We start from the raw sequence: 144,179 nt of genomic DNA, 5'->3' as shown, positions 1-144,179 counted from the left end.
TTTTTCTTTTAAATATAAATGTTAAGAAACACAATAATTACTTTTCATATCATCGAATTTTTGCTATTCGAAATTTTATTGATAAATTGTTTTTCTTTGTATTGTTAAACTTCAGGTGCAAAAACATATTTTCTCAGACGATCGTTGAATCTACAGGCGTTGAACAATAGATGTTCTAAGTCAAGATTGGATTGTCCTGGAATTTCAATATATGTACGTCTGGTGTCGGTAACATCTTTTACGATGAAACCCGAGTAACCCAAACCTGAAAAAATACAAGATATAAACATTAAAAAAAGAATCGTCATACAAAACGAAAAAATACGCTTTGACCAGACAGTATATACGAAATGCAGCAGAACTCGGGTAATATCAAGAGGTCCATTTGCAAGTTTCAATTGACACTAGGCTCTATAGTTAAGCACTGGATACTATCGGATTGTAATATCGTAAATATATAGAAAACAAAGCGGGACTTCTCAATGTTCTTGCAAGAATGACAATCAATTTGAAATAGATATTAAATACATGTACTTTGTATCTTTTTTTTTTATTGGTTAATACGATCACGTGATTCAAAGGGTAAAATATATAACGTATTGACCTCGTCAAAAGTCAACATTTTTTTTAACTATTGTTTTTATTCTAAAACAACGTCATGTTTTTTCACAGTCTGTCTATCACCTCTTTACAGTAAATCCATGGAATGTTAAGGTTCCACTAAAGTCAAAATATAGGACACTTCATAAACATCTAAACTTTGCCTGTATTTTTCAACCTATAATGAGTAAAGTCCTAAACTATGAGAACATATGTTCATTTAAACATACTTAACATATACACACTGTGTAAATTGTAAATAAACTTGAAATTGTTATGTTGTGGCCAAACCGGTTCTTGGGGTGAACACTAAATTTTCAAAAAAATCTGGAGGCCTGCGAGACGACTTAATTTGCTTAAAATTGGTATATATGAATACTGTTATATCTAATGCAGGGCAAGCTCATGTTGATTTTTCAGAAAATGTATTGATTTTCGAGTTTCAGTTAATTTCATGTATCTAGGTGAACAAATATCGAAGGTACTATACAGAAATTGGACAAATATGCCATTAAAACATATGTATGTGACAAATCAACATGAGCTTGCCCTGCAATACATGTAACAGTATTCGTCCATACCAATTTTAAGCAAATTAAGTCGTCTCGCAGGCCTCCAGATTTTTTTGAAAATTTAGTGTTCACCCCAAGAACCGGTTTGGCCACAACATAACAATTTCAAGTTTATTTACAATTTACACAGTGTGTATATGTTAAGTATGTTTAAATGAACATATGCTCTCATAGTTTAGGACTTTACTCATTATAGGTTGAAAAATACAGGCAAAGTTTAGATGTTTATGAAGTGTCCTATATTTTGACTTTAGTGGAACCTTAAGTGATTGATTTTGTTACATGACTTTCTGTATAAGTTGCACTGGCTTTGAACTAGCTTTCAGTAGCTTCGAGTACTCTTAAATTAATATTTTGTGTCTTTAAGAATTTTTGTTTTAGTCGTTTTTGTACAATTTGTATTGCCATTGTGAGAAAATCCCTTTTTATTTGATTTTTACAGTTTGTTCTTCTCTTGTGCTATCATATCACTATCTCAGGTTTTGGGAAGATTGGGTGCCAGCAAACTTCACTTCCTGTATTTACTTGTTCAAAAGCAGGAGCCTGTAATTCAGTGGATGTAGTTTGTTGCTGTATATCAAATTTGATTTTCGATTTTTATGTTGTACATAAACAGGATCAACAGCCATTATCACTTATTACGGAGGTCTTTACACCTAAGGGAGTTAACTGAACGTTTTAATCATGTAATTGTAGTAGAGAGAAAATATGCTTCTCAGTGATCAAAATTAGTGTTTGTCAAACTGTTATATCATTAAATGAAATTATTCCTGTAAATTGTGTGGTTAAATTTCCTGAAATTTTTATATTTTTGTCAACAGGTCAAAAAGTCACTATTTTATGAACATTAAACAGGCCAAATCTATTTTCAGTCAAAAAAAAAACATGCGCAATGGGAGATAAATCAACCTTTAACATTTATGACAATCGGAATGTATATAAGAGGGACAAAAGATACCAGAGGGCCAGTCAAACTCAAAATGCAAAATGCAGTCAAACCTGCTATAAAACTCATCTTTATTAAAAGAAAACCTTTCTCTACATAATCTCAAATACATACCTCCAATAATTCGAGTTCCTGGTGGAGCCGGAAGGGCAGTTTTGATGTTTTGGAAGTTTGGATCATCAATGTTAATCCGACATTTAGGATTTGGTCTCCCAGAAAAAATAAGCAAGGTTATTATTAGAAATTTCATTTCTCTGTAAAAGATTTCTATACGTTTATTAAAATCATTTTAAGATTTCTATTCCTTGGGTCTTTTGTGTTTTTATCAGCCATACCAACGTTTTTATTATGTTTGCATTTTCAAATATGCCGGCCTCGATCATCACTGAAGAGACATTGATTGTCGAAATGCGCTTCTAGTGCATACTAATTGGAACAGTTAATCTTATCAAGGATGTTCGCTCCTCTGTTTCAAAGTAACAAGATTTTTAAAAGCCTTTTACAAGCATATTAATAACGGAATTTAAAAAGCAGAAAAAATGAAATTCCGTGTCCTTGTTTTGAGATAGAAACAATTGAAAATTTGGCGAGAAATCTCTCTTTTTTTTCTTTCAAAAACTATGAAAAAGTCATATGAATCTTAAAATATTTTCAAAATGGCTATTTCAACTATATGTACTAAAATAATGTAAAGAAACATAGGGGTAATTGTTAAAAATTTTGATGGCACTACATGGATAAAACTAGACGGTTCCGAATATCTGACTTAAAGTCAAAAACAAGAGTAGCGATAATCCTCAAGAACAGTTTCAATCAATCTTCGTTTTAGTACTAAATAACGGATACTTAACGGAGAGACAGAGAAGAACAGTTTCTGACTTCTTTCTCTGAGAAAACCTACAATCTCCTGCTTCTAAATTACTATGTGATTGTTGAGGTTAATTGTATAGAATACATCAAATAATTTGTCTCCCAAGTTGTTGCAAAGGATATTGAATGTGCAGAGAGCATAAAACTTTGCCAACACGAGGCATAAAAATTATACTACCCCTTCATTCATTTACTCTGTACTAATACGTCTCAAACAAGCAAACGGGCGCCATTAGAAAAAGTCTCTTAAAAAAAATATACAAAGCAGAGAAAATAAATACAGTAATATTGAAACCTGTAGACATCGAAGTCTGCCTTAAGAGTATCCTAAAAGTGTTGAAAGGTTTATTAAAAATTAATTTCAAATACAAAATAGGGGATTTAGCAAGCCCTTTTCTTTATTGACAAGATTTCTCGATAAGGAATGGCTTGATGTACAGTATAAACACTTTTTGCAGACTGTTCTTTGACCTCAAGATGTCATTTATGTTTTTGTGTGCCGTTTGATTGCTGTGTCATTAAGGATGTTTGCTCCTCTTGTTTTTGATTTTTTGCAGATTATTGGCATCCTCTGGTTTTATCCATGTATTACCATGAACAAATTTTGCCCACTAACCCCTAATTTTCTTTTCATAATTTTATTACATATAGTTTAAAAAGCCATATTTGAAAATCTTATAAAATCCTTGTTATTTTTTCATAGTTTTTGAAACAAAAAAGCGGCCAATGTTGAAAATATGAAAAATCTAGAGAGAATCATTTCCCGCCAAATTTTCAATGGCTTATATCTCGAAAACAAGCACACGGACCTTTCATTTTTTTTCTGTTTTTTCAGTTCCTTCATTTATATACTATCAATTTATAACAGTGTTTTAATAAGCTTGTTATTTTGAAACAGAGGAGCGAACATCCTTAAGGTAAAAAACACTTTTCATATTATTCATATTGCAATTAATCCTTACATTTGTGTTATATTGTAACCTTCATTCATTCATGAATAATCATATAGATCATAATTCACGCACGTGTTGTGTTGATAGACATCGCAGATAAGGGGGCGTCGTATGGCAATATGTACTAGTGTTGATTACTTAGCTCTAGCATTGTATCAAAGTATGTTAACCAGTACACATGTCTTGTCTCTCTATTATTATATATAGGCTACCAATGTCACATTGACGACGAGAATAAAAGCGTTGGAAGTGAAAAAAAAAAGTATTTTGTGGATTTATTTAGTAGTGACATTGACAATTAAACCGCGGCTGCATTTTTATCAACTTTTCCAAGTTATCTTGGATATGAGAAGAATGCAGAAATAAGGTGGCGTAAATAGCTAAGTAGATTAGAAAATTTATTCATCGGTTTAAACCTAAAGCATTACGCTGGCAAAGAGGCAAACGAAGTCTTTGATACCCTTGAAGATACAGGAGAAGACTTTGTAGCCGTTAAAACAAACTAACAGCTTACCTTGCTTCGAAAAAGAACACAGAGTATGACATTTATATATTGAGGCAAGTCAAACAGGCATCTGATGAAATCATCGACAGTTTTCATACATGACTACACTAGATAGCTGTAAACTATAAATTTACTGACACTACCAGTGAAATAGAAACTAATCCAAGGTTGTCATTCATCGAGACTAAGAAGAAAGGCTCTACGGGAAGACACGATCCTTGAATGATTTATTTCATCACTTAGAGCGTTAGAGCTTTCCGAAAAACGGAAATTGAACAATCTTACCAACAATCCGAAAATGCTGTGAGGAAAGTATACGTAAGAACGTCACAAAGTAAAGAAAATGAACATGATGAATACTTGCAGAAACTGTGAAGGTGATTTTCCGTATGCAAACAAGCGTCCAGCATTTGAAAAAGTTGTAAAAAGATGAATCTTTTCGCAGATGTATGCAGATCCAAACGTGATGGAATTAACACGTACAAAAAAAGAGTCAATAAAGTTGATTATTATGAATACGACGATGCTCAAGACAGCAGTTCTGATCATGATGATGGATATGGATACGGATTACGAGAAAATACTGTGAACAAAGTATAGAAAGGAAAGCAGAAAATTACCGCGATAATCAATAATTCTAATGTGGATATTTTAATCGACACAAGATCCATTATCAATAATATTGATGAAAGCACATTCGATGAAATCAAGTGTAAACTAAAACTTTCTCACGCCGCCACCAGAGTATTCGCATATGGATAGGTAAGAATCTGAAGTTGATGTGAAAATTGCATGCTTCGATAGAAACTGACCGTAAAATAACAACAGTTAACAATTTATTGTGCTATGATACATTTGTTGCTTAGAATATAGTACCAGTCGTCATTTCTTCAGTATCAAATAAGTATGAAATATTATGCAACAAATATTGCGATGTGTTCAACGGAATCAAAAAATTAAAACATGAAGAAAAAAAGAAAATTCATGTTGATGAAAATGCGAAGCCGGTTATTCAACCGAATAGACGTATTCCGTGTCACACGTACATAAACAAGTGGGTGCAGAATTCGAGAAACTTGAAAAGCAGGATATAATAGAAAAAGTGGATTGACCGGCACCTTGGGTGTCCCAAATAGAAGTGGCTGCAAAAGCGAAAACGCAGAACGAAATTAAATAATACGTGGATATGAGGGAACCGAACAAGGCTATTTTGCGTTCACGTTTTACTACACCAACACTTGATGACATGATTTTGGATTTAAACGGATCAAAAGTGTTTTCAAAAATGGACCTTTATAGTTGTTATCATCAAGTGGAGTTAAACATTACAACGTTCACGACACAAGTAGGATTATGAAGATACAAACGTTTCAGTTTACGTGTTTCGTCAACAGCAGAATTATTGCAAAATAAGCTGAGTAACGTGAACAAAGGATTAGATGGAGTACGAAATAAATCCGATGATATAATCGTATTTGGTAGGATCAAGGACGAACACGATAGACAATTGGAAAAGCTTATCGCACGTTTGAAAGAGACAAACCTAACATTGAATAAATCAAAGTGTGAGTTCAACAAGAATAAACTGGACTTTGATGGTCATATTTTCAGTGCAGACTGAGTATCAGCTAATCCAAGAAAGATAAGCGCTATATTAATTAATATAGGGTCATTATAAAAAACATGCAAATATATGTTATTTGGTCTTTTAAGTCACAGACATGAAAATATATCAAGATAACACTTGTACATGTTAGATATGAATGTTTTGTGATACACTATATACAGTTTTAAGTATGAAATTTTATAAAGACATCCTTACGTAATGTTTTCTAAAACCCTTGGATATAGCCAGAATTAACTGTTAATTTTTTCTATAGTACTTTTCAGACCTGAAATATGACTTTAATTCATATCCTTTTTTTAACGGGTTATCACTATTTGTTGCATTTCAATTTTATATATACAATAGTTTTTTAATGATCTGAATAGTGTATGTTTGTTTTATGATAAAAAAATCAACAAAAAAAAGAGTCTCATTTTTTAAGTCACTGGTGTTACCAAAAGGAAAATTGGTTTGGTAAGAGTTATCTTTCTTAAGTTTTCAGCATTTACAATAGTGTCTCCCCTAGCAATGTTACCTGTAAGCATGTAATGCAGTCGACAAAAAAAAATCTATGTTGAAAATTAGTGAAAAAATCTTAAAAGTAAGTGAAAGCTATATAATAAAATTAGTGTCCATGGTGTACCCTTATAAAAATCATTTTCCAAAAGATTTCCTTAACTTTGATTTATGAAAAGATAATTGTTGTAGAAACATGCACAAGAAGAACATATAAAATAGAGGAAGGGAGCATTTATTTTGCAACTAAATGTAAAATGCACCTGTACGTCATTGGTGTTACTGTCAATGGCGAGACCACCTTTACAAAGGTAACACCATTGACCAGTTTAGTAACACCACTGAATTTATTATGACAATCAGCAATTGTTTGTGTTTTTTGTTTCATGTTTAACAACCAAGGCATCATATTTTTATGAAATATAGTACTTATTTAACAATGTTTTAACAATATAATGTATTACCTATGCCAAGTTTTCACAACCTGGTATATGCTGGTAACACCATGGGCACCATTTAGTAACACTATTGACACTTTTAGTTATTGATTTTATGTTATATGATTTGGGATTTTTTTTTTTAGCCTAAGTATTAACTTTTTTTCTTTTTCTTTTGTTAAGTGTTCTTTGTATTGTGTTCAGTGCTTAATAAAAGTAAAATTTGAGCTTTGTTGTCAATTGTGATACTTTTGTGTTATTGTAGTTACTGAAGGGTCAGTAGTGTTACTATATAAAATGCAATAGTTTTTATTTTTTATTATTAAATGAAAGTTTTTTTTTATGTCGTATACGAAGGATTATGCATTATCTAATCATTCAGACTTACACATTTTACATATATTCAGTTTTAGTGTATTTTTTATTATTAACAACAGTCATAATTAGGACAGCTATGTTTTTACAGCAATTTATTCTGAAATTTATGTTCAAATAGAATGCATACCTATAAAAATAATGTTAATAAGTAGTAATTTAAGCATTAACAAATTGGAACAGTTGTTTGGTATTTAAAAATATTTTTAATAATTTTATGCATGTTTTCATATTGGTAACACCATTGACATGATTCTATCAAAGGATGACCTACAATTTGTAAAGTAGAAGGAACTCCTAAATTTAACCATTGCATATTTCTAAATATAGCTGCTACCATATTTCAGAATAGCAGGACATATTTTAATTTTTAAAACAATGACATCAGTTTTCCGAAAATTACCTTATCAAAATATGCATGTTTTTTAATAATGACCCTAATATAAGGAACACAACAATACTAAAAGACGTAGGTGAAAATTGTAGTTTCCTAGCTATGTCCATTTATGTAAGACGTTTTATTTCGAACCTTTCAAGATGATAACACAATGTTGACTGCTGTACCTCAATTTTTGACATGTTTACCTATTGTGTCTGTTTGTTTTGTTCATGCATCGTTGTCAATATAATGGAATTTGATGCGACTGTCATACAAGTGAGAGGTTTAGCTAGCTATAAGACCAGGTTCAATCCAACATTTTCTACATAAGAAAATCCCCGTACCAAGTCAGAAATATGACAGTTGTTATCCATTCGTTTGATGTGTTTGAGCTTTTGATTTTTCCATTTGATTAGGGACTTTCCTTTTTGAATTTTCCTCGGAGTTCAGTATTTTTGTGATTTTACTTTTTCCAACCATTACTGAATCGCTCCGCAAGTTAACAAAGCAGGGTTCCAATGGACATCTAAACAACAGCAATCATTTGACAAGCTAAAGAACAAACTTGTTGCTGACCGTGTGATGTCGTATTTTGACCTCAACAAAGAAACAATGTTGATAGTAGATGCAAGTCCCGTTGGATAGGTAGATTATCAACACAAAATGGGAAAATAATCGCAAATGCTAGCCGTTCTATAACAGATGTTGAAACAATCTATTCGCAAATAGAAAAGGAAGCATTGGCAGTTAGATGGGCCATTGAATACTTTTATTTGTACGGAAAGTCTTTTACGTTGGTGTCCGATCATCAACCGCTTGAAACTATTTTCAATATTCCGAAGGCAAAATCACCAGCTCGCATTGAAAGATGGAGACAATGATTACAACAGTAAAATTTCAAAGTCCAGTACAAACCTGGAAAGGTGAACGCGGTCGATTGTTTATCGAGACATCGGACGCCGACTACATCTATTGCATATAAACATTCTCAATTAGCAGAAGAATATGTCAGATACTTAACTGACAACGCAATGGCCACAGGCAATGGCCCTTTATGAGATAGCTGTAAGAGCGCAAAAGGATAGTGACCTTTTAACCGTTATAATCGCATTAAAATCAAACAGGTGGGACAAGGATGAGAGTGCTGCGATTGATACGTTCTCAAGACTACGGTACGAATTAACAGACCTTCCCATTATTGATAGTGAGATGATACTTGATGGTAACAGAATCATTATTCCAAAGGATTTACAGATGCGTGTATTCAACTGTAGACAAAAGGCACCAGTGGATAGTACGCACAAAACAGTTGTTACGTGAAAAGGTATACTTCCCTGAAATAGACAACCTTGTGTGTAAATCATGTATATCATCAACTCCGAAAAATGTATTCAAACAGTTGCAAATGTCCGAGATATCGAATAATAATTGGAAAAATCTGAGAATGGACTTTTGTGGACCGTTTCCGAATGACTATTACATAATGGTAATGATTGATTTAAGCACAAAAAAATCACACCGTTATGGTCCCGCGCACACACAGAAAATGAACGATTCATGAGAACAATAGAGAAGGCGATTCGTGCAGCTCAAACGGAACATCGTAGCTGGAAGCAAGAAATACATACATTTTTTTTGCGACTATAGAGCGACACCACACGCAACAACTAGCTTGTCACCGACAGAACTTTTATTTCGAAGGAAAATCAATACCATAATGCCGATCATCCAAATAAAAGATCAAGCTGACAGTGAAGTGCGAAAAGCCGACCACAGAAACAAAAGTAAAATGAAGTCATACTTCGAAAAAAATCATTCAGTAAAAGTATCTAATTTCAGTAGGATATACCGTGCTAGTTAAAAAAAAAAAAGAATGATAAACCGTCTACACCGTATAATCCGAAAACATTAACAATTAGAATTAAAAAAGGTAGTATGATTACGCCAACGACCGAACAACATAAAGAAATAACTCGAAATTCGTTAACTTCAAACAGGTTAGAAAATCTAAATTAATGAAAGATGAGGAAATAGAAAAATATTCATGATGACATTATACCAAACACACCATATAGAAGATCACTCCGAGAGAAAAAAAAAACACCGAAATATCTCGATGATTGTGTGCGATAAAGAGCATAGAGGCATAATATTCCTGTGCTCTTTCTGATGTATCAATGAGGTTTGATATTGATCTATATGTTTGTGAATTTTGGTACAAATTATTTTGTGGAATTCACTATTCACACACATTAAGGATGTTTGCTCCTTTTGTTTTTGAATTTTTGCCTGATTTTAGGAAACCTCTGGTTTTATCCATGTATTGCTATTAAAAAATTTTCCTCGCTAACCCTTACTTTTCTTTCCAAAAGTGGATGTCATATTGTTTAAAATGTCATCTTTGAAAATCTTGTAAAATCCTTGTTATTTTTTCATCGTTTTGAAAGAAAAAAGCTGCAATCAGCCCTCTATTGTACAAATAATAGGTACACAAATACATTTTTGCTCTATTTGTGCATGTACAAATAAAATCTCCTGTTACCCGCTTCCTTGTTGAGCAAGCGGTAATATGAATATTTCTTTCTGGTTAACAGTTAATTTCGGGGTCCTTTTCGCGGTCTGCGTTTAAACTATGTCGATTTCTTTGAAATATCAGAGACAATGATTGTGAGTTAAACAAATAAACCTCAAATGCCGGGTGTTGGTTGCAGGATAAAAACAATATATGTACATTGTCGGAAATATAAAATGCTTTTGTACTCGCTACGAAACAGGAGAAAAGCTCGGCGAGCCTCGCTTTTCGTCCTGTGTCTAAAGCTCGTACAAATAAATTAAAAAATTTCCGACAATGTACATTTATTGTATATTTATACTGCAACTAGTTGTGTTTATTTCCTAAATATAGTAACAAAGCTATTTTTTTTGGCAATGTCAATGTCATCATTGATAACTTTTTCCACAATCAGGGGTTCATTAAGGGAAGAAAATAAGTTTGAAATTTGTATAACAATTCAAATAGCTAAAAATATATCAGTTTAAGTTGCAGTATAAAAACAATATTAGGTCAATGTCAGAAAAATATAAACTTTTTTTGTATTCGGCATAAAACTAGGGAAGGGCTCGATAAAACCTCGCGTTTCCCCAGTTTCTAAGCCTCAAACAAAAAAGTTTATATTTTTCTGACATTGACCTAATATTGTATATTTATCACAGACTGTAAATTTCTAATTTTCTATTGATATATCATTTTACGCATCTTATCACTTTTATTTGTTTACACAGACAGTTAAAGGTTTTATGACTACACAAACAATAATAAATAATTGAAAATAGAATTTATTTTCATTTGAGAAAGGAAGAGATGTAATATTGTAACTTTCATTCGTTCATTCATAAATAACTTTATAGTTCACAGTTAAGGCACGTGTTGTGTTGATAGACAAAGCAGATAAGGGCGCGTCGTATTGCAAAATGTATTATTGTTGATTAGTGAGCTCTAGCATTGTATTAAAGTATGGCTTGTCTCTCTATTATTATATATAGGCTACTAATGTTACACTGTGTTTCGTTGTATTAAATATTTGTCTACATGTTATCACTTCTTATCAAGAACAATCAAGTATAAAAACGTCTATACATAACGTTCTTATCAATTGAAATTGTTTGTTTTCTATACCAGATACAAACTTATAAACTGATTGTGTTTCTTACCTTTAAGTATTTCTCAGTAATGGACAGTGATGCCGAATATACAATAAACAAATTCCCTTTTTAAATGAGCAGGCAACTGTACAGTGACTACCGGCAAAATGATCTTAAATAGTGTAGACAGCACGTTCCTGTATGCATTTGAACTTTCTCCCAATTAAATATACAGGAGGGTCTGGATGGGGTACTTCATTTCTGTATTCTTTAAATTCTAAGGCCATTTTTCTCTATGTTTTTTTTTTATTTGGCCCATCATATTTTCTATATCTTTTATATTTGTCATTGAAGGTATACTGCACCACTCTCATTATTTATATGCAACAAGTACTTACCCTCGTTTCGTTGTATTAAATAGCAGTCTGAATGTTATCATTTCTCATCAAGAACAATCACGTACAAGAACGTATAATTATAACATTTTTTTTTTCAATTGAAACTGTTTGTTTTCTATACCAGATACAAACTTATAAAACTGAATGTGTTTTTCTTACCTTTATGTATCTCAGTAATGGACAGTGATGCCGAATATACAATTAAGAAATCCCATTAAACGAGCAGACAACCGTACAGTGACTCTTGGCAAAGTTATCTTAAAACTTTTTTTTTTTTTAATTTTTTGTCAGGTATTCGAAATCCTCTAGTTTTATCCATGTAGTGCCAATGAAAAATTTGCCAGCTAACACTTCTTTTCTTTTCATAATTTTATTGCATATAATTTAAAAAGCCATTTTTGAAAATCTTATAAAATTCTTGTTATTTGTGATAGTTTTTGAAAGGAAGAAGGTGCTAACGTTAAATGTTCGAAAAAGTTAGAGAGAATCTTTTCCCGTCGAATTTTCAGTTGACTATATATTTTTATCTCAAAAACAAAGACACGAACCTATCATTTTTTTCTGCTTTTTAATTTCCTTTGCTATATACTATCAATTTATAATAGTCTTTTAAAAAGCTTGATATTTTGAAACAGAGGAGCGGACATCCTTAAATAGTTTAGACAGCACGTACATGTATGTATTTGAACTATAATGAGTTGATCGAACGTTCTCCACACTAAATATACAAGAGGGTCATGATGGGATCCTTCATTTCTGTACAATGAACACATCTTGTTTTTAAACAAGTGGATGATAAAATAACCTTATGGTGACAAACGACAAAGTGCTCTAAAATAGTTTATATAGTATGTACATGTATATATTTGAAAAACAATAATTTGATCATACTTTCTCAATAATAGATATAAGAGTCTGCATGGGGTTAACGGAATAGAGAAATGGAATGGGCAAAAAATACCGAAAAATGGGCCAAAAAAAATATAAAAAATGTCAGTGGGGAATAATAGGCAAAATTTATAAAGAATATGGAAAAATGGCTTAAAATTTAAAAAGAACATAGAGAAATAGCTGAAAAATTTAAAGAATGCAAAAATGAAAGACTCCCCATCTAGATCCTTATAGAAACAGTGACAATTTAAGCGGTTAATTACTGTCCTTGAATATCAAACAAGCGATTTTTACTTATAAGCCATCAGTTGTCCCCTATACTAAACGTTATAATTTATTAATCACATTTTTCCTACTTTAACTGCAGACACTTAAAATATCTAGTATATTCCTTAATGAGGTATGTAGGTAATTTTGTTCAAGTGCCTAAGGTGTTTACCAGGCGCGGATCCAGCCAATTTTAAGGGGAATTCCAATACATGCAACTCGTTTAAAAAGTGGGGGTTCCAACCACTTGTCCCCAAACAAAAGCATTAGTTGTCAACCAAAAAGGAACACCCCTGGAATAGTCACTGTTTACCCTTATTCATTGGATGTTGATGATATGTTTGTTCTTTCAATGCACAACTGACCTTGTGTTATTGGTGGTTGTCTGTATACCATCGTAAATTATTTAATATTTTTATAAGCAACAGGCAACCGAAAGTAACGTACGCAGAGTTCAACACTCCTTTTACATATCTACGATTGCAACGTTTCACGTCCGACCTGACGTCGATGTTAATCTAAAATGCACTCATAACCAACCAGAAACCTTTTGATGTCAGCCGGAATTGAACTGCAGGACGAGAAGAATTAAGATTACTAAACTTTGAACCTCCTTTGACGGAGAATGTAAGGGAGTATAACGCTGCATTTGTAATGGCAGAACATCGATGTCCCACTGTTTGGCAGCATTTTTGCTCCGATCATGTTACCGCCGTTTCATTTAAGTTTTAGTGTTCTTGGTCTTTCATGCGGTCAACTGCACTTGGAAAAACCATACCAGATCTTCTTATTGTTCTATAACAATAATAATAGATAATTATGTAAATAAAGGCAACAGTAGTATACCGCTGTTCGAAATTCATAAATCGATTGAGAAAAAAATAAATCCGGGTTACAAACTATAACTGAGCGAAACACATTAAATATAAGAGAACTACGACACAACAGAAACACAACATTAAAATGTAACACACCAAGAAACGAACTATAATATAACAATGCCCATTTTCCTGACTTGGTACAGGACATTTTAGGAAAACAAATTGTGTGTTGAACCTGGTTTTGTGGCTAGCCAAACCTCCCGGTTTTATGGCAATGTTAAATATTACATTAAAATGACAACATTACATGACAGGACTACAATACAAATAAATGAGAGAACATATAGGACAGAGAAACATACGAATGATTGCTAACAAAAGGTAACAGGTTCAAAATTTGATACGCAAGACGCGCGTTTCGTCTACACAAGACTAACCAGTGACGCTCAGATCAAAAAAGTACGAAAGCCAAAACAAGTACAAAGTTGAAGAGCATTGAGGACCAAAAGTTTCAAAAAGTTGTGCCAAATACGGCTAAGGTTTTATGTCTGGGATAGGAAAATTCTTAGTATTTAGAATAATTCATACTTTTGCAAACAGTAAATTTATAAAAAAAAATATAAGCTCTGCATTGTTGATGGACCGCTGTTGCATGCGGGCAATTTCGGCTATCACTTAAAACAGTTGAATACGGCAGAAATTAAGCTTGACATTCTTTGGACACCTCAAAAGTTTTTTTCATCAATAAGTGAAGATCGGCACGTTACCCTTATGAGGCATTGGAATATAATTCCCTATTCTAAATTGACATGGCTACATATTTAAACATCCCTGACCGACGCCAAACAAATTTTCTTATTTAGCATTGGTTTTATTGCAGTCCAGGTGTCATTTTATATACCAAGGTCAACGTTTAAGGTGTCCTAGAATTCATGCTAAATTCATGCAAATAGCAATCAATATACCAATAAAGCTTTAAGTGACCTATAAGTCTTTAGGGTTCCCTCGAGAGGATAAAACATATTTCTAAAAGTTATCAAATCGCGTCCGAATCAATGCCTCGAAAAAGGTAGCATATTTCACTCACTGTTTCATATTCTGCTGCCCTTATAGTTTTCAATAATGGTATGATAATAACAAAATTATGATTTCATTAAATATCTTAAATAGGGCAAAATTAGTTAATAATTTGTAAAATAACTTATTCAATAGATAAAATCTTGACATGAACAAATTAAAATTCTCTTTATGCTAAATTTGCTGTCATTTGAGAAAAGATTTCATGTCACGACCAGATATTGAATTGACAAACCATGAAATAATTTGTAGAATTATTTTTTAAATGTCAGATTGGTTATTTGAAATTTGAAATTACTAAGTATACTGTTAATACTTAGGTAAATTGCATGACATGACATGGATGCTAATGTCCATAGATATTGGTCAAGATGGACTTATGACAGTCCTTTTTGATTATTTCAGGTCATTTTAATCTTTAGTGTTGGTCCATTTTTCAGTAAACTCAATCCAGATCCTGATAGAGGTCTTGTCGGGGGGTCCACGATTGATCTTTAATTGTATGTTTACGCTACTTAATCATGATACAACAAAATAGCTATTTCTATGGATTACCAGGGTTTTGAATGATGCTTTATTTTTATGCGACTGTCATACAAGTGTTTAGCTAGCCATAAAACCAGGTTTAATCCATCATTCTGAACATAAGGAAACGCCTGTACCAAGTTAGGAATAAGACAGTTGTTTTCCATTCGTTTAATGTGTTTGAGCTTTTGATTTTGTCATTTGATAAGGGACTTTCCGTTTTGAAATTTTTTTGGAGTTCGTTTTTTTTTTTGTTATTCAACTTTTTAGTACCATACCGATTGAGAACATCTACATTTTGATTGATCAATCGATTGTTACTTAACTGATGTCCACTGGCAAATATTGCATGCATATTCAGATGTAAAACAAAAGAACAATTTATACCGATTTATACAGTAGATGTGTTTAGCTAGATAGGTCGACTTAATTGAAGTTAAGGATATCTAGACTGCGAAATAAAAAAGTATGTTGGATAGTGGCAGAAACTTTGTCTTGCCACCTACACGGACCACTCATGAACGTTTTCAAATGGTAATTTATAGCACCGGACGTGGTTTTACGTTTATTTGTCTTGTGTAGCAATGGTATTACTGTCGGAACAGGAGAAGTCTAGGGAAGACCATAGTTCTATAATCTAGTCAACCCTTGCTATCAATACGTAGAGAACAACAACCCTTCAAGTATTTAAAACATACATAGGATACATGTTTGAAAAGTATGGGACTGTACAAATGTTGAACGTACATAGCAGTTATTTTTGGACAAACTATATCAGGAAATATTCCAAACATATAAAGACATATAAACAGCCCATTAACAGTGGGCAATATAAGTTGTGCTAAAAACCACAGCATTTCATTACACAATGATAAAATCAAGCGGAAAGTCTTTAATGACGGATTATTAGTTGGACATACCGGATAGGTCTTCAAATATTTTTAAACAGAAAATTTAATTCGAAAATATTGTTAGATTGCTGTTTATAAAGGGAAAATCCGAGATTTTTAACTTATCATCTAAATATGTTCCTTATAAGATAAAAAAACACATTCACAAAGTTTTAAATTTATATTGCCTCTAATAACGGAGAAAATCAAGTATTTGTAACTTTTTTGGTTGACATACGTCATTGGGTTGTGACGTTTTAACCCGATTAAGTGAATGCTGGGAAATAATAAAATCAGTTAAAGTCTTAATGACGTATCGAATTTTTCTGTAATTAAAAACGCGCAGATGACCGTTTCTCGTAGCTAATAATCACAAAAGAAGAATGAAAGAAAATGAAAACACGTGTAACGTTTTGCATTGATTAAATAAAAAATATTATGGTTCATATTTCCGATTTGATTTCATCTACTAATAAACTGTTGTGATTTATTCCGGAAATATTTATTGAAGACAAATATTTTACTGATATTGAACTGAAAATATTTTTCATTTTTATTTACCTTATAATAATAATTTCATTTCAACACAAAGTCTGTATGGATAGAATCCGTCTGCTTTTTCGTAAAGGCATTGTTTATTTCTCGAATAGATGAGCATTTTGTAAAACAATTCGTTTATTTTACTTGAGGGCAATTAAGCCTCAAACGTACGCTTTTACAGGTGTGTATATGTTGTCATTTTGAACAAACAGATTAACAGAAATAGTCGGAATGGCGAGATTAATACACCGAGATTAAATATACGATGACAATGAGAAAAAAAAATATAATTGAAAGATTTCCTCGAAAATAAACTTAAATGTTTTTATTCTAGCAGAGAATAAAACTAAAAAAGGAAAAAAAAATCAGTTACGTTATCTGCAATTAAAATATAGATTCAGATATGAAGAATAAAGGAATAAGATTAATGCTATATTTGCCAAATTGAATAGAGGGATACCATTGCACATGTGTTTAATTTAGTTTACCAGAATTCTTTAACTTGTATTTCGATGTATACGTAATAAAATTCAAATAGCAATCACCTGGAGATAATTTCTCGGGTGAATTATTTATTTAAAGGGAATGCCGATTATCATTTCTTTCAAAAACGGATTAGTATTCAGCAGAAATTAAGACTAATTAATTAGCTGTTGAACAAGTTAACTTGAGATCAAAGGAAACTAATTTTCCTCATCAAATTAACTTTTAGTCACACAATATTTTTATGAATAGAGCGTGTTTGTTTTTTTATGAGGTGTTGTAAGTGGTCCCTCAATATATTTAAATGTCTGCATGGTATACTTAGCCATACGTTGTAAATTCAACATGGCTATTCAAATATTGATATACTTTTGCATGCAGACCGAATACTTATATCAATGTCGCGCGGTCGTATATCTGTCAACGATAGGTTAATGCCTACATACTGTACTAAGCCATACGTTACTATTCGTCTTAGGTGTGTAAGTTGTTAAACGAAATTTGAATAAAATGATATTTATATGCAAACTGATGGATCTGAAATGTATATGATTTATGTAAAAAAAATACCGAGTACGGGGCGGGTGGTATGACACAAAGTCAGCCAAAAATTACTCCAATTATAAATCATAGCCTCCTAACTTAATTTAATCCGAAATTAAGCTTGTCAGATAAAAAAAAAGCAGCGCTTTTGTTTAGGACTAGAGGTGAAAAATAGCCTTCGCTAAAAATCCAATATAGTAAAACGTATATTCCCGAGCGTATAATCTGAGACTACTATACTGTGTTATAGTAGTGTCAGGTATAATGCACAAAAATAGGGTTGTTGTGTACTTTTAGACTTAGTTAGGTTGTATTTTTCTTGCAACTACATGTTAAAACAGATGTGATCCGTGCTCTACAGCGGAATTACGGCTTTAGTTGTTATAGTACGCAAAACATTAATTGGGCTGATTTGGTGTCCGTCATTGGCAATAATATCCCACATATTTTTTTTTCAATATAAATCGTAAATCTTGAATATTTTGTAATCAATTTATGAAGCTTGATCGAAACGTAGATCCACTTAGATACCAACTGTTCTCTTTTCTTCTATTTCACAATTAAACCGCCGAAGCAGATACATATACATGTAGTAACACTTAGTTGGAATTTCACGTGCTTTTTCACTAGGTTCACATTATCATACACTATAACTAACAATTGTGATGACAGATTTCTTAATCTGTTCTAGAACAATCGAATTGAAATATAAATCTGTGATTATACTATGCTTATGTTCATAACTTCGAGGAAGTAAAGCAAGTTAGAGATTGATCTGAATTTAGATCAGATTTGTTCTGGAGGTTTTTTTTTTTCAATAAACATATTTTAAAGTGTGACTATCTACAGTTGCGTAACTTTCTATCTGTATTAAGCAATGATCGACATTTGTGTGCATTTTTGTGAAATACTAGAAATATTTGTATGTTTCAAAATGTCCATAATTGTTGACAACGAGTACATACTTACATTTTCCATATTTTACTTACCATCGGAAAAGATCTAAATAGAGTACGTTTACTTCATCTAATCTGTAGTTGGAATTATTTAGATTTTCATAAATATCATTCATTTCACCAGAATTTGTTATTCATAAACAAGTGATGGTAAAATTGCCTACACGTATGAGTTTAGAAATGTCTCGTGGATCACTGTTGGACTCAAGACAAACAAAATGTACACATGATGTATATTACACCTGATAGTTCCAAATTACCGGCCGTGTACACTGATCTATACACAGCGGTATTTTAGGGCAGCAGTGAAGCGATGCATGAACCTGCATTACGTAATTGTGTAATAAGTGTTTTAAGCCCGACAGGAAATCGCCTGAATACCTGGTCATGTCACCTCACAATACCTCTGGCAATAATTCCGTTAGCCATGCTGATGATCAAATCACTTATGGAAGGACAGAATTAAATAAATGTATTACATAAAAGCGTTATGAACAAAATCAGATTTTGAAAACTTATTTTACACGGAATTCCGCTAGTTTGACTTTGAATTATGACAGAATTTATAAAAGTAATATTATCTATAATTCCCCTACATTTATTTGTTTCATAAACTTAGTAAAAAGAAAACAGTTTAAAAACGACTGACTATAGTTATTTAAAAAAAAAAAACTTGTTCCGGATCTCGTATGGAGTTAATTATAAAAATAGCTTGCCGATATGTAGAAAGTATGTCTGGTATAATTCTTTCTTTTTAGGATCTATGAAACTGCGCATGCGTTTGTCATTATCTTGTCGGGTAAAACAACCGTACGATTGACAAGAGATTTTGACACTTAATTACGACTACGTTTTCCCTGCTTGTTTGGGTACTTTGTGGTTTATAGTTATCACGTGGTTTTATCAACCGGGATGCCGGCAAGATGGCTACATGTAGAGAATTGAAATCCTCAATTTAAAATCGATGGTGATATCTTACATGTCTTATGTAGGAGAATAAAACTTTAATTTTTATGAATTTGTGCTTTTCTATACATTATGAACATAATATCAATTTTTCATTTCAGTTTCCCTTTAATGAACATAATTTTTCAGTGATAGATAATTCAGAAATTCAAAAAAAATCTTGATTTGAAAACATATGGTTTGGCCATGTCACAATACCTACAACAAAGAAATGGCACATTTTTCAAACGATTTTTTAAATGTAAACCAACTTATTTTCGCGATGTCGTTGAGTAGAAAAAAGGGATTATTACAAAATAAGATCTTCTCTAATAAGAAATTATCAACAAAAGAAGGGAGATCGTGAAAAAACAATCGTTGCAAAGTTGACAAGAAATGTCTAAACGCAAATAAAGGTTTCGCGAAAAAAACTTTGTTTACAGTACTGTTATGCTTAAAACTTTCACAAGTTCACATAAACAATCACTTCACATTTCATGATCGTTACCATTGTCATTAAAGCTTTTCCATTGTTTCCCAACACATTTGATAGGTTCAAATAAAATTTGCTCCATGCATGCGACATATAACTGACTGATGTCTAATTGTAACTTTCTACAGCTGGTAAATCTACTTTTAATTTTAGCAACAACAATAGACGATTATATTCTTACATTAAAAGCTCATTTTACACCCTCACCAACGACCACAACAGCAGTGACAATGAAGCAACCCTGACATCAACGGTACCGATAGCTTCAACAGATTCAAACATATATCCACCAATTAGATGTGTTGCTTCATGCACTGTTGGAATAACATTCAGGCCAGATAATTCTCCATTTTGTAAATGTAAAAAATAATCGAATCACAACAGTATACTTAAATGATTTTATGCTCTTATCATCATATTGATTTTGGCTTCCAACCATGTCGATTTGAACCTCATTAAAGAGTCGCCGAAATGCGCTTTTGGCGTATCAAATTATAAGCCTATATTTTTATCAAAATAATAATGACTATTTTCAATAAACCTAAAGCTGAAGAAATTGTTAAATTCTAAAGGTTATCCTGGTGATGCAAAAACAGTCTGTTAATTGTTACATTCTTCAGGGTTTGAATTTGGATGTTTGTTGTTGTATTTTTATACCTTCAAACCTTATATATGGTTGCGTGCACCGCTAATGGTAACTATATATATTCAAAATTATAATTTTTTTTATACACGGAATGGTACTTTAAAAGCTGAAGTTTTCATAGAACTAAATTCTAACAAATTTCTTAATAAAAACAAAATCATCAGCAACATACCAATATACAATGACTGTGAAGAATTTGATAATTGTACATTTTGGCATATAGCATAGTCGCTTCGATTTGTTGGTATAGTCTAACGTTTAATTTGTTTTCTTCAGAATTTTATGGACTTCACCCTGTTTCTATTTAACCTTGGATTCCTAAATGTTCCTGCAGTTAATTAAGACTACATGCATCTATACTTTTAAATGAGAAGACCTCATTTTGTGTGTCGCTTCTCTTCCTTCCACAATGAATTAATCATCATGCCTCTGTGTCCCATAGGTACCATGCATAGTCGCATTTGTCATCCTCGCTTATGATTATTTCGTCTGGGTTATTTTGGTAGGAAAATATAAAGGCGTCCGGATATTATTTCCGTCATCGGACGAACTTTTAAGTCATAGACCAGACTTCTGTTTAGGACTATTTAAAATTACACAGAATTTTGGTAAATTTACAAACAACCTTTAATTCCAAACTTGATTACATACAAATTTTTGGGTACCTGAGCTACAGGAACCGGTATCAAACATTCCTTCGGTCCCTAGAAGCAATAAAAACTGATTTCTTGGAACCCCTGGAACCGGTATATAATCATGATTTATTTAAGAAATAATTCATGCAAGGCATAGATTTTGAAAATTTTCACATGGCCTGGGCTGTTATTTTGGAACTTTAATGTTTTGGGTACCTGAACTACAGGAACCTGTATCAAACATTCCCTTAGTCCCTGGAAGCGATAAAAATCCTATTTCTTGGGACCCCTGGAACCGGCATACAATCATGTTTTATTCAAGAAATGATTCCTGCATGCCATAGATTTATTGAAAATTTTCACATGGCCAGGGTTGTTATATTGGAATTTTATCCCGAACGTAAGCAAGGGATAAAAGTAATGAATATAACGACCCAGACCATGTGAAAATGAAAACAAATCTATGGAATGCATGAATTATTTTGATTATAATATGGTAAAGTTTCCCACTGAAAACTATCGATTATTCTGTCTTCTGCACAACGAAACAAAAAGCATGGTGACAAAGCAACTCGCCTCCTAAATATTGTGCGTTCATGTTACTACAAATAGTTGACCTTTGCGTTGACATTCATTAGATTTACATCCAATATTTTGAACTGGTGAAAAATTCAAAATATTATATTGACATCAGTTCATGTTTAGATACTTTTAAAACCTTTCCTGAAATTCTCCAGTCATAAAATCTTTTACAAAAATTCATCCTACAACAGTTTACATACTTTCAACCACGCTCTAAATGCTCGCGATTTCGCGGGTGTGTTCTAGTGTAAATTTCGCAGTTTCGTATGAATTTGCAAGTCTAGACAAACAATTTAACCTTTAAACAAAATATTGATAGCTAATTGTTTTACTTAATCTTTAAGACTTAATATTGCTGATAATATTTGACGTAAAGATAACAGTTAAAACTCAGCATATGTTACAAAAATGTACATGTCTTGATATGGTGCGTGATATTTAAAGGTATGTGTGTTCAACATAGGATTTAACAATAGCACTAAATCTCTAAAATTTTAACACCACACTTATAAAACATCCCATTATAAAATCTATTCAGATAGCAAAAAAATATAGCACCATGGTAATATAAGGCCCTGGAGAGAACAACATAAAGTTCTTCATACATATTTGAATTCCGCAGATGAACTGTGTAGATGACTTCGGCCCAGTGTACACATATTGTAATACCTTTATCATTTGTGGTAGCTATAAGGGGCATTTCAATAAGCTTTTCTCACTCATGCATCATACCTTTAAACCTTTTGGAGCTTCAAAGATGGAGGGTATGCATGACGGCTTTTTTTCTTTCTTTTTTCCTTAAATGTTTTGTACGGAGGTTGAAAGCCTCTTGGGGTTGAAAGGTGGGCAGGGCACTTCACATGTATTGAGTCCCTGGAATAAATAGCTATTTAAAGCATCATACTATGTGATAGTTTTAAGACAGTTAGAATAATTATATCAAATAAGTATATGAAATATTTAGATTTTTTTAAAGATAGAATTTAAACCACATTCTTAAATGTATAAGATATTTGACAAATTAATATTTACTCTCCGTCAAATAGTTTTACAAAGCTATAGGTCAATTTTTTAATATTCAAAATATATGAATGTTCAGCTTTTCATCCCTAACATAAAAAAAAATATAGAAGTGCACCCCCTGTTTATGAACCTATGTATAAAAACAATATTGGAATAAATATATACGTCTTTGACATCTACATTTATTTATACCTTGTATCGTTTTTGCTTAAAACCGTAGTATATTAATATTAATTTGTCTTTTTATGAGATTACTAGGCAGAATACATATACGTAACATTCATTTTTTTCAGAGTGGCAATCATTAAAATTATCAAAGTACAAAATCTAAAATCCGATCTTTTATACTACATTTATATATAAGATAATGCATATTTAGGTCTTTTCTGTGGAAAGACATATTGTATTTGTTCTGATTATTATTCTTTTTTAATTTTTTTTCTTCCGCCAAGTTTTGTTCTGGCGATAAATTTTTGTTTCGCAATATGTCGCTTAGATATTTCTTATATTGTATCGTACAGTGTATGCGCTTTTAAATTTCACCCTGCTAAGTCGAACAATTTTCTTTGTAAGAGTTATCTCCCATTTCACTGTTTATCTTGTGTTTTCATCTCCTTTGAAACAAAAAAGGCATCGACAAAATTCTTTTTCTGAATTTTCGTTACATTCTCGGGAATTTTTGGCTGATTTAAATCGAAGTGATCCGGTGAAATCTTAAAGGAGTTATCTACCTTTACCAAATTAATTTGTCGTTATGTTTTTTTAACTCATAAACCGTAAGCTGTATAAGCCTATTCATTTTATTTGAAGGTCCATGGCTTCTAACTTAGAAATTTAGGTCAAGGTCAAAGGTCAAGGTCATTTTCAATATTTTGAATTTTGCTTGTTTTTGCATTTTCTCTGACACTTTTAAAGTTATATATAAAAGAACTAGTACAAAATGTTTGCTTTATTGTGATGAAGATATGATACTTTTGGTCTGAAACAATCCAATGACGTCTTATATGAGTTATGGTCCCTGAAATGATTTAATTTAAGGTTAATTTATTATTACTCCAACTTGGTACATAATAAAACCATAGGGTCTTTTGCACACTCTTGGTTGACAAATGACCTTGAAAAATTTCAAACCGGAAGTAGCCAGTTTTGCACTTTTTTCACGAAAAAACACCTAGAAACTATATATGTTTTTAAATACGCTTACAGAAACCTATCATTTGAGACCGGAAGTGACCTTAAACAAACCGAAAGTACATAATATCTCCCTTATTACAGGCAAAAGTATATAAAAACCATATATTTTTGGAATCAGTGTGAATAAAGCTATCATGTGAGACCAAAAGTGACATTTTAAAACCGGAAATTGACACTTATCTCCCTTATTACAGGCATGAATATATAGAAACTAAATGTTTATTTAATCAGAATGCCAATAGTTACTTTTTGTAAACCGGAAGTAGCTTCTCATCAATAATTTGGAAAATTGATGTGGAAAGACATTCAATTGTTCTCTGAACTATTGGTTTTTAATTTTATTGAGTTTTTTTTTTCTTTTGTTTAATTCATATTTCAAAATTTAAATCAAACTTAATTTTTACTTAAATTCTTTAAATTTCAGTTTGGTCTTAGGAGTCTAGTCATGACAAAATCAAATATGCTATATATTTTTGGAAAATCACATCAGTCATGGTAATTTTCAATTGTTTTTCCTGAGGGTTGTCTTTCATTGCTAATGTTTTGTGACTTCCTGAAGTAACTGTTTTACTATTTTGATGTAAGATTTTAATGTAAGACAGTGTCCACATTCGCCTACCAGATAACAATTTTTGGCATATGCTCCTGCTGGCCCCAACCAGAATCCACCCACACACACATACAACCACACACACACAGTCATTATCAAAATAGGCCCATCATACAACACAAGTATGTGTCCACACTTTTGTCTTAAAAAAGAATGAACAGCAAAGTCAGTAATTTGTTCTAAAAATCAGAGCCTGAACTGTTTCTCTCATAACACTGAATCATACAATTGTTTTTTAAGCATATGGAAAACCTAGACGGCATTGTAAAAAACTTAACACACTGCTATTTATCATCAAAGCACAAAACTCTTATATGTATCAAATACAAAAATGTATGGCATGTCTTCAAGTCACAAATAAACTGTGCATTATATACAAAAATTGAAACAATCTAGAAATGAGGAACAGCGCAACGAGGATATGGAGAACAACATTTGAAAACTCCTAAAATTAGAACTGAAACGGATCAGAAAAATTATAAGTATGATTAACAATGTCTATATTATGAGAGTACAATATATCCTGTATAATAATCGCATTTACAGATAAAGAATGGAATACGAAATACCATACATTGACATAAATCGTAAATTGAATTATATAAAAAAAGCATAGAAGATATAATTAAAATCTAAAAACGAAACAATTTTTAGAAAAAGGAATTGTAGGAAAATTGTAGGAGAAAAGGAATGTTCTTTTTTGGTGCTGTCAAAACTTAAGGGACCTCTGATTTTATCAATTTGATATACGAGACATAGGATCCTATATTATTCAAAATACTAATAATTGAAGACCTTGACATTTGAAATGTACTATAAAACAGGTCATTGACTTTTTTCTAAATTTGGTTAAAGTTTATAGTTGTGTTTTACGATTGCTTATGTCATTGCCGTCTCGTGAGGCAATATCTAAAGGCCATAACTATGAAAAAAATATAATAAACAAGAAACAATAAAACTGACAATTTTCGATTTAAACTTTTAACATGTGAATGCCAAGTGTACTATTCACGAGCATGTTTTTTATTATTCACCACACAAGGCGCCCAGGGACCACAGTTTTGAGTCGGGAGACAGCAGACCATTAAAGCCTGTCCAAACAAAGTTTGGAATCAACAAAGAACGATTGATTTATTGATTGATTTTTCGTTTTTAAGGCCACATTTAGCACTATAAGCTATTTCCTGGATGTAATTTTGTATAGATAGAGGAGACCGGAGTTCCCGGAAAAAAAACCCACCGACCTTAGGTAAGAAAACTGGCAATCATACGACTAGTTAATTAAGATTGGAGTCGAATGCACCTGCCACGTGTTTGGTTTGAACTCACAACCATAGTGTTGACAAGCTAGTGATACAGTAAATGAACTACTAAGACAACTTGACCATCGAGACTCACAGCAGAGACCAAGATTGAAAACTAACATAGTACATGTACTTCCTCTAAGATACGAAATAGGGTGGGATTTTTGATTTTCTGTGAAATTCTGTATGCATTTTAGAACTAGTTGAAAAAATGACATATAAAACATTATACTTACTGAGAAATTGCAAATTCTTAATGTTTCCTTTTTTCATGATATGGGGTCAACGAATTTTTTTTTCGGCAGAAATGAATTAGTTTCCTATTTCGAGATTAAAAATAAGAACTTAAAAACGATAATAAAAAAAAGTAAATTACCATTGGCTTCAGCATAAAATGGATAAATAAAACTGTCGCTCTAAATGTTGTAACCTGTCACAAACATATGCACAGCACCTTGTAAGATTTAAGGATGTTCGATACTCTATTGGAAAATAAAAAGCTTTTTAAAAGACTTTTCTACATTATTAGTATGTATATAACATGTATAACGGAACTTAAAAAGCAGAAAAAAATGCAAGGTCCGTGTCCTTGTTTTTGATATATAAGCCATTGAAAATTTGAAGGGAAATTATTCTTTCCAGATTTTTCATACAGTTATCATTGATACACCCATTGATGTATTAAACTCATTTTATTTTGGAGTGGAACTTAAAGCAATTACTTTTCCAGTTCAAACGAATATTAACATATTAAAACTGAAACAATAACTTGATGAGATACTAGTAATATGTTTTCTTATTTTGTCAAAAGGTTGATTACATTTTTACTCTACCGATTTTGTCCATGTCACGATTTCGACATTTGGATTGAGTATGGATTCACATGCCGGGTATTGCATGCAAAGCAGGAGACGTTTTCCCTGTCGACGCACCCGGTCTCGCTCCTTTTCGAGTTCATGCAATTCCGTCAGTTTTTATTCTGCTCAATCCATTTAAATTTCAACATCAGTAAAGTACTATAATTGCATTTATTTATATCATTAAACAATATATATGTTAAGAAACACAGTAATTGTTTTTTCATGATATTGATATTTTGCTGTTCGAAATTTCAGTTTTAATTTCTTTCTATAACTTGTTAAATTACAGGTCTGAATACATATTTTCTCAGATTCTCGTCGAATCTACATGCGTTGAACAAAAGATGTTCTAGGTCAAGGTCGGATCGTCTTGGAATTTCAATATATGTTGTTCTGGCGTCGGTAACATCTTTTACGTTGAAACCTGAGTATCCCAAACCTTGAAAAAAGACAAAATACAAACATTATATATGAAATCGTAGAACGAAACGAACGAAAAATCCTATGACAATACGGTATATACAACCTACAACAGAAATCGGATAATATGGAGAGGTCCACTTGCAAGTTAAAATCGACCCTAGGCTCAATAGTTGAGCACAGAACTCTCTCGGATTGTAATAAACAAAGCCGGGTTCCAAATGGGAATCAACATCTGTACAACAGCAATCATTTGACAAGTTAAAGAATGTACTTGTTGTTGAACGTGTGATGTCGTATTTTGACACCAACAAATAAGCGATGCTGATAGTAGATGCAAGTCCCGTTGAAGGAGCTACAGTATTAACACAAAGTGAGAAAATAATCCCATATGCCAGCCGATATTTAACAAATGTTGAAAATCGCTATTCGTAAACAGAAATGGAAGCATTGGCAATTGTTTGGGCGATTGAACACATTTATTTGTACAGACGATCTTTTGGTGTCCGATCACCAATCGCTTGAAACTATCTTCAATAGGTAAAAACATCGTCCTGCATGGAACAATTGAAATTCCGATTACAACAGTACAATTACCATGTCAAGTACAAACCTAGAAAGGTGAACGCGGACGATTACTGATCAAGACATCCGACCCCGACTTCATCTTTTGCATGTAAACATTCTCAATTAGCAGAAAAATACGTCAGATACTTGAATAACAACGCTATGCCAAAGGCAATGACACTTAATGATAGGGACCTAAACACCGTTATAACCGCATAAAAGTTAAACAGGTAGAAATGCCATGACAGCGCTGCACTTGATAGATTCTTAAGCCTACAATACGAAATATTAATCGTTCCCGTTTATGAAAACAGAATCATTATTCCAAAGGATTTACAGATGCGTGTTATCGACATAGTACACGAAGGGCACCATGGCATAGTAAGTACAAAACAGTTGTTACGTGAAAAGGTATACTTCCCAGGAATAGACATACTTGTTGAACAAACGTGTGTAAATCATGTTTAGCGACAACCCAAAAAAATGTATTACAACCGGTGCAATTGTTCGATTTAAAAAATGTATGGTAAAAACTGAGTATGGACTTTTGTGGACCGTTTCTAAATGGCTATTACATAATGATAATAAATGATGAATAGTAAAGGTATCCTAGTCTGTAATAGAAACCTGAACAAGTCTGACCACTTCTAAATACTTTTTGTTCCATTTTTGGAATAAAAAAGGAACTGAAAAGTGACAATGGACCGCCATTTAGTTCACAAGAATTCAGAAATTTTGCGGATAATATAGGATTTAAGAACAGAAAAATCACACTGTAATGTAACGCAGAAAGTGAACAATTCATGAGAACAATAGGGATTTGCAGCTCAAATGGAGCATCGTAGCTGGAAGCAAGAAATACATACATTTCGTCGCAACTATAGACCGACATCACACGTAACAACAAATCTCATTTAGAAGATCATCACAAGAAAAACAATCACCAAAATATATCGATGGGTATGTGCGATTAAGAGCTGTGGTACAGGCATAATAATATTGTGCTTTGTCTGATGTATCAATGAGGCTTGATATTGATCTATTTATTTGTGATTTTATGATACAAATCATTTTGTGGAATTCAATATTCACGCTCGTTATGATAGCCTCTCAGATTGATCAGATGATCCACTGAATTATATTGAAACTATCGTACGCGTGCCGAGTAATTTATATTTTTCACAGGCTGCAAATTTCTAATTTTCTATTGATATCATTTTATGCATTTTATCACTTTAATTTGTTTGCACAGACTGTTAAAGGTTGTATGACTACATATACCATTAAAAATAAAAAAAGAGACGTAGGCAAAGTGTAATATACGAGCTCTGGGATTGAACTGGACTTAACTCTCTTCTCTATGGTCGGGTTGTTGTCTCTTTGACATATTCCCCATTTCCATTTTCAATTTTATTGACTAGAAAGATTTAACCTTTTTATCAAAACACATCTTCTTCATTCTTTTAACTGTATCAACTTTACATGAGTATTTTTTAATAGGGCACATGTTTATATTTTAATGCCATTCGCTTTGAAAACATCAGATAAGTTATTAAAAACCATCTTATATTAAACATAACTGCTTGTTTTAGACGCAATTTAATTTGTCATTAAGACAATGTTATTTAAATTATTTCACCAATTCTTGTGTTCAATTAATTCTGTTTGTATACATTGAAAGACAGTTAAGATAATTAAAACGTTCAAAAACAAAATAAAATAAAACAAGGTGATAAATGTATTACATTGTGTAGTACAAAGATAACAATACACTATTTGTCCTTGTATCTGCCTTATGTAATAAAATTGATACTAACATTCTAATTCTAACTAAATAGATAAAAATATCTGTTCTGGAGGTAGAATATCATCAATTAATGCTACTTCTTTAATATGACAGCCAGATTATAAATTCAAATGATGTTATTGAATACAACAGCATCAACATCAAAACCAAATAAATAACAAATAAACAAATAAAAAATAAGTGCATGTTATCAAAATGAAAAAAAACAAAATGAAAGTCCAGTCTATATTCCAGTTAAGTCCAGATAATACACTTTTCCAGTGATGTTATATTGTGATATCATACATCATTTGTACATTCATTCATTAAAAGTTATATAGTTCATAGTTTACACACGTGTTATGCATGTAATCAAAATGAATAAACATTTGAAAGTCCAGTCTTTTGTCCAGTCTAGACTGATTATACACTTTTCCGGAGATGTAATTAACACACGTGTTGTGTTGATAGACATAGCAGATAGGATGCATCGTATTGCAATATGTATTAATGTTGAATACTTAGCTCTAGTATTATATTACAGTATGTTAACAAGTGCACACGTCTTCTCTTACTATCAATATATATATATATATATATATATAGGCTACAAATGTTACACTGTGTTTCGTTGTATTAAATATTTGTCTGCATGTTATCACTCCTTATCAAGTACAAACAAGTACAGAAACGTCTATACATAACGTTCTTATCAATTAAAACTGTTAACAGATTCACAAACATGTAAAACTGAATGTGTTTCTTACCTTTATGTATATCTCAGTAATGGACAGTAATGCCAAACATACAATTAAGAAATCCCGTTTTTAAACAAGCAGACAAATGCACAGTGACTACCGGCAAATTGAACTTAAATAGTTTAGATAGCACGTACGTGTATGTATTTAATTTATAATGAGATGATCGAACTTTCTCCCAACTAAATATCTTAGAGGCTCTGGAGGAGGTCCTTATTTTCTGTACAATGAACAAATTCAGTTTTTAAACAAGTGGGTGGTAAAATAATCTTATGGTGAAAAACGATAAATTGATCTAAAGTAGTTTATATATCATGTACATGTACATATTTGAGATACAATGATTTTGATATACTTTCTCAATAATTGATATGAGGGTCTGCACGGGGTTTACATAATAGAGCGTTATGGGCAAATTCTAGAGGAAAATGGGCCAAAAAATTGTAAAGAATGTCAATGGGGAATAATAGGCAAAGTATGTAAAGAAAATGGAAAAAATGGCTCAAGAATTTAAAAAGAACATAAAGAAATGGCTTAAAATTTTAAATAATACAGAAATAAAAGACTTCCCATCCACATCCTTATACAAACGTTGACAATTTAACCGACGGTAATTACTGTCCTTGAATATCAGATAAGCGGTTTCTCCTCATTATCCATTAATTGTCCTTTTTATTTGTAAACGTTTACAATTTATCAATCATATTTTAACTGCAAACACTTATCACTGAAAAAATACATAGTATGTTCCTTTATTACAAACCAGTAAAAGTCTGAAATGGCCTATATCTATACTCGACTGTACTGATTTTTACTCGTCCAGTCTGATTTGGTCTGAAATTTACTTGACATTACTCGACTGTAGTTTGGGCCATACGTAACAGTCTTAACATGTAAATCTATTAACATGTACTCGACCTTTTCTTGACCTATACTTAACCATTTTATACGTGTCTGAACCATACTCAACGTAGTCTTAACCATTCTCGACCAAGTCTGAATCATACTCGAACTAGTTTGAACCATACTCGACCAAGTCGTTACCAACCTAGACCTATTTTGTATATCAATCTATTATATATCATCAATTAAGAACTATTTTAACAGCAGATATTTCCCTCGGCTAGAAATTTGAACAACACTTTGAAATCAAAAATGTATTTGATATAGCATTGAAACCAAAATTTAACAATAAACATAATATAATCATCAACACCATATTCCTCAACACTAAACACTTATACATATATCTGTATATATACAAATCTAAATTGAAAACAACGTTCAAACCTATGATTGCGTTGGATAAAAACCGCAATTTTTATACGTTTGCATGCAAAACAAATTTCTTGGTAGAGGGGTCTAAATACAGCACAAACAACAATTTCCAAAAGACCAAAAAATGTGAAAAAGTCTATTTTAACAAAACGCATTTGACTAACAGGTCGAACAACTGATGTTCTTAAACCCTGCTGACTGCCATTGGCGATTGCCAAATAAATTGATCACCAGATCTAACGAAATGGATCTAAATATTAATTCAATACCAAACAGAAAACAATAAACTTGTGGAAAAGATAGTATACCACAAACATGAGGTGCAAAAATTTGTACACCATATCCGGATTTCGACAATTAATGTCTCTTCAGTGATGTTAGGGATCGAAACGGTATTTGGAAGGCCATATAATTTACCTCAATATATATGTATATATATATATAAACATAGGAATGCATGGCAAATTATTTGCATTAGTCAAGCACAGAGGGGTTATCGAATATGATTGGAAAATTTGAACCAATAAGAAAAGATTATCATTAAATAGAAAACAATATTTAATGGATTATTGATACGAATCAACTAATCATTGTCAATCGAATATGGGACGAAAATATCTAAATTTCCAGTATTTAAGAAGACATGTTTTTTTCAAACATTTGACAACCGTTTTAACAATGATGTCATTGTCGTCCTGTGTGGATAAAAAAAATTATAAAGTTCAATGCTATAATTAAAAAAATTATATGTTATGTTTTATAACGGATACAAAAATATTTCAAAAGTACATGACTTGGTTTTATTAGCATAACTAAAGTGTATGTCCACAAGCTGTGGAAATGGTCATGTCCCTTCAATAAATTATATCTTTAAGATAATTGAGGTTTAAGTTACAGGTCTAAATACAGCACAAACAACATTTTCCAAAAGACCAAAACAGTGAAAAAAGTATATTTTAACAAAACGCATTTGACTAGCAGGTCGAACAACGGATGTTCTTAAACCCTGCTGACTGCCATTGGCGATTCCAAAATAAACAGATCACCAGATGTAACAAAATGGATCTCAACTATTAATCTAATACCAAACAGAAAACAATAAACTTGCGGAAAAGATGATATACTGCAAACAAAAGGTGCAAAAATTAGTACATCATATCCGGATTTCGAGAATTAATGTCTCTTCAGTGATGTAAGGAATCCGAACGGTATTTAGAAGGCCATATAGTTTACCTCAATTTAGAATAGACTCTTTAACTTTGAAGAGTCGAAATAGGATGAACAAATCATATAAACCCGAAGACAAATATAATACAAGCCCAAACGAAAAAATATAAACAAGTCTATATTGAAATCAACGTTCAAACCTATGATTGCGTTGGATAAAAACCGCAAGTTTATACGTGTGCATGCAAAACAAATTTCTTGGTAGAGGGGTCTAAATACAGCACAAACAACATTTTCCAAAAGACCAAAAAAGTGAAAAAGTATATTTCAACAAAGCGCATTTGACTAGCAGGTCGAACAACAGATGTTCTTAAACCCTGCTGACTGCCATTGCCGATTGCCAAATAAACGGATCACCATATGTAACAAAATGGATCTTAACTATTAATTTAATACCAAACAGAAAACAATAAACTTGCGGAAAAGATGGTATACCGCAAACAAAAGGTGCAAAAATTAGTACACTATATCCGGAAATATATATATATATATATATATATATATATATATATATATATACAAGTCTAAATTGAAAACAACGTTTAAACCTATGATTGCGTTGGATAAAAACCGCAATTTTTATACGTGTGCATGCAAAGCAAATTTCTTATTAGAGAGGTCTAAATACAGCACAAACAACATTTTCCAAAAGACCAAAACAGTGAAAAAAGTATATTTTAACAAAACGCATTTGACTAGCAGGTCGAACAACGGATGTTCTTAAACCCTGCTGACTGCCATTGGCGATTCCAAAATAAACAGATCACCAGATGTAACAAAATGGATCTCAACTATTAATCTAATACCAAACAGAAAACAATAAACTTGCGGAAAAGATGATATACTGCAAACAAAAGGTGCAAAAATTAGTACATCATATCCGGATTTCGAGAATTAATGTCTCTTCAGTGATGTAAGGAATCCGAACGGTATTTAGAAGGCCATATAGTTTACCTCAATTTAGAATAGACTCTTTAACTTTGAAGAGTCGAAATAGGATGAACAAATCATATAAACCCGAAGACAAATATAATACAAGCCCAAACGAAAAAATATAAACAAGTCTATATTGAAATCAACGTTCAAACCTATGATTGCGTTGGATAAAAACCGCAAGTTTATACGTGTGCATGCAAAACAAATTTCTTGGTAGAGGGGTCTAAATACAGCACAAACAACATTTTCCAAAAGACCAAAAAAGTGAAAAAGTATATTTCAACAAAGCGCATTTGACTAGCAGGTCGAACAACAGATGTTCTTAAACCCTGCTGACTGCCATTGCCGATTGCCAAATAAACGGATCACCATATGTAACAAAATGGATCTTAACTATTAATTTAATACCAAACAGAAAACAATAAACTTGCGGAAAAGATGGTATACCGCAAACAAAAGGTGCAAAAATTAGTACACTATATCCGGAAATATATATATATATATATATATATATATATATATATATATATACAAGTCTAAATTGAAAACAACGTTTAAACCTATGATTGCGTTGGATAAAAACCGCAATTTTTATACGTGTGCATGCAAAGCAAATTTCTTATTAGAGAGGTCTAAATACAGCACAAACAACATTTTCCAAAAGACCAAAAAAGTGAAAAGGTATATTTTAACAAAACGCATTTGACTAACAGGTCGAACAACAAATGTTCTTAAACCCTGCTGACTGCCATTGGCGATTGCCAAATAAACGTATCACCGATGTAATAAATGGATCTTAATTATAAATTTTATACTAAACAGAAAACAATAAACTTGCGGAAAAGATGGTATACCGCAAACGAAAGGTGCAAAGGTTTTTGTACACCATATCCGGATTTCGACAATTAATGTCTAAATTAAAAAAAAATATTTGCCTTCGGGTTTATATGATCCGTTCATCCTATTTTGACTTCTCAAAATTCAGGAGTCTATCCTAAATTGAGGTAAATTGTATGGCTTTCCAAATACCGTTTCGATTCCTAACATCACTGAAGAGACATTAATTGTCGAAATCCGGATATGGTGTACAAAAACCTTTGCACCTTTTGTTTGCGGTATACCATCTTTTCCGCAAGTTTATTGTTTTCTGTTTAGTATAAAATTTATAATTAAGATCCATTTATTACATCGGTGATACGTTTATTTGGCAATCGCCAATGGCAGTCAGCAGGGTTTAAGAACATTTGTTGTTCGACCTGTTAGTCAGATGCGTTTTGTTAAAATATACATTTTCACTTTTTTGGTCTTTTGGAAAATGTTGTTTGTGCTGTATTTAGACCCCTATATATATATATAAATGAAGTGAAGATGACTACCGGTTGTTCTGTTGTACACAGAATAGCCCAAGACTACCTGAACAATCTACAAAATTCAAAGTAATATGTGAATTTGTTTCTTGCAATTTCATTATTCTTAGTCAAGGATACATTAACAGACTATCCCCTTCTTTGTAGAATTTTTTAACAAAATGATTATGAAGAGCCTGTAGTAAGCAAGCTATTGTAAATGCCCCCTGTGGGACCCTGATTGGAATAATAAAATATTTGATTTGATTTATACCCCACATAGTCCTTATTTAAGAGATAAGTTACAGGTGACCTAGTGACATCATCTTACACATCATTATTTCTATTACTTAAAGCATGATCCATTTCTGTAGATTTAGACAATAGTTATACTAGTTTGACAATTACAAACATAGTGACACCATTTATACAACTTATTGTTGATATATATATAGAAACTGAAAACTTAAAATGACAACATAAATTATTGCAGAATTATTTGTTTTCAAATGATTTAATGTTTGTTAGTCATTGATTTCAAATAATTAACCCATACTAAAATAAGGAGATGTGGTATGATTGCCAATGAGATAACAGTCTAATAACTATCCACCAGAGTCAAAATAATGTGACTGTTAGCAGTTATACGTCACTTTAAAGACCTCAGCAATGAACAAAACCAGTTCATTGTTTCAGGTACTATAGGAAATAGAGGAGTTGTGGATTGGCAGCTTACAAGAAAATATTAGAAATATAATAATAATAATATATATAAGAAAATAAGAGAAACAAAAAAGACAGGACTAAGCCACTGGACCATATATTAAGTGCTCCATTACTAATCCTTAGGAGCTGCGGATCTATACTTAGAAAAGAAAGATGTTGAGGACTTAGCCAGGGCGAGCAGAATATTTAGACTTAGGAACAACAGAAAAGATGTGTGGACACCACATATGTAGGCCAATCTGCCCTATTTGCTGCCACCTATTATTAGTAATGCCTTGGGTGGTAACCGTAATTAACACCATGTGCATTTAATCTGTTGTTCTCTGTGTACATATATGATATATGTTAAATGCAAAAAATGCAGCTGTAATGTAAATATGGCAAATTTACATCATTTTAGTCTCATTTTTTATAAGGACCTAGCTAACTGAAAGCAATACAATCCAGTATTCTCCCCCGAATTTTTCATAGCGCTGTGGAAAGCGTGCAATATTAGATTGATTCGCCTTAAGTTTTGTGTTTGCTACTTGATGTTACATTTATTTATAACTACCATGTTGGTTATATTATAGTAAAAAGACAAAGACCTGCATTTTTTATACATGTGCCATGTACATTAACAGAAATGCAAATAAGTGACATTTTTATTATTAAACTTTAAAAATTAAAATGCATAGATAACTTAAATAATTTGATTTCATTACCAACCATCCCCAAATGTAGCATAGTTATTAAGGTATATCTTTTTTTCTCACTTTCAGTTGTTTGACTTATGAAGTAGTTATATATCCTATACAGCTTCATAATTTACTGACACAAATTTAAAGAAGGTTTTCAATGACAAAATTGTTATTTTTCATTAACTTTTATTCACATCTATCAAATTACAATTTTGCAATTATTATTTGTATATCCTTTAATATCAAAGGAAGAAATGGAATAACTCTTTCCATAAGTACTGAAATGTTATTAAAGATATGTTTGAAAAGGATAACATATTTGTTCATATTAAAAGATGAATATGACAAAAATATTTTTTTTTATTATTAAAGGTGGATATTATCAATAATGAAATTTTTGCCAATTGAAACATTACAACCACCTTTAAAAGTTGTATTTTGTAGTTTTATGAATATCTGCCACCAGAAATACTTTACAAGATTTGACAATACTTGTTTAAGCACTTTTGTGCTTCAAAATTGTCTCCCTTTAATACACAACTTCCTGTTTACACTAATAAAATTGAGAATGGACTAATGGCTGTTTCTCTGTGAATCATTAAATGCCATTCCTAATCCGAGCCATCCACTGTTATCATTGATTTTTAAATAATATTTAATAAATAGATATTGAAAAGTGGATGGGAAATCTCGATATTTTATATTTATTTACAAATATTTTTCGTTTAGTTATCCTCTATTCGATTTTGAAAATAGCGACGCAAGGAAAAGTAAGGGGCTAGTTATGAACCCCTGGACAACAAGATTGCTTTTTCCAAAACAATACAGGTTCAACAGTTTGGTTGTAAACTCGAAAAAAGTAATGAAATGATCGTAGATGTTTCAAAAAATGAACTAACCACGATGTCAGAGAAAGGGTAAAACTTTCCTTGAATACTTTTGGTATGATTAATTGAGCACTGTCTATTCTTTTCATAAAGTTTCTGCATCTTTTAATTCTGTTTAAAATGAAAAAATCCAGAAAGTAATAAAGTCTTTTTGACAGAAAACTTCTGCAAAAGCCGCCATTTTGTTCTTTCCCCTCAAATATTTGACCTATATCTGCAGCTATTACTTTGTTAACCAAATACATACGCACCGCGTGGATATAACCGTATTACTAATTTTTGATTCTTTAAAACTTCTTAAATCTTAATAAAGAGCATTATCTTTCGTATGGATATCAAGATGATTCCGATTATTATCTTTTTAATGATTTTAAAGTTCAGCAGACAAGTAAGGTTGACATTCTTCCAAGAACTATTTTGTCTGGCGATTGGTTATCATTGGTATGTAAAAAGTTCAAAACCATAACAAAACAGATCTATTTATATTCTGATTTTTTACGGGATTGTAAAGACATGCACATACAAGATAAAGCTCGTATAAATATGAAAAATATACCAAAGGGGTAGCTCAAAATACCATTTAAAAACAATGAACATATGGGCAGGTTAAGAATGAACATTCTGTATTGTACATGAGTATGTAAAATACGGAACCGAGTTCAGAAAGTGGCTTGAAAGCAGGTCAATGGTAAGTAAAATTGACTGTGTCATTTTCCAAAAATCAGGAACACCATGGTCTTGATGGGGGTCCTTCATCTCTGTAGTCTATAATTTTTTAGACCAATTTGTCTCTATTTTGTATACTGTTTGCCCATTATTCTCTATTCTTTATATTCTAGCACGTCATTATTCTCTATTCTTTATATTTTTGGTCCATTTTTTTTATTCTTTATATTTTTTGCCCATTATCTTCTCTATTCCGTAAACCCCCATCCACACTCTCAGATACACTGTACACGCTAGCTGCATTGATAGTCATTCTGACTACTTTTAAATGACTGGGGTCACGTATGGAGCAGGATCTGCTTACCCTTCTAGAGCACCTGAGATCAATCCCAGGTTTTGGTGAGGCTGGTGTTGATCAGTCTTTAGTATTTTTGTTGTGTTTTGTATACTGTTGTTTGTCATTTTGTTGTTTTTTGTTTTTTTGCCATGATATAATCAATTTGTTTTCGACTAATGAGTTTGAATATCCCTTTGGTATCTTACGACTCTCTTTTAATCAGATATTTAGAAAAGCGACCTGCAAACAAAGGGTTTTGACATTTAGATTTAGTACTATATATATATATATGAAAGTCTAAAATTGAAAACAACGTTCAAACCTATGATTGCGTTGGATAAAAACCACAATTTTAATACGTGTGCATGTAAAACAAATTTCTTGGTAGAGGGGTCTAAATACAGCACAAACAACAATTTCCAAAAGACCAAAAAATGTGAAAAAGTCTATTTTAACAAAACGCAATTGACTAACAGGTCGAACAACTGATGTTCTTAAACCCTGCTGACTGCCATTGGCGATTGCCAAAAAAATTGATCACCAGATCTAACGAAATGGATCTAAATATTAATTCAATACCAAACAGAAAACAATAAACTTGTCGAAAAGATAGTATACCACAAACATGAGGTGCAAAAATTTGTACACCATATCCGGATTTCGACAATTAATGTCTCTTCAGTGATGTTAGGGATCGAAACGGTATTTGGAAGGCCATATAGTTTACCTCAATATATATGTATATATATATAAACATAGGAATGCATGGCAAATGATTTGCATTAGTCAAGCACAGAGGGGTTATCGAATATGATTGGAAAATTTGAACCAATAAGAAAAGATTATCATTAAATAGAAAACAATATTTAATGGATTATTGATACGAATCAACAAATCATTGTCAATCGAATATGGGACGAATATATTTAAATTTCCAGTATTTAAGAAGACATGTTTTTTTCAAACATTTGACAACCGTTTTAACAATGATGTCATTGTCGTCCTGTGTGGGTAAAAAAACTATAAAGTTCAATGCTATAATTAAAAAAATTATATGTATTGTTTTATAACGGATACAAAAATATTTCAAAAGTACATGACTTGGTTTTATTAGCATAACTAAAGTGTATGTCCACAAGCTGTGGAAATGGTCATGTCCCTTTAATAAATTCTATCTTTAAGATAATTGAGGTTTAAGTTACAAGTATATGTTCAAGGAAAACCTATTATTGGACTCGAGCATCATTGAAGAGACATTATTTGTCGAAATGCGCATATGGTGCATTGGAATTGATACCTTTAATGTTATTTCTGCTACTTAGTCAATACCTCTGCTAGTAGACCGTAAGTCCCCCAGTAGTTCGGTACTGGCATACAAGTACGGATATTGTTTGATAAGAGTTTGCTGTAAAGAAAATTGGAAAAAGTTTTAAATTGAGGAATGTATCTCCCTCATGCAAAGCTCCGATTTCTTGTCCGGATTTGGCTATACTTTAGGTCTTTTTTATTAGTTTGATCTGCTTTTGAACAGTTGTATCAGATTTTGGATATTCAAATATTTTTCGCTCGAGCATCACTGAAGAATCATTAACTGTCGAAATGCGCAATTGGTGCATTCAGATTTGTACCGTTTATATTATAAACAAATATTTGGTTTCAGTACATATATGTATATGCTTGTTATATCATTTCATATGAATCAAATTTGCAAATAAATATATAATAAATTTAAAAATTCACGTTCTTATTTTATTCATGGCGCTATAAACATTTCCTTTTTAATTCATATGGGGTCTTTGGATAAACTTTGTTGAATAAATCACTTGGTTCGATAAATCGAGTGATAATTAACCGTAAAAAGGACAACATAAGTGACGTTGCTAAGTTGTGGTTTCATCGAATGTGTACAATCTTTGAAGATCCTTATATTGCAAAACACCTGTCCTCCTCCATGACAGATATGTTCTGGTACCCAGAGATAAAGCCCCAAACAACATCGATTTGAAAAGGATAACATATTTGTTCATATTAAAAGATGAATATGACAAAAATATTTTTTTTATTATTAAAGGTGGATATTATCAATAATGAAATGTTTGCCAATTGAAACATTACAACCACCTTTAAAAGTTGTGTTTTGTAGTTTTATGAATATTTGAATTATTGCCAACAGAAATATTTTACAAGATTTGACAATACTTGTTTAAGCACTTTTGTGCTTCAAAATTGTCTCCCTTTAATACCCAACTTCCTGTTTACACCTAATAAAATTGAGAATGTACTAATGGCTGTTTCTCTGTGAATCATTAAATGCCATTCCTAATCCGAGCCATCCACTGTTATCATTGATTTTTAAATAATATTTAATAAATAGATATTGAAAAGTGGATGGGAAATCTCGATATTTTATATTTATGTACAAGAATTTTTCGTTTAGTTATCCTCTATTCGATTTTGAAAATAGCGACGCAAGGACAAGTAAGGGGCTAGTTATGAACCCCTGGACAACAAGATTGCTTTTTCCAAAACAATACAGGTTCAACAGTTTAGTTGTAAACTCGAAAAAAGTAATGCAATAATCGTAGATGTTTCAAAAAATGAACTAACCACGATGTCAGAGAAAGGGTAAATCTTTCCTTGAATACTTTTGGTATGAATAATTGAGCACTGTCTATTCCTTTCATAAAGTTTCTGCATCTTTTAATTCTGTTTAAAGTGAAAAAATCCAGAAAGTAATAAAGTCTTTTTATCAGAAAAACTTCTTCAAAAGCCGCCATTATGTTCTTTCCCCTCAAATATTTGACCTATATCTGCAGCTATTACTTTGTTAACAAAATACATACGCACCGCGTGGATATAACCGTATTACTAATTTTTGATTCTTTAAAACTTCTTAAATCTTAATAAAGAGCATTATCTTTCGTATGGATATCATGATGATTTCGATTTTTATCTTTTTACTGATTTTAAGTTCAGCAGACAAGTAAGGTTGACATTCTTCCAAGAACTATTTTGTCTGGCGATTGGTTATCATTGGTATGTAAAAGTTCAAAACCATAACAAAATAGATCTATTTATATTCTGATTTTTTACGGGATTGTAACGACATGCACATAAAAGAGAAAGCTCGTATAAATATGAAAAGTATACCAAAGGGGTAGCTCAAAATACCATTTAAAAACAATGAACATATGGGAAGGTTAAGAATGAACATTCTGTATTGTACATGAGTATGTAAAATACGGAGCCGAGTTCGGAAAGTGACTTGGAAGCTGGTCAATGGTAGGTAAAATTGACTGCGTCATTTTCCAAAAATCAGGAAAACAATGTACCAGGGTCTTGATGGGGGTCCTTCATCTCTGTAGTCTATAATTGTTTAGACCAATTTGTCTCTATTCTGTATACTGTTTGCCCATTATTCTCTATTCTTTATATTCTACCACGTCATTATTCTCTATTCTTTATATTTTTGGTCCATTTTTTTTTATTCTTTATATTTTTTGCCCATTATGTTCTCTATTCTTTAAACCCCCATCCACACTCTCAGATACACTGTACACGCTAGCTGCATTGATAGTCATTCTGACTACTTTTAAATGACTGGGGTCACGTATGGAGCAGGATCTGCTTACCCTTCTAGAGCACATGAGATCAATCCCAGGTTTTGGTGAGGCTGGTGTTGCTCAGTCTTTAGTTTTTTTGTTGTGTTTTGTATACTGTTGTTTGTCATTTTCTGTTTTTTTGCCATGATATAATCAATTTGTTTTCGACTAATGAGTTTGAATATCCCTTTGGTATCTTACGACTCTCTTTTAATCAGATATTTAGAAAAGCGACTTGCAAACAAAGGGTTTTGTCATTTAGATTTAGTACTAGAGATATATATATATTGTCGAAATCCGGATATGGTGTACAAATTTTTGCACCTCATGTTTGCGGTATACCATCTTTTCCGCAAGTTTATTGTTTTCTGTTTGGTATTAAATTAATATAATTAAGATCCATTGTGTTACATCTGTGATCCGTTTATTTGGCAATCGCCATGGCAGTCAGCAGGGTTTAAGAACATCCGTTGTTCGACCTGCTAGTCAAATGCGTTTTGTTAAAATATACTTTTTCACTTTTTTGGTCTTTTGGAAAATGTTGTTTGTGCTGTATTTAGACCCCTCTACAAAGAAATTTGTTTTGCATGCACACGTATAAAAATTGCGGTTTCTATCCAACGCAATCATAGGTTTGAACGTTGTTTTCAATTTAGACTTGTATATATATGTATATATATATAAACATAGGCATGCATGGCAAATGATTTGCATTAGTCAAGCACAGAGGGGTTATCGAATATGATTGGAAAATTTGAACCAATAAGAAAAGATTATCATTAAATAGAAAACAATATTTAATGGATTATTGATACGAATCAACTAATCATTGTCAATCGAATATGGGACGAAAATATTTAAATTTCCAGTATTTAAGAAGACATGTTTTTTTCAAACATTTGACAACCGTTTTAACAATGATGTCATTGTCGTCCTGTGTGGGTAAAAAACTATAAAGTTCAATGCTATAATTAAAAAAATTATATGTTATGTTTTATAACGGATACAAAAATATTTCAAAAGTACATGACTTGGTTTTATTAGCATAACTAAAGTGTATGTGCACAAGCTGTGGAAATGGTCATGTCCCTTCAATAAATTCTATCTTTAAGATAATTGAGGTTTAAGTTACAAGTATATGTGCAAGGAAAACCTATTATTGGACTCGAGCATCATTGAAGAGACATTATTTGTCGAAATGTGCATATGGTGCATTGGAATTGATACCGTTAATGTTATTTCTGCTACTTGGTCGATACCTCTGCTAGTAGACCGTTAGTTCCCGATGGTATTACCAAACCAGAAGCCAGTAGTTCGGTACTGGCATACAAGTACGGATATTGTTTGATAAGAGTTTGCTGTAAAGAAAATTGGAAAAAGTTTTAAATTGAGGAATGTATCTCCCTCATGCAAAGCTCCGATTTCTTGTCCAGATTTGGCTATACTTTAGGTCTTTTTTATTAGTTTGATCTGCTCTTGAACAGTTGTATCAGATTTTGGATATTCAAATATTTTTCGCTCGAGCATCACTGAAGAATCATTAACTGTCGGAATGCGCACTTGGTGCATTAAGATTTGTACCATTAATATTATAAACAAATATTTGGTTTCAGTACATATATGTATATGCTTGTTATATCATTTCATATGAATCAAATTTGCAAATAAATATATAATAAATTTAAAAATTCACGTTCTTATTTTATTCATGGCGCTATAAACATTTCCTTTTTAATTCATATGGGGTCTTTGGATAAACTTTGTTTAATAAATCACTTGGTTCGATAAATCGAGTGATAATTAACCGTAAAAAGGACAACATAAGTGACGTTGCTAAGTTGTGGTTTCATCGAATGTGTACAATCTTTGAAGATCCTTATATTGCAAAACACCTGTCCTCCTCCATGACAGATATGTTCTGGTACCCAGAGATAAAGCCCCAAACAACATCGATCTTGTGTGTAAATTACATTACATATGAATATGAATAATGTATTGACAATTCACTTGGAAACTCTACATAGACCTCTACGACAGTTTCCAAGGAGGAAACCCTGGATAATCATAGATCTGTTCTATGTTTCTTTGGAATTTCAACCAAAGATGAATACCTGGATCTTCCATCACTGTATTGGATACCCAAACTACATATTAAGTGTCCTTACACAGAAGTTATATTGCTGGGTCTTACAAGTGCTCCACGAAGCTAATTCTAAATTATCAACATCAATTTTATCAGTAATCAAAGCCGGGCTTCAAAGTTATTGTGAAACTACCTATTCCAGAGGTAGCGTGAATGAGATGTGGATACTAAAAAATTCCAAAGATCTTTTAGAGTACAGACAATCTAAGCCTCTTTTATCTTGCAAAGGTATTAAAACATTTGACTTTTTAACACTTTACACAAGTATTCCCCATTCAAAACTTAAAGACAAATTATAAGAGTTGGTCCTGCTTTGTTTGAAAATAAAGAATGGCCAACGTAGATAAGTATTTTGTCTAAGGGAGAAATAAATCGAACTTTGTAAAAAAATCACTCTGATTCAAACAAAAAATTCTTTGAAACTGTCATTATCAAGATGCTTGATTTCTTGATCAACAACATATTTGATACGTTTGGAGGAAGTGTTTTTTCAACACACGATCGGCATTCCCATAGGAACCATTCTCTTCTTGCCGACTCGTTCCTCTATTCATATAAGGCTGACTTCATACAGGAACTTCGTAGGAAGAAAGAAAAGAAGTTAGCAGTATCCTTTAACTATACTTTCCGCTATATAGATGATATTCTCTCACTAAATAATTCAGTGACTATGTTGAACGCATCTATCCCATCGAATTTGAGACAAATGATACAACAGATACAGTTAAGGTTGCCTCATATCTTGACTCACATATAGAAATTGACAATGAGGGCCCGATGAAAACGAAACTTTACGACAAAAGGGATGATTTTAGTTTCCCAATTGTGAACTTTCTATTTCTATTTAGCAACATTCCAGCAGCGCCTGCATAAGGAGTATAATCTCCAAGTTGAAGCAATATTCCAGTGCTTGTATATATTTCCTATCATGATTTCCTTGATAGTGGGTTGCTGCTCACTAGGAAGCTATTAAACCAAGAGTTCCAAGTGTTGAAGTTGAAGTCATCCCTTCGTAAATCTTACGGACTCCATCACGAGTTGGTTGACCGTTATGAAATATCCGTTTCACAGATAAAAAGTGATATGTTCCATTCCGGAGCACCTGAAATCACCCCTAGATTTTGGTGCGGTTCGTGTTGCTCAGTTTTTAGTTTTCTATGCTGTGTTTTGTGTACTGTTGTTTGTCTTTTTGTCTTCTTCTTTTTTAACCAAGGCGTTGTCAATTTATATTTGACTTCTGATTTTGAATGTCCCTTTGGTATCTTTCGACTCTCTTTTTGCATGCACCATTTAAACTTTAAACATACATTTTACACACATACGTTTATTCAAAATTAAAATTATTTCTCTAAATGCGTCAAGCAATAGACGAATGTACACATCAGGTCTTCTTGGTCACAAATTGCTACTTTCTGTCTGTTTTAAATCTAAAAGAAAAAGGTAATTTCTGAAATAACGGACACAAACATGCGGTGGAACAAAACCTTAGGGATCTGGTATTGGATGCTTGACGAGAACTTCAATCTATAGCAATAACGGGTGTAGGGGTGATTGGGCGTGTAATTGGACGACAGTAAGCATTTGTCTTTTGAGACACGATGGTTGCCGATCATCATATGCCATTTAACACTTTAGACGCTATATTCCGTCATCAACGAGTTCAAACAGTTCTTTGCTCTTGTAGCTGTACTACATAGTAAATCAAGTGTAAAAATGTATTGGCCGTCTGCTGACAACAGTGACAACATTGGCGAATATTGAATACTTGCATTTTCACGTACACGACACCTGACACAAGTATAAGTGTTTTTTTTTAGAACACCAAATGTTCATTGAAAAACGTCTCTGGAGATGGAAACTACAGGCTGGTGATATAACAAGTCATACGTATCAGTTCAAAGTAAAATACAGGGTGCAGAACATATTTTGACCGATTCATAATTATATTTAGTGAAGGCAAAATAGGCAAAACGAACAAAATCTCGCGCCAGTATTAAACACATGCAAAAATCGACCCAAACGAAACCTGTATCATTGGACTGCACGTCTCTCATGATTAATTAGTCAGTATGGTATTTTTCTTTTATATAATGAGAGTTCAGATAATATTGCCACTCTAAAAATCAACGGAAGTTCGGAATCCTTTTATGATCCAATGTTCCGCCATGTCGTTGTTGTGTTGACCTGAATCCAGTACCGATAATGCTTAAGCCTGGCAGGTACAAATGTATATCATGGAGTTGCTCAGCTACCTACAAACTATATGATAAAATTTAGATTGGAAACGGGGAATGTGTCAAAGAGACAACAACCCGACCAAATAACAGAAAAACAGCCGAAGGCCACCAATGGGTCTTCAACACAGCGATAAAATCCCGCATCCGGAGGCGGGCTTCAGCTGACCCCTTGAAATACTGTATACTAGTTCAGAGAAAATGGACGTCAACCTAAACCCCGAAACATATAAATGAAACAAAATTAAAAAAAAACATACAAGACTAACAAAGGCCAGAGGTTCCTGACTTGGGACAGGGAGCAAAAATGCAGAGGGGTTAAACATGTTTTGTGAGATCTCAACCCTCACCCTTACAATAAAAAAGATACTTAAGATTGATCAAGTCTACTAGTCTTTATCTATACGGTCATAAGTTTGGTCAATATGATGGAGTAGATGGGATACACAAACTTTTTTTCCAGATATGAACTCCGTTTAGTATCTTGCACGAATGTAAATACTTAAAGAGAGGCGAAAGATACCACAGGGCCATTCAAACTCATAAGTCGAAAATAAACTCACATCGCCATGGAAAAAAGACCAAAAGACAGACAACAATACACAAAATACAACATAGAAGACTAAAGACTAAGTAACACGAATCCCACCAAAAACTTCAGACTTACTAGATTTTATGAGCCTGATATGATTGATGAGTACATACACGTTTATATATATATGTATCATATTTGATGCTTGGTGATGCTAAATTTTGATCAGGGAAATATTCAAATAAATAATTGATTACATGCAGAATAGGTGGTCTGCAACAAAAATTATAACTTTAATATGTGCCTTATTCAAATGAACAACAAACCAATTAATATAACACCAAAAACAAATCAACACAAATTGAAATGATCATCAAAAGTAAAAAAATAAATACTATGAAAGTACTTCTTCGGTACCAATTTTCGTGGTTTTCGTGGATGGCTTTATCCATGACTTTAAGTTTCCAACGGTATATAACAACCGTTGTGTAAATGAAGACATGGAAAGATCACCATATTGGTTTGACTACATTGATACAGGCATATAATCTATAGAATACATCGAATATCTGCAAACGCACTAAGAACTATATTTACAACTTCATACAGGTTTTTACCCGTATAATCTTTTAAAAAACTAAATTGTACGACTTTTGACCTTTTAATTCTTATAAAAAAATCAATTGTATGAAAGTCAGATTTCTGGTACTGATATGCAATGATGTAGTGTTAATTTGATCTCCTCGTAATTATCATACGAAACAATCATATTGGGCTTGCTCTTTTATTTCATAAGAATTGATTCTACAATTCAAAGTACATGTGTAGCATTTCTATGTAACCTGTTTCTTTAAGTGACATGTTATAATTAATGGCTGAATTCACACCTTTGATGATCATTAATCTGTTGATCATTCGATTTCGGATTAATTAGTGTACAGAGGATAATTACACACGGAGTTTGGTCTTTAACATTCAAATAAATGTCTCTATTTTTGATAGTATTATTAGAAAACATGCAGTTTTACCAAGCTTTTTATTACCATTGGTGATAGTAATGTCGTCCTGTGCAGAAAAAAAAAATTAGCAGTGACGTTAAATGTTATAAGTCAAAAGAATATGTTAAACATAAACGGATGCAATAATTTATAATCACTTTTATTGCTGTGTACCATATTTGTTTTTCGTTTATTCTTTTGTACTTGAATCAGGCCGTTAGTTTTCTCGATTGAATTTTTTGACATGTTGTTTTTTCGTTGACTTTTCAAGCTTGCTTTGCGGTATGCTTTTCACTTATTGTTGAAGGCCGTTTTGTGACCTTTACGTCATTTGGTCTCTGGTATCTCATTGTCAATCTTACAACATCCTTTTATTTCATATTGTCCTTTTGAATCAATTTTTGTATATGAAGAATTATTGGAATGTGTTTCCATATGTCAAAAAAAGTATGACAAAAATACTGAAGGTAAATTCAAAAAGGAAAAAGTCCATAAAAACTGACAAAATCAAACTTTTGACTTTTTCTACCAACGTAAAGAATGGACAACAATTGTCATATCCCTGACTTGGTACAAGCATTTTCCGACAAAAATGGTGGCTTAAACATGATTTAATAGCTAGCTAAACCTCCCACTTGTATTACAGATGATTAAAGTTCCGATATCTTGACAAAATTGGGTGAGCAACCCAAACAGACATAATTAGTTAATGTGACATTGATTGAGATCCAGCAACCAAAACGTTGTCAACATACATCACAGATATTCATACAAACATACAAATCAATCTAACAAAGACGTTAAAGAAAGTTACCGTTTAAACATACCCGGCTTTAGATCAAAATGTGAAATGTGTATTGATATTTTATTATTTTATCCAATTTTGTGGTCAAAATTTACAAAATTAAACAAAGAAATGAGTATTTTTGATTTTTTTCAAGGAGTTACTCTGAAGTGATGATCAGCAATCAAAATTTAATTTAAGCTACATTACAAGAATAGTTTGTAATGATTAAATTTGCAGTGCAATTTGAATGATCAAAACAGAAATACAGATCTTCATTGAAGGGTAATCATTGAAAATTCAAACTGTGAATACTTTGTGCTGTCAAAATGGTTAGTGGTATGGGGTTTGTTCATTTTTGAAGGCGGTATTGGGACCTATGGTCGTTTATTTCAAAGTTATTTGGTATTTGATGGAGAGTTGTCTCATAGGCAATCATACACATCCTCTTTGTATATGTCCTTTTGAATCAATTGTTTTAGATCAATTTGAGTTATTGGATATATGTACCTCGAAAACCTTTAAAACATCAATATTTAAATTTCAATATATATTTGGTAAAATAAGGGCAAAATTAATTAAAGTCACAAAATCAAACGTTAGGCTTTATCAACAATAGAAAACAATTGTCGAATTACTGTCTTGCTACAGATAATTTCCGAAGAAAATGGTGAGTTTAACCTTGGTTTGTAGCTCACTAAATCCCCCACCGTTACGGTTATTTGTTTTGGTGGGCGGCTTACCAACTGGCTAAACCCCCCACTTGTCTATGAGACTTAAATTGACGTTAATGTTTTATTTGTCTCTGTGATAGTTGCCTTTTAATTTAATGAGAAAGTTGCCCTTTAATTTAATGCCTTTCACGGAAGATTTGCTAATAGTGTTAATATACTGAGACATATTTAGTTATTATAAGGGCATTTGTTTTAACATAGATAAAACGAAAACTTTTTAATTATGAAAGTTCATTGATATATACATTGAAATTAAAGGAACAGAAAAAAAAACTCTTTCTCACCCTCACCGTTCCCTCTTTCACTATTCACACTCTATCTCTATTTTCTTTCTCTCCAATACATTCTGCCATTCCCTTTCATTCTTTCTCATTTTGATGATACACTCTACAACACCCTATTCACTCTCTTTTAGATTCACTCAATCTCACTATTAATCACATTTACACGCTCGCTCTCGCTTACATTGTCTTCAACTTTCTTTCTTTCCCGCGCTCTTTTCTTACTTTCGCACACTTTTCTCATTTTCGTTCTCTCTCTAACTCACCTTCACTCTCTTCCTATCATTCACATTCATTCATCCACTCACTTGATTTCGATGGCTCACTCAATCACTGTCGTTCTTTCATTCACTCTCACTCATACCTGTGCTCGCCTTAGCTTACTCTCTTACCCACTTTAGCTTGCTCTTTTGCCCACTTTAGCTTGCTCTTTTACCCACTTTAACTTGCTCTTTTATCCACTTAGGTTGCTCTTTTACTACCTAAGATTGCTCTTTTACCCACTTTCGGCTGCTCTTTTACCCACTTTAGCTTGCTCTTTTATCTACTCTAGCTTGCTCTTTTACGCAGTCTGACTTGCTGTCTCTCTCTCTCTCTCTCTCTCTCTCTCTCTCTCTCTCTCTCTCTCTCTCTGTGTTGTAATCTTTTAACATTTCGAAATTTTAGATATTAACATAATAAGGGTGTAAAGTTCAAAGAAAAGGCCTGTACCAAGTCAGGAATATGAGAGTCGTTTTCCATTCGTTTGATGTGTTTGAGCATTAGATTTTGCCATTTAAAAGGACTTTCCGTTTTCAATTAGTCTAGGGTAGCCAGTCAAGTATAAAGAAAAATAAACATACAGACACACTAACATCTAACTTGATATCATAAATTTTTTTTTATAAACTTAATATGGAAATGTGGAAGAAACCAACTGTCTCTCTATTTTATATAACATGCCATTCTGTCATTTTTTTAAAGCTCAAAAGCGGAATTGAGATTGCCTTTCTTTGATCATTAATTAAAAGAAATGTGTCGTCTACCTTTGCTCACCTTGTGAAGTCATAACGTCATTAATGCTTTTTTTTAATTTTCAAATGTTTTCTGTTACTTATGAATGAGTTAGCTAAAACAACATATCAGGCAGGACAAGATATTGTAAGAAAAGGAAAATTCTTTATAAATGTCATCACTCTGAAGCGCTTAAACAATGTTTTGGTAATATTTTATAAAAATTTTACGAGAAAATGAACATAGTTTTATAACATAACGAAAAAGGAAGAAACATAGTGATTTCATCTTACTGACAAAATAGACAGATGTTCAATGGGAGATTTACAAAGGTTAAAAATATCAATAAGCCCCCGTCGATACATGGAGTGATTCTATATTTTTGAATCCTTCGCAAACTATCTTAACTGCCAACAACCACTCTTTCGCCAGTTTACAAAGAAAAATAAACACAAAGTAGTCCAAACAGACTGATAATTGATTGTCATTGTCATAAAAATTAGTAGCTGAAAAAAAAAAACCGGCATAAGGATGACGTCATTGTTGACTTCTTCACCCATTTATCATAACCCCCTTTTGGCACCTGACCTTAACATTTACAGAACATCTGATTTGTTCAGGTTGGGATATCGCTTACGTTTTCAAACATGGCTTTTAAACGTTTGATGTTATAACTGTTTACTTACAGTCAACATGTAAAACTCTCTTTGGCTTGTACTACTGTACCAATTTACCAATGATTTTATTAACACGACTGGTGCCACATGTGGAGAAGGATCTGATTACCCTTCCGGATCAGTTGAGATCACCCCCAGTTTTAGGTGGGGTTCGTGTTGCTCAGTCTTGAGTTTTCTGTGTTGTGTTTTGTGTCTGTTGTTTGTTTGTTGGTCTTTATCTTTTTTAGCCATGACGTTGTAGGTTTATTTTCTACTTATGAGTTTGAATGTCCTTCTGGTATCTTACGCCCCTCTTTTATCGTTCCATTTTTTTATTTTGCTTTGTATTTTGTTTTGATTCACAGTGATATCATTTTGTTATCATCTATCGGTAGATCAAGGAAAAACAAGAAAACTACAAACTGTAAATACTGCATGCTGTCAAATTGTGTACCTCGTGCTGTCAAATTGTGTACCTCGTGCTGGCAAATTAATTGTACACTTCCTAGTATTTTTCACCAATCTTGATCTGAAACGGCCATTATAAACAGAATAGACTGAACAATAAATTTGAAGCAATTTTCAGTCTTTCAATCAATTGTCAGTCTTAGTCACTGCGGTAACGTCAGTACTGGTTAGACAATTCGATTGAAGTCAATTACGATATGTTCAATATATGATCAGACTGTTCAGTATTTGGTTTTAAATGTACACATCAACAACATGCTGAATTGTTCGAACAACAACTAAACCGTTCTGATACAAAATTTCTGAACAGTACTAAATTCACCACAGTGGAAAAGTCTGCAAATTGACTGAAAGACTGAGCATAACTCAATAGTTTGTTGTTCAGACGTTTCAGTGGATGCTAAGATCGAAATGACCGTGTAAGAGCACTTGAGATCATACCCAGATTTTTGTGGGGTTCGTTTTGTTCAGTCGTGTATTTTATTATTTTTTTTTTTTGGTACAGTTTGTGTTTTCGTCGTTTTTTTTTTTTGGCATTGTAAGTTCAAAATGTATAATTGTGCACAAATATAACATTCGTTTCCTTTTCTCGTTATGTTATTTCGTGATATGATTTGGTTTAAATGCACTAGAAATTAACAATTAACCGTGTAATTTGCTATCATTCTTACCAAAAGTTATTTAGAGATTTCTCGAATTACCAGACACGCAGAGATGAAAGACCTACCATTAATAACTCAGGATGAAAGTATCTTTAAAATAGGATGGATAGGTCGGCGGTTTTTTTTTGCCATGTTTTAAATTCTTCAGAATTGCCTGATTCTTACAAAGACTGTCACTTAAGACGTAAACAAAGCTGAGGCTTACATAAAAAAAACCTTTAAAACTTAACAGGTAAAATCAGAATGCCATCAATTAAACGAAAAAAAAATGATATTTTATTATTAAAATTACTAATAATTGAAGATATTGACTTTTAAAACTTAACTAAAAACAGCTGGTCATTGACATTTTACTAAATGCTATTATAGTTTATGGTTGTGCTTTATCATTGCTTACGACATTGCCGTCTGGTGGTACCAAATCTGAAAGATCATGACAATGAAAAAATAAAAATACAATAGACAATAAAATTGACAACTATCGATTTAAACGACAAACATACAAATGATAGGCGTCTAAAGGCAACTCGTTCTCTGAGTCGGGTGACAGCAGAGGAGAATCGATTGTTTGAAATTAAAATAAAAGCACTTTTTATAAAAAAAAAAAAAAAATAGATGTGGTATGATTGCCAATGAGACAACTCTTCACAAGAGACCAAATGACACAGAAATTAACAACTAAATTATGCATCCGGTGTAAATGTCCTGTTATCAGTATTTGTGTTAAGGATGTTCGCTACTCTGTTTCAAAATAACAAGATTTTTAAAAGACTGTTATAAATTGATAGTATATAAATAAAGGAACTCAAAAAGCAGATAAAAATGAAGGGTCCGTGTGCTTGTTTTCGAGATATAAGCGGGAAATGATTCTCTCTAGATTTTTTTATACATTTAACATTGGCACCTTTTTCTATCTAAAAGTATGAAAAAATTACAAGGAGTTAATAATATTTTCAAAGATGGCTTTTTTAACTATATTTAATCAAATTATGAAAAGAAAAGTAGGGGTTAGTGGGCAAAATTTTTAATGGCACTACATGGATAAAACCAGAGGATTCCGAAGATATGGCAAAAATTCAAAAACAAGAGGAGCGAACATCCTTAAACCCATCTTCTAAATTCGATTAGAACATCGGTAAACTTAAATTCCTAATAACTGAACATAGAATTGATAACGGAAACGGGTATTGTGTTAAAGAGACAACAACCCGACCAAAAAGCGGAAAACAACCAAAGGCAACCAATGAGTTATCAACGCGTTGTAAAATTTGAATTGTGATCGAGCAACCTAATGTAGGACACACCATTGTCAATTTTTTTTCATAGTTGTATTAAACTAAACTGAGGTTAACAGTAACGATTTGTATGCAATAGTTTCCACAATTGATTACCATTTCAAGTACACCACATCAATATATAGCATACCCACACGGATTCACATGTGTTATAGTTCGTAAAAATTTATTCTTTATCCGATCATCCATCAAAAATCAAAAACAATTTTGTTGAGTTATTTTTTTCCTTCGACAAAATACCATTTTCCTCCAGATTTATTTCCACATAGATGCATTAAGTAGAAAAATTACACATTGGGAAAATTTGCTTAACGTGTTAAACCCGATGCTGTACTCTCTGCACGATAACTGTTTGAGATTCTGTAGGTTGTCAGTTGCAAAACTATATTTCGACCCCTATCCAACATTTCCTTGTGTACAGTGGCAGTCCTCTCCCTTTTTGTTTATCATGGTCGCCCTAACTTGCAAAAACCACTGAACTACAGACTCCTTACTTTTGACAGGCACATAATGTGGCGAGGTTAAACATGTTTGTGAGCGTTCAACCCTCCCCCTATCTGGGACAGTATTGTAACAGTAAAACATAAGAACAAACTAGTATATAAATCAGTTGAAAAAGGCTTAACTCATCAGATGGATAGAAATAGAAATATATCTAACAAAAACACAGAGTGGACATGAACGTGCACTTATATATACATTTCTCAACTTATTCGTTATTCAAGAGCTTGCAGTTGCTACTCAGACTTTGTAAAACGTCACCAGTGTCTAAGCAGAAAGTTAATGAACCAGGGGTAAGTCAAAGAACGTCTCGTCCGTTTTCTAAAAAAGTTCATCGGAAGGTAACAAGACCTTGTTGATAAATATTCCGTATCAACTTCACAAATAATACACAATGGTCTTGAAGTATAGATTCTAGGTACTGACGTTTTTTATCATCTTAATAAGGTGTTATAGTATTCTTTTATTTGTCTTTGTGACTATTACTTTTACTGTTTTATCTATTTTTGGTACTATCCATTTGACGTGGCTTGGTAATTATACATCCCGGCATTGTGTTATTGCGCTATGGTAAATGTTTGTATTCTTGTCTTTCAGTTTTGCTAATGTGCTTGTCTATATGCCTTTTTGTTTTTCTTTGTTGACATATTTGTTTTTTTTTTTTATAGTGATTAAGATTATAACACAATGTTGACTGCTGTACCCCTATTTGTGACATTTTTGCCTATTATGTCTGTTTGTTTTGTTCACACATCGTTGTCAATATAATGGAATTTTATGCGACTGTATACAAGTGAGAGGTTTAGCTAGCTATAAAACTAGGTTTAATCCACCATTTTCTACACGAGAAAATGCCTGTACCAAGTCAGGAATATGACAGTTGTTATACATTCGTTTGATGTGTTTGAGCTTTTGATTTTGCCATTTGATTAGGCACTTTCCGTTTTGAATTTTCCTCGGAGTTCGGTATTTTTGTTATTTTACTTTTTTTTTATACATCCCAACAACAAAAAGACACTAAGTACAGATCTGAGATCTGACTCAATAATTTACTAATAATATATAGATTGCGCTCTTTGAAGTCCAAAACGTCACTACAGACACGAGCATTGTTTATTTGTTTTCGTCCAAAGCCTTTTCCAGTGGCAGTCAAGATCCCCTCTCCGTCTTTTCATCCTGACGACGTTCCTTGCAGGATCTGCCTTTTGTATTTATTGTTTAATTGTTATCATCAAGTGCATACATGAAATATTTGCAACGTATTTAAATGTAAAGAAAACAATAATCAAAGAATCATGAATCGTAATACCAATATACAACACAACGAAATATTGGATTCTTTAACTAAGGGGAGGGGTTATGCTTTTTTTAATTCTACAAATTTATTTCGAACCATATGCAAGCATCAAATTATTTGTTACCTTGTTTTTTTTTTGGTCATTCAAAGTGAATTTTGTTTAAGAACTTAACATTAAATTAAACGGCAAATACTCTCAAACAAATTTTTTTCCCTCTCCCTGATCAAAATTTTTTTCTTCTTCAAAGTTTAGAAAAAACAAAAGGTCAGAAATAAACAGTTAATTTTATATGCGTGATAAACGAAATACTAATGAAACTTTTCTTCAAATTTAAAAAAAAAAAACGTAGGTCAGAAGAAATCAATACCTTTATAAGCGTGATATACAAAGTACTAATATAGAAATAAGGAGATAGTGTATGATTTCCAATTGCAATGAGACAAATATCCAGCAGAGTCAACATGCATGCATGCATGGAACTATCAGTGACCACACATCCTTTAACAATGAACAAATCTCATACTGTGTAATCTGCATTAAAAAGGCACAAACAGTACAAAATGGGAAACAAATTCAAATCAAATTTAAATGGATTAAAGCAATTATTAAGATAGATAGATAGATAATTTATTCTCTAAAAACTAAATACAAGTTTACAGAGAAAGTACAATAACATTATGAATACAAATACAATAGTTGAGAGTAAACAGATGCAAAATTAAGAAAGCAAGCTATTTACTTAATCTCCATAACTTAAATATGACACCTCTGCATTATGTGTGAAATGTCACTTGGAACAAAGTGACGGAAAGATAACGATTATTATCCAACATATTGTACACAAATGTCGGTTGGGGAATACACGATTGTCTTCAGACCTTCTACATTATACTGCTGCATTTATAATTCCCTTTTTTTCATAAAAAAGTGTGTGTGGGGGAGGGGTGTAATAGGGGATGGGATTGGCTTTTTGCAAACAATTAAATGACAAATGTTTATGAAAGGCAATTACAAATTTACATTTTATGACTCAATTCAGACTGCCATTATGTTACAGTTCAAAAAATATTCAGAATTGTAATATTTGAAAGTTATGCATCAATATTACATAACTTCAATCGTCTAGAAAGGTTCCATTTTGCTACTGTAGCTTGCTAGGCAGATGATTAGATGAAATATTTAACATCATTTAAATTATAAGAAAACAATAAGTCAGACTTTCATAAAACATCTTAACCCAAATTGATTTTTCATCATATCTTTTAGTTTAATCCTTGATATAAAGCTAATGATATGTTAAAGTCAATTTGTTAGATTAACATTTAGCTAAAAATCAAATGTGCAATACTCTTTAAATTTGTGAAGTTTTTGATATTGATCCAAAGTCAAAGATTCTTTGATAACGTACCCAGTCTTGTTACTGTGTGTGATATATACATGTATGTGAGGTTGCAGTATATCCACATACATGTAGCCACGTGGGATTTGAAAATAGTAATGCATCCCTAAAATTATATTACCACGCTTATAATACATCCAATTATGAAATCTATTGAAATGTAAAAGTATATATCGCAGAGAACAAGGTGAAGTTCTCTATAAATATTTGGATTTTGCAGATGAATAACTGACTCAGAGATGACTTGGCCATTGCGACCCCCTACACACACTGAAATACATATTATATCGGTGGTAGCTGGAGGGGTCCCAAACTTCACTTCTACATGTATCAAACTTGCCAAAGCTGTTGGAGCTTCAAAGATGGATATTTTGCGTGATGTCCTTTTTTGTCTTTTGCTTTTTTTCTTCAAAGTTAGTACGAAGGTTCAAAGGCTCTTGTGGTGGATGGGTTTGGCAGGATACTTTACATGTAATGGTTGGTACTGGTGAGCCCTAGAATAAATCACTTTTCAAAACATCCTAATATATGATAAGATTAAGAAAATTAGAATAAATATATGAAATAAGTATCTAAATTAGTTCGATTTTTGAAAGATGGAATTCAAACCACGGTGATAAATGTATAACATATTTGACAAATCAATATCTACTCTCCATGAAATTGTGTAACACAGCTATTGGTCTATCTTTTTAATATACAAAATATATGAAAAGGGTAGTTCAAATTCGCCCACCGGAAAACAGTTTTAGAATTTCGAGTGGCATATGCGCCTGTTGGCACCAACTAGAATCCATACCCGAACAAGTCATTATCAAACTTAACCTATCATACAATGCAAACTTGTGTCCACACTTGTATCTTGTAAATAAATTAACAGCAAAGTCGGTAATTTCTTTTGCAAATAAGAGCTTGAACTGTCTCGATCATAACACTGAATCACACAGTTGTTTATTAAGCATATGAAAACACCTTACATGTGTCAAGTATGGCATGTATTCCAATCACAACATAACTAACTGTGCATAATATATAAAGAAATTGAACCAATCTATCCATGAGGAACAGCACAAGGAGAATTTACAAACACATAGTCTAAAATTTCATAATATTAAAACTGAAAGAGATCAGATGAACAAAAAGTACGTTAAACAATATCACGAGAAGACAATATATCTTGAACAATAACCTTATTTACAGATAAAGAATGAAATACGAAATAACGTACATTGACAGAAATCGTGAATCAAATGATATAAAAAGGCTAGGAAGATATAATTAAAATCTGAAAACGAAAAAATGTTTAGAAAAAATCGGAATTCTAAGAGAAAAGAAAGGTTCTTTGACAATAAACTAGATCACTATTTTTTTGCCCAGACACCGATGACGTTTTACAAAGTCTGAGTAACATGCAAACTTAGGAATATCGTATGAATTAAGAAACGTAAACTCCATACACGGGTGAATTTGGAATCTTATTGCTAAGGTAATGAAAAAAATAAAATAGTTTGCTGCTCTTTCTACGCCGTGTTTATTTCGTGCACATTTGGTAGAATGCAACGTAAAATGTATATCTACATGTTTCGCTCATCGTGAAATGGCCATTTTATTTCATTTCCTGTTCGTGTTCGAGCGATTACCCCCTTAACGATCTCTTTCAAAATGCCAATAAAATAAAAAGCAACACGTTCACTGCTGCAAATTTATTATTGACATTATTTAAGGGATCTTGATTTTACCAATTTGATATACGAGAATTTGGATCCTATATTATTCAAATACTAATAATTGAAGACCATGACATTTTGAAATGTACTTTAAAAGTGATCATTGGCATATTTCTCAATTCTATTATAGTTCATTGTTGTGTTTTATGATTGATTATGTCATTGCCGTCTGGTGAGGCAATATCTGAAAGGTTATCGCTAAAAAAATACACAAGCAACAATAAAACTGACAATTATCGATTAAAACGATAAACATGTGAATGCCAAGTGTACTATTCGTGAGCCTGTTTTTATATATATCATGACAGGCGTCCAGACACAATAGTTCTGAGTCGGCAGACAGCAGAACACTAACGATAGTTCGTTCTAGGTCGAGAAGAAACAACAACAAAAAAAAAGTATGATGTTTGGTGTTTACCATTACATTTAGCACTATTACATGTATCTATTTCGTGGCGTCCATTTCTCATAGGTGGAGGAGACCGGATTTCCCTGAAAAAAAAACCGACCTTATGAAACAAAACTGGCAATACTACGCTAGTTAATTAAGATTGGAGTCGAACACACCTGCCACGTGCTTGGTTTGAACTTACAACCTCAGTGTTGACAACCTTGTGATACAGTAGATAAACTATTAAGACGACTTGACAACCGAGACCAACAGCAGAGACCAAGATTGAAAAATAACATAGTACATGTACATCATTTAAGATACGAAATGGGGTGGGACTTTTGATTTTTCTGTGAAACATGAATGCATCTTAGAACTCGTTAAAAAATGATATACGAAGCATTTAGACTTACTGAGAAACAATAAAGTAAAAGTTCTTAAAGCAATGTTTTCAATTTATTGTATACACTATAACTGTTTCCTTTTCTAAGAATAATAAATTGACATACGGTCTCCTGATTATCTCTTGGGCAGAAATAAATTAGTCTACATATTTTGAAAAACTAGAACTTTAAAAATCAATTATATAAAAAAAGGCAAAGAAGATATAATTAAATTTTGAAAACGAAACAATGTTTAGAAAATGCATGAATTGCAAGAGAATAATTGGCGAAAAAGAAGGTTCTTTGACAAAATACTACCTAATAACTTTTTTGCCCACACACCAATGACGCTTTATTAAAAGTCGGAGTTACAGCTACAAGCTTTTATATATCGTATGAATTGAGGAATGTATACTCCATACGTGAATGAAATTGGAATCTTGCAGCATAGGTAAGTAAAATATTGAAATCGTTTGCTTCTCTTTTTACGCCATGTTTTTGTGCAAATTGTTGGAATGCAACGTCAAATATGTATCTATATGTTTCGCTCATTGTGTAATGGTCATTTTATCTCCCGTCCGTTCGTGCGATCACCCCCTTTACGATCTTCTTCAAAATGTCAATACAAAAATAAAAAATACACAGCAACACGTTCACTCCTACAAATCTTATTCCAATTTGAAGTTGACAGAATTTAAAGGACCTCTGATTTTACCAATTTGATATACAAAACATTGAATCCTATATTTTTCAAATACTAATAATTGTAGACCTTGACGTTTGAAATGTACTACAAAACTGATCATTGACATTTCTAAAAATCCTATATTATTCAAATACTAATAATTGAAGACCTTGACGTTTGAGGTGTACTATAAAACTGATCATTGACATTTTTTATAAAATTTTGTTATAGTTTATAGTTGTGTTTTACGATTGTTTAAGCCATTGCTGTCTGGTGAGCCAATATACGAAAGGTAATTACTAAGCAAAAAATAAAATAAACAAATAGGAATAAAACTGACAGTTTTCGATTTAAAATTTAAACATGCTATTGTCAAGTGTACTCTTCACGAGTCTGTTTTTATATTAATCAGGACAAACACCCAGAGACAACAGTTCTGAGTCGGCAGACAGCAGAGCACTAAACACATTTCTTTCTAGGTCAAAAAGCAGCAAAATAAAAATATTGATTGATCGTTTTTTTTGGTATTTACCACCACATATTGCACTATCAGGTATTTCGTGGTGTCCCTTTCTTTTATAGGGGGAAAAGACCGGTGTTTCCGAAAACAACACCGACCTTAGGTAAGAAAACTGGCGATCATACTCTAGTTAGTTAAGATTTGAGTCGAACGAACCTGCCACGTGTTTGGTTTGAACTTACAAACTCAGTGTTGACAAGCTAGTTATACAGTAGATGAACTACTAAGACGACTTGACCTCCGAGACCCACAGCAGAGACCAAGATTGAAAAATAACATAGTACATGTACATCCTTTAAGATACAAAATGGGTTGGGATTTTTTATTTTTTGTGAAACATGTATGCATTTTAGAACTCGTTAAAACAATGACATACGAAACATTTATACTTACTGAGAAACAATAAATTAAAAATGCTTAATGCAATGTTTTCAATTTATTGTATACATTATAACTTTTTAAGAATATTGAATTGATATAGGGTCATTAAATTATCTTTTTGGCAGAAATAAATAAGTCTCCATATTTTCAGAATAACTAGAACTTTAAAAATCAAATATCTGAAAAAAGGAAAAAACATATATTTAAATCTTTAAACGAAACAATGTTTAGAAATCCAATTTGATATTGACATAATTTAAAGGACCTTTCATTTTACCAATTTGGTATACGATAAATTAGATCCTATATTATTCAAATACTAATAATTGTAGACCTTGACGTTTGAAATGTACTATAAAACTGATCATTAACATTTTTTGAAAATTTTATTATAGTTGTGTTTTACAATTGCTTATACCATTGACGTATGGTGAGGCAAGATATGAAAGTTCATCACAAAGAAAAAATAAAATAAACAAATATGAACAAAACTGACAATTTTCGATTTAAAATTTAAACATGCGAATGCCAAGTGTACTATTCACGAGTCTTATATTTACATGACAGACGCCCAGAGACAACAGTTATGAGTCGGCAGATAACAGAGCTCTAAATGCAGTTCGTTCTAGTTCGAAAAGCAACAAAAACAAATTGGTTGATTGATCTTTTGTGTTAACCACCACATATTGCACTATCAGCTATTTCGTGGCGTCCATTTTTTCATAGTCGGAGGACTGGAGTCGAACGCACCTCCCATGTGTTAAGGTTTGAACTCACAAACTCAGTGTTGACAAGCTAGTTATACAGTAGATGAACTACTAAGACGACTTGACCTCCGAGACCCACAGCAGAGACCAAGATTGAAAAATAACATAGTACATGTACATCCTTTAAGATACAAAATGGGTTGGGATTTTTTATTTTTTGTGAAACATGTATGCATTTTAGAACTCGTTAAAACAATGACATACGAAACATTTATACTTACTGAGAAACAATAAATTAAAAATGCTTAATGCAATGTTTTCAATTTATTGTATACATTATAACTTTTTAAGAATATTGAATTGATATAGGGTCATTAAATTATCTTTTTGGCAGAAATAAATAAGTCTCCATATTTTCAGAATAACTAGAACTTTAAAAATCAAATATCTGAAAAAAGGAAAAAACATATATTTAAATCTTTAAACGAAACAATGTTTAGAAATCCAATTTGATATTGACATAATTTAAAGGACCTTTCATTTTACCAATTTGGTATACGATAAATTAGATCCTATATTATTCAAATACTAATAATTGTAGACCTTGACGTTTGAAATGTACTATAAAACTGATCATTAACATTTTTTGAAAATTTTATTATAGTTGTGTTTTACAATTGCTTATACCATTGACGTATGGTGAGGCAAGATATGAAAGTTCATCACAAAGAAAAAATAAAATAAACAAATATGAACAAAACTGACAATTTTCGATTTAAAATTTAAACATGCGAATGCCAAGTGTACTATTCACGAGTCTTATATTTACATGACAGACGCCCAGAGACAACAGTTATGAGTCGGCAGATAACAGAGCTCTAAATGCAGTTCGTTCTAGTTCGAAAAGCAACAAAAACAAATTGGTTGATTGATCTTTTGTGTTAACCACCACATATTGCACTATCAGCTATTTCGTGGCGTCCATTTTTTCATAGTCGGAGGACTGGAGTCGAACGCACCTCCCATGTGTTAAGGTTTGAACTCACAACCTCAGTGTTGACAAGCTAGTGATACAGTAGATGAACTACTAAGACTACTTGACCATCGAGATTAACAGCAGAGACCAAGATTGAAAACTAGCATAGTACATATACTTCCTCTAAGATACGAAATGGGGTGGGACTTTTGATTTTTCTGTGAAATATGAATGCATTTCAGAATTTGTTAAAAAATGACCTACTTAACATTTATACTTTCTGAGAAACAATAAATTAAGAATTCTTAATACAATGTTTTCAATTTATTGTATACACTACAACGGTTTCCTTTTTTAAGACTAATAAATTGATATGGGGTCGGCGGATTATCTTTTTGGCAGAAATAAATTACTCCATATTTCGAGTATAATTAGAAGACAGACGCCCAGAGACAACAGCTCTAAGTCGGCAGACAGCAGAGCACTAAATACAGTTCGTTCTAGGTCGAAAAGCAACAAAAAAAAAAAAGATTGATTGATTGAGTTTTGGTATTTACCACCGCATATTGCACTATCAGCTAGTTCGTAGCGCATTTTGATAAAGGTGGAGGAGACCGGAGTTCCCAGAAAAAACACCGACCTTAGGTAAGAAAACTGGCAATCCTACGCTAGTTAATTAAGAATGGAGTCGATTGCACCAGCCACGTGTTTGGTTTGAACTCACAATCTCAGTGTTGACAAGCTAGTGATACAGTAAATGAACTACTCAGACAACTTGACTACCAAGACCCACAGCAGAGACCAAGATTGAAAAATAACATAGTACATGTACGTCCTTTAAGATACGAAATGGGTTTGGATTCTTGATTTTCTGTGAAACATGTATACATTTAAGAACTCGTTGAAAAAATGACATACGAAACTTGATATGGGGTCACCGGATTATCTTGTTGGCAGAAATTAATTAAGATACTTACTGAGAAACAATAAATTAAAAGTTCTTAATGCAATGTTTTCAATTAATTGTATACACTACAACTGTTTCCTTTTTTAGGATTATAATTGATATGGGGTCACCGGATTATCTTTTTTGGCAGAAATAAATTAGTTTCCATATTTCGAAAATAACGAGAACTTTAAAAATCAATTACATAAAAAAGGCAAAGACGATATAATTAAAATCTGTGAACGAAACAATGTTTCGAAAAATGAATTGCAAGAGAATTATTTTCGTAAAAGAAGATTCTTTGACAAAATACTGCCAAATCACTTTTTTGCCTAGACACCAATGACGTTTTATTAAACGTCGGAATTACAGCTACATGCTTTAGAATATCGTACGAATTGAGGAATGTATACTCCATACGCGGGTGAAGTTGGAATTTTGCTGCTAAGGTGAGTAAAATATGAGTGTCGATTCACATGCCGGGTATTGCATGCAAAGCAGGAGACGCTTACCCTGTCGACGGAGCCGGTCTCGATCCTTTTCGAGGTAATACGATTCCATCAGTTTTTGTTTGCACGTGTTTGTTTGCACGAGATTTTCCTGCTCAATTCATTTGAATTGTTTCATTAGTAAAGTACTATTGCATTCATTCATATCATTAAACAATATATATTTTCAGAAACACAATAAATATTTTTCATATGTTATTGATATTTTGCTGTTTCGAAATTTGGGTACAGTTTCTTTCTATAACTTGTTAAATTACAGGTCCAAATACATATTTTCTCAGATTCTCGTCGAATCTACATGCGCTGAACAAAAGATGTTCTAGGTCAAGGTCGGATCGTCTTGGAATTTCAATATATGTTGTTCTAGCGTCGGTAACATCTTTTACGTGGAAACCTGAGTATCCCAGACCTTAAAAAAAAGACAAAATACAAAATTAAATATGAAACCGTAGAACGAAACGAACAAAAAATCCTTTGACAATACGGTATATACAACCTACAACTGATATCGGAAAACATGGAGAGGTCTACTTGCAAGTTAAAATCGATCCTAGGCTCCATAGTTGAGCAAAGAACTCTCTCGGATTGTAATAACAAAGCTGGAATTCTGGATGTTCTTGAAAGAATGACAATCATTATACAATATTTATTTTCATCAATTATAACTGAAATTGAAGAGCGGAATAGTTGCTACATCTTGAAGAATTTATATTTTTTCTACAGTATGTCATACAGATCCCTAAAGATGGCTAAACGTGTCAAACTTAGTTTTTTACTATTTTTATTGTCCTAAAACAGTCATGTTTTTTTCTCTGACAGTTTATGACGTCTTTACACTAAATCCGTTTGATGTGAAATGATTGATATTTGGTTTGAATACATGACTTTCTGTTTTAATTGTAAATGGCTTTGAACAATCTCAGTACTCTGAAATCAGTACTGTGGGTCTTAAAGGATTTTTACAGTTGTTATTGTATGATTTATATTATCATAATCAGGTAAGATTTTTTTATTTGGTTTCTACAGTTTGTTCTTCTCTTGTGCTGTTATATCACTATCTCAGGTTTTGGGAATGTTTGGTGCCAGCAAACATGTTGAATACTGCAATTTCCTGTATTTGTATTTCCAAAGTCAGGAGCCTGCAGTTCAGGGAATGTCGTCTGTTGATGCATATCAAAGTCAGGAGCCTGCAGTTCACGGGATGTCGTGTGTTGCTGCATATCAAAGTCAGGATCCTGCAGTTCAGGGGATGTCGTGTGTTGATGGATATCAAAGTCAGGAGCCTGCAGTTTAGGGGATGTCGTGTGTTGATGAATATCAAAGTCAGGAGCCTGCAGTTCAGGGATGTCGTGTGTTGATGCATATTAAGGTTAGGAGCCTGCAGTTCTGGGGATATCGTTTGTTGATGCATATCAAAGTCAGGAACCTGCAGTTCAGGGGATGTCGTGTGTTGATGCATATCAAAGTTAGGAGCCTGCAGTTCAGGGGATGTCGTGTGTTGATGTATATCAAAGTCAGGAGCCTGCAGTTCAGGGAATGTCATGTGTTGATGGATATCAAAGTCAGGAGCCTGCAGTTCAGGGAATGTCATGTGTTGATGTATATCAAAGTCAGGAGCCTGCAATTCAGGGAATGCCATGTGTTGATAGATATCAAAGTCAGGAGCCTGCAGTTCAGGGAATGTCGTGTGTTGAATGTCATGTGATCAAATTTGTTTTTCGATTTCTATTTTGTCCTCAACATCCATTATCACATAAATATGGAGGTACAATTCACTTAAGGGAGTTAACTGTTTAGAAATCAGTTTAGTGTTTTAATGACATACTATTAGTAGAGAGAAACCAAGCGTCTCAATTATCAAATAAGTGCTTCTTAAACTGCAATATATTCAATAAAATTATTCCTGTAAATTGTGTGGTTCAAAATTTTAAGAAATTAAAAGAGCTAAATCCATTTAAGTCAAAGTGGTAGGTACCCCCTTACGTGGAAAATGCGTAATGAAGGATGAATCAACCTTTAACATTTATGACTATCGATAGGTGTAAAATGCAGTAAAACCTACTATAAAGGTCATCTTTATTAAAAGAAATGATTTCTTGTCAGCTCCCCGTCATTTGTTCACATGTGGTTATACCAATGAACCTCAATTCAAAGGTCACTTCTCATATAAGATATTTGTCTTGTCCTAAGGACAACCTTTACATACAGGCTTGACTAGAACAGTACAATCTCACTCAACATACCTCCAATAATTGATGTTCCTGGTGGAATCGGAAGGGCAGCTTTTATGTTTTGAAAACTTGGATCATCAATGTTAATCCGACATTCAGGATTTGGTCTCCCAGAAAAAATCAGCAAAGTTATTAAAAGAAATTCCATTTTTCTGCAAAAGATTTGTATACGTTAATTAAAATAATTTAAAGATTCCGGATTCCTTGTCCGCATTTGACTATACCTTAGGTCCTTAATTTTATTTTAACTTTAACGGTTTTATTATGTGTTGGATTTTCAAACATGTTGACCTCAAGCATCACTGAAGAGACATTGATTTGTCGAAATGCACATCTCGTGCATACAAATTGGTACAATCAATTTTATCAAGGATGTTCACCCCACTGTTTCATAATAATAAGTTTTTTTAAGGTCCGTTATGAATAGAAAGCATATAATTAAGCAAGTTAACGGCACATAAAAAGCAGAAAAAAATGAAATGTCCGTGTCCTTGTTTTGGGATGGAAACAATTAAAAACATGGCAGGAAATCTTTCTACAGTTTCCTTAAACTTAACATTGGCATCCTTTTTCTATTAAAAACTTTGAAAAAAATAACAAGAATATTTAAATATATTCAAAAATGGCTGTTTCAACTATATGTAATATTATGAAAAGAATAATAAGGATAATTGTTCATAATTATAATGGCACGCTGATAAAATTAGAGGATTACGAATATCTGACCAAAAGTCAAAAACAAGAGTAGCGATACTTCTGAAGAACAGTTTACTCATCTATGCAATTGCTTTCTAATCTTAGGAAAGAATCCATTTTTACAGCCTTATAAAGTGATTTATCTGCATTTAAATACGAGTAAAAATCAGTAGCAAAAGTATTTGTTAAATTGTTTTATAAAATAGGTGGTAAAACATGGTTTTAAGTCTAAAGTTCGATAAATGATTGATGCTTGCAATCCTGGTAAAAGACAAGTCTGTGAAGACAGAATCTGTGGAGTTGACTTTCCGCATGCTAACAAGCGCCCAGCATTTGGAACAAGTTGTAACTATTAAAAAAAGATGAGTCATTTCGCAACAGTATGCAGATCCAAATGTGATCAATTTTGATGGAACTTACATTTACAATAGAAAAGAAGAGTCAATAAAATTGATACCTATGAATACGGGCATACCCAAGACAGCAGTTCTGATGATGGAAATGAGAAAGACAGAAAGGACAACCGAACATTACCATGAAAATCAATAATTATAATGTGGATATTTTAATCGACACAGGATCCAGTATCAATGTTATTGATGCAGGAACATTCGAGGATATGAAGTGTAAACCAAAATTTTCTCACACAGACCCAAGAGTATTCGCCTATGGATCAGATAAAAATCTGAAGTTGATTGGAACATTTCATGCTGAGGATGAAATTGACCATTAAATATCAACAGCACCTGTGTATATGCTGAAAGGAAATTATGGAAATATATTGTGCTAGGATAAATTTGTTGATGTATATATAGTCCACAGTATCAAATAAGCATGAAATATTATGCAATAGATATATCGATGTGTTCAACAAAATCGGTAAATTCGGTAAATTCAAAGATGAAAAATGAAAATTCATATTGTAAAACCGATTATTCAACCGCATAGACATATTCCGTTTCGAAAACGTCAACAAGTGGAAACAGAACCTGAAGAACTCAAAAAAGAGGATATATCATAACAGGTTGATAGACCAACACCTTGATAGTTGTGGCCCAAACCCCCCCAAAAACAAGAACAAAATCGATATGCGTGGATATGAGGGATCAGACATCCGACCACGACTTCATCTATTGCATGTACATTCTCAATTAGCTGACGAATACATAAGACACTTGACTGACAAAAGGCAATGACCCTTAATGAGATAGTGACAAACAAACCGCATTAAAGTCAAACAAGTAGTACAGACATGAAAGCGCTGCGCTTGGTACGTTCTCAAGACTACTATACGAACTAACAGTCGTTCACGTTCATGATTACACATGTGTCTAATCGACATTGCACACGCAGTAGGCACCAGGAGATAATACGTACAAAACAGTTGTTACGTGAAAAAGAATACTTACCTGGAATAGACATACTTGTTGAACAAACGTCTAAATCATGTTTAGCCTCCACTCCAAAAAAAAGTATTCAAACCGTTGCAAATGTTAGAGTTACCGAATAATGTACGGGAAAATATGGGAATGGACTTTTCTGGACCGTTTTAAAATGGCTTTTACATAATGATAATAATTGATGATTACATAAGCTATCCTGTAATAGAAACGTCAACAAGTCAGACCACAAAACCCGGCTTACCGCTTCTAGAAAGATTTTTTTTCAATTTTTGGAATACCAAAGGAACTGAAAAGTGACAATGAACCGCAATTAAATTTAGAAGAATTTCGAAATTTTGCGGATAACATGGCATTTAAGCATAGAAAAATCACACCGTAATGTAGAAAGTGAACGATTCGTTAGAACAATAGGGAAGAAGATTCGTGTATAATAAATGGAATCAAGAACAACGTACATTTCTTCGCAACTAAAGAGCGACATCACACGCAACAATTAACTTGTAACCGGCGGAACTTTTAATTGAAAGGAAAATTAAGACCGAAATGCCAAACATACCAATAAAAGATCAAGCCAACAGTGAATTGTAAAAAAAAACAACACAAAAACAAAAGTAAATGAACTCATACTTCGAATAAAATACATTCAGTAAAAGTACCTGAACTTACAGTTGTAGATATGACTTGTTAAACATGAGAAGAACGACAAACTGTCTACCTACGTATACTACTCAAACATTAACAATTAAGAATGAAAAGGGTAGTATGCTTACGGCAACGACCAAACAACATAAAGAAATAACTTGAAATTTGTCACACTTCAAAAAGGTTGGGAAATCTAATATAATGAAAATATTTATGATGACATTATACCAAACACACCATTTAGAAGATCATCACGAGGAAAACAATTGTGATCTTTCTGATGTGTCAATGAGGCTGGATATGGATCTATAATTGTGCATTTATGAAACAAATCATTTGTGGAATTCACTATTCACACTCGCTTTGATAGCCTCTCAGATTGATTAAATGATCCACTGAATAATAGTGAAATTATCGAACGCGTGCAGAAAAATTTATATTTTTCACAGGCTGCAAATTTCTAATTTTCTATTGATATCATTTTATGCATTTTTTTACTTTAATTTGTTTACACAGACAGTTAAAGGCTTTATGACTACACATACAATTATAGATAAGTAGAATTTTGATACGAGAAAGAAAGAGACGTAGGCAAAGTGTGTTATCCGAACTCTTGGACTGGACCAAACTGTATTGGATTGGACTGGACTTAACTCTCAAGACTTGACTTGAAAGATTTAGCCTTTTTATTAAAACACATCTTCTTCATTCCTTTTACTGTATCAACTGTACATGAGTATCGGGCACATGTTTATATTTTAATGTCATTCGCTTTAAAAACATCAAATAAGTTGTGCAAATACTATCTTATATTAAACATAACTGTTTGTTTTAGAAGCAATTTAATTTGTCATTAAGACAATGTTATGTAGAGTATTTCACAAACCATTGTGTTCAATTAATTCTGTGCGCATGCATTGTAAAGTTAAGACAATTAATACGTTCAAAAAACAAAATAAAATAAAACAAGTTGATTAATGTATTACATGTTTTTACAAATGTAACAACACACAATTTGTCCTTGTATCTGCCTTTTTTTTAATAAAATTGATACTAACATTCTAATTCTAGCTTAATAGATAAGTGTATGTTATCAAAATGAAAAAAAGTTGAAAGTCAAGTTTATAGTTCAGTTAAGTCCAGATAATACACTTTCCCAGTGATGTTATATTGTAATATCATACATTTATTCATTTAAAGTTATTTAGTTTATAGTTCACACACGTGTTGTGCATGTTATCAAAATGAATAAACATTAGAAAGTCCAGTCTTTTGTCCAGTCCAGACTGATTATACACTTTTCCAGAGATGTAATTTTCATTTATTTATTCATAAATAGTTATATAGTTCATAATTCACACACGTGTTGTGTTGATAGACATAGCAGATAGGACGCAACATATTGCAATATGTATCAGTGTTGAATACTTAGCTCTAGCATTATATTACAGTATGTTAACCAGTGCACACGTCTTTATCAATATATAGTCACACTTTATTTCGTTGTATTAAATATTTGTCAGCGTTTTATCACTTCTTATCAAGAACAATTATGAAAAGAAACGTCTTTACATAACGTTCTTATCAATTAAAACTGTGTGTTTTCTTTCACAGATACACAAACTTGTAAAACTTAATGTATTCCTTACCTTTATGTATATCTCAGTAATGGACAGTAATGCCAAATATACAATTAGGAAACTACTTTTTAAACAAGCAGACAACCGTGCAGCGGCTACCGGACAAATGAACTTAAATAGTTAAGATAGCACGTACGTGTATGTATTTGATTTATAATGAGTTGATCGATTTTCTTCCAACTAAATATCTAAGAAGCTCTTGAGGGGGTCCTTTATTTCTGTACAATGAACAAATTATGTTTTTAAACAAGAGGGTGGTGAAATAACTTTAAAGTAAAAAACGACAAAGTGATCAAAAGTAGTATATATATCATGGTCATGTACATATTTAAATACAATGATTTTGATATTCTTTCTCAATAATTAATATGAGGGTCTGCACGGAGTTAACATAATAGAGAGTAATGGGCAAGTACTAGAGGAAAATGGGCCAACAAATTATGAGAAATGTCAGTGGGGAATAATATGCAAAATATCGAAATAATATGGAAAAATGACTTAAAGTTTAAAAAGAACATAGAAATATGGCTTAGAAATTTAAATAATACTGAAATGAAAGACTCCCCATCCACATCCTTATACAAACGTTGACAATTTAACCGTCGGTCATTACTGTCCTTGAATATCAGATAAGCGGTTTTTTTTCTAATTATGCATTAATTGTCCTTTAAACTATTTAATAATCATATTTTTCCTTTTATAACTGCAGACACTTACACTGAAAAAATGCATATTATGTTCATTAATGTTTAGAGGTTTGTAGGTAATTTTGTCGAGAGGCAAGTGCCTGAGGTATTTAACAGGCTCGGATCCGGCCAATTCTAAAAGGGGGTTCCAATATATGCAATTCTGATAAAAAGTGGGGGTTCCAACCACATGTCCGCATACACAAGCATTAGTTTTAAAACAAAAAGGAACACGCCCTGGATCCGCCCCTGTTTACTCTTTTCATCAGATGTTGATGACATGTTGGTTCTTTCAATGCACGATTAACCTTGTCTTATTGTTGGTTGTCTGTATTCTATGTATTCCATCATAAATTATTCTAAATTTTCATTAGCATCAAACAAACGAAAGTTACGTTAATAGAGATCAAAACTCCTTTCAAATATCATCGATTTAACGTTTCATTTTCGACCTGCTCTCATAACCAACCAGAAACCCCTTGATGTAAGCCGTAATTGAACTGAACGAAAACCATTTAGATTATTTAATTTTGAACGTCCTTTAACGGAAAATATAAGAGAACATAACGCTGCGTTTGTATTGGCAGAATATCCATGTCCCACTGTTTGGCAACATTTTAGCTCCGATCATGTTACTGCCAATCCCTCAAAAAAATTTGGGACAGTTGTTCGTTCCGTCTAAAAAACAGACGTAACAAGAATATTTCATGTCGTTAGATTCTTGTTTGAAGAATCTAATGCGAGATATTTACTAGTATTTTAAATTCCAATCAGTTTTTACTTTACTGTTACATTTTATTAAATCAAATATAATTGTCGATTGTTCAGTTTGTGAATTACTTATATTTTTTTTTAAAGTAAAAAAATGATATGTGAATACCACGTAAAGTAATTATACAATTTTTATCTTTTTTTATATAAAAACGCTTTTCTTCATGTACATGATGTGATTGTCGAAACATAAATAATATATTTGGTTATCTTGAACTCCGTCTAATAAACATGATTAAGTGAAAAAGTAGAAAAAAATATTGAACAGGAAAAATTTAATATCGTAACTGTAAAAGCACAAAATAGGTTTTATTTCTTTGTCCCTCTATTCAAAATACATCCTTTTAAGTATGTTAACAACGGAACCTAAATGTGTCCTTTTTTCAAAGTCACAAGCAACATGACGGACACCATAAATAGCACAACTGCAATAAACCTCGCGCTGTATAAACAAGATTACTGATTTATGAAGTAAATATACCTGATAAAATTATAACAAAGTTAACAAATATAAGGTTAAACATTGCTTGTAAAGGTATCATATGATGAAATATTTGTACGGTAGTATTTACCTATCGATATTTGTTTACATCGACATTGTTTTTTAAGTCTGCAGAAACCACATAGAGGAGAAAAGAGAGTATTGTACCAGGAACATGGAATATATTATATCCTTCTTCAGGTAAAATTCCATGACAAATATGAATGAAAATAAAATGTGATAAATGAAAATAAGAATAAATTTAACATTAGACGAATTTCTATAGCAAGAGATCATAAAATTTCCTTGTTTTCTAACAATTGTTAGTTTCAAACTAAGGTTAAAAAGACTATATATAAGCCTTTACAATAAAGATACTTATGAAAAGTATTAAGAAGATAACCGGAAGAGCTTGAAATACTATACAGATATCTTCATTCTACCTGCTATGCGACGCTATGTAAACAACATTTATGACAGATAAACATTAGATATACGTAGACATGGTAGAACTATCCTTGATGCAGTCAAGTATCTCTTGTTTAATGTAAAATTAAAAAAAAATCTTTTTTCATCATTCTGTGGTTAAAATCTCAGAAATAAAAAATTAAGCAAAGTATTATTCTCCATTTTGGCACCAATACCGCTTAACCTCCAACGTTAACAATAAATACTTTTGATGGGACCGCTCGATAATTATAGTAATCACAAATAACTTCCAAAATTCATAATGACGGCATTCCTTAGTTAAAGACAAGTTATCTAAGAATGTTACCTAGTCATTATCCAATTAGATTATTTGATACAACAATCATATTTTAGGTCAATATGTTTAAATAAAAATACTCGAAAATTCAATAAGAGCACATATCTAAATTTGGACCACTATCATTTGTCAACTGAATAAATTTATCAAATTAAAAGCGTTACAAATGAAGCTATATGTATTTTATCTAAAATCCTGTAAGATCAATCTCAAACAAAAGAAAGTACAAGTTCAAAATCCTACTAACCAGACATGCCTCATTTTGCTTTGGATGCTTTGGATGCTCTTGATTGTTCTGCTTACCAAGAGAAGACTTTATCCTAACGGATACACTTCACAATAAGTCAGTTAAACTAAGGTTAAAAATGAAAGTGAATTAGAATTTTGGGTTACCAATCAAACGTTGGTGAAGGAAAGTGAAGAAACGTATTTCATTTTCATACTTTTTTGTAGGGTCACCTGTACTTTCTTCTAATCTAGATGTTACTTTAATGGTTTGTCTTCTTCGGAATTTACCACCTACAGTCCCTCAACCACTGTATGGATTTGAAGCATTACCACAATCTAGTGATTTGTCGCCTGGTGCTCACATAGCTCGGATAAAATACTATAAAAATTTTATTGTTTCGCATTCAAAGGATGGCAAACTATCCGATAATGATTTCAACACAATATGGAATGATTTGGAAACGGTAGGAATATTTTATTATATTAGCTCACTTGGATCAAAAGGCTAAGTGATCTATTCTCATCACTTGGCGACATTGTCTGTCTTCGTCCATCGTTGTTACCCTTTACGAAATTCTTCTCCTTTGAAACTCTTTTGCCAAATTCACCCAGACTTGGTCGCAACTATCATAAGGGTATTTAGTTTAATATATGTGTTTTGCGCTTTTTGCATAGAACTGAAAAACTGTATAGTTTGATAGAATCTTTAATTAGCTAGTATGATCGGCAAGACAAAAACTACCAATAAATCTACAAGCCGAAAGCGTCATTTCACACCATTTGAACTTATTGCTCTTTAATGATGAGTTTTTTTAAATTTTGTTTTGCCTAATAGCTATAAAACTATAATAAATGGATAAAAACTTAAATAAGCAAAAACGGTTAGAAAGACATGAATTTAAAATAAATATAGAAATGTCAGTTTAATCCGTATTTTACTCTTTCTTAGTCTTCTGCTTCTTATCTTAAATTTTATTTTTTGATAGCCACTTTAATATAATGACAAGATCTACAAATAAGTAAACTTTTGCTGAAATCAATAGTTCACTCTTTACATGATTGATCGCCCTTACATTACATTGTTTTACTCTGTTTATGCTTTGAACAAAAACGGAGGAAGATAGAGAGAACGGGTAAACAAAAAATGATCAACAATACTAAGTTGAGCGACACAAGCTCTTATGAACTTTATAGCGGTATCAAAACACACATACATTTTTTTTATTTGACAATTATGACGCTCTAGGGTATGAAAACAGTAACGATCATTATTGCAGTATTCAATTGTTTTTGCTAGTAAAAAGTAAACTAAAACAGAATGTACGACACACATCAATACAGAATAACAAACACAATGTATTTCCGTAGAAAATTAGTGGATGACTAGATGGGCCATTCCAAGGGGTCTTCAAAAATCAACGGTCGACAGGAACATGACTACGCCACGGGAAAAAATTGATGGACACACTTGTCAACAAAACACTAAATAGGAGGAAAAAAAAGACTGAAAAATATAAACCCTAACTAAAACTCAGTTGTTCAATTATGGTAAGCTGTTTAAATCTGTACAAAATTGGCGATCAGTCGCATTCAGGGTTCTAGGCGAGTGACAGTTTTAAAAAAGACGCTTAGTTAACTACTTTAATGCACCCACCTAACATACGGCTATGTTATGTATCATTCGAAAGCTTATCAACCGTACTTTCTGTTTTGCACGGTCGTCAATAATTCGTACGGTGCAATTTTCGTTTGGTATCTGGTGGAAAGTTGTCTCATTGGCAACCATACCAGGTCTTCTTATTTTTATGTAACAAACAATTAAATAGGTAGGCTCTGCATTATTAATGGACCGCGGTTTAAGTCGGACCCTTAGGACTATCACAATAAAGAGTATATGTTAGATAGGGACGGGAATTTGGCTTTGCATTTTTTCGACACTCCAAAAGTCTTGTTCGTCCATAAGTAAAGCGTGGCACTCTACCAATATGAGGCATTGGATTATAAATCCGTATTCTAAACTGACATGGCTGCATATTTAAAAATCCCGCACAGCCGCCAAACAAATATTCTTATTTAGCTTTGGTTTTATTGCGGGTTAGGGACATTCCAGATCACATTGTATATACTAAAGTCAACGTTTAATGTGTCCTTGAATCCATGCTAAATTAACGCAAATAGCAACCAATATACCCATCAAGCTTTAAGTGACCTATAAGTCTTGTAGGATCCCTCAAGAAGATAAAACGTATATCTAAAAGTTATCAAACACGTCAGAATCAATACCTCGAAAAAAGTAACATATTTCACTCACTGTTTTATATACGGCTGCCCTTTTGTTTTCAATAATCGTATGATATTAACAAAATTATGATTTTTATCAAATATCTTAAATAGGGCAAAAGTCATTAATAATTTGCAAAATAATTCTCAAATAGCAATGAATAGATAGAATCTTGACATGAACAATTAAAACTCTTTTTATGCTAAATTTGCTGTCAATTAAGGTCAGATTTCATGTCACGACCGGATAGTGAATTAACACACCCTTAAATAACTTGTGGAATTTTTTTTCCAAATGTCAGGTTTGCTACATGTATTTGAAATCTAAAAATACCAGGTATACTGTTAATACTTAGGTAAATTGTATGAAATGACATGCATGCTGATGTCCACTCCCTCGTAATTTGCATAGATGTTGGTCAAGATGGATTAATGACAGTCTTTTTTTATTGTTTAAGGTCATTTTAATCTTTTTGGTTTTTTTCTTTTCTGTAAACTCAATCCAGATTTTCATAGAGGTTCTGTCCTGTCCAAAATTGAATTATAATTCCCTATATTCTAAACTGACATGGCTGCATAAATAAACATTCCACACAGCCGCAAAAACAAATGCTATTATTTAGCAAACATATTTGATCTTAAATTGTAACGTTACGCAACGTTATCATGATACATCGGAATTCCTATTTCTATAGATTACCAGGGTTTTGAATGATGCTTTTAGGATTTTTTGCGACTGTCATACAAGTCAGAGGTTAAGCTAGCTATAATCCACCATTCTTAACATAAGGAAACGCCATTTTCTTTACAATCATATCATATCAAAAGAAACATAACAACAGCTCATTCATATTTAACATGATATAAATCATATAATAAAAATAAAATGATATGGTATGGTTGCCAATAAACAACTATCCACCAGAGTGCAAATGACGAATATGTTAGTATCTATAGGTCACTAAACGGCCTTCAACAATGAGCAAAACCAATACTGTAGATACATTCATGAAAGGCCAAGACATGACAAAATAGCCTGAATGACAGCAGACAAATAAACAAAAGCATATATGGCAAACAGAAACAGATCTAGACCACAACCACTAAAATACATGCTCCTTAATAATTTGGAGCTGCCACATAAAGAATGTGTCAAGGTAAAACAAGTTTGTGAACGTTCATCCCTTTCAATAACGTGGGACAGTTGTTCGTTCTATTCAAACAGCAGACGTAACAAGAATATTTCATGACGTCATTGTTTTGATTTTAGAATGAAATGTGAGATTTTAACTTCAGATTTCACATCGGTTTTTACTTTATTATTATATTTTATTAAATCAAATGTAATTGTCGATTGTTCAGATTGTGAATTACTTTGATCTTTTTTGTATGTAAAAGTGATATGTGAAGATCAGGCATAATACAATCGTTTTGAATTCTTCATATGGAAAGTTTTTTATTATTTGATATATTCACAACGCTTTTCTTCTTGCAAATGTTGTGATTGTCGAAAAATAAATGCTATTTTCGGTTTTTTAACCCCTGTCTGGTTTAGTGAAGAAGGTAGAAAAATATTGAACAGGAAGAATTTACTATCGTAACTGTAAAAACACAAAATCAGTTATATTTGTTTACCCTCTATTCAAAATTCATCCTTTTAGATATGTTATCAATGAAAAACTAAATGTGTCCTGCTTTCAACGACATTATGTTTGATGAACGACTTAACATGCTTAAGTCAAGTAATTTTTAAATCATATTTATTGTCAAACATTTTCTAATTGTAGAAAAAGTAATCAAAGTAGTTTTAGGATTGTTAGTGGTACATTAGGAAAGACGAATCTTTTCAAGACACATTTATGTTTCGTTATCGTCAGTAACATAAGAAATGATGTACGTTTAAATATTCAAAATACCAGTCAATTTAGTCCCTTGTCTCAATTTTTGTAGAACGTCAATCAATCGCGATCGATATTCTTTATAATCAGATCATATCAAAAGAAATATAGAAACAACTGATTTAATATCATATCTAACATGATATTAATCCTATAATACAAATAAAAAGATATGGTATGGTTGCCAATAAAACAACAATCCACCAGGGTTCAAATGACGAATATGTTAGTATTTATAGGTCACTAAACGGCCTTAAACAATGAGCAAAACTAATATTGTAGATACATCCATGAAAGGACCTGACATGACAAAATTATTTGACTGACAGCAGACCAATTAACCAAAAGCATATATGGCAGACAGAAGAAGACCACAACCACTGAATTACAGGATCCTTATATGGAACTGTCACATAAGGGATGTGTCGGGGTAACACATGTTTGTGAACGCCCATCTTTCTCCATAACTTGGGACAGATGTTCGTTCTGTCAAAAACAGGAATAATTCATGCCGTCATGCCATATATGCCAAACAGAAACAGACTACAACCACTAAATTACATGCTCCTTAATAATTTGGAGCTGCCTAATAAAGAATGTGTCAAGGTAAAACATGTTTGTGAACGTTCATCCCACTCAATAACGTGGGACAGTTGTTCGTTCTATTCAAACAACAGACGTAACAAGAATAATTCATGCCGTCAATGTCTTGATTTAAGAATGAAATGCGAAATATTAACTACTGATTTCAAATAAGTTCTTGATTTATTGTTACATTTTATTAAATCAAATATAATTGTCGATCGTTCAGATTGTGAATTACTTTGATTTTTGTAATGTTAAAGTAATATATGAATACAATGAAAATGCATAATACAATAATTTTGAATTCCTCATACTACAAGTTTTTATATTTTGATAAAACATGCTTGTGAACGCCCATCCTTCAACAAAACTTGGGACAGTTGTTCGTTCCGTTTAAAAAACAGACGTAACAAGATTATTTCATGTCGTTAGATTCTTGTTTTAAGAATCTAATGCGAGATATTTACTAGTATTCTAAATTCCAATCAGTTTTTACTTTACTGTTACATTTTATTAAATCAAATATAATTGTCGATTGTTCAGTTTGTGATTACTTATATTTTTTTAAAGTAAAAAATTGATATGTGAATACCACGTAAAGTAAAATTTTTATTTTTTTTTTATATAAAAACGCTTTTCTACTTGTACATGATGTGATTGTCGAAACATAAATAATATATTTGGTTATCTTGAACTCCGTCTCATAAACATGATTAAGTGAAAAAGTAGAAAAAAATATTGAACAGGAAAAATTTAATATCGTAACTGTAAAAGCACAAAATAGGTTTTATTTCTTTGTCCCTCTATTCAAAATACATCGTTTTAAGTATGTTAACAACGAAACCTAAGAGTGTCCTCTTTTCAAAGTCACAAGCAACATGACGGACACCATAAATAGCACTAGTGCAATAAACCTCGCGCTGTATAAACAAGATTACTGATTTATGAAGTAAATATACCTGATAAAATTATAACAAAGTTAACAAATATAAGGTTAAACATTACTTGTAAAGGTATCATATGATGACATATTTGTACGGTAGTATTTACCTATCGATATTTGTTTACATTGACATTGTTTTGATAAAACAAAACGCCATGACAGGTACTCTTATAATGTGTCACTTGGGTTTGATAAATGTTAAAACTAATAAGGAAATTTACAACAATGGAATATGTTTTATCTTTTGGAATATTACACAGGAATAATAACTTAAGACATATTGTATCACGCAAATAAACAATAATTTTCAGGTAGCATGCATTTTAGACATTAACAACTTAAATATCTATTTCATCAGTTCTGAGAGGTGGAAGCATTTCAATATATGTTTACTTCCATGATATATAGGTCCTTTTCAAAACCGAGTTCCTCGATATCATTTGTAATTTTTATACGACCATTGGCAAGAATGAATTGATTAGAGAATTATCACTGATTGTTAAATTGTTTAAAAGTAACTTTTGAGTGACTTAAAGTAGTACAGGTGTGAAACATTAATTTACTTTGTGTTTCACTTTTTCACTTTTATGTTTGAATCCTAATATATATATATATAAACTCTTTTTACTTGACTTAATCATAATTCGATTTAGTAAATAAACTCATTATAGAAACCAAGATTGAAATTTTGTATTTGCGCGAGACGCGCGTTTAATCTACAAAAGACTCGTCAGTGACGCTCGAATAAATGAAAGTTAAAAAGGCAAATTTAAGTACGAAGTTGAAGAGCATTGAGGACCAAATATTCCTAAAAGTGTTGCCAGATACAGCTTAGGTAATCTATTCCTGGGGTAGAAAAGCCTTACTATTTCAAAAATTCAGTTTCAAGATAATCGCATTAATGTATTGTAAACAACAAACCTCAGATAACCCGTTTGTTTTTAAACTCAATAACATGTACAAATGCCCTCATAATGTATTTACATTGTCAGTTACTAAAAATAAAAAAAAGATAAGTCAAGCTATCATTGTAGACTTTGAACAAAACATCCCACTGTGATAGCTGACACAGATAAATCATCCAGTGATGAAAAGAAATATGAAGTCGTTAAAAAATGTTTGAGTAAGTATTCCGATTGTTATTTGTAAGTTGATTCGGATTAATTATCACCAAGGTCTTGGAACCTTCGGATGAACTATTTTAGAAAAAGGACGAGACGTTCTTTGACATACCCCTGGTTCATCAACTTCCTGCTAAGACACTGGTGACGTTTTACAAAGTCTGAGTAGTTGCTGCAAGCTCTTGAATACCGAATAAGGTGGGAAATGTATATGCAGGTGAAGTTGGAATATTGCTACTAAGGTGGGGGAAATTGATACTTTCAAAATTAAAATCGTCTCGTTTGTCATAGATTCTGGTACTGAGATGACCGTTTATGTCAAATTCGAGATATAAGTCTAAAAACGAGGCGGAGGAAGCCGTGTCTGTTGTTTCTTTAATTTATAGTTCTGGGGGGTATATTAATGGAACCCAATCAGAAAAGTTTGGATTGTATATGTCTAGAACTTGATTCGATCTGAACCTTAAGACCAAACCCAGACAAAAATATTAATGTCAATGTCACCTAATGTTTGTGTAGTCATTTGTAAATGAACATGACGCAGTATCTGAGGAATGATAAATGATATTTCTCTTTGACTTAAATTTGCTTGCATCTTAGCATTATCAATAATAAAACCATCACAGACAGATGAGAAAATTTTTCTAAAGCCAAAATTTGTTCGTAGAAGGATAAAAAAAAACAAATTTGGAATCTTAAGCAATGGAAATTCCGTCCACAAGAAACCTTAATCTGTCATTCAAAAGAATTTTAAGAAAAAATAGATATTACTAGGTTTGCTGTCCACATAGCTTTGAGATATTAGAAATACGCAGCCACGTCCTTTTGTTCCGATGTCTTATGTAAGGAGAGTGCCACGCACTCGTCGCATTTAAGAACCATGATTAAAAAACTGTCTGCATATACCTGCTTATTCAATTTGTGGCTATTGATGAATCTTTGGCTTTCATATTTTTCTATTTTATCGTTCCTGGTTTAACTAAATGCAGAATATCAAAATTATAAAGTATGATTTCCATTTTATGTGTTAACTTTACTGAGAATTAGACAAAGAAAAGGGGAATACAATGCTTATTCTCATAACAGTCAAATTCGAAATCAGAATACTTTATAAAAGTGAGAGGTCAAAAAAAATGAATTAAGGAATTTGCTTTCTTGTATGAGCATATTTTCTTTTAGAAATGCTTCTTCTCCAGTGTTTAAGATACAATGTATGTTCGAAAAACAAAACGATACGTACAAAAACACAATGATTCATTTAAAACAAAAGATTTAGATGTATAACTGACGTTGAAGTGGTATACACGATATTTTTTTCGGGTTTGGTTATATTGTGAACAAGTGAAAATAAATTTGAATTGTTTAGGAAATTGGAAAAAGTTACCGTATTTAATATCTAAAGCTACATATTCAAAAATTAGTTATACAAACTTTGAGTTTATGATCATGATGATGTTATTTGTCATGTTTTTTTTTTCTTTTTGTACTAGCGTTTATCATCGAAAGACAATAGTATGCTGAACTTTCCTTAAAAAAACACCAAACAATTCAGTGTGTTGGAAAGACAGGAAAATGCTTCTAAATATGTGATTTTAATCTTTTGTCAAGGGAAACATGGTAACCAAAGACGAGGACAATTTTCTCCGTGTTGTTTCCTTAAACTACCGAGTAGGAACAACCGCGCTAAGGAGGTATTTTGACAAAGTTCATCCAAATTTGCAATCAGATTTGTCATCTCCAGCAAATATATCAATACTTTCAAGCTTGCATAAACCACCTAGAGGACATAAGAGAGTATTGTACCAGGAACAGTGGAATATATTATATCCTTCCTCAGGTAAAGTTCAATTACAAATATGAATGAAAATAAAATGTGATAAATGAAAATAAGAATAAATTTAACATTAGACGAATTTCTATAGCAAGAGATCATAAAATTTCCTTGTTTTCTAACAATTGTTAGTTTCAAACTAAGGTTAAAAAGACTATATATAAGCCTTTACAATAAAGATACTTGTGAAAAGTATTAAGAAGATAACCGGAAGAGCTTGAAATACTATACAGATATCTTCATTCTACCTGCTATGCGACGCTATGTAAACAACATTTATGACAGATAAACATTAGATATACGTAGACATGGCAGACCTATTTATTTTCATCATTCTGTGGTTAAAATCTCCGAAATGAAAAAATAAGCAAAATATTGTTCTCGATTTTGGCACCAATACCGCTTAACCTCCAAAGTTAACAATAAATACTTTTGATGGGACCGCTCGACAATTATAGTAATCACAAATAACTTCCAAAATTCATAATGACGGCATTCCTTAGTTAAAGACAAGTTATCTAAGAATGTTACTTAGTCATTATCGAATTAGATTATTTGATACAACAAACATGTTTTAGGTCAATATGTTTAAATAAAAATACTCGTAAATTCAGTAAGAGCACATATCTAAATTTGGACCACTATCATTGGTCAACTAAATAAATTAATTTAAAGCGTTACAAATGAAGCTATATGTATTTTATCTAAAATCCTGTAAGATCAATCTCAAACAAAAGAAAGTTTAAGTTAGAAATCCTACTAACCAGACATGTCACATTTTGCCTTGGGTGCTCTTGATTGTTCTAATTACCAAGAGAAGACTTTATCCTAGCGGATACACGTCACAATAAGTCAGTTAAATTTAGGTTAAAAATGAAAGTGAATTAGAAGCTTTTTGGGTTACCAATCAAACGTTGGTGAAGGAAAGTGAAGAAACGTATTTCATTTTCATACTTTTTTGTAGGGTCACCTGTACTTTCTTCTAATCTAGATGTTACTTTAATGGTTTGTCTTCTTCGGAATTTACCACCAATAGTCCCTCAACCACTGTATGGATTTGAAGCATTACCACAATCTAGTGATTTGTCGCCTGGTGCTCACATAGCTCGGATAAAATACTATAAAAATTTTATTGTTTCGCATTCAAAGGATGGCAAACTATCCGATAATGATTTCAACACAATATGGAATGATTTGGAAACGGTAGGAATATTTTATCATATCAGCTCACTTGGATCAAAAGGCTAAGTGATTTATTCTCATCACTTGGCGACATTGTCTGTCTTCGTCCATCGTTGTTACCCTTTACGAAATTCTTCTCCTTTGAAACTCTTTTGCCAAATTCACCCAGACTTGGTCGCAACTATCATAAGGGTATTTAGTTTAATATATGTGTCTTATGGCACTGCCTGTCAACTAATATTAGTCTGATTCGTCAGATGACTCCTTATTGGAGTTATAAACTCGTTAATGACGATTTGTATGATATGTTTTGCGCTTTTTGCATAGAACTGAAAAACTTTGATAGAATCTTTAATTAGCTAGTATGATCGGCAAGACAAAAACTACCAATAAATCTACAAGCCGAAAGCGTCACTTCACACCATTTGAACTTATTGCTCTTTAATGATGATTTTTATAAATTTTGTTTTGCCTAATAGCTATAAAACTATAATAAATGGATAAAAACTTAAATAAGCAAAAAACGGTTAGAAAGACATGAATTAAAAATACATATAGAAATGTCAGTTTAATCCGTATTTTACTCTCTGTTAGTCTTCTGCTTCTTTATCTTAAATTTTATTTATTGATAGCCACTTTAATAGCATGACAAGATCTACAAATAAGTAAACTTTTGCTGAAATCAATAGTTCACTCTTTACATGATTGGTCGCCCTTACATTACATTGTTTTACTCTGTTTATGCTTTGAACAAAAACGGAGGAAGATAGAGAGAAAGGGTGAACAAAAAATGATCAACAATACAAAGTTAAGCGACACAAGCTCTTATGAACTTTATAGCGGTATCAAAACACACATACATTTTTTTTATTTGACAATTATGACGCTCTATGGTATGAAAACAATAACGATCATAATTACAGTATTCATTTTTTTTTTGCTAGTAAAAAGTAAACTAAAACAGAATGTACGACACACATCAATACAGAATAACAAACACAATGTATTTCCGTAGAAAATTAGTGGATGACTAGATGGGCCATTCTAAGGGGTCTTCAAAAATCAACGGTCGACGGGAAAATGACAACGCCACGAAAAAAAATTGATGGACACACTTGTCCACAAAACACTAAATAGAAGAAAAAAAAAGACTGAAAAGTATAAACCCTAACTAAAACTCAATTGTTCAATTATGGTAAGTTGTTTAGCTGGTGTCATCTGTCACAGGAATTGCGTACAAAATTGGCGATAAGTCGCATTCAGGGTTCTAGGCGAGTGACAGTTTTAAAAAAGACGCTTAGTTAACGACTTTAATACACCCACCTAACATACGGCTATGTTATATATCATTCGAAAGCTTATCAACCGTACTTTCTGTTTTGCACGGTCGTCAATAATTCGTACGGTGCAATTTTCGTTAAATCAAGGTCAAAGGTAAAACTTGAAAATTCGTTAATTTTGCTAGAATTAAACAAAATGCCCTTGTCTGGTACTTGTATGATATTTTGTTTTCTAAAAATTATCTGAACCTTATAAAACAAAATACATAATTCCAAATCCAATGCAAACTTAAATGTTGATTGCTCAATATTAACAGAAAATTGCATTTCTTGAAAAAACTTCCAAAAATGACAAAATTGCAATTTAAGCTCAATGTTTCCTGAGGATTGAAAATTTATATGTCAGAAATAGAATAGATTTATCGTTTATAGGCAAAGGGAATTTGTTTATCATTTTAAACTGCAATTAATATAATATAGGTCAGGGATGGGGTAATCGTAATCTGTTATCGTAATCGATTGTAATTGATTACATTTTTTCCAGTAATCGACAGTAATCTTTAATCGTAATTTAATCGATTACAGCAAAAATTATGATGTAATCATCGATTACTTTTCGATTACATTCGATTCCTTTAGTAAAACAGTTTGATGAAATATAAAATTATTTTAAATGAAAATATGTATGTATTCATCACTTTATAGTACAGATAAAATAGAATGTATTAATAACACTTCAAAGTCTATCAAATGCCTTATTTGTATCTATTGTATCAAACTTCGTTATGATCAACCAGATCTCCTACCAAATTTTACTGTTTATCAAGCTTTTGAAACAATTGGCTTTATCGTCTTCAATGCTTGTCAATAATTTAAAGACCTTTTATTTTGAAATAAGAAAATAGATTAAAATAAGAAATGAGTCTTATGTTAAGTTCTGTACTACATTGACATTGAAGCGTAATTTTCAATAAGAGTTGGAATTTTAGCTAGAATAGATAAACAGTTGATTCGTCATAATATTATGATATGAAAAATTAGAAAGTACACAAAATTCTTTTGACAATGTATCAATGGCTATGCATTCAAATTCTTGTTTAGAAATAGATACATGTATCCCATTTTGACACTAAAAATATAGATTGTTTATAATTTTGAATAGAGCATAAAATATTCTCAACAAACTTCTTGTCTTTACTAATCAGATGATCAAGGACTTCTAATCAATGAGATGCCAACTTTGTTTTTATTTCAATTAATTTATGTCTAACTAAGAAGAGATTTACATTATATTGCCCCAGGTTATAAAATGTACTCCATTGGCAGTTTTATAACCTGTAATTAGAGATGTTATCTAAAAAAAAGGATTAATGCATGTATGTATTAATTATAAATTTACATCTTTGAAATTATCTGAACTAGTTAATTATTCTACATTTTTATATTTTTTTCAGAGGAAATTCCAACATTGTAATGAACTATATTCAAATAAAGTTAAAAATGAGTAAATACAAAATACCTAACTTAAGTCAGTATGACAGTAAAAAATTGCAAAATATGGAGAAAATAACCTAAAATATAAAGAAGTGACTGAAGCCATATTTATGTTATGTCATTGCAAGAACTTTATCACCACTCACTCATGTTGAAAACCAAAATTTCAAGAATCTTTTAATTTTTCGGACCCCAGTAACAGCTTCCATCTAGAAAACAACTGTCAACTTAAAGTTTGAAAACAATGCTTTAAATGCTGTTTTTATAAAGTTCTAAATGTTCACTATACATACGTTGAACAACATATTTATTTTTAACTTTCTTTATTATTCTTTTGTAATTTTGTAGCATGTAATTGACAGTAATCGAAAAGTAATGTAATTACTTTTCATAAAGTAATCGATTGCAATCGATTACATACACAAATCAGAGTAATCGATTATTAATCAAATACACAAAAATCCTCCAAGTAATCGATTATTAATCGATTACATTTGTCAGTAATCGTGCCCATCCCTGATATAGGTCAGGATGGAGCCTTCTCATGAAGCTTTTGCAGTTGCAATTAAAAAAACACCATCTGCAAATATGGATCATTTTGCTTTTTTTGGCTAGATAATATCGTCAAAATCGCCAGAAAACGATTAACCATATTTGAAAAAAAAGGGTAATGGAAGTACTGTAAGGAACAAACAAGGTATATTTAGTAAAAACTATTTTTCCGATTTCGATAAACATGCTACGAAGTTTATTTTCGTTCAATATTCGAAGGACTACTGTTTGTACCATGCGCTTTTCAATAGCAAATTGGGCAAATTCCTTTTAATGTTAACCCATTATTATATACTTTATAAGTTGTTTTATCAAATATGACTGAAAATTAATATTGTGGAAGATTGGATACCCTTTTTTGGCAACTGCAATCACTATCGGGTTTAAGTAGTGTTCTCACATTTCGGTGAAGTGTTTTAAGGAGTGTTGTTTGTAATGTCCTACTTTTTCGCCTTGGTCATGTTGTCGTCTATTTTTCTTTGATTATGGTTTGAGACTGCCTCCTTGCTATTTTTTTCCCTTCTTTAAACCAAAGAAATGAGAACCAGATGGTTCAAAGCTGAGCGAATAAAAGACAACAGAACGTAACACTCAGATATCGATGCAAGATATAAAAAAAGTAAAACATCAAAAATACCGAACGATCGAGGAAAATTCAAAACTGAATGTTCCATATCAAATGACAAAACCAAAAGCTCAAACACATCAAACGAATGGAAAACAATTGTCATAAACCTCGTTCTTTTCTCTCTCTCTCTTTATATAATATAGCGGAAATGTAGGAATCATCTTATCCCTATGTCCCTTTTTCTTTGTTCTGTCCATTCATATATCCATCAGTTAGTCTAAAACAACTTTGTAATGAGCAATATTCCTCTTACATTACTTGGTAGGTTTTAGTGAAGTTTAAAGTTTAAAAGTGCACATATGGAGGTTGTACATGAAGGGATTTGTTTCATAATACACATATTAAAAAAGAGTTAAAAATAGTAAGCACTTCAAATTTACCATAACTTGATTTTAAGCTATATCATAAAGTTAACCCCAATCTAATTAAAATGTAGATCTCTGATTTCGTTATCCTCATACGATATTTGAGCAGGCGAGTCGTGATATATCTGAATTTTAGTTAAATTGTTTTAACCCATGTTTTTTACACTTATACATACTATTTTGTACGGTTTTTTTTTCATGTCAACTAATATCAATTATTGTTGTTGTGAGATCTTCGCACCATTAGAAACCCAACGAAAATAATATGAAAATAAAGTGACAAAATCGCCAAAAGTCGCTGTCAGATCAACAACAGAGAGCTTAATGCAAACTAAATATTTGAGTTTAGATGACATAAATCAATTAAAAACTGGATAAATTCAACCACAATTTTCATTTCTCACAATTGTAATAAAAAACTTTATTGTAACCATATATATATTCTAAATGTACATGTGCTATCTTTAATATGCAAATGTTCAATCAATGCTTGACAGATTATCTACTAAAATAGCGCTCTGTTTTTCTGAATGACTTAAATGAAAATAGTATGTGGCACATCTACATTGAAAGTTTAATGCAAAACCATGGCCAATTAGATTTGAAACAAAAGTGGTTCAAATGCCTTTATATTTCAGTTTCTATTTAGCAAATTTATTTTCCAGTTTTTCTGCCGAAGGTCGGCGGTTCCTTGGGCCTCCACCACTAAAACTGATCACCGCAAAATATTTCAGAAGCTGAAAATTGCGTTAAACACCAACAATCAATCAATCATCCTTATATTACAATGTACTAATATGTTAACTATTCAGGAAGTGTAAGTATTGGTATTGCGAATAGGTAGAATTTCAAAATCAAAAATAAATGTAAGTAAATATAATGGCAACATGTCTCAATTTAGTTACGAGCAATTACGTAGTTTGATAAGATTAAATACTTCGGGCAGGCATGAAGAACATTTACAGTGTATAGATTATAATAGCTTTTACTTCCTTAGTCACCATGCCATATAAGCAACCAAGAAAACATATAAATATTGAAATATCAAAGTTTCGTTTCCAAACTTTCCCCTTAAAGCATGAATTTCCTGTGTATTATATCCTTTAACCTTTTTGCACTTTTAAGATTTGTGTTTTTTCAACCTAATATTGACTACATACAATTTGTTTTAACACAGAACAGCTAAGACGGCAATCTTTTTACAGATGGCAGTATTTTGGGAAACTGCATGGGTTGTTATAATTGGCTGTTTAATAAACAAGAAGCGTAATTGCAGTAATGTTTTGATGTCAAAAACATCCTTAGAACTAAATAAAATATGTTATTTGGTTTCATGGTGAATAACAATTGAATCACAGACAAAAATTTTGGTTTTCACGCATTTTTATTATTTACCCTGGAATTTCTGGAAAACGGCGCTATTTATTATAGTTCTAACATTTATATTTCAATGTGCTTTTAATAAATAACCATTAACATCTGTTCTAACAGATTTTCATTTTTCCATACAAAATATTATTATTTAGAAGCAGAATATGCAAAAATGCTGACATCTTGTAAAATTAGAAATTGTCTGTTATTGACCTTAATCGTGATTAGACGGAAACTGCACCATATGAATATTTTAAGACCGGGCAAAAAAGACAGTACAGATAATGTGCTTTCGAATGGTATATGATTTAGGTGGGTGCACTAAAAATAAAATGTTATGGTTAATGTCACTCGTCTATTCACGACATCAAGGAAAATATATATCACATAGATAAACAAATCGAACAAAAATTTAACATAACGTGTACAACTTTTGCTCTAAGGGTATATGTCACCCCTTTTATATCTCAAGTTCATGGGCACTTATTGTTTACTCATTGGCTGATATATGAAAACACAATCATTAACAGGAGATCATTAGCAAAACAAGTACTGTAAACCGACTGATGTTCGCGAGCGATTTATTTTCGCATGTTTCGCGAGTAGAAAAAAAAAGAGAATATAAATCGTCGCGAAAATATAAAACTTGGATCTTTCCGCATATAACTACATTAATAAAATAAGAAAATCGCGAAATTAAATTGCCGTGAAATGGGCTAGTAAGGGCTAAACGCGAAATAAAGTATCCGCGAAAATAAGTTGGTTTACAGTATGTGTTTCTCTAAAACAAAACTGCCGTATGATATTCCAAAACGATTAGGTGGGATTAGATTCTGACAAAAATTCTTTCAATTTTTAAGGATTATTAACATGGATATTAATTGCAAACAGCATGTTCACCAATTTATTTATACTGAATAAAGATTTTGAATTTATTTATAAAAAAAATCTATATCAGAATTACAAAAGAAAACAATAAAAGAAGTATGACATCATAAAACGTACCCACATTATGGTATTAAACGTTAGATAGCCGATTGTTATGTGACCCCAGTAAAATATATATAAATAAATATATAATAAATTCTGTAACATAAGTTTCCATACGTTTCGACCATTAAGGCCTTCTTTATTGGAATACATTACAATATTGAAACAACAATTACATCGCTTGGATTACGTTACGTTACATAACTTCCATGACGTTCGTTTGCCGCGCTTTTTCCTTTGTTTTTACATTGCGTTTTTTATCGTTCGTACATAGTGGTCAGCCCGTCAGGTTCTAAAGTTTTTAATTTTCAAATCCACAAGGCTTCTTTAGTTTTTTGGTAAATTTCTATGCTAAATGCTCTTTCTATTGCAGTGACTTTTTAGAGTTTTTATCGAATCGTTATGTTGAATGGACTGGTTTGCTACTGGATGGTCAGTTTTTTGTTCTTATTTTAGAAAAGTTCATAATCATACGTTGATACAGTAAATCGTCTGTTTGTCTCACATATACGTTTTTCACATTTTGTACACTTAATTGCATACACTACGCTCACAGTTTTACATTCTACATGTCCCTGAATTGTGTATTCTTTTTCGGTGTTATCACAGAATACTTTGGTTTCATTAATGTGTGAAAATAATGCGCAATTTTTCCAGCATGGTCCACAGCTATTACTATGTTTGTAAAATAATAAATTATGTTTCTTGTGTGCTTAAACGTCTTCTATGTTGTTGACGCGTTTGAACGCTACGGTAGGCGGATCGGGGAATATTTTCTTTAGGTTGTTAGATTTGTGCATAATTTTTAAGGATTTTCTGAGAATGAAATGTATATTAGGGAGTGCTTTGGAATTAGTTGTGACTAAAAGTACTCTGTTGCTTTATTTGTTTGTTTTGTGTTGATTAAATATGTCGACATTGTCACTTGATCTTCAGTTGACGAATTATTATATACTTGTTTTTGCAGGTGCGTTTATATTTCTTCTCTTCGTCTTTCATAATATCTTTCTGCTGAGAAAATCCTTTTAACATGAATACCGAGTAAATAAGGTAAAGCATTTTTGAGAGAATTTGGATGGCTAGACGAAACATGTAGGTATTGGCGCCTATCTGATGATAAGATCTACTACAACTTTCTATGTTTCCAACAAATTGCAATTGTGTGTTTTCCATGGTTTTTTTTGTGTTAATATATAAGATCTCTAATTGATTCTACTATACAATATATATATATATATCACGTGCAATATGATAATAAATATATAATAAATATTCTTCTGTTTGGTTTAAACTACTGTACAAAAATCAACCAACTGAATTGATCGTCCTGTCGGATCCCATGTTTCATTTTTGACGCTGGCATTCTTTTACCAAACAGAACTTTATTGAACACACGTTGTTTTATTTTTTTATCACCAACTGAAGTCACATCAAAGGTCGGGTCTATATAGATGTAAAAAAGTCAAATTGTTTTGCAAGTGAAAAGATGCTTTTTTTCCAAATTTATTCAAACTCACTGGTAATTAAAATAGTTATCAAATGGTTATTAAAACGTTCGTTTCTTTCACACTCGTTCCTTTACTGTTATGAATCTCATTGATGACCAAACTCAGTAAAGAACCGTCATATATTCCATTTAATTGATAAATTCAACGACACTTATCGTTATATTGATGATATTTTTTTCGTTTAATAATCAAAAATTATCTAACTATAATGCTGAAATTTAGCCAAAGGATCTTACTTAAAAAAAACTAATATGAACAGCAATAATTGTCCTTTCCCAGATTTAGGTATTTAAGCATTACACCAGAAACTCTACTAAATTTACGACAAAAGGAATGATTTTTCTTTTCCTATTGTAAGTATTCTCTTTTTGGACGGTGATGTTCCTTTGGCACTGTCTTACCGTGTTTATATATGTTAACTCTTTTGCTAAGCTGATGTCTGTGGTGACGTTTTGAATTTTAATGAGCCTAATCTATGTACTACTAGTAAATTATTGTCAGGGATTTCGTTTTCACAAATTACCTTTACCAAAGTCTTTCATTGATACAAAGATTTGGTCTACAAGTTTGGATTTACCTGTAGAAAACTTATTTCAACCGGAATAGCACATCCTAAATTGTACGGTGCTGTTGTCAACCGAGCCCAGAAATTTAGATACGATCCGAGTAAATTTATCAATCCCGTAAATTTTCTAAAATGTTACCTATTCAACACTGTAATCAAATCTTTAAATATTGTTTATATTGGTGTAAATATTGATTATGTTCTCAGTGAATTAAAACCATACTAAATTTTACACATATGTACTTTCCTATAGTTAGGCATTGCACAGGGTTATGTTTTTCTCTGACTGTTTGATGTGGGATGTGTAATGACTAATATTCAAGTCTTAGATATATGATTTCCTTCATTACTTGTTATTGGCTTTGAACTAGTTGTCAGTAACTGCAAGTACTCTCAGATCTGTACGTAGTGACTTTTTGTTTTTTGGATGTATAAGTACTCGTCCACGTCTACTCTGTGTTTTTGTTAGAAGTATTTCTATTTGTATCCATTTGATGAGTTAAGCGTTTTTCAACTGAATTTTATAGGTTGTTCTTATGTAGTACTGTTACACCTCTGTCCTGGGTAAGAGGTAGAGTTGAGCGCACGCAAATATGTTTAACCCCGCCATATTTTTATGTGCGTTTCCCAAGTCAGGAGCCTGTTGTTTAGTGGTTGTCGTTGGTTCATGTCTGTAATATTTGTTTTTCGAAAATTGTTTTATTATAGATTAAGCAGTTTGAGTTCTAAATTGAATTGTTCATATTTTTCATGTCGGGGTCTTTTATAGCCGACGATGCGGCATGGATTTTTTCTCATTGTTGACGGCCGTATGTTGCCTATTCTTGTTTACATACACTTCATTTGAAATTTGATGGATAGTTGTCTCATTTGTAATCCTAGCACATCTCTTTATTTCTATATTTAATATTCCGTTCTTGTAATATGTTTTTCTAATTAAACTTTAATTATGTTGACATTGTAGTAAATGCATGAAGATTATATAATACTGTTATTCATATTTCTCTAATTGTATGACATAAAATTGCTCTTTTTATACTTATTTGTTTTCTACATTCTAAAGGCTATCAATGGTTTAGGAAACCAACAAGATGTTACAGATTCTGCTACTGCCAAAACTACACTTTTAGACTTTAATGCCCTCCAGGAACTTGTGAATCGTGATGCGAATATTCAGCAAAACCGCAAAATATTAAACGACCATACAATTGAATTAGCCGAGCATAGATGTTCAATAGCTTTAAATACAAGTAAAATAGGTGAGAATAAAAGTGGAATAGCGGAGAACGCTTGCAAAATAGTAAAACTAGAAACAACTGTTGAACATATTGAAGAAGGTAATATTTCATAAAAAATAGTTTCATGATAGATTTGAAGATTAACATCGTCATTTAGATATTCACATTCTTAATCTCAATTTTTTTAATCAGCATTATTTTGGGAAAAGCAGTAATTAGTATTACATTTTTATTGTTTAGTTCAATCTATCCCTTCTCAAGCCCTACACAAAAATAAATGCAGTACATTGTTTACATAATTCACTGGATCCATTCAATTTCAAGTTCAGTCTGATGTCGCTACTAGAAAAACAGCTAATTCGCCTTAGACCAACTTTTGTGTATTTTGCAAGATTTGTGAGCTGAACTATGGTAATTATCGAAACATTGGCCAATATGAAGGTCAAACATGAGGTCTTATTAGAGCTTTCTTTCAATTTGACGAAAGGTACGTACGCTTGACGAATCATACGTTAGACTCGTTTAAGGGATCCTTTTTTTTTTTTTTACATATATGTAATCTCAATCAAATCGTCATTGAACTTCGATGGCGTTTCGCCTTAATGTTTGCCTCTTAAGGACCAGGATTCGGTTTTCACAAAAAAAACTTACGATTATAAGATTGGTTTTAAGTCATGAACGAATCAGTATACTTACGATCAATCTTAGTCGTAAGTTTTTTTTTGTGAAAACGACTCCAGTACACTGCATACAACGACACGTGTTAAACTTTATTTGTCGTGCAATATAGGAATTTCGGGACGTACGAGGGGTAAAAATACCACCAGGGAGAATGATATAACTCTACAGAATTTCCTAAATATAAGGTCGTCAGAAGAAAATAAACATGAAAATAAAAGATTGTGATCACCACCCCGACAAATGAAAATTACAACTATGTATTATTTAACCTAAGAAAATATCAAGGCAAATAAATTGGCTTCCCCCTCACACAAAACATAGATAAAATACTAAACAATTCTTGCTAAATTCAAAATTTGCAACCCCCAAAATGATAAAAATTGAAAAAAAATTACCTCTAAAACATATTATGCCGAGGTTCGTTTAATAACTTGCAGTGATTTACCGCCTCTCCCTGGGGGAATACTCAATCTCGCCTTGTGATGTGTCCATACACCCGACTCATTTTCTTCCAGCGTATACTTGCGTATTCGTCATGAACATTTATGATATATTTGTCACTGGACGTGAAGCGACCAATAATCAGCAATCATCTAATTTGGTGATAGCATATTCATTGAAAATAAAAATAATTGTGAATCTTGTCGTGAAATTAAGAGTATCATACCTCAAAAATTTCATTAAAATGTTAGTGGTGAAACGCATGCTTGAACAATTCCCCCAAAAATGTGTGTAATCGTGGTAAACGTGAGTAACGAATCGGACGTAAGTGTATTTGAAAGTGTTTTTCTTTATTTTCAGATGTAAAGGGTCGTTTATTTGCTATATGCTTAAATTTTTAAAGATAGGTTTGATTCAGAAAAGAGTGCTGTTTTACCGGATAAAACAAAGACTCTTTTAAAAATGTTAACTTGGAAATGTAATAAATGCTTTACGTTCGTTCGTAACTTTCGTCAAAATGTAAGACAGCTCTATTTTGCGAACAGTATCATAGTAGTACTGGAGATATATAAATGCATAATGTTATATTTTTATATAGAGTAGCATACTATTAAATTAATCAAATGGTATAAAACTATGGTCCTTTAGGTTGACATTGAAAAACCTGGAGTACTAGAAAAACTCGAATATATTACGTAATGAGGCTAAGGCTGAAATTTGATTAGTAAATACTTCCAAGCAGGAGATAAACCGAATTCCATGAACAATGTTTAAGAAAAATTCTTAGAAACAATTTTTCATTTGCCTTCGTTGTTTCACAGTTTGACCAGTAATTTCGGTACATTTCACATATGTTTTATTTGTCAGTATAGTCCAGTTAATATCCATTTTCCATGGATAAAGTATTGTGTTAGTCCAAATAATTATGACGTCGTCAAAACATTAATTAAAAATAGCCTTTCAAGACCGTCATACTGATTGATAATTTGGTCTTAGATATATGATTTCTTTCATTACTTGTTATTGGCTTTGAACTAGCTGTCAGTAACTGCGAGTATTCTCAGATCTATACTTAGTGTCTTTTTGTTGTTGGGATGTATACTCTGTGTTTTTCTTAGCTTATTCTTATTTCTATTTGTATCTATCTGTTAAGTTAAGCCTTTTTCAATTGATTTGTATAGTTAGTTCTTATGTTGTACTGTTACATCACTGTCCAAGGTTAGGGGAGGGTTGGATTCCTCTAACATGTTTAACCCCACCACATTCTCTATGTATGTGCCTATCCCAAGTCAGGATCCTGTAAGTCAGTGGTTGTAGTTTGTTGCTGTGTTACTTTTTTGTTTTTTGTTCATTTTTTATGTACATGAATTAGGACGTTAGTTTTATTGTTTGAATTGTTTTACATTTGTCATTTCGGGGCCTTCTATAGCTGACTATGTGGTATGAGCTTTGCTCATTGTTAAACACCATATGGTGACCTATAGTTGATAATTTCTGTGTCATCTGTCTCTTGTGGAGAGTTGTCTCATTGGCAATAACACCACATCTTCTTTTTTTTATATTTAACCATGATAATTATTTGGACCAGTATTATGAAAGTAATTTTAAATTTTTGAATCTCGTTTCATATCATTATATGAATATCAAGATTATGTATACGTCACAAAAATACTTCACTGTTTGTGGTATGCTGTGCTGTTGTTCAAGGAAGATGTCTGTTGTTATTCTGCGGTTTACATCTTGAAATGTACTATTATATTAATTATTCATGCGATTCTCTGTGCTGAGTGTTCACGTAGTAGTGTTTGTGTGTACTGTATTCCTGTCACATAGTGTTTTAATTTTAGCAATATCTTTTAACATTGCCATATAAGCACGAGGTGTGGGAAGTCATAAAAACCGTGTTCAAGTCATTATGTCCTGTACCAAGTCAAGAAGGTGGCAGTTGTTATCAAATAGTCCGTTTCTATGTATGTTGGCCTTTGTTTTTTTTGCACTTCAGTGTGTTTGTTGTTCCGTTGTTTTCCTTATATACATGTTACAGTTGATGTGTTTCCCTCGAGTTTAATTTGAAACCCGGATTTGTTTTCTCTCAATTGATGTATGACTTTTGAAGAGCAGTTTACTACTGTTGCCTTTATTTCACCACAAATCACTTTGCATTGGTCGGTAGATACACAGAATATTCCTTAACTATAACTAAAACAAAGAGATATTCATAAAATAATTCTGCAACAATGTTACTACATAGTTTTTATGCCTGCAATTATAAAACTCTTGTGGTTCAAATCATTCAATGATTGGTTGTTTCTTGATGTATTCACTTATGGTATATGTCTTATCCTGAAGAAAAACGTTTGAGAGAGAGAAAAAGAAAACAAAAAGAAAGAAAAAGAAGAAGAAATGAAAATGAAATGACTGGTAAATATGATTATTTTTCTATGTAGTCTGAAATGTTTATTTCCAGTAAATCTTGAAATTTTGTTATTATAGTCTCTCAATGTTTTCAATGAGATGTATGAGAGTAGGCGGCATAATTGTATTGTTTAATAAATTGTTTTTTAAAATTATCAATCAAAAGAATATGAAATCTACGATTAATCATGTTCCTAGGACAAGAGAGGCGAAAAAGATCAAAGGAACATTCAAACTTATCAGTCGAAAATAAATTGACAACGTCATTACAGAAATAGAAAAAAAACCAATAGACAACCACCCGTAAACAAAACACAACATAGAAAATAAAAAACTTAGCAACATTAACTCCAGCAAATACTTCTAGAGATATCGCGTGAGTTGGGAGTATAGGATGATCCTGCTCCACATGTAGCACACGTTTTGTTGCTCATGCAAGAACAAACCTATTTATAAGTCTTATTCGAAAGGTCACATTCGGGAAACAGGAAGACGTGATTGTTGTGACGACGTTTCGAACATATCCGTCGACATTTGTCGAACAAATATTCCACAACGCTCAACCAACTCTTGAAGACGTCCATTGAATTCGAGAAGGGATGATTTAGTTACCTATAAACCATTATACACATATTCATAGCTAGTCTTTCCAATCATTTCATTATTTTCTGCGATTTCTACGTTATAATTTATTTACTTATGGTCTTTTTCTGTTATTATGAAGGTTTTGACAGTTTGACAGAAATACAGAGAAGACAAAAAGAAAGAAAAAGAAGAAGAGAAAATGGAATGACTGGTAAATAAAATGGTGTTCTCTTTTTATATCACCATTTTCATTTTTAACTATAATTTGAAATCCTGAATTTATGCAAAGTCTTTCAATATGTTCTATGAGATGTTTGATGTTGGTGGCATATTTCGTATATATGCTCCAGACAATATGTTATTGAGTATTTGACCATACGCATGTGGTCGGAGTAATTAGCATAATGAATATCGAAAAGATTTCCTATAAATTAAGAGCCTTTTAAAATGAAATGTTAACTTATTTAATCATAATGGTATTCATTGTAAATTTAGTAATGAAATAAAATGAATTTTACTTAAATACAAGTAAGAATGATAGTAAAATTTATTTAAAAATATTTAGAGTTATTATTGATTTTTACTTGCAAAACAAAATATGCTGACTTTGCACAATAACTTCAAGAAGTATCTATTTAAACTGTTAAACAAAACGTCAATTGACTACCAAACAGAGAGTGTGGTATTGGAACCCTCTTCCTTTTCTTTTATAAAATATATTTTGGTGTTTAATTTAAATGTCTTATTTATTTCAAATTATTTAAAGTTACTCAATGTGTTCTTGCTCATATTCGTACGATCTAACAGTTGATTAAGAGTGTATCAATAGGAACAAGAACACATCAATTAACTAAAATTCTGTAGAAATTAAGACATATTGTTTTTGAAAAACTAATTTCTACACGAAGAAAAAATAAAATAAGGTTCATGCCAAAACCACCTGTGGTTTTACTTACTTATTTTCATCTAATAACAGTGAAACAACCGAAAATTAAGTAAACGGTAAATGTGGAACGGGAAGCTTATTACTATAATTAACGATAAAAAAGATGATTTTTCAATACTATTGTCAATTATTCGTTTTTAGAAGGTAACGTTTCCTTGGCTTCGTATAGTGTTATATTCGATATTACAAAAGAGAGGCGAACGATACCAAAGGGACATTCAAACTCATCAGTCGAAAATAAACTTACAACACCATGGCTTAAAATGAAACAGACTAACAAATTCACAACAGAACACAAAACACAACAAGGAAAACTAAAGACTGAGCGATTCCACTAAAACCTGGGGGTGATCTCAGTTGCCCTGGACGGATAAACAAATACTGCTCCACCTGTGGCACTCGTCTTGCTGCTCATGTAAGTACCAACCCGGTGATAATAATTGGGCTCCAACAATCGACCTGCTGACCTGTCGACCTGCTCACTTGTCGACCTGCTGACCCGTCGACCTGCTGACCTGTCGACCAATTAACCTGCTGACCTGTCGACCTGCTGACTTGTCGACCTGCTGACCTGTCGACCATTTAAGTTTTACAATATTTTAAATGCATACAATTCACTTTAAACTGAAAGGAACTACAATTGTTTTATAAAAATGAAAACCAAATAACTGAAAATAAAAAAAAAATCCCTTATATATATAAGAACCGATTTACCTACTATGAAAAATTAAAATTCCGATGGAACTACAATTACGTATTCTATACTTGATCCGACTAAACATGCTAAATGCTATAGTTGTGAAATATAATACTAGTACTAGCAAGTAGCTCTTTGAACATTTTTGCAGAATATAAAAAGAATAAATTGAGTTACGGCACATTTTTTTCTGATACAACATAAAATAGAAAATGTTCATCTAGATTCCTTTAAAAATATATTGCTTTTGAGTAGCCTCCCCTTAAAACCTAACATAAGAAAAAAATACCTGAATCAATTAATCAAACCTTTGGTAAATGGTCATATATTAAGAAGATACAGAACGAGTTTGAGGTTCCGTTCCGCTCGAACAATTACTGCAGAAGTTTTGACTCTTTGATTTACCAAATTGTTTAACATTATGTATCCCCTACTTTTGCCTTTAATGGCTCATAACTGGAAACCATATTTCGTATAAATTCCTATCAAAATAAATAACAGGTTGCTTTTGTGTTTCTTTCTGATTGAACTTTTTTCAGCGTTTGTTGTTCTTGGACATGAGATTTGCTATGAATATAGGCTATACGAGTATTCATTAACCTTGATGTTTCAGGGTTGAGCTGGTCTGCAGCTGTTGCTATTACACGAGTCTCAATATATCAACGGACCAACAAAATATACAAAAGGTCATATTTTTTAAAAATCTGAAAAATTAGTTCATTCTAGGTGGCCGAGTGGTCTCGAGCGATAGACAAAGTGCAGACGGTGTTGTCTCGATATCCCAATAGCATGAGTTCGAACCCGGCGAGGGAAAAACAACAATTTGTTTCCTCAAATTTGCAGATTTAACATTGTTGTGCTGACATTTAGAGTAATTACGAATATATTATGTGTTTTCAGCCGTGTATCACCTTCACTGGTGATCCAATGGATGGATTTGTAGTAGAGTTGTCTGTTGCTTAGACTTACTTATCAGAATGATATTTATTCCTGTGACTGTATCATATGAACTTTTAGGATAGATGTTTAGCTAATCTGGAATCAATTCCATCTTCATGCCTAATATATCATGTACTGTATATCAACTCTTGATTCTATGGACACTAGGCCATCGAAAGCAGAATTATAAGTCTAGGTGGCCGAGTGGTCTAGAGCGATGGACACAGTGCAGGCAGTGTTGTCTCGATATCCCAATAGTTCGAATCCCGGCGAGGGAAGAACAATAATTAGCTTCCGCAAAAACGAGAAGATCAAAGAAGCCAGATCATTTAATTTAACATTCAGATATATTGATGAAGTTCTTTCCATTAACTATCCAACCTTTTCTGATTGGGTTCAATTAGTATATCCACCAGAACTAGAAATTAAAGAAACATCAAACACGACTTCCTCGGCCTCATTTTTAGACTTATACCTCGAATTGACATAAACGGTCATCTCAGTACCAGATACGATGACAAACCAGACGATTTTAATTTTTAAATTATAAATTTCCCATTGCTACTAGCAATATGCCAACTTCATCTGCATATGGGATATACATTTACCAAGTTGTACGGTATTCAAGAGCTTGCATTTGCTACTCAGACTTTGTAAAATGTCACCAGTATCTGAGCCGAAAGTTAATGAAACAGGGGTATGACAAAAAACGTCTCGTCTGTTTTCTAAAAAAGTTCATCGAAAGATACTAAGACTATGAAGTATAGCTTTTGGTTACTGACGTTGTTTGTCATCTTAATAACGTGTTGTAGAATTCTTTATTTTGTGTTTTACTGTTTAGTCTATTGTTGATAATATCCTTTTGATGTGGCTCGGTACTTATACATCCGTCATTGAGTGTTTGTGCAATGGTAACTTTTTGTATTTTTTGTTTTCATTTTTGATTATGTGATTTGTCTTTATGCTTTTTGTGTTTCTTTGTTGACATATTTGTTTGTTTTCATATTGATTAAGATTTATTTCTAGCAATGATGACTGTTGTACCCCTATTTTTGACATTTTTACTTTTTATGTCGTTGTAAAAATAATGGAATTTTATGCGACTGTCATACAAGTGAGAGGTTTATCTATCTATAAAACCAGGTTTAATCCACCCTTTTCTACATAAGAAAGTGCCTGTACCAAGTCAGGAAAATGAGATTTGTTATCCATTCGTCTGATGTGTTTGAGCTTTTCATTTTGACATTTGATTAGGGACTTTCCGTTTTTAATTTTCCTCGGAGTTCGGTATTTTTGTTGTTTTACTTTTTATACACTTCTTTAAACTATAAATATGTTGCCGTTCCATTACATACACAGGTCATGTCTCTTTCCTATTGCTTTGAAAACGTTTTCAACTTTTCATTGTGATTGTAAAGACATTTTCTTTTTGATAGACTATGAAAAGGTTATGATTTGATGTTATCCGACCGATCTTTAAAAGTGCAGATCAATTGTCCGTTGGAACAAAATCTTCCAAATTATGACTGATCAGGAAATGATCGACGATTAAGCGTTGACTATTGATTAATTCTACAGGGTGACTGATCCATAATATTGAGTGTTCATTAAATCAGTTAAACCTGAATGACTACCACCGTGTTTTTCTCATATAAATGTGGTATAAACCTAATAATCTATATTTTGTCATTTACATTCTAGATTTCATGATTGATATGATAGAAAGTTGGAAAAAGGATGACGGTCTTTATATCGACACAAGAGCAACAAAGCATGTTTTGTCTTGTGTCAGCAAATACAACTGTGTAAGCGTAATAGGACCGTCAGGATGTGGAAAAACTGCTTTAGTTAGGCACATTGCCCTCCAACTTGACACAAATGGATACACAATATTCACAGTGACTGATGCGAAAGAAATAAAAGATCAATATAGATCAGGAAGAAAAACGCTGTACATTGTTGACGACATGTGTGGAAATTTTACAGCAAACCAAACTCGGATAGAAGAATGGAAGAAATCAATGAATGACATCAAAAGCATTTTAGAAAACAACAATTGTAAATTAATTTTAACATGTAGACTTCAAGTTTTTCAAGATAAAGGGTTTACAAATTTAGAAATTTTCAAAACATGTGAATGTAACTTAAGCTTTGAGGGATTATCTTTAACGTCGAAAGAAAAAGAAAGCATGACGGCCAAGTATTTTAAGGAACACTCATTAGCAGCATTAACTCACTTGGGTAAATATGAGATTTTACCCTTTCTATGTAAATTATATTATATTCAGAGCAATAATCCAAAATTTAATCTCAATTCTTTTCTTAGTGATCCATTTTCATGTTTTGAAAAAGAGTTGACTAGTTTATATAACGATTGTAAAGAAGGTAAGTACAAATATTGTGCTTTGCTTGTGTTAGTTATCTTCAACAACAAGTTAGAGGAGAAAAAATTAACAGGTAAGGATCCTCAAGTTAAGGAGATGATAGAAGACATTATAGAAGTATGTGAAATAGATGACAATATAACAGGCAGGAAACTAAAGTCCCAACTTGAAATATTGATTGGAACGTTTGTGACTTATGATAAAAGCATCTACCAAACCATTCATGACAAGCTGTTTGATTTCTTAGCTTTTTATTTTGGATCACAGGAAGATCTTATAAGCATTTTGATAAAGCATGCAAAACCAAGATTTGTTCGTGAAAGATTCGTTGTAACTCATGACTACGAACGTGCACATCATTTGATATTTATGTCTGATGACAAATTGCAAATGTACATGAAACGTGTTTTTAAAGATATAGTAAGTTCATGTAATGTAAATACTAACATAGTGGAAAATAGAAATTTAAGAAATGTTAAATTTCGCACTATGTTCCATGACTACATGAGACATCTTTCCAAGCACGAACTAATATCATTAATGGAACAAGCGAGTTCAAATTTTTTAAATACTATGTTTGTAATGAGAGAAAAAGACATTAGAGACATTGTTAACGATAGCTCACGAAAATATGAAAGTTTTGGAATAATTTTACCTGATGATATGTTACAACGATACACAGATAGGTGGTTTGATGATTTGACTAAGATTAATTCCACGAAGACATTTATGGAGGATAATAGACTTTTGAATTGCGTTACATTCCGTACTGCATTGAAATCCTACATGAGACAATTAAACTCAGAGAAAATTGCTTCTATCATTCTGACTGGAAGTAGGAATTTTCTCAATACAATGTTTGTCATAACCGAACATGATATTAAAGACTTTGCTAAGACAAAAAATAAACGTTTTGGCATTGTCATTCCAAAGGATATGTTACACCTTTACATAAAAAGATGGTTTGAAGATTTGACAAAACACGTCGGGTCGAACGTCTGCATAGATGGTCTAATGTTTGAGATTACTTTTACATTTCCTATTACTTTTCAATTCCATATGACAACAACCGTGATGCTTGATAAATTCATTAACAAAAATAGGCCATTGATGAATCTTGAACTTCGTCGTGCCCTACGAACCTACATGAGACAACTCACCACAGAAGACATTGCTACACTCATTCAAACAACAGAGGATTCATTTCTCAATTCAATGTTTGTCATGACAGAGGATGATATCAACGACAACTCTAAGAACCGATATGAATGGTTTGGTATTGTTATTCCTAGTGACATGTTACATCAATACATTGAAAAGTTTTTTTACCGTCTGACAAACGGATATAGATTGGTGCAAAACTTACATATAAATAGAGTAATTAAACATGTTAAAGGTCGCACAGCTCTGCGCTCACATATGAAACAATTAACCAGAGATACAATTGCTTCACTCATTCAGAATGCAGTGCATATCTTTTCCAATACAATGTTTGTCATGACAGAGGAGGACATCAAAGACCATGCACTGAGCCAATATGAGTGTTTTGGTATTGTTGTCCCTGATGATCTGTTACAGCAATACATTAAGAGGTGGTTTGATGATTTGACCAAAACATATTGGATAACTGAGATCATTGATGAAAATAGAATATTGAATAAGGTAACATGGCATTGTGTTCTACGCACCCACATGAGACAACTAACTACAGAAAAAATCGCTGCAATCATTCGGACAGGAAGTAGAGATTTTGTCAATTTAATGTTTGTCATGACAGAGGATGACATCAAATACAACACTGTGAATCGATATGAATGTTTTGGTATTGTTATTCCTGATGATCTGTTACATCAATACATTCAGAGGTGGTTTAATGATTTGACCAAAACGCCTTCTGTAGATAACACCATAGAAAAAAATAGACCATTACTGAATATTACATTCAGTGGTGCTATACGTACGTACATGGCAAAATTGACAACTGAACAGATAGCACAAATCATTAAGACTGCACACGATGATTTTATTAATCTAATGTTCGTCATGACGCAGGAGGACATCAAAGACAACTGTGCGAACCGGTACGAATTTTTTGGTATCGTGATTCCTGATGATTTACTACAACAATACCTCGAGAGATGGATTAATTCTGTGACTAAAACCAGTGAGGTGGAGAAATTCATAGATAAAAACAGACCATCGAAGAATGAAACATTTCGTTCTGCTTTGTGTAATTACACGAGGCAACTAAACACAGAAACAATAAGTTCTCTCTTTTTGTCTGCAAATGATGATTTTCTCAATAAAATGTTCGTCATAAGCGAGGAGAACATCAACGACTACGCAGATAATTGTCATAATTGTTTTGGTGTGGTTATTACTAGTGATTTATTACAACAATATATTGAGAAGTGGTTAAATGCTTTGACAAATACCAGTTGTGTCCAAGATTTTTTTAATAACTGTAGACTTTTAAACAATGTACAATTCCGTACTGCCTTGCGTACTTATACGAGAAAGCTAAACACAGAGAAAATCAGTAACCTAATTCAGTCTGCAAAAGACGACTTTATCAATACAATGTTTGTCATGAAAGATGATGACATCAAAGATAACACGGAGAATCAATTTGAATGTTTTGGTATTATTATTCCTGATGATCTGTTAGAGGAATACATACTACGATGGTTCGAAAATTTGACCAAAACCAATTTGGTGAAGGAATTTTTCAACAGTAGTAGACCTTTGATGAATATTACTCTCCGCACAATGGTTCGAACGTACATGAAACAACTAAGCAAATCAAAAGTAGCTTACCTTATTGAAAGTGGAAAAAGTGACTTCCTCAATAAAATATTTGTCATGACGGATAATGACATCAAAGACAACGCTGAGAACCTATATGAATGTTTCGGTATTGTTATTCCTGATGATCTGCTAGTGCAGTATATTGAGAGATGGTTTAATTACGTAAAAATCTCAGGTTCGGTAAAGGAATACATAAATGATAATAGGCCTTTGACGAATGTTACATTCAAGAGTGCACTACGTACATTCATAAGAAAACTAAACAGAGAAAGTATAGGCAACATCTTGCAGACAGGAAGTTGTGATTTTTTCAATACTATGTTTGTAATTACTGAAGATGATATCAAAGATAACTCACAGATACGATCTGAATGCTTTGGTATTGTTATTCCTGATGACTTTGTAACGAAATACATTTGTATATGGTTCAGTAATCTAGCAATTGCTAAATCAGTGAAGGAATACATTAACGGTAATAGGTCTTTCATGAATGTTACTTTCCATAATACTCTGCGTACCCTGATGAGGACGCCAAATACAAAATACGGCGATCCATTTATTAAGTTTGCAAATAGAGATATCATCAATACAATGTTTGTCATGACAGAGAATGCAATCAAGGACCGGTCGGACAATCGATCTGAAAGTATAGGCCTTGTTATTCATGATGATATATTACAGCCATACATTGAGAAATGGTTTGCTCATTTAACAAACGCCGAATCAGTAAAGGTATACATGAATGATAATAGGCCTTTGATGAATTTTGAATTCATGACAGCAGTACGTACATTTTTACGACAGCTAAACATAGACCGTATAAGAAACCTTATACAGTCAGGAAGTAGTGATTTTGTCAATGCTATGTTTGTCATGACAGAAAATGACATCAAATACAACCCGAAATATCGATTTGAATGCGTTGGTATTGTTATTCCTAATGATGTGTTACAGCAATACATTGAGAGATGGTTTTATGATATTACAAGGACCGATTATGTGAAGGAATGCATTGCTGCGAATAGATGTATTATAAATGTAACCTTTCGGGTAGCCCTACAAACCTATACAAAACAACTAACAAGAGTGGAAATCGGAAACCTCATTTGGACGGGAAGTAGGAATTTTGTCAATACCATGTTCGTCTTAACAGGAAATGACATCATAGAAAACTCTGACAATCGACAAGAATGTTTTGGTGTTATTATTCCTGATGATTTGTTACATCAATACATTGAAAGATTGTTTGATGGTATAACAAAGACCAATTTAGAAATAGAATACATTGATGAAAATAGGATGTTTATGAATTCTAGGTTTCAGGACATTCTTGATTCATACGTAAATGGGATAAATTCAAGGAAAATCGCTTTTCAGAATCGAAAAGGAAATATTGATTTTCTCAATATAAGGCGGGATTTATTTAAACAAAATAGAACTTGTGAAATCAAGAGTTAGATGTTTCTTATAAATCGTGCATCATGCTTTCAATTGACCTGGTTTAATAGATTTGACTTCACAGTCATGGGACTGAATTTTTTGATACCACTTTGCAAACATTTCAAGAGACGATACTAAACATTAATAATGATCACCTTATTTGATATAATATGCAAATTGATAAGATGAACAAAGTCAAAACGTATGACAAGTTACTTATTTGATACAAATAAATCAATAGCCTTTAGTAAATACTTGTGAATAATCACTTTTTTATAACAATGTACACATATAAATAGAGAATTTAGTAAAAAAAAAACTCTTTTGCGTAATGTATTGTTTGATACACAAATGTATTTGGGCACTGATAAAAAAAAAACTTTGAAAAGTGACTTCTTTGATACAAAAATGCCAATAGTACATTACTTAATCTTTTGTGCGATGAACTTTTTGATATCACATCAGTAAAGACTAGTACCTAGGACTTTCTCGCCGAACAAAATAACTTCAAATGGTAAGATAAAAAAAATAAAGAGGGTATAACTAGGTAAGAAAGAAGTCATTCATAATCGTTGAATAAAGTACAAGTTTGGAACAAAGTGACGACATGCTAAAAGATGACACTTTATTATATGTCATCAAGAACAACATGCACAAAGTGAGTACTTTATTGTTAACTAGATGCATACACAGAAATAAGATGTGTTATTTGTTTTACTTTAAAACGATGGAAATTGGTGTAACAATTAAATGTATCTATAGCAAACAACTGGCCAGACTCCAAAGTATGTAACTGTGTATTGTATGTGTCTCTGTTAAAATGTATGACAATTAAACATTATGTTTTCAGATTTTTTAAACAAGAGGGTTTGCAGTAATGCAAATATTATTTTCAAAATTATTTTTGGATCATTGTTTTGATTTAAGTTTTTTATTGTTTTATCATTCAAATTATTTGCTTAATTTATTCTATGTTTCGGTTGCTGCTTTGTATGGTTTGAATTATTCCTTTAGAAAACTTATTGTGGTTATGTGTATGTAACTGTTGAATACATCTTATTTTAAGTTTGTTTCATATCAAAATAAAGAATGTATGCGAACACTATTAGCTCCTACATGTCAATGAAAAATTATTGCCGTGTTCAATGAATCCTTTATCAATTATCATGTGAACAGTTTTTGCTTTCCTACATAAATAATATGTCAAAGATGTGTGTGTGAGAGAGAGAGAGAGAGAGAGAGAGAGTATTGCAGTTATGTACGATGTGTTTTCTTTTTTCTGGAACCATATGTAAATAAAAATGATATTGTTGGTGTAAATATGACGTTGCAGCCTAAATTCTCGATTCGCATCATTGCACATAGTTCTACATATGTTTGTGTTCATAATAACTGCACTTTAGTTAATTTGTGTTTTGTTTGTATTCTAGATGTTGTTGTACATTCTTAATTCAATTGTTTTGTTGTTTGTTTTAGCGTGTTGTAAATTGAAAATGTTGATTATTTATTCGTTTACATCAGAAAATGCCTGCATTGACAAAAGAATGATATTAAAAGATATAATTTGAAACCATAATGATTAAAGCTGGATTTCGTGGACAAAATAGGCATGGGCCAAGCCGTTACCAAAAATTTGACACATATAAATATCTTTGTAAAATGCATATCAATGTAGCGAAACATCTTTAAATTAAGCCTTGACTCATATTGAGATATCAATACAAAGATCTCAATATGAGTCAACTTTGGTAGTTTTTGATTCTTTGTATTGAATGGAAGAAGTTTGATAACGTAATACAAATGCTTAAGACAAAATTCAAACATATTAATACTGAACTCTTGGATTTGACCAACTAATGTCTTACGAATATATAAAGGATGTGATTTTGTACATTGGTAATACTTTTTGATTTTCGTAAAAAATGTTTTATTATACTTTTTCTTTTTATTGCCTTTTGTACATATATGCATTTTATGCTTATTAATAATATTTATTTAATTATCAAATATGTGATTTTTATCTAAATTCTGTTAACGTTTATCGGAGTCAAAACTGTTTATTGAAGATATTTATTGTTTACTTCTTTGCAACGAATGTTGTCTGTATTGCTTAAATAATCTATGAATAATATCACGGGATGGTATTTGAAACCATAATGTCTCAGGCTGAAGTATGATTGCTTGGACAAAATAGATATTAGTCAAGGCTTTATTTGGACGCACATTGAAATACATATAATTGTAAGTTTTATTATAAAACTGAGAATAAAAATTGGGAATGTGTCAAAGAGACAACAACTCGACCAAAAAGCAAAAAACAGCCAAAGACCACCAATGGGTCTTAAATACAGCAAGAGAGAGTCATATATAGTTTTTTCTAGTTACACAAACGTGTTTTTCATTACATATACCAATAAATTTGCACAACCTGTAGCTTGAAATAAGCTTCATGACTTTTATGTTTTATGGTATTTTTAAAAAAGGCATTGAATTATTCTAATGTTTTTATCTGTGTATAAAATAAAGATCATTTAATATAGATTATTTTATTTAGGTCAATCATGTGTCATGCCACTCTTAGACAGACCTGCTAAGCATAAATTGATTTACATAAATGACGTTGATTGCTCTGTTTGGTAACATAGTATTTGACCAAAAGCCTTAATCAAAAAGATTTGAATCATATAAGCATGATTGCATAAATATCATATGCTTAATTATTTTAGCTAATACTGTTGTCCATATATAAATACTTGACTGAGAAATTGTAAATAATGATGATTTTTGCACTTTGTCGATTTTCCTTATGAATATGAAGTTAAAGATAATTTATTTTTTAAATAGTGTTAAAGTAGCTGGGGTGTTTTCTTGCATCTTAGATTTTGAAATAGCAGATAACAATCGGTCTAGATCTTTAATGAAATGTGCAAATTTAGTAGTTTGTAATTTATGTGTACTTAATGTTAATATAGAAGATTACGTGTTATATCATATTTTACGGCTGTATTTTACCAAAAAACAGAATATTTTTGGATGATTCATTTTTTTTTCAACTTTGCCACCTAAGGGGAGAACTCAGAAAAAGTAATTTTGATAATAGAATGTGTTATGAATTTACCATTTTTGTTATTATGTAGCAAGAAAACGAGTCCGGTGACACCATTTTTTCCTTTTTCTTATCTGAAAGCATATGATTAGAGCTATCTTCTCATATTTTATTTTTAAAATTCTATGTAGAAATTTTCTTTTCATCACAAAATAATTTTTTTTTCATGCACAATTTATACAAAATCTGACAATTTTGCACAACCTGTAGCGTGAAAAAAAGCCCTGTGACCAATACTTTTTTATCATATTTGGAAACAAGCATAATATAAACTACATTTTGACAAATTATCAAAAATGTTTATGGATTTTAATTAAGACCCCCATGAACCTTAAGAATAAGATTCAAATACACCATTTTGTGATTTGACAATGATTTCCAAAAAAGGTATGGTCAATTGAAAAAAGTAAAGAAACAACTGATTGTCAACTAAAAAATGAATGTATCATATATTGTGTTACTATTTGAAACATTTTTTAGTGTTATATTCCTTCTGTATGGATGTTGTTAGCTTAAATAAATAAAATTGATGAATGCTAGTTTTGATTTCATGGACTTGAATGCCATTTAGTTAATTCAAAAGATCGTGAGATTTTCTTTAAACTGCACATATAAAACACCAATCCCAATGTTTTTTGTTACTGATATTAACAGGTAAGAGCACACATGCTCAAATGTTCCGTCTGCTTTCCTGATCATGATGGAAGTAATTTTGATAGTCTTAAGCTTCATTTTATTTTCTTTGAGTATAATTAATAAACATTATCAATAATATATATAAATGAGGTAAGAGGAACCCTGCCAAACACCTTACAATTATTCCATTCACATAATATAGTTAACATATTGCTTTATATATCCGAGAAAGAGAGGCGAAAGATACCAAAGGGATATTCAAATTCATAAGTCGAAACGAAATTGACAATGCCATGACAACAAAACGAAAAACGACAAAACGACAAACAACGATACACAAAACACAACATAGGAAACTACAGACTGAGCAATTCGAACCCCACCAAAAGCCGGGGTGGATTTTAATTGCTCTGGACGCATACAGGTTTGACCATGAAAACGTAACGGTCTCTAAAAAAGATTGCTAATAAGGTCAAGATCAGATATACCTAACCAACAGACATAATTATACACTATACACTAAATACTAGTATCAGAAATATTAAAACAGACATTTGATAAAAAAAAGTCTGGTAAAGAAATAATGTGAAATGGAATGTTTGCAGATAAGTCAACTAAACTACATAACAAAGATGTTAACAATAATATTTGATCGTACTGCCTTCAACAATGAGCAAGACCAATGCCGTAAAATACAAAACGTCCCTGTATGTATATCTGAGATGTTCTTTGATATATTTATGATACTCTTTGATTTTCAAATTCATTTTATTAGAAAACGGCATTATCAAATAGTTTCCCTTCAATTAGAAGTACTTCATCGATGACCTCGATGATTACTTTCACATTTTGTAGATACATTTGTTTTTATTGATACCGATTTTCGTAGATTGAGGATACATTTTATTTTGGTGAATAATTTATTTCGTTATTTGGCCAAAGTGTTACATCAGACAGACATGATATATCTTCGGCATTGCTAGAAGTCAGTAAAACAAAGCTGAATACGCCGCCCAGTATATATAAAAACACATTAACAACACCATGCCTATAATTTGGTACCCTGACGAGCTTATACTTTTTCTTGCGTTTGTTTGTACTGTATTTCTATCACGTAGTGATGTCATTTTAACGATATTTTTTAAGATTGTCATATAAGCGGGAGGTTTGGCTAGTCATAAAACCAGGTTTAACCCATCATTTTTTCGTAAAATGTCTTGTACTAAGTCAAGAGTATGGCAGTTGTTATTAAATAGTTTGTTTCTATGTGTGTTGCATTGGCGTTTGCTTTTGTTGCACTCCAGTGTTTCTGTTGTTCCGTTGTTTTCCTCTTATAGTTGATGTGTTTCCTTCGGTTCTAGTTTGTAACCCGGATTTGTTTTCTCTCACTCGATTCATGACTTTTGAACAGCGGTATACTACTGTTGCCTTTATTTATACTACAGTTGAAAGGCCAAATCTAATACGGAGTTGAAGAGCATTAAAAACCTAAAGTTGTACCAAATACGGTAATGTATGCCGAGGGTAGAAACCTTATTGTTTCGATAATGCAACAGTTTATGTACACAAAATTGCTGACAAAATTTAAACATTGATACAGTACTTTTGGCTTAATTTATATATTAAATATTATTGTGATTTATACTTTTCTATTGACTTAAACTGAACGAGAATTATTTCCTTGTGATGTAGTTTTGGAGGTCAACGTGTACAAATTCCGTCATAAATCATCAACAAATTTCTGACCGGTCTTTGTTTTTTTTCCTGAATAATTCTAATTTGTATGAACCATATAAAATAAGGAGATGTGGTATGATTGTCATTGAGAAATCATTCAACCGAGTCAAATGATCAGCAACTTTAGGTCACTGCACGGATTTCAACAATAATTAAAATCTCACTATAGAGGAGAAGTGTAGCATGTGTGAGTGTAATATCATACTTCCAATGTCAAAAAAGGATACAACAGTCAACATTGTGTTATAATCTTAATCACTATAAAAACAAACAAATATGTAACAAAGAAACACAAAAAGGCATTTAGACAAATCACATACGAATATAAACAGTTACCATAGCACAATAACACAATGACAGGATGCATAAGGACCGAGTCACGTCAAATGGATATCACCAAAAATAGGCTAAACAGCTAAAGTAATATTCAAAAAGACAAATAAAAAAAAATATAGCACGTTATAAAGATGATAAACATCGTCAGTACACAGCATCTATACTTCAAGACCATCGTGTATTATTTGTGAAGTTGATATGGAATATTTATCAACAAGGTCTTGGTACCTTCCGATGAACTTTTTTAGAAAAAGGACGAGACGTTCTTTGACATAAACCTGGTTCATCAACTTTCCAATTTGACACTGGTGACGTTTTACAATATCTGAGTAGCAGCTGCAATCACCTGAATACCGAATACATTTGGAAATGTATATCCCATATGTCGGTGAAGTTGGTATATTGCTACTAAGGTGCTGGAAATAAATAACTTCAAAATTAAAATAAATGGTCTCGTTTGTCATTGATTCTGGTACTGAGATGACCTTGTATGTCAAATTCGAAGTATAAGTCTAAAATTGAGGCAGAGGAAGCCGTGTCTGTTGTTTCGTTAAATTCTGGTTCTGATAGATATATTAATGGAACCCAATCAAAAAAGTTTGAATTGTTAATGGAAAGAAAATCATCAATACATCTGAATGTGAAATTAAATGACCTGGCTTCTTTAATCGTCTGCAGACTGCATACAAATCATGTTTGAAACTCAGTAAGGCAAATGGTTTTTTTTGGAAGTTTAGTGGTAAATACCTCATGTTTATTTCGGCCACGAACAAATTACCAATTAATACTTTGACAATATTTAGATTTTGTGAGTTGAGTCTACTCGAATTGAGGGTTGAAATTTCTACTGAATAATGAGAGATACCGACGAACCTCATGCCAGGTTGGTGCAGAAGTTATTCAAAGTATAGAAAGAGTTGCTCTCACTCCAGATATTAATGGTTTCTTTGTGTCATTGTTGTTCCGTCCAGTTTGACAACAATATGAATTCTATAAAGAACACTTTCGATCTCTGTTCATGTTCCTATTTATGAGTATAAGATTTCTTGTTTTGTGTTTATGAATCTTGGTTTTGTTCGGAAAACCATTCTCTAATTAATTTGTATGAGAATCAGAATCGAACAATGTTTTCGTGTGTATATTTGCAAAGAGACTTTTTATATTGCGTTTAATCCTTCAGAGGCGGAATGGGTAAACCATCTTTTGACATGTCAATAGTATATAAGATAAAAAAAAAACATTAATTCATTAACAGTTTTTTTTAGTACATAAATCTATGCACGTATCACAGGTGTGTAGTTTTAGTAAATTTATAATTTAATGCAGAAGTGATTTCAATACCTGTGATATAAATAGAAATACGATAAAATAAATATATTACTTCGAAGCATCCTAGTTAGGCAGTAAAAAATATTTCTGAATATCCTTTATTTTATGATAAGTAGATTATGAAAAAGGTAATCAGTTAAGAAAATGTTGCAACTTTGTTGTATATTCAATGCCATATCTTAAGTTTTTAATAAAACGCATTGATTTGATAAATTTTCAACAAAACACAATTTTGGGGGAAAATTGAAACGAGTTTGGCGAAAATTTCATTTGTATTATATCAACTGAAGTTCGGCAAATATTTGAATTGAATTATCTACGGACGGATAATGAATGTAACAAGTTAAGTGTCAAACTATTTATGTTGTTAAAAATCGTTAGAGCATCACTTAGAAATAAAAAAAATAATTTTCGATCAACAAAAATAAGTATTTTTGTAAATTTTTCGTGGAAAAAAAAAACAGTTAAACAACAAACTCTATGAAATAATTTTAATCGTTGAACTAAACTCTCTAAATGTGTCACGGCTCCTTTTTTTTAAATCATAACAAATGTGAAAACTTTCAAGACTAATTACCAAGGATACGTCTGTTTATGTAAAGACTCTGACTCTGTTTGGTTCGCCTATATTTCGGACTTAGTTTTTTTTACTATATTCTAAAAGTAGAGTAGAATAGTCGAAAATGCCAAAAGCAATTACAAGACACACAGACCAAAAGGTTTGATATTTGAATCATATTACTTTGATAAATATTTTGTCATTTGCCTCATTTAAATGAATGTTGTTGCATTACATTAAACATTTGTAACAGGTATAGAGTATACGGATTCTCATAATATCATTCGTAGGATTATCAATAAACTATTTTCATATTACCGACATTTGACTCCGGAGTTCATATTTTTTGACAAGTTACCTACACTATTGTAGGAAATTCTGTTACTTGGTCATGAAAGACCAACTTGACAACTTCAACTTCGTACTTTATTGGGCCTTTTTAACTTTTGTTGATTCAAGCGTCACCGATGAGTCTTTTGTAGACGAAACACGCGTCTGGCGCAAACACCAAATTTCAATCCCGGTATCTATGATGAATTTATTTAAAGAAGTAAATCAAGAACCAATCGTTATAATTTTGGGGGAAATTTAACTGAGTTATGTTTTCTTTACAAGACAAAATCATCGAAAAACAGTAAACTTTCACCAAAAATTGCATTATTCAAACCAACGTTCGTATAAAATATATGAAAAGCCTTTCCTAAATGACGCTATGAACGGAATAATCGTAATATACCCTAACAGACATGCTAACATCTTCGTCATTTTGTCACTTGGTCCCTAATATATAGTTTTCGCATTGGCAATTTCTCTCAATCGATTTATGACTTTTGAACAGCGGTATCCTACTGTGCCTTTTTTTATATACCACATACCGTATAAGTTATCATTAAAAAAATGTCAATGTAAAAGAAAATGTGATAGTAAATAAATAGCAATTTGAACATGTGCTAATTTAACATACGCACTTTTTTATAAGATAATTGTATAAGCATATTGCCCAGTTGCTTCTTCTTGTGTCCATGCTAACTGTTTCGATATTATACCTTTGTTACTGTACATTCATAAGAAATGTTAACAAAAAATATAATTTAATTCTTCCTTATCCCTTTTTCCTGATTTATTACCTTGACATAGAATAATACAACATTAGTTAATCGAGGTTCAAATCTCACATTAAGATTAAGAAGAGACAACTTAAGGATATTTGCTCATCTTGTTTTTTTAATTTATGAAAAATATTCTGAATCCTTTGGTTATATCGGTTTAGTGTCACTTACAATTTGGCCCGCTAATCCCTACTTTTCTGTTCATAATTATATTACATATAGTTTAAAAAGCCATATTTGAAAATCCTATAAGATCCTTGTAATTTTTTAATAGATTTTGTTAGAAAAAAGTTCAAATGTTATTTATAAGTAAAAACATAGAAAAAATCATTTCCCGCCAAATTTTCAATGGCTTATATCTCGAAACAAGCACAGGGACCTTTCATTTTTTTCTGCTTTTTTAATTCCTTTATCAGTCGAGGCAAATAGGAAATACAATAATATTATGAAATTTCATAATTTAATTGAAATATAGGATCAAAGTGGAGTTGTCTTTCTAGACGCTTCTTGTCAAAACGGACATTTGAGATAATAACTTTTGTCTTAAACGAAGTTGAAAGGAAGACAACTCATTATTTTAATATGTTAAAATTTAAAATAGAAATTTGTATAACAATCTCCCATTTCCCTATGTTGTTTACGTTTATTCATTTTCTAATTCGCTCTTGTATTTTGAAATACTAATAAAGTGTATTAGTATTTTAAACTTCAACTAAAATATGGGGAATTCATGTATTTAAATGTTTAGTCTCGTTGTCCCATACGCATAAAATGTGTCATTACATGTTTTTGATGTATAATCCTTTGACCATAGCCCTATTGGTGAAATTCACCAGTAATGTAACAGAACAAACAGTTTGTGTTTAATAAATTTATTATTATTTAAGGAATGACTGTAATATTATTTCTGTCTTTGAAGAAATAACATCAAAAATGTGGTACACCCTGAATAACTCGCGAAGACAGAAAAATATATTACAGTCATTCCTTATAGTTTAATTCAAAACTCTATTTTGTAAGGAGTAAATCACGAAAAAACGTTGATGACGTCACGGTCACATAACAAAATTATGTCTATGAGCTGATAGACAAAAAACTTCCAGCCGATCAGAAGACGTGTTACATCCAAAATTAAATTATTACCAAATAAGAATTAAGTATTTTCATTGTTGTAGCATTATAACACTGACAATCTACACAGTTGAAAATTTATTCTTTGCATCATAGTAAATTATTAGTCCCCAAATGGTGGACATTGGCTATCTGATAAAATCCAACAAATGATTCTGTGACTGTAACAGCAAAATGGCCATAATATTTCATGCATACGTTAGTATAGAGAATATCTTAGAAGTTTACATATGAAATTTGTAGAATTATGGGTTGAAGTCAATTAATTGCTACAAAGAATATTTATACATTCCATTCTTTTTTAATAGCACACGCTCATGGAGATAGAAACACATTTGATAAATCACCTATTGTTATTTGGGGGAAATCTGTACTCAGCATAAATTGATCGGAGACAATTTGTTCACCACGGTTCTGTTCATTACGGGTAGAGCATGGCTTAATTTGTATCAGATACTTTGGTAACGGGTTTGTTTATTTAAGATGATTTTCATATTTTGATTTCATTCATTTTTAATTTAAGTTAGAGAATTGAATAATTCGCAGTCATTTAAGATATAAAAATAAACAATATTAAAAATGTTTTCCAACAAGAAGAAAAATAAAGGACGAATGCGTATGAACAAGGGACCCATATCTTATTCGTTCTTCATATGCAATTTTGCGGTTTGGCAACACAATGGAGTAGACATTTGAAGGAATTGAATACACTGATTAACCTTTGCAGAAAAAGTCACATGATATTAATCATATTACAATTAATAATGTGAAATGTAGATAATTTGGAATACAATTGTCTTTGGTTCACATCAGTGTTTGTTGGTAATTGTATCGGAAGGCACCTGCTGGGAGAGATGAACTTCCTGATCATTTAACAAAATGTATAAATAACCACTGATACAGTTCCAAGGCTAACTGCTAGTGCGGTTCCATAGAGTAGTATAATATACTACATTAGAATATGAAAAAACTGAAAAGAAATAAGATTTGAAGATATACATGAATTGCTTAAAATGACTCATATGGTTTTATTTGAAATGTAAATACCGTGCATTTTTCCAAATGACAATTTGTCTACACACAATGTTTATAAGTGTTTATATAGTTTGCAGATCAATATTTTATTAAAGTCTCACAACTTGTATAACATAAAACATTCAAATACACGTATAAAGCATAGCAAGTGAGTAAATATTAATAATAATAATTAATCAATGAAAACATATATTTAGAGATTGAATATTAATACGGCAGCAGATCGATAAATCGTTTCTCGTTTTTATATAGATTAGAGCGTTGTTTTTTTTTTATGTTTGAATTGTTTTACACTAGTCATTTTGGGGCCCTTTATAGCTTGCTGCTCCGTGTGAGCCAAGGCTCCGTGTTGAAGACCGTACTTTCACCTATAATTGTTAACTTTTTATATTTGTGACTTGGATGGAGAGTTGTCTCATTGGCACTCATACCACATCTTCTTATTTATATCTCTTAAAGTTTGTATTCATGTAAGCAGCAATCTTCTATATTTAACCTAGAAAATTGTCCTAGAAGTGATTGATTTCAGATTCCAAATGTATTTTTTATATCCATAAAAAGTTTTCACTGTGTTGTCGTTCCAAAACGTGTAAAATATTTGCCAATGGACGTTAAACAATCAACGTAAAATATAATTATGTCTGTCATCATACATATTTTACAAGAAATTAATTTTTCAAACAACATTAAACTTTAGTGAAAAGGATTATTTAATAACAATTCAAATAGATGTTCAACACATATCATATTAGTTAGATTAAAAACTATCATGGTAAACATTTACATTTAAACAAGATGGAAAGTTATGTCTCGATCATTGGGATTTGGTAAATATGTTATTCTCGTGCTAGGCCCTTCGGTCTTGTCCTCCGCTAACGGAACCCCTAATTCAACACATACATTGCAAAACGTGCTCATTTATTTCCGACAATTGTCGGTATTTTCTGCTCCAGCAAATAAAGAAATGATTTAGATAGTGATCAATATCACTTAGACCCGATTTTCTTTCTACAGCCCAGTGAAAAAATGAAGAAAATCTATTAGAATGACTACAGGAGGTCGATAACCGACTTTAAAATTTTGCTTTCATAAGCAACCCTTGGCCTGTATAATGTGTTCGAAAACCATATTTAAAAACCATATTTAAAACCATTATATAATATATTTGCCGATGTTTTATCGGGGTAGTCTTTCAACATATTCCATAAAACCGTAGTATTAATAGGGGTAAAACCAAAACACCAAATATCATACTGTTGATTGCAAGTTGTAAAAATTATAAAATTTGAAATTATTAAAATTGCATCCGTGGAACGTTGGCCTGCTGACCTGGAAATCTATAATTGTTAATCGAAAAACGAGTGTTTTGGTTAAAATTTCTATGTGGATTCAAAAACTTAGTTGACTGGTTTTTATCTCTAACACTAGACTGATACCTTGGTGCAAAATTGTGTGTAACAGGTACCCTAGAGTTATTTTGATACCTAGGAGCAGAATAGTGCGAAGTTACAGAACTTCGAGGACTCTTGTTATACGAATAATTTGTAATGTACATCAAAGGATGGAACTGGCTACATCTTATACATGAATGGCTATATACACAAATCATACGAAAACAAACTCCTTTAAAATTATAATCGTAGCAAGGTTTGTTAACTGTGTGAGAAGCATAAGAAGATGTCTGTTCAACATGATTTATGGCTTCTGCAATAAATTGAAGCCATAGCTGCCCATCAATGACGTCCCATGTTCGCATATGATCTCGAGCTTTTCTAAGTCTAAATTGCTTGTCATATTTATAAATGTTCTCAAAAGGTTTACATTAGCCCCTTAATAATAGTCATGTAGCTAGCTAATCAATTCATTTGCCAAATCCGGAAATTTTTGTAAAAAAAATTTCATATAATTTAAAAAAACCTTCAGTCCACTCACCAATACTCGATAATGATTTTACTTTTGAATATTTGTTTCTCTCAATTAAAATGTCCCCATCTTCATCAAAACCTAGCACTTTTCTCGGTTAATCAATAATGGAAACAAAATTTTTGTACAGTAATTGAGCTAAATCAACGTAATTTAAATTCCAAATTTTGTTTATAATTTTTTGTGGTACAAACACTTCAACATCATTACTAGTAGGTATAATTAAAATCTCACAATTTTTAACAGTATAAGGAGCTGTGGGCTGCCCTGGTTGAACACATCCCTGACCAGGAACTTTTTGTTCAGTGGGCTGCTCGGGGACGTGTGGCATTCCAACCTGTTGTGGTGGTAGTATTGGCTGCTGTGGTTGCAATAACGGCTGTTGTGGCAATACCTGATGTTGTGGATTGGCTCTATTTTGCATACTAGTTTCAGCTCTCCTTGGGCGACGCCTTCTATTTTCCGGTAGCTGTACAGGATTTTCCTGCCTACGTGCTGAGCGGTTTGACAGCACCCTCTTCCCTTTTCCTCTCGGCATACCGGCTTAAACAAATAATTACAATGTTAGTCAATGCATTAGTAAAAGATATCATTTGACATGTTACATCCCTAAATTTAAAGATTGCATTAATATGAAAAAACAAATATTTTAATACTTTCATTGACTAATTAGTATTAAGATACAATGTCAATACTAATCAGTAATAAAACGAGAGCGCAAAAACTTGATTGTTGCTTACAATGTTCAGTGGCAGATATTTCAAGTATATTCACAATGATAATATCAAACATATGATAAAGACAGTTATAAAAAATAAGTAATTGAGGTATGATTGACAATGAGAACTATCCACCAAAGTTCAAATGGATTGGCCTTCATTAATGATATATATTCATACCCTATAGTCGGCTATAAAACATGAAAACTATGAAACAATTCAATCGAGAAGTATATCTATTTATAAAATATTATCTAATAGTTCATTTCATTTGAGACATCCTTGTTACTAGCAATAGTTTACGAAAAAAATAATGACTGATTGATGGTTGCTTAACGTCCAGTGGCAAATATTTTAAATAGTTATAACAACTCGCACTATGAGTATAACTATCTCCTCAATTTACAAATAAAAATATGAAATAATAACCAAAGAAAAGATTATCGACAATTTAAGCAATAACAAAATTTAAATTCAATTATATTACACCAAAGAAAAAGTAACCGACTATTTAAGCAATTAACAAAGTTAAAAATTATTAATACAAATGAAATACAAGTTTTACAGTTTAAATTATATTGAGCCACTATTTCTATAAATCATTGCTTAAGTGCCAGTATTTGTAAGAATCAGGCAATTTAGAAAAATTTCAAAACATGGCTGAAAAAAACCCACCGACCAATCTATCCTATTTTGAAGTTACTCTCATCCTGAGTTAGAAATGGTAGGTCTTTTGTTTCTGCTGTTCTGGTAATTCGAGAAATCTCTAGATAACTTTTGGTTAGAATGATAGCAAATTACAGAGTTATCTCCCTTTAATTGTTAATTTCTAGTGCATTTCAACCAAATTATATCTTGAGTTACCAGAACAGGAAGGAGAAACGAATGTTATATTCGTGCACTATGATACAATTTGAACATAAATTAATGTCAACTTGAGTGGGTTTTTTTTGTCATGTTTTCACCACTGCCTGATTCTTAGGCAGATTGGCACTTAATTTAAACACTTATAAATAATACTCATCTTTTCTTCTGTGTAGTTTTAAATTCTATAGCTTTGGTCAAGCTCCGTGTAAGGTTTGAATCCAAATGACAAATCAACATGAGGTAAAATGCACGAACTAAAGTTTCGCAGGCTAAACTAATCAGCTTATGAAAGTGACCAGTAAAAAATGAATCGGATAGACCGTCAATTAGATCATAATAAAGTTTTATAATTACAATAACTGAATTTACTTATTACTGAATTAAATTCCAGCATATACACCATACACCAAATATAAGAAATATGAATCATATATCTAAACAGTCTGATATACAAATAATGAGGGAAAATGCGACAGGTACATGTCATCGTATGCATTAGCAACAATAAACAAGACCAATATTCTATAAAAACCCTTGTATGAATATCTGAAGATATTGTTTGACAGATCTGTCATACTTTTTGCTCTTCCAATTCATAATTTTGGCTTACCAATTTTATTAGAAGTAATTCACATATGACCTCGATGATTTCTATCACATCATTTGAATACACAAAGGGAACAACTACAACTATGGGACATTTATAATCATAACAATCAAAATTTCAGCTCAACGTGTGACACATGGAAGACATGCGATATCTTTGGAGTACTTGAGGTTGTCACATGTCAGTAAAAATCGCTGAATACGGCAGCATTATTATTCAGTCATAAAATATAATAAATGACATTAATGGTTTATAAAACAGAAAGATAGGTCAGAAACTCGTCAATATAGAATTAAGCCTCCTGACTCCTATAAATGCTGCTGAGAGAAAATTCAATTTACGATATGCTTATATTCCACTATAGCATGATCAACCATCTAAAATATCAAGGTACGAATTAAGAAACCTGTTTGTTTTTATTGTTCTTTTATCATATAAAGATTGTTTTAATTATTAGACAGCATGGTGATAGATAGTTGTCAATTGATTTACAGATAGTTCCCTATCCTGTAGTATTTGGGGTTAAAGTGCATAAGGTCGTTGCCAGATTGCAGTACACAATTGTACGCCAGTATTAATATTCGTAATTGTTACATTCTTCCGATTAAATTAAGAATGCTTGATTAAATATGGAAATATAGTAGGATTACCAATAAGACAACTATCCATTCGAGTCAAATAACATTGATTAAAGCAACTATAGGTGTCAGACCACAAATTCAAAATCCCAATCTATTCAACCAAATTTTGCAAATTTCACAGCTTTCTGAAAGTTTTACCTTTAAGTTAAACTTCAAAGAAACCAGGTTATATCCTGAACTATTAATGTATTAGCGTTCTACATGCCAATTTTCAACCTATGTTTAAAGCCTTGTAAGGATATACTAACGTTCGGAAAACAAGTACTGCTAAAAATAACCATGTATGGACCGCATTAGTCTTCTATTTTTAATGCAAACTCATGGACAAGTAAATTATGGCTCAAAATGGTCTACATTTCTGCATATTTGTTGGTTAGTTTGAATAAACAATCGACATCAAAAGCACTATTTTTGTCAGGGAACGGCTACTTTTACATACGTTCTAAATTGGAGTGGGTGAATTGGTGGTCTGACACCTATATGTCACCGTACTGATTTCAACAATGAACAAAACCCCTACCGTAAAGTCAGCTATACAGTATATTTCATTCTGTGGATTACATTGCTACCAGCTAGTAAGGATCTCTTATCTCATTTGCTGGTACCACACGTTTTAATTTGATAATTTAATTAAGAAAATAAACCAATCTGCTCTCAAACATGTACTAATAAACTCATTTTGATCTGAAACGGTCATTTCTATCTGACTTAGTCATTTTAGTCATTTTTAGTCTATCCCCTGCGGTAAATTCAGTACTGATTAGAAAATTTGCGTGCAGTCAATAACAAGATGTTCAATCTCAATCTATTTTTCAGTTTTTCATACACATCAGCATCATATTAAATTGTCTGAAAAAATACTGAGCAGTAATAAATTGATTAAAATTCTGAATAGTACTTGACTGCAGGCGAATTATATAACTAAACCTTATAACAAAGTTGATGTTTGAGTTGATGTTCGAAGTGCAAATATATTACTACACAGGAAAAGATGGGTCCTACACTGCTGGTGGACTATCAGTCACAGATGATGATATTCTGTCGGTAGCAAGTACCACTGTTTCAGTGAAACTTATTATAATTAACTTTACATTGCATGGTTTATGTACTTGTACTGAAATTAAGGTTGTAAACCAGTAAAACTCATATGATTTTAAACGGTTTTGACTTTGATGTTTTAATTCCAGCCCACTTGAATTCACACCTGTGTTTCAATGGTGTTTTTTTTTTTTTTTTTTTTTTTTTGAACGGTTGGTTTGCGTCTTATAAGACATCAATTATCAAAATTTACAAACAATTGTCCCAGGAACGATGATATTTTGATTCATAGTTCAGTTATTAGGGTAAGATTTCCCGACTTTTAAAATGTGGATATGATGTCACAACGTAGTTACATTGTATTAAGCATTATGATATGAACAATCGACTAGTTCTTTGAAGGACATATGTGTGGGTTGACTTTATTAAAGGGTTAAATTTAGATTCGTACAAACAGATTTGATGAGGTACCAATGGTGTATATATTTCAGATTACTCGTTCCCCCTTGTTTAAAGAAAAAAAATCAAATGCATTGGGTTGCATTGAGAATTATAAGTTTTTTTTATGTCATTGTCAAATGTGACACTGAGAAATTAGAGACAATAACAACTCTTTCAATTTCACCATGCTGTCTTTTTTCTTGACTTTTTGAAAGCGGCACTAGTTTGGAATTCAAGGAACACTTTGACTATTAAAGATCTGTCATCATCACAACTTTAATAGCTAACTTATTATGACCACCAACAGGAAATGATATCCAGTCTGACATATTCATAGCAATTACTCACCAGATAACAAATTTATTGACATGACAAAACCAGAAAACAGGCATTTTGTACATTTATAGCCGCCAATTTTAGGAAACAACAAGTTAAATATGATATCATATACATGTATAACAGAATGAGCAACAACTTGGTTCTTGATGGGGTGTCTGTTGCTAAGCTTTTAGTTTTGTTGTATTTTTTGCAGAGACGTGTAGGTCATTTCTTCGTTTTCCGTTTATCGCCATAGCGTTGTTAGTTTTTCTTTGTTATCACTCAACAAAAAGACTCCTAGCAGACTCGTTTATCTTTTGAATAAGTTTGTTCACTTCCAGTTCATGTTGAATATATAGTATACTGTAGGAAACTTTTTTTTATTCGAGTTTCACTGATGAGTCTTTTGTAGACGAAACGCGCATCTGGCGCAAATACAAAATTTCAATCCTGGTATCTATGATGAGTTTATTGTTTAATATTTTGTCATGTTGGGGCTTTTATAGCTTGCTATGCAGTATATGTTTGCTCATTGTTAAAGGCCGTATGGTTAGCTAATTGTTACGATCTACATCATTTGGTCTCTGGTGGATAGGTATCTCATTGACAATCACATCTCTCTCTGAAATATTAAATGTATTTTATTGTGTTTGAACTGTTGCTAAGTCTCCTGATTACACTCTTTTTGTTTAATCTGCCTTTGATGAACAGTTATGATGATTGTTTAAATTAAGAGAAAATTTTATCAAATGATAGATTTGTTTAAACTGAATTAAGGAAAATAAAGAATGACTCGACTGTCTTTATCCTTCATATCCATGCCTGTGCAGCTTACTGTCTAGTTCTAGTTACTTAACACCATTATTCATTGCACTTTAGGCAAAGAATTTTGGTCAAACCAGTGCTTAGAAGTTTTTTCTTTTCTTTTATAATAATACAATTTTACAATGTACAATGGTTTGATTAACATCAAGTGTACAATACTGAGTTTTGATTTATCATTTTGGCAATGGATCTGATAACACAGTTTCTGAGATAGCAAGACTTACAATTCACACCATAAAACAAAAAGGTAAAACATAATCGTTATGTAAATTTGGGTTTAAAACAGTTTGACTAAATGTATGTCAGTCATAACTATTATTTTTGAATTCTTATAGACAATTTGAATATTGTTGCAACCACAGTAATCATTTTATGAGTGTTTTTATGCTTCCTTCATCTGATTGGATACTTTTGAAAGAAATTCGCTACTCTGTTTCAAAATGAAAAGCTTTTCAAAAAATTGTTATAAATTGATAGTTTATAACGAAACAAAAAAAAACAGAAAAAAATCAAAGATCCGTGTTCTTGTTTTTGAATATAATCCATAGAAAATTCGGTGACAAACGGTTCTCTCTAGATTTTTCATACAACTAACATTGTTTTTTCTTTCTTTTCAAAATTATGAAAAAATAACAAAGATTTTATAAGATTTTCAAAATTAGCTTTTAAAACTACATGTAATGAAATTATGAAAGAAAAAATAAAGGTTAGAGGGACAAGTTTAAATAACACCACATAGATAGAACCAGATAATTCCGATTATTTAACAACAAGCCAAAAACAAGACTGACGAACATCCTTAATCAACAATAAAGGTTCCTTTTCTTCACAGTTCTTCATAAATTCATTTTGATGACATCTTTTTTCGAAAGCTACCCGAAAAGATCTCACAGATAAAATATTTTCTTTTGCTGTACATGTACGGATTTTATGTAATGGATCAATACATATTACCCTTTGTTTTCTATTGTATCTAACAAAAGTTATTCAAATAACTTAATGATTTAATTCAGGATCATAATATTTTAACAGAAGCAATTCTTTGAATTATTTTGAGGAATTAATTCTATACATGTTGTTTATTTATTATCGGATGATAAATTTTCAATGCTATTTCTAATAGATATAGGAAGATGTGGTATGAGCGCCAATGAGACAACTCTCCATCCAAGTTACAATTTATAAAAGTAAACCATTATAGGTCAAGGTACGGCCTTCAACACGGAGCATGGGCTCACACCGAACAGCAAGCTATAAAGGGCCCCAAAAAATTACTAGTGTAAAACCATTCAAATGGAAAAACCAACGGTCTAATCTATATAAAAACGAGAAACGAGAAACACGTATGAACTACATAAACAAACGACAACTACTGTAATCAGATTCCTGACTTAGAACAGGCGCAAACATTTGCAGCGGGATTAAACGTTTTAATGGTATCAAACCTTCTCCCTTTTCTGAAACAATAGTATAACATCACAACATAGAAAAACACACTATAAAATATCAATTGGAAGGCTTAACTCAATCAAAAAACGTAAATTAACACACAATAAACGAATAAATTTGACCTGTGACACCTGAATGCAAATACACAGTTAATAAAAAAATTACAAGGGATAATTAAAGTCAAAAGTAAATAAACAAATTTGAAACATAGTTAAAGTATGATATCACTGTGAAAATTTCAAACAATTTATTGAAAATCATCACTTTTGAAGAATCCTGCGTCAAATTGTACACAGGTAAATGAAAATAATTTTGTTGATATGTATACTTCTTCTTCTGTGTGTATAAAATCTTCCGTTTAGGAATACCAAGAAATTTCTTTAATATCAATAAAACTAATCTAACACTTGGTACATATGGGGTGAATATCAACAATAAAAATATACAATTAGTGCTAGATAAAACTTCCTGTACAGGTCCAAGAACAGCATCTAAGGAAAAATGAAATAATTTTGATGTTCATAGTACGAAGAAGTGAAAATTTGTAGTAATTAAATACCAAATAATCAAAGCTGGTATATAGACAAGATCCATGTTAACATTAAATAACAAAAAAGCATTACAAATAAAATCAACAGGTCAAATTAAAAAGAAAGTACGATTTGAGAGTACTGGCAGTTACTGACAGCTAGTTAAAAGCCAAAACAATTAATAATAAAAAAATCATGCATGAGAGACTAAAATCAACTAAAATACATCACAGGGATTTAGTATTTTAACGTCATGAACAGTCAAAGAAGACATGACTTGTGCAATGCCAAAAATAAATGTATCAACAGGTAGTAGGATAGTTAGGAGTGACTTCTTTATAGATAAAATTGAACGTGTGTGTGTCTCTTGTTTGAAAAGAAAATACAAATTTAGTTATGTTTTAATTTGCTAATGACAAAATCGATATTAGTGCCAATGTAAACTATATTCAGAGATCTAATTACAACATTGGTACGATAACCTTTACTAATACGTTTGTTTAAAGGTTCGATGAGTTTACACGGATCACATAATGATTTCCGCGCTTTACGTACAATATTACCATACAATTTAGGATGTGATTTACCATTTTTGATAAGTTTTCCACAGGTACAGCCAAATTTACTAATCAAATCTTTGTATCTATTAAAAAATTTAGTAAACGTTTTAAGTAATTGTAACGAAATCCCTGACTTAATAATTTACCAGTGATACATTGATTACGTTCGTTAAAATCTATGACATCACTACACACACGGGCATACCGAACGAGTTGGGATATATAAACACCGTATGATGGAGCCAAAGGCACATCGCCGTCTAAAAAAGGAAAATTAACAATAGGGAATGAAAAATCGTCTCTTTTGTCTTATATACCTATATGGAGTTATTTTCTTTCAGAACGATAGGTCATTCTTTCGAAGAATCAACCCGGACGATACCATGTTTCAATGAAATTTGCTCCAAGGCATAAAATAATGACCTGTGTGAGGTCATTATTTTCCTTGATAAAAATGCAAACTATAATTTACTTCAAAATTATATTCATCTGATAGTTTCTGTTGCCGATTTGGGAATTTATTTTTTAAAGTTCAATCTATGATAGGTGTAAAAAAAATCGTCATTGCCCGAATTTTAATTTTAGAAACAAATAATGTGAAGTTTTGTTAATTTATCGCTACAATACAGAGACATTATCATATATGCGAGATGAATTTTAATGTAAAACTTTCATAACACTTTAAAATAAAGCCAGATTTAACATATTCGTGTGTAAGATTTTGAAAATCTTATTGATTCACACTGAATAGGTTGATTGATTGATGGTTACTTAACGTCCAGTGGCAAATATTTCATGCATGTTCAGGACGATACACACTGATTAGGAAATCATACTGTGACCTACATGTATTGATATTCGTTTTCGTCTAACATGTACATGTATCACGATTTCGTGCCCCCTTCGTGTCAGTTCTTAACTTTTTTACATTTATGTATACCTTTTACTCTATCAAATGATTAACTAATAAAATATTCTTATATTCTATTGAATAACATTCACGTACCTCACAATGAGGTCGGGTGGGGAGAGGGTATATAATTATATCCTGATTATCTGTTAAAAAAATGTATTGCTATTCAAAAGAAAATCATTCTGAATATTTCATTCGATTCAATTAAAATTGTTGAAAAAATAATCACTTTTCCGCGATAAAATGTCATTACAAATAGACAAAAAAAAAAACATAGCACCTCCCCCTTTCCATAAACTAAGTTGATACAATAAATTACTTACAAAGTGTCTTGTATTTTCCATACACCGTTATCAGATGGTAACAATTCATTTGTGTCTTACTTCATGCAGTTACAGTAATATTTTTATTGTGTATGGATAATAATTTCTAAGGTTTATATCTAGATTAATTAGTGAGTTTTATTTCACATTCTAAATGAGCCGTAGGGCGTATTAAAACCTGAACGCATTAGAAAGGAATATCCCACTTTAGTGTAGTCGGTAAAATAGGATGCTAAATTTTGCAAATCTTTATAAAAACAATATTTTTTTGATGGTATATAAGTCAGATAATGCATATTTTAAGGTTTTTCTTGTCGTAGAACACACCTCGGGGTGTCAGGATTGCCCAAAGAAAGACCTCCCTACGATCGGTCTTTCATTTGATCAATCCTGACACCCCTCAGTGTGTTCGACGACAAGAAAAACCTTAAAATATGCATTATCTATAACGTAAATTTTAGTATGGAGTTTCCCTTTAGAAACTGAAATGTCTAAATCTAGAAAAGGACAACTGCTGCTGTTTATGTTAGATTTATATAAGTAAGTTCTTTTGGGTAAATTTCGGTAGTAAATTTAGAGAACTCTGGATTATTTAACAAAAAAATATCATCCAGATAACGGTAGGTAGTGTTGAATGTATCAACCAAATGTAACAATGATGTGTCTCTACTGAGTTTGGTCATGAACTGAGATTCATAGCAATACAGGAATAAATCTGCTATTAAAGGGGCGCAGTTAGTGCCCATAGGAATACCTACTACATGACGATAGACTTTATCGCCGAAACGTACATATATGTTATATAGGAGAAAATCTAAAGCTTCAATCATATCCTCACATTTCCAGTAAGTGTATCTAAACATGGTTTGAAGACAAACACCAATATTTTTTTTTTTTATTCTGAACCTTACGTTGTTTTGTTTTGTTTATTTTTATTTGGGATTGAATAATTCTCTTTAGTTATGAAAAACAATATCAATTCAATGTATTTACTATATATTAAGTAAAATCAGAAAAAAACGTTTGAAGTAATGTCTTAAAACAAGCACTGCCCTTTCCTCGATCTTGATATCTATATCATTAACGGAAAGCTTAATACTAAAATATATGATAAAAGAGATGATTTTTCATTTCCTATCGTTAATTATCCATTTTTAGATGGTGACGTTCCCTTGTCACCATCTTACGGTGTTTATATATCTCAACTTGTACGATTCGCTCGTGTATGTAACAATGTTTTAGATTTTAACGAGAGAAATGTATGTATTACTGAAAAATTATTACACCAGGGTTTTCGATATCACAAACTAGTCAAAACATTTACTAAATTTTATCATCGGTATAAGGACATCATTCGTAAATATAGCTCAACATGCAGACTTCTTATACGTTCAGGTATTTCACATCCAATTTTTTATGGAAATATTCTTTATAAAGCACAAAAATGTCAGTATTCACCTCTGAAACTAACAAAACCTTTAAATAGACTTATTAAGAAGGGATATAGTTACGATACTGTTGTCAGGTCATTAAAGATTGCATATTTTGGCGTTGATATTGATTCACTTATAGGGTCTTTGCATCTGCACTAAACACATTTATTTAAAAACCAGTTGTTGGCATGACACGGGTTATGTTCTTCTCATATATGTTATGATGGTATGATACTAAACCCCTAACGGGAAGGATTGTGCCTGATATTCATATGATGAAGACATAATCTTTCAATCAGTTTAATTGAAGTCTGGAGCTGGCATGTCAGTTAACTGCTAGTAGTCTGTTGTTATTTATGTATTATTGTCATTTTGTTTATTTTCTTTGGTTACATCTCCTGACATCAGACTCGGACTTCTCTTGAACTGAATTTTAATGTGCGTATTGTTATGCGTTTACTTTTCTACATTGGCTAGAGGTATAGGGGGAGGGTTGAGATCTCATAAACATGTTTAACCCCGCCGCATTTTTGCGCCTGTCCCAAGTCAGGAGCCTCTAGCCTTTGTTAGTCTTGTATTATTTTTAATTTTAGTTTCTTGTGTACAATTTGGAGTTTAGTATGGCGTTCATTATCACTGAACTAGTATATATATTTGTTTAGGGGCCAGCTGAAGGACGCCTCCGGGTGCGGGAATTTCTCGCTGCATTGAAGACCTGTTGGTGGCCTTCTGCTGTTGTCTGTTCTGTGGTCGGGTTGTTGTCTCTTTGACACATTCCCCATTTCCATTCTCAATTTTAGTGTATTTTCAAAGTTATAGACAAATGTTTCGTGTAAAAATGCATATATAAACATATTAATTTATACCACTAAGTTTTTGAATTACTATCAACAAATCATATCTTTTCTGACAGCCATTACAAAACATATAAACAATATGTTTAGAATACTAAATGCAACGCCTGGTGCAGTCTTTCATTAAATACTCCCTAGATTGACAAGTCAATGAATAACTTAAAAACATGTAAAAAGTCTAAGACAACAATGATATATACTCAATGAAAATACTCTAACAACACTGATGTGCAATAACACTTATTAATTATATAAAAAATCCAAAGGTTTAACAAATCAAAAATAATTGCATTGTGATAACTTTGCTTTTTCTTCTCAAGTGCTTATGAAACCGCATTCCTAACATAAATCCAACTGCAGCACATCGAACATTACTGTAATTCAAAACTCTCGTATTCTTCAAAATTGTGTTAAAGAATGAAGTTCCTCCTCAGCTAGATTATTCAACAAAACTGCAAATGAATACCAACAAATATTCCCATCCAATTTCAGAAAATCTGCTTTTTATATTATATATATATTATTATCAAACATTTACATGACACATAATGACAAGTTATAATTCCACTAAATAAATCTGTAACGTAAAGGTTTCAAATTTAAGGATGTTAGGCAGACAAGGTATTCCCATGCTACATTCATTAGACAGGGTCGAAAAGATCTCTTGCAAGTGCTGATATACATGTTTTTGCTACTTATTGAGTCTTAAACAACTGACTTAAGAACCATAAAGTAAAACCTTTGTTGAACAACAATCTATGTTTTTTAAGGTGCGATGCACATGATTTTTTAAAGAGGAAGAGCTCTTAAAGTATCCTGCTACAGAAGATTAAAATTAAACACACTGTTGTCAATGACACATCTCACCCACATCTAACTCTTATACATTACCTAAGTATAATATGACAATAAAATCGTCAGGTTAGTTTTGTCATATTTCCTTGTCATTAATTGTTTTCATCTTTTTAATCCTTTAAAATACTTTTTGTATATTCATTGTGGCTTTTGGAAAATTTTCTCATGTCCTCACATTTATAGTTAGAAACGGCACACTTAGAGTAACGGAGCCAATTATACAGCACCAGATCAACATGTCGACATTTACTGTCTGTAAATTGATTTACACTGTAGAATAGCTGAACGGAATGGTTACAGTTCAAATGATATTTCCACAGGACTCGAAATAGGAATTAATAATACAATCAAATTTAAGTGTAAGTTTACTAATTTTGTAGTTTGTTTGATTTTCCATTTTAAGTGTAACTGAAACTATATTGTCAGTTTTTTGTAAAAGAGAAAATAAAGGAAGAAGACATAACAGGCGAAATCTAAAATATTGTCTAATCAAAAACAGAGAACACAAAATCTGATGATAAAAACGACGAAAAGACAAACAATTGCAAGGATATTACATTTTGTATTACAATAATTAAAATCAACAGAACCTTTGGTATTTTTGTTTATGAAAACAGTTAAAGTTTAATGGTAAAGAGTGCAGTGTTTTTTGTATGAATCAAATTTTATTTCAGATATTTTCGACAAATATCTTTATATGTTTTAGGTAATAATTATAATGGGCATCTATTTTTCTTACTTTTGCAGTCAATTACTTTAGTGAATTGCTGAAAACATGATGTTTATAAGATTGGTATTTTTTTTCACAAACTAAGGTTCGAACTAAGTCTGAAATATTTACATGAGATGATTTGGCCGTTTGTTTACAAGTGTAGTATCTTTTAAATGCGTTGGTCAATCTTTTTCTGTTTCGAACAGTCCGAAGAGAATCTTAATCAAGAAGAGCGTGTCGCTCACAGTGAAATAACTACAAATGCATGAACATAAAATAATTATTGAGAGTTGTCGCTCTTCTTACACATAGTTAACTCTGTGCAATGACAAAATAATTGGGACAGTCTACAACTACTTTTTTATAATGTAGGATTTGGAAAAAGAAAGCAAAGGTGCGAGGAAGAACAGTAAATCGAAAAAGGCAGAAACGTTAATGAACAATGGAAAATGAACAATAATGAATAAAGGATTAATTGAAAATCAAACATACTCTTATTTGAAATCAAAATTATATGAATTTTGAATTCTGACTCTGATTTCTGTGGCACTATAATGTTATTTGTACTTGCAAACAGTTCTCTATTTTGACATATGGAAATACAGACATATAAAGCGGAAATGTTGCGAGGAACAATATAAAAGGATATCGTTGCATGTAACCTATTTTACTTTATCCAGCATCTGTTATTTTGACTTGCAAACAATATTTATCATAAGATTTTAATACGTTCTTCTTCGAAGAAAAGGAATACCAGCTAAAATGTTCTCTTTAATCAATGTCCAAATAAGAATATATATAAAACACAATACGAAATATACAATGATAAAGTAGTGTTATCTATTCGTTTCTATTTAACAGATTCATGAGATTGAAGTGATTAAAATACCTTTTCTATAAATAGAATACACTAAGATGAAAATAGAATACTTGGAAGCATTCAAGTTCGGCAGAAAAAATATTTCTACATATCCTTCATTTAATGATAAGTAGACCATAGAAAACATTAGCTATCAAAGAAAATGCTGTATTTGTGATGTTTATACAATGCAATATCTTTAGCATGTTTAAAAATAGTTTGATTTGATTAAATTTCAACAAAACACAGTATTGGCGGGAAGAATGATATGAGTTCGGCGTAAAAATTTATTTTCAATATTCCATTTGAAGTTCGGCATATACTTGAATTGAAGTATGTACGGATGTATGATGAATGAAACAAGTAAAGTGTCTTTATTTATTTGTCTTACGAAATAATATGTTAAAAACCGGTAGATCCTCATTGAGTAATAGACATATTTTTTTATCTATAAAAATGTTTCATTGATAAATATTTCGTAACAAGTCGTTGGTCGACAACTTTGTTTTATGAATGAATGTTTATCGTTGAATTGAGTTAGGTCACGACTCGTTTTGTGGAGCAAAACATATGTTAAAACCTTCCAAGACTTACGACCTGATTAATTAGATATAAGAAGAAAACTATATTTATTTCAGACTATTTATAATTCAGACTAATATTATTTTTCCTGAAGTTGCGATATTATTTTGAAGTTCAAGTAACAATGGACAATACGACAACTGCAATTAAACAACACAAGAACCAGTGTTTAAATTATTGTTTTGTTTACTTTGGTGAATAGTTTGTCATCTAGCTTATTTTAGCGTTCCTGATTTCCCTGTACATGCTGTAGGATGGACCTTTCTCACACAATTTTGAAAATTGCCTTCTTAATAATTATCATAATACAAATTTTACAAATAATATATATCACATAATTTAAACTATTTAGGCAAAAGAAAAATGTTGATATATATATATATATATTCCATGTATGATATCTTACGCGCTAGACACGTGCTGGAGGGGAAAAAATGTCTATATCTATAACAATAAATCAGCGCAACCAATATAATATAATTGGAATATCAGAGTCTAGATTATTCAAATATTCACCTAATTGTCTCTGATAACCAGAACACCTTGTATCCGAGGGGAATGATCACAAAATCTCGAGGTGAAAACTATTTTTTTTACCTTTTGCACTCTTGTGTCATTCTTTGTGTCGAGATTTTCAGTCTTCAACAATAGACAGGCATGTGTACAATATTTCAAGCTCTTAACCGTCTTGAATCTATATAATTACTGAGAATGACAAATACATACAATGTTTTCATTTGAGCAGTATTTTTAACATTGCCATATAAGCGGCAGGTTTGGCTAGCCATAAAACAAGGTTCAACCCACCATTTTATCTTAAAATGTCCTGTACTAAGTCAGGAACATGGCAGTTGTTATCAAAAAGTCCGTTTCTATATATGCTTGCTTGTTTTTGTAGCAGTTCAGTGTTTCTGTTGTTCCGTTGTTTTCTTCTTATAAATGATGTTTTTGCCTCGGTTTTGGTTTGTGACCCGGATTTGTTTCAGTTAAATCGATTTATGACTATTGACGAACGACATACTATTATTGCCTTTATTAAACACAATTATTAAACAACTGTTATTCAAAAATCACGTTTTCCAAATGGGCAGGGTCATGATCATGTTGCGCGGTTTAACTTGTTTCTTGGTACCATTTATCATATACTAAACAGGCACTCTACGAGGTACTCTACGACCTAATATGGTATATATACGACAAGCGATTTTTAGCACATCTAAAGACAAGTGTGGTTTTGTAAATCATCATACAGAACTACCAAAACTTTCGTTGTCAGAGAATGCACTGTTTATTATTTTTTCTTTCAAAACTATCTTTTCCCCTCACATTGTTGACATAGCTGGACCTTTAACCTTTTAAATGACTCTGGACAACAGACAAAAATAAGCACCTTTTTAAAATGGGGGCGATATATTTTTATAAAGCAACTACAAATTTCAAAGTCTTAAGTTAAACCTGCCCCATGATCGAGTCTGTTGCCTTCTACATAACCTCTTTTGTTTTCAGATGTTGTTTATTGCTGTCTTATTAACTTTCACGCCCACGTCTTCTTTGAAATGTTTTATTAATGATTAAACTCGAAAAGCACTGATACAGAATTGTACACATACCACTTATACGATTGTGTTATCATTTCCTGTAACTTACGAATATAGTAATTTTGTATACATGAATGTTTATTCGTCTTTATAGTGTGTGCACTGTAGCTGTGTAAATCCTCATATTACAAATTTATTTCAAAATGTCTCGAATAATGTTGTTCCGGTGATTGGAGAACATGTAAGTATGAATATTTTAAACAATGTGGATACCTAAACAGAACATTTGACAAACACATTTAAATGCGTTAGTTAAACTAGTACATATAATAACTTCCGTTTTCTCCTCAAGGGTGAACTTTCAGAACTACGAAGTTATCTATTGTGTATTGATGCCAGGATGGTATCAATTTTACAAAGGATTTCGAGAAAGAGATATTTTCTGAAAAACAATAAATGTATAGTTCAAAATCATTATTAGAACAGGTTAATCACTATAACATGATAACTTCATCCCATTTGGCAAAAGTAAAATAGCCATTAAATTTTTTAAAATACATATCTAAGAAAAAGTTGATATTAGAAATGGTGTGCTATCGGTGTTTACAATGAAAGCATCCCTTAACGTCCTCAAGCACATATGACATCATTGTCTGGAAGAGCTGTTGTAAAACATCTTATATCTTATATGCTTTCAAACATTTCATATATTTTGTTTTTCAAAATCGTTCATCCCAGGCGTTACTGAAGAAGATTATTCCCGAAACACCAGTCATGCAACTTTTAATCGATATCATACGGTTGGTAAAAAGAAATTTCAGTGGTTAATTTCGCAGAAATGAATAATAAGTTCATGTTAAATTTAAACGTCTTTCAAGTACATTACCCTTGAGTAAAATTAAGTAAATAGTACGTCGGTATATAGTCTAATCAATCAATAAGTCCTGCTATAATCTTCTGATTCCAGATTCTGACTTCTAGTTCTGCTTATAATTCTGATCCTTATAGAAAACCTGATATCACCAACTGTCTCAAAACGATTCATATAAACTGTTATTGATCTGTTATTTGCAACTTTACTATTTGATAAAATGTTGAATTATTGTCTAACTAGAATAAGTCCAAACACCAAGACAGATGAGGGTCTGGTGGGGTGGTTTCTCATTTCTGTATTGTTTAATTTTTAAACCATTTTTCTCTATTCTTTATATTTTAGCACCCCATTATTCTCTATTCTTTATTTGTTCACCTATTTTCTTTATTCTTTATTTTTTTCAAATCCTTTTTCTACACATTTTGCTCATTATTCTCTATTCTTTAAACCCCATTCACACACTAAAAGATAGACTAAGTCGTATTTGGAATAAACTAATAAAACCAAATATTTAATTGCTTTTCAATGTTTTTTCAAACTCGTAATTGGTCTGGCCTTCAAACTATGAGATGAGAACTCAAGTAGATGATTATTATACCAAAGCCTGACATCTTTACTTTTGATAAGTTTAATGACAAATGATATGATAACAATATTGATAAATTTCGAATTTCATCAGTATACTATGTAAATACCATACAATCATGTGGTTGTTAAAAATCATTTTAAATTACGAAATGTATCTCCGTTATTCATAGATAAAATCGTTTGTCCGGGCTTGGCTTTGCCTTTGGACCTATATGATGTATCGGTTCTTCAATGTTTGTATTAGCTTTTGAATTTTCAAATATAATGGTCTCAAACATCACTAAAGAAATGTGTTTCGGATGAATGCACAATGGCACCATTAATGTATGTTTTGCATGTTACTTTCTTATCTATTAAGATATTTGCAACGATATTTGAAAAATAGAAGACGCAATTCTTTTAGAATAATAATGCCCTATCGTAACACCTCAAAAGTTTGCTTGTATCTGTTATCTGGGTTTTGTGGGTTTTCAAGTCTACAAATACAAAGACTCAGTAATCGATTTTACCTGTAGTAAAGTAGTGATATTCGAACATCAATTTAGCATACACGTATTTCGACTTTTCAACAACAACAAAAAGAGATTCCTAATTTATTTGATAATACAAACAAAACAATAATAACCAGCAAGTATTAAAGTGACGAACATAAAATTAAATATAACAAGGACGGATACTAACACTTATGATTTATCCAGAACTGAAAAAAAAAAAAAAACTCAATACATTAGTTTGACCTTCATCATATAAAGTATTTTTATCTACATTTTGTCACTATTGATATATTCTATCGATTGTTATATGTCAGGTCAGCATTTGTATGATATTTCGTACAGTTATATCTAAAATAAACTTTAACTTTTATCATGTAAAATGTAAAATGAAACAGTAAACACTCTTTCAAATACATTTTAGTAGACACAGAATATATAATTAAGTACAGCTATTTGTTAGAACCAGGCAGGGGGTGATTCATGCATGTTTCAGAACTTCTTTATTTTTTTTATATAATAGACAGCTAAGATTGAAATGATGATTGCAGGCTAAATTTTTTAATTTTGTTGAACGGTTGCTATGGAAACATGCATTCATTTTTTGAGAATTTATGATGAAATCATACATGAAAAATCCATGCTATTTTGGTTGCAAAAATTTTCTGATTATGAGAATTGCAAAAAAAAAAATAATTTTACCACATTATTCAACATTATTTGAATTATATATTTTAATGTATAGGTTTTGAAATTTTTTTTCCTATAAAGCGAAAATACTTTTTTAAAAAGTGGCAAAAACCTGTTTTTCACATTTTTTGAAAATGGCTGAAATGTTAAATTTTAAATCAAATAAAATTAAAAATGGGCAGATGATTTTCTTTTAAAACATGATTGCAGCTTAAAGTTCATATATTGAATTATTGAAAACTGTAAAAAAACATCTGGGTTTATTTCGCAATTTTTGTTACCATGGGAAACAAAATTGGCAATTTTCTTAAAAATGACAAAATCAGAAAATGTGTTTATCATTAAGATTGTGCATATTTGTTATATTAATGCAATTTAACACACAATAAAACCTATAATTTGTTGGAAAATATTTAAAAAAATTTAGAATTTCTCAAAATGGTAAATTGACCATAGCAACAGATAAAAAGCCTTAGCAACCGACCTCAAATTGCTGAAATAATTCACAATCAGCATCTAACATGTGAAAATCAATGTATTGAATACATATGATAAATGGAGTTTGAAGTCTATACTCAGCACTTCAGTGTTTCATATTGTTTTTAGTTACCATGGAAACAAAATAAGGTTCAGATTTGATACAAACGGATACGGTAAAATGTCTTTTATTCAGCACTGTAAATGTACTTCTTTCAACGAAAATCAACATGCAATTATATTTCTTTATATTTACAACCTGTATCTCTTGATTCCATGAAAGGGTTATCTTAAAATCAATCAGGTTAATTATACCTTGTAACCATATATAAAGTCTATGTAAACATCATCAAATTACAACAAGGCATGCATAGTTACTGGAAATTAAGAAATTATTGTGATTGTTTTTGTCCAACTGGAAGGTGTCATCTGACCTTGGCTTCTTTTTCATGGTTCAGTGGTTATTTAAGTTTTAGTTTTTGGTCTTTTTTTCTCATACTATATGTAATAGGTAAACTTTATTTGGTGTATGGAAATATTTTAAGATGAACATGTCTGTCTGGCAAATATCATTGACCTTGACTTCAATTTCATGGCTCATTGGTCAATGTAGTTCTCATGGTTAAATTTGTTTCTAAGATACTGAAAGAAATATGTCTATATTTAATGCATAGGTTGGTTGTAAGGTGTAAATGTCTGTCAGGCATGGATCATCTGACCTTGAAGGCTTAAACTCATTTTTATGGTTCATTGTTCCATTTTAACTTTTCCTGTTTAAGTTTGTTTCTAAAAAAACCATAGGCAATAGGTCAACTATATTTTGTGTATGGAATTATTGTAAGGTGTAACTGACTTTGACCTTCTTTTCTTGGATCATGTTAAGAATATATTTACAATACTTATATTTGTGATACTAGTATTACAGCTTTTATATTTAGAACTATCAAGACAAAATTAATGGTCAGTAAAGCAGACGAGACATTTCAGCGTGTGCACTCTTATTCTTATCATCTCAAAAATTAAAATTGAAAATGAAAGAATTGCAATGATTAAATGTATGCAATAATTTCTGAATTTACAGTATTATCCAGAAACAACTTTTTCAGAAAAAAGATCCATTTTTAGATCTATATTGTGATTTTACTGTTGACCAGCAGAACTAAAAATCATTATGTTCTTCCTAGTCATCTTTCAATTTTTATTTTCAATCATTCAAGATAACATTATTACCAATCTGAAATTTTAGGATTCTTCCACCTAATAAGAATTGTAATAATGTATGTATACTGAATGACAACAGTGCACCTGTCATATATTTCTTTCTTCCATTCCAGCATATTACCATTGTGTGAAACACAAGGGTGTCTGACTAGAAGCAAGTCATGCTTACTTTCTGGAGCACCTGATGTTGCCTAAGGGAGCTACCATTTGATATTTATGGGGGGGCTAGGATGACAAATTTTGTCCTGCTTTTTTTTTTTAGTTGTAATCTCTGTCCTGCCTTTTTATTTTTCACTCTATTCGGTCCTGCCTTTTTTTTTTTTAGTTTATCCCGACTTTTTTTTTACATAATTTGTCATCCTGCCTTTTTTTTTTGCAAAGTGTCTCATCCTGCCTTTTTTTTTCCTCAAAACTCCCCTGTCCTGCCTATTTTTTTCAAATTTCATCCTAGCCCCCCCCATAAAAATCAAATGGTAGCTCCCTAATTTTAATTATGACAAATTTGAAGTCAATGACTTACTGAATATGTAAGGGCTTTTAATACAATGGATACTATAAATCTACTATATACCAAATATCATTGATTTGACATCATTAGTTTCAATACACTAACCATATAAATTTTAACCATGTCAATAAACCATGAATGACTAAATGTTTAGGCAATTCTTTTTTAAAACATAAAATAAACATAGAATATATAAGATGTATCTTATCAAATGACATATGAACAATAATTTATAACTAAAAACGTGCAATAAGCAAGATTTGATTTGCAGCAGGTCAAGTTTACGAGCTTATTCCATCTACGCCAGTGACTTACAACCTTACGACTTTTCATGGTGCGCCAGAGGGTTGCATCCTGTTCTGCAAATTATTTTTTTGTTTCCATATCAATGAATTTGTTTCACCAAAAGTTAAAAGATACCAAAATAATTTGTATAGAGTTTTAGAATTTTCCTATATCTTCTGTCATTTGAAAAGATATAATTTTATTTAAAAAAATATTGCTTCATATTATGAATGAACAGTCAAATCTGATTTCTAGAATAACTGTTACAATTAAAAAATTCATCTTCATTAAAACAATGCTGCAAGGAACATATTTATCTGCATAATTTCTAAATACTGAGCACAATTTCTTAAATAAGGGTGGTAACAAAAAGATTCTAATATGACACATTTTAGAATTTGTCAATTATATATAGAAATTACCAAAATGAAATTACTATAAGTCTTTCAAATTAGAAATTGTTTCAAATACTGACCACTATGGAATGCATATCTAAGACATGTCACAGAAGTAATTTTTTTGGCCCTATATCATAAGAACTTTGGTAGATAAGTAAAATTCTGTCTTTATTTTCCCTGTATATTGCCCGTTGCCATGGTAACCATCAAAACAACATTTTGCCTGAATATGTGAAAAAGACCGTTTTGAAAATTTAAAATAAGGGAATTTAAAGTCCCATGGAAATTAAGTTTATCAATAAAAACAATTAGGGTTTTTACATTGTTGATAAACAAAACCCCAAACTTCAAAAACATTAAAATTTAGAATTTAATAGGCTTCTTTTGTACGTATTATGGCAAAATTTTGTAAGGATGGTTTCCATGGCAACCAAGGTTCAAAAAAAAAATAATACATGAAACTTATTTTCATACCATACCTTTTTCATAAACAAAATATAAAGACATTTGAAGAGGGGTCATGAATCGCCCATCAACAGGAACCTGCATGATTCTTACAAAGACAGTTACTTAATACAATAAGTTTTTTTTTCTTAATGGTCCATGCAATAAAAAAAATCAGTTGTAATAAAATGTTTCAAGTAAGTAAACATATAACCTGGCAACATGCCGTGATCTGTGCTGTACATCGGTGTTCACAAGTTTAACATACATTTCTTCAGTTCGTTTTAATCAATAATTTAATCGAGACAATGGTAGACACTTGTCTCATTGTTTATTCATGATATTTTGAGGTTCCATTTTTATTGGAATGATTATCCAAATGCATTTTACCAATTTATAATATCAAATGTTTCTCTCCATTCTAGGGCTATTTTGAACATTCCGCTTTGCTCTAATTTCGAGAAAATACACATGATCTAAGGTTAGTTGAACATGTTGAACACTGTCAAAACACTGTAACGAGAAAAATATAAAGACAAATAAAGTCTTAGAACCAGGTAATTTTTTTATAATACTTATAATAGAATCAGTGCAAGATATATAAATTGTCTTCCATAGACCTCAAATTTCATCGGTATACTATGGAAATACCATACAATCACAAAATGTGTTTATAGCAGTTAGATACTTTTCAATATTTTGATAGGGTATAAATTCCTTCATATCTGTTTTATAATAAAAAACATTTACTATGTACTATGCCCATGAAATCTAGCATTCACATGTTTCAAAATAGTTCATTACTTCAGTCTACAGTTGTAATAAAAAAATATATAATCAAGAGATTATAAGTTATATTGTTCACTACTGACCCCTTACGGATCCATATAGGGTTAGTAAAATCCATCAAGGGTGAGGCCGAAGGCCGAATCTCCTATGGATTTTACTCACCCTCTATGGTCCGTAGGGGGTCAGAAGTGAACCGTTTAACGAATTTATTGCATGAGGGACTTTTCCTGGTGCGTTTTGTAGAAAACAATAATCAATGAAATACAGCAATTCCAATAGATGACGTCACCATTAACAGTAGACGTGACATCATGAACCCCATATGAAATTTACTGACCCCCTACGGATCTATAAGGGGTCACCACGTAAAGGCGTTAAACCAATCAAAACGTCATAATTTACCCGCGGTGCGTTAAGATTCTTTGTCTTGGTTTGACTTCACTTTTGATCCTTCTGATGTGTATTAGCTCTTCAATGTTGGAATTAGGTTTCGGATTTTCAAATATTTTGGCCTCGATAATCATTGAAGGGACATTTATTATGTGTTGAAAGCAAATATGATGATTAATGTCATTTCGTGTATATATCTGATCTTTCTAAGATCTTGAAGGCGATACTGTTCAACACAATTACTATTTAGATAATAACAGATGTGATTTGTTCTGAATATATATGCCCTATTCAACCATTTTATAAGTTTTGCAGATTATCTGTTTTCTTGGTTCTTTGGGTTTTTAAATGTACAGATTCCAAGACTCAGTATAGGATTATATCTGTGGTATAATAGTGATATTCGAACATCAATGAAGCATCAAAGTCTTTTGAATATTTAAAAAAGAGATTCTTGATTATTTGAATATATTATCAAAACAATAATAACCTGTAAGTATAAAAGTATTGAAGATAACATTAAATATCACAAGGACGGATGCAAATATTTATGATTTATCGGGAACGGAAACAACTCAGTACATTTATTTAACCTTCATTGTGAAAAGTATTGTTTTCTGAATTTTGTCACAGATAATATATTCTACCGACTGTTATATGTTTGGTCAGTTTTTTTTTTTGTTATAATCCGTACAGTTATATATAATATTATATTAAATTTTTATCGTTCAAAATGTAAAATAAAACAGTAATCAATCTGATTTCTGTCCATTACATTTTAGCAGACTCAATTTACAAAATAATAGATTATTTCCATCCTTTGCAAAACTAGATATGCTACGAGT

At 31.7% G+C, this 144,179-nt stretch overlaps 1 protein-coding gene and 2 long non-coding RNA genes across 3 annotated transcripts; 1 reads left to right on the top strand and 2 right to left on the bottom strand.

The window, feature by feature from the left end:
- Positions 1-37: 37 nt before the first annotated feature.
- LOC127721318 (uncharacterized) lies at positions 38-11,623 on the bottom strand. The gene is made up of 3 exons (XR_007991139.1): positions 11,471-11,623; positions 2,233-2,372; positions 38-265 (listed from the first exon to the last, which is right to left on the bottom strand). It is a non-coding gene; the product is annotated as an uncharacterized LOC127721318 (long non-coding RNA).
- A 15,610-nt stretch (positions 11,624-27,233) lies between these two features.
- LOC127721319 (uncharacterized) lies at positions 27,234-71,239 on the bottom strand. Its single transcript, XR_007991140.1, has 3 exons — positions 71,125-71,239; positions 66,747-66,886; positions 27,234-27,523 (listed from the first exon to the last, which is right to left on the bottom strand). It is a non-coding gene; the product is annotated as an uncharacterized LOC127721319 (long non-coding RNA).
- An 11,139-nt stretch (positions 71,240-82,378) lies between these two features.
- LOC127721316 (uncharacterized) lies at positions 82,379-109,131 on the top strand. Its single transcript, XM_052228052.1, has 6 exons — positions 82,379-82,711; positions 83,670-83,908; positions 93,704-93,977; positions 97,350-97,421; positions 98,140-98,211; positions 102,284-109,131. The coding sequence occupies exons 1-6, from the start codon at positions 82,489-82,491 to the stop codon at positions 107,230-107,232; spliced, it is 5,829 nt and encodes a 1,942-aa protein (XP_052084012.1). The 5' UTR covers positions 82,379-82,488; the 3' UTR covers positions 107,233-109,131.
- The last annotated feature ends 35,048 nt before the right edge of the window (positions 109,132-144,179 follow it).

This window comes from Mytilus californianus, unplaced genomic scaffold (genome assembly GCF_021869535.1).
Source record: "Mytilus californianus isolate M0D057914Y unplaced genomic scaffold, xbMytCali1.0.p SCAF_12, whole genome shotgun sequence".
Classification (NCBI taxonomy): domain Eukaryota; kingdom Metazoa; phylum Mollusca; class Bivalvia; order Mytilida; family Mytilidae; genus Mytilus; species Mytilus californianus.
Note: the sequence above shows the minus strand (reverse complement) of the source record. Positions and strands in the feature narration are given on the sequence as shown.

Excerpts from the sequence above, each read along its gene's own strand:
- LOC127721316 (XM_052228052.1), top strand. The coding sequence starts at position 82,489 with ATGGTAACCAAAGACGAGGACAATTTTCTCCGTGTTGTTTCCTTAAAC. Across the intron at positions 93,978-97,349 it reads TGTTGAACATATTGAAGAAG|AAAAACGTTTGAGAGAGAGA; the intron begins GTAATATTTCAT and ends CTTATCCTGAAG. Across the intron at positions 98,212-102,283 it reads AAGAGAAAATGGAATGACTG|ATTTCATGATTGATATGATA; the intron begins GTAAATAAAATG and ends TTTACATTCTAG.